The sequence below is a fragment of the Thalassophryne amazonica genome, chromosome 10, assembly GCF_902500255.1.
Source record: "Thalassophryne amazonica chromosome 10, fThaAma1.1, whole genome shotgun sequence".
Classification (NCBI taxonomy): Eukaryota; Metazoa; Chordata; class Actinopteri; order Batrachoidiformes; family Batrachoididae; genus Thalassophryne; species Thalassophryne amazonica.
This window is the reverse complement of record NC_047112.1, coordinates 101,837,563-101,981,741: the sequence shown is the minus strand read 5'-3', so window position 1 is coordinate 101,981,741 and position 144,179 is coordinate 101,837,563. Positions and strand designations below refer to the sequence as shown.

The 144,179-nt window shown below is 42.0% G+C and overlaps 4 protein-coding genes across 8 annotated transcripts; 3 read left to right on the top strand and 1 right to left on the bottom strand.

Moving 5' to 3' along the window:
- The first annotated feature begins 44,080 nt into the window (after positions 1-44,080).
- Positions 44,081-64,840, top strand: cnga3a (cyclic nucleotide gated channel subunit alpha 3a). Of its 2 annotated transcripts, XM_034180641.1 has the most exons (8): positions 44,081-44,186; positions 54,448-54,537; positions 58,097-58,261; positions 61,738-61,797; positions 62,285-62,398; positions 62,677-62,778; positions 62,853-62,959; positions 63,043-64,840. In XM_034180641.1, the coding sequence occupies exons 1-8, from the start codon at positions 44,101-44,103 to the stop codon at positions 64,437-64,439; spliced, it is 2,121 nt and encodes a 706-aa protein (XP_034036532.1). In that variant the 5' UTR covers positions 44,081-44,100; the 3' UTR covers positions 64,440-64,840. The 2 variants fall into 2 exon arrangements, with proteins under 2 accessions (XP_034036532.1, XP_034036531.1); XM_034180640.1 differs by lacking the exons at positions 61,738-61,797; positions 62,285-62,398.
- A 7,333-nt stretch (positions 64,841-72,173) lies between these two features.
- Positions 72,174-116,343, bottom strand: LOC117519305 (ubiquitin-protein ligase E3A-like). Of its 4 annotated transcripts, none has more exons than XM_034180636.1 (12): positions 116,210-116,343; positions 113,723-113,805; positions 105,592-105,636; positions 105,089-105,185; positions 103,815-104,998; positions 103,563-103,707; positions 95,789-95,994; positions 89,941-90,105; positions 89,523-89,678; positions 89,361-89,434; positions 80,287-80,430; positions 72,174-72,635 (listed from the first exon to the last, which is right to left on the bottom strand). In XM_034180636.1, the coding sequence occupies exons 3-12, from the start codon at positions 105,595-105,597 to the stop codon at positions 72,515-72,517; spliced, it is 2,298 nt and encodes a 765-aa protein (XP_034036527.1). In that variant the 5' UTR covers positions 105,598-105,636; positions 113,723-113,805; positions 116,210-116,343; the 3' UTR covers positions 72,174-72,514. The 4 variants fall into 4 exon arrangements, with proteins under 4 accessions (XP_034036527.1, XP_034036529.1, XP_034036526.1 ...); XM_034180638.1 differs by having other exon boundaries at positions 105,089-105,182; XM_034180635.1 differs by lacking the exon at positions 113,723-113,805.
- A 435-nt stretch (positions 116,344-116,778) lies between these two features.
- LOC117519306 lies at positions 116,779-118,725 on the top strand. Its single transcript, XM_034180639.1, has 4 exons — positions 116,779-116,835; positions 117,408-118,258; positions 118,332-118,393; positions 118,472-118,725. Exon 2 carries the CDS (start codon positions 117,409-117,411, stop codon positions 118,042-118,044), a length of 636 nt encoding a protein of 211 aa, XP_034036530.1. The 5' UTR covers positions 116,779-116,835; position 117,408; the 3' UTR covers positions 118,045-118,258; positions 118,332-118,393; positions 118,472-118,725.
- Positions 118,726-124,788: 6,063 nt separating this feature from the next.
- On the top strand, positions 124,789-126,419 carry LOC117518046 (BCL-6 corepressor-like protein 1). Its single transcript, XM_034179126.1, has 2 exons — positions 124,789-125,266; positions 125,351-126,419. Exons 1-2 carry the CDS (start codon positions 125,211-125,213, stop codon positions 126,111-126,113), a joined length of 819 nt encoding a protein of 272 aa, XP_034035017.1. The 5' UTR covers positions 124,789-125,210; the 3' UTR covers positions 126,114-126,419.
- Positions 126,420-144,179: the final 17,760 nt, after the last annotated feature.

Sequence of the window (144,179 nt, the reverse complement as noted above, 5' to 3'; positions counted from 1 at the left end):
AACTTACCTTGGCCATGTCTCTGAGCACTGAACATGGTTTACGAACACTCCAGTTTGCAGTTCTGGAATATAATGGGTTCTTGGTAGCATTGTGTTTAATTCTTCTCAAGTCTTTTGCAGTTAATTTGCATCTTTTCTTCACCACGTTTCTTGCCACTTGTTGGCTATTTGCAACAACCTGTACAATTGTTCTTGATCACACCCCAGTAACACAATTATTACAAGAGTGATGCATCCCTCTGAAAGGCATTTTACAATTTGTGAGTTTTCCACTAGAGGTGGGCGGATCGATCCTAATATTGATAATATCGATACCAACGCTGGTATTGATATTGAACAATCTTCATGTAAAAAGATCGATACTCAAGCTTTTTTCTCTCCCGCACACACTGACTGCTGTGCACGCAGATTCATCAAAGTCTACTCTTTGTCTGTAAGAGCAGCGCTGTGCTGTGTCACACAACATGGAGCAGCGCACCCTTGTATTATGGTTTGTCAACCCTCTACCTCAGGAGATTTTGTTTTAAGTGTGTTGAGTGATATTTTTTAAACAAAAATGTTGATTGTGATAAAGTATTTTGTTGTCACGTACAATGTTTGGCAAAATTCTATCCTAGGTCTTCTGGATCCTTTGGATCTATGAACCTTAAATATGAAAAAGTATCAGTATCTGTATCGATATCGGCGATACTGGGCCTGTATTTACTTGGTATTGGATCAATACCAAAATTCCCAGTATCGCCCACCTCTATTTTCCACGTCTGCTAAATCTCTTTTTATCCTTTTTGGCCCATTTTGGCTGAGGTAAAGAAGATGTCTGATAATTATGCACACCTTGATATCCGGTGTTAATCACTTTAGGCCATACTGTCCATCATTACACAATTACACATCACCTGAGAATGCTTAAAAACAATAAAAATAAAAAAAAATCTGGTTTATATAGTTTGTAGATGAAAATATGCAGAGAAAGTGATGATAAAGTCAGAATACTCACTTGCCTAATCCCTGTGTGTCTGTGTATGTGTGTGTGTGTGTGTGTGTGTGTGTGTGTGTGTGTGTGTGTGTGTGTGTGTGTGTGTGTGTGTGTGAGAGAGAGAGTCCTTCTCCACTGGTTCCCTTCGGTCCTGTCGTGTGTCGTCACAGTGCTGTGATTGGACACTGCAGGTGAGGGCTCCGCCCCTTGTTTGAGCTGAGACGTCCTCCTCCCCTCAGCCACAGGAGGCGCTGTTAGCAGCGATGGACGACCTGGCACCCTGACTGTTCTCGGATTAACACAAAAATGTTACTTTTCTGCTCTGAAAAGATGGAATTTGACAGAAATGAACTGGGAGTGGCATCTTGTTTGATCCGCCTTCAGAATCCAGTGTAAAAAACACTTCTTCCAGGGTGAGTTATCATTTAGAAATAAACGAAAAACCTCAGAGTTCAGCCAGAGAAAAGTAAATGAGGTTTTTTTCTTTGTTTCACACTTTAGATGTATTTTTACAGTATACCGCGAAATTAAAATGAATATGGTTTATGTCTGAAAGGGAAAATTACATTCTGCTTTTGCCTTTTGAATTGTAAAGTTATATAAAATTATAAAACGTTCCCAAATTGTTGCAGGACATGTAATTGAAGTTATTTCATAAGAACAAAATATTTCCAACTAATTTTAAATCAGTGGGATGGTAAAATAAAAGAGAAGGTTGTTGAGATATTAAAACTATGCAGATGATTGTTACTTTACATGAATTATTTCTCTTGAGGATTACAGTAACATCTTGTATTAAATAAAGGGCGTACAGGGGCGGAGCCAGGACTTTCTGAGGTCGGGGGCTATAAAGGACCCTACAGGAAATTTAAACTCATCTAATTCCCTGTCAGCCATTATCTAAACTGCAGAACTACAAAGTTAACTACAAAATTAAATGCACTTGTTCTACTTTTTCTGATTGGCCTTTACTTCCATTTATTCTGATATGCTATTAAAAATTTTTTTTACATACTTTTACATACAGATTGGCTATTCATCATAGGAATCAATATGACTGATAAGAACATTTTGCTAATGCATGTACTTTATTATTTGCAGTGGAAACCGCCAAGTGACATTCCACAAGGTAGACCGTAGTACGGCCACCGTACTTAAGTGATGCGAAAGTGCTGCCTTCAGCACTGTAAAGGTTCTACAAGTAGTCTTCCATTGAACTGTATTGTAATGATGTTGAGAAGATTAAAGGGGTAATTTTTCACAGCTGTTAGGTACTTTTATGTGGTAAGTGATCTCAAAAAGAATAGGACAGGAAATGGACTTCAAAGTTTAGATGTTGTATTGAAAGGTGCCTACACTGATACAGAGAGTCATCTAACACCGCTGGGATCACATGCAACATCTAGAACAAAGAGCCTAGATCTCCTCTCTACACTAGCTGTTATTCCTTAGTCAAAGCCGGTCCCATGTGAGTGGGCGGTCCTTAGCCTGTTGTGAATCAGTGGCTATGTGATTGGCTGCAAAGTGAAGTGAGTAGGCAGGTACAAGCGGGTGTCATGCTCACGCTGCATTCAAAGCAGTATGTAAAAATGTTATAGTGTATGTGTGCATGTCACACAACCCATCAGTGTTCCATCATGCCGTCCAAATAGCTGCGAATACTTTGGTTTTATCAATTAGACAGCTATAAAAAGATCATAGTTTTATCAGGTAGACAGCTATAAAAAAGATCAGATGGTTTTGCCAAATACAAGGACATTTTAGATGTGCTTCAGCCAATTTGAAAATCAGTTAGGTAAAGATCAAATAGTTACAAGAACATACTGGAACAAACCATTCAACTTGGAACAAACCATTCAACTTGGCTTCGCCTCATTGAATGGTATGTTCCAGCTTTCACCGAATTAAATATTAGTTCCATTGAAAGATCCTCATCATTTGATATTTTATTAATTTATTTAATTTACAACAGAAGAGGGACTTACATTTTGGTGTTCCACTGCTGCTAAAGTCCAAATTGTAATGTGTAGTCCAGTGATGCTGTGCACTGACTTTGGACTTCCATAAAAAAAAAAGAGAGACTTTGTGTAGTTCCTCAGTCCAGACAAAAGTCACGTCAGTGTTTCATGTGAAGAGCTCTTCATGCATCCAGATGGCTTACAGCGGAGTGGATTTCGTGTGTGTATGTGTGTATTTACTCTGATGGACTACCCAGCAGTGGGGAATAAGTTTCATTACACTAGAAGTCTTTCAGAAAGCGCTGTAACTAGGTTTAAGGATATAATTCCTTCTTTATGTTCTCTAATGCCATATACCAACACAGTGCAGAGTAGCTACCTAAACTCTGTAAGTGAGATAGAGTATCTCGTCAATAGTTTTACATCCTCATTGAAGACAACTTTGGATGCTGTAGCTCCTCTGAAAAAGTGCCTGACTCCGTGGTATAACTCACAAACTCGCAGCTTAAAGCAGATAACCCGTAAGTTGGAGAGGAAATGGCGTCTCACTAATTTAGAAGATCTTCACTTAGCCTGGAAAAAGAGTCTGTTGCTCTATAAAAAAGCCCTCCGTAAAGCTAGGACATCTTACTACTCATCACTAATTGAAGAAAATAAGAACAACCCCAGGTTTCTTTTCAGCACTGTAGCCAGGCTGACAAAGAGTCAGAGCTCTATTGAGCCGAGTATTCCTTTAACTTTAACTAGTAATGACTTCATGACTTTCTTTGCTAATAAAATTTTAAATATTAGAGAAAAAATTACTCATAACCATCCCAAAGACGTATCGTTATCTTTGGCTGCTTTCAGTGATGCCGGTATTTGGTTAGACTCTTTCTCTCAGATTGTTCTGTCTGAGTTATTTTCATTAGTTACTTCATCCAAACCATCAACATGTCTATTAGACCCCATTCCTACCAGGCTGCTCAAGGAAGCCCTGCCATTATTTAATGCTTCGATCTTAAATATGATCAGTCTGTCTTTATTAGTTGGCTATGTACCACAGGCTTTTAAGGTGGCAGTAATTAAACCATTACTTAAAAAGCCATCACTTGACCCAGCTATCTTAGCTAATTATAGGCCAATCTCCAACCTTCCTTTTCTCTCAAAAATTCTTAAAAGGGTAGTTGTAAAACAGCTAACTGATCATCTGCAGAGGAATGGTCTATTTGAAGAGTTTCAGTCAGGTTTTAGAATTCATCATAGTACAGAAACAGCATTAGTGAAGGTTACAAATGATCTTCTTATGGCCTCAGACAGTAGACTCATCTCTGTGCTTGTTCTGTTAGACCTCAGTGCTGCTTTTGATACTGTTGACTGGAGGTTTCTTCCTGTTAAAAGGGAGTTTTTCCTTCCCACTGTAGGCAAGTGCTTGCTCACAGGGGGTCGTTTTGACCGTTGGGGTTTTACATAATTATTGTATGGCCTTGCCTTACAATATAAAGCGCCTTGGGGCAACTGTTTGTTGTGATTTGGCGCTATTTAAAAAAATTGATTGATTGATTGATTGACCATAAAATTTTATTACAGAGATTAGAGCATGCCATAGGTATTAAAGGCACTGCGCTGTGGTGGTTTGAATCATATTTATCTAATAGATTACAATTTGTTCATGTAAATGGGGAATCTTCTTCACAGACTAAGGTTAATTATGGAGTTCCACAAGGTTCTGTGCTAGGACCAATTTTATTCACTTTATACATGCTTCCCTTAGGCAGTATTATTAGACGGCATTGCTTAAATTTTCATTGTTACGCAGATGATACCCAGCTTTATCTATCCATGAAGCCAGAGGACACACACCAATTAGCTAAACTGCAGGATTGTCTTACAGACATAAAGACATGGATGACCTCTAATTTCCTGCTTTTAAACTCAGATAAAACTGAAGTTATTGTACTTGGCCCCACAAATCTTAGAAACATGGTGTCTAACCAGATCCTTACTCTGAATGGCATTACACTGACCTCTAGTAATATTGTGAGAAATCTTGGAGTCATTTTTGATCAGGATATGTCATTCAATGCGCATATTAAACAAATATGTAGGACTGCTTTTTTGCATTTACGCAATATCTCTAAAATTAGAAAGGTCTTGTCTCAGAGTGATGCTGAAAAACTAATTCATGCATTTATTTCCTCTAGGCTGGACTATTGTAATTCATTATTATCAGGTTGTCCTAAAAGGTCCCTGAAAAGCCTTCAGTTAATTCAAAATGCTGCAGCTAGAGTACTGACAGGGACTAGAAGGAGAGAGCATATCTCACCCATATTGGCCTCTCTTCATTGGCTTCCTGTTAATTCTAGAATAGAATTTAAAATTCTTCTTCTTACTTATAAGGTTTTGAATAATCAGGTCCCATCTTATCTTAGGGACCTCATAGTACCATATCACCCCAATAGAGCGCTTTGCTCTCAGACTGCAGGCTTACTTGTAGTTCCTAGGGTTTGTAAGAGTAGAATGGGAGGCAGAGCCTTCAGCTTTCAGGCTCCTCTCCTGTGGAACCAGCTCCCAATTCAGATCAGGGAGACAGACACCCTCTCTACTTTTAAGATTAGGCTTAAAACTTTCCTTTTTGCTAAAGCTTATAGTTAGGGCTGGATCAGGTGACCCTGAACCATCCCTTAGTTATGCTGCTATAGACTCTGCATTTAATCAATCAATCAATCAATCAATCAATTTTTTTTATATAGCGCCAAATCACAACAAACAGTTGCCCCAAGGGGCTTTATATTGTAAGGCAAGGCCATACAATAATTATGTAAAACCCCAACGGTCAAAACGACCCCCTGTGAGCAAGCACTTGGCTACAGTGGGAAGGAAAAACTCCCTTTTAACAGGAAGAAACCTCCAGCAGAACCAGGCTCAGGGAGGGGCAGTCTTCTGCTGGGACTGGTTGGGGCTGAGGGAGAGAACCAGGAAAAAGACATGCTGTGGAGGGGAGCAGAGATCGATCACTAATGATTAAATGCAGAGTGGTGCATACAGAGCAAAAAGAGAAAGAAACAGTGCATCATGGGAACCCCCCAGCAGTCTACGTCTATAGCAGCATAACTAAGGGATGGTTCAGGGTCACCCGATCCAGCCCTAACTATAAGCTTTAGCAAAAAGGAAAGTTTTAAGCCTAATCTTAAAAGTAGAGAGGGTGTCTGTCTCCCTGATCTGAATTGGGAGCTGGTTCCACAGGAGAGGAGCCTGAAAGCTGAAGGCTCTGCCTCCCATTCTACTCTTACAAACCCTAGGAACTACAAGTAAGCCTGCAGTCTGAGAGCGAAGCGCTCTATTGGGGTGATATGGTACTATGAGGTCCCTAAGATAAGATGGGACCTGATTATTCAAAACCTTATAAGTAAGAAGAAGAATTTTAAATTCTATTCTAGAATTAACAGGAAGCCAATGAAGAGAGGCCAATATGGGTGAGATATGCTCTCTCCTTCTAGTCCCCGTCAGTACTCTAGCTGCAGCATTTTGAATTAACTGAAGGCTTTTTAGGGAACTTTTAGGACAACCTGATAATAATGAATTACAATAGTCCAGCCTAGAGGAAATAAATGCATGAATTAGTTTTTCAGCATCACTCTGAGACAAGACCTTTCTGATTTTAGAGATATTGCGTAAATGCAAAAAAGCAGTCCTACATATTTGTTTAATATGCGCTTTGAATGACATATCCTGATCAAAAATGACTCCAAGATTTCTCACAGTATTACTAGAGGTCAGGGTAATGCCATCCAGAGTAAGGATCTGGTTAGACACCATGTTTCTAAGATTTGTGGGGCCAAGTACAATAACTTCAGTTTTATCTGAGTTTAAAAGCAGGAAATTAGAGGTCATCCATGTCTTTATGTCTGTAAAACAATCCTGCAGTTTAGCTAATTGGTGTGTGTCCTCTGGCTTCATGGATAGATAAAGCTGGGTATCATCTGCGTAACAATGAAAATTTAAGCAATACCGTCTAATAATACTACCTAAGGGAAGCATGTATAAAGTGAATAAAATTGGTCCTAGCACAGAACCTTGTGGAACTCCATAATTAACTTTAGTCTGTGAAGAAGATTCCCCATTTACATGAACAAATTGTAATCTATTAGACAAATATGATTCAAACCACCGCAGCGCAGTGCCTTTAATACCTTTGGCATGCTCTAATCTCTGTAATAAAATTTTATGGTCAACAGTATCAAAAGCAGCACTGAGGTCTAACAGAACAAGCACAGAGATGAGTCCACTGTCCGAGGCCATAAGAAGATCATTTGTAACCTTCACTAATGCTGTTTCTGTACTATGATGAATTCTAAAACCTGACTGAAACTCTTCAAATAGACCATTCCTCTGCAGATGATCAGTTAGCTGTTTTACAACTACCCTTTCAAGAATTTTTGAGAGAAAAGGAAGGTTGGAGATTGGCCTATAATTAGCTAAGATAGCTGGGTCAAGTGATGGCTTTTTAAGTAATGGTTTAATTACTGCCACCTTAAAAGCCTGTGGTACATAGCCAACTAACAAAGATAGATTGATCATATTTAAGATCGAAGCATTAAATAATGGTAGGGCTTCCTTGAGCAGCCTGGTAGGAATGGGGTCTAATAAACATGTTGATGGTTTGGATGAAGTAACTAATGAAATTAACTCAGACAGAACAATCGGAGAGAAAGAGTCTATTATCTAGAGTCTATCATTAGTGATTGATCTCTGCTCCCCTCCACAGCATGTCTTTTTCCTGGTTCTCTCCCTCAGCCCCAACCAGTCCCAGCAGAAGACTGCCCCTCCCTGAGCCTGGTTCTGCTGGAGGTTTCTTCCTGTTAAAAGGGAGTTTTTCCTTCCCACTGTCGCCAAGTGCTTGCTCACAGGGGGTCGTTTTGACCGTTGGGGTTTTTACGTAATTATTGTATGGCCTTGCCTTACAATATAAAGCCCCTTGGGGCAACTGTTTGTTGTGATTTGGTGCTATATAAATAAAATTGATTGATTGATTGATATGTTACAAGAATTAGCAGCATCAGTTAGCTCAATCAAATCATCTTATCATTGTCCCCCGCGCATGCGCGCGCACACACTTGCAACCGGGTTGGTCAATTGCGTACGTCCTCAGTACAGTGAAAAAATAATCACATCAGAAATGAGTCCAGCTTTTCATTCTTTCTTCCTGCTAGACAGCACAGTGGATTTGTTTTTTTTTTTGTGTGTGTGTGTGTGCGTGTATATATGTGTCTTACAAGAATCAGTGTTGTATAAAGTACTGGAAAATCACACTTAAGTAAAAGTACAGATACCCATTAAAAAAATGACTTTGGTAGAAGTTCAAGTCACTGATTGAAATGCTACTCAAGTAAATGTTATGTGTCGGACGCAGCTCGGAGAACCAACCAGCGTTTGAAGGACCCAGTATGAAATAAGCAGAGCACGGTACAAAGGCTAACTGAATTTAATACATAACAGTGATAATATAATAACAAAAAGGTGCGGCCTGGCGTGGTGCGCTCCCAGCAGCGCTAACGGTCCGGAGCCAGAAGCTGTTTCGGACCCAAGGACCCCGCCGACACCCCCCAGGTGGCCGCAACAACCGAGTCTGTGAAAGAAGGAACCATTATGTGAGTCCACACTCTACACACAGAACACTTAAAGGTGTACAAACAGCAAACACTTCCTGGCTTGATTACTGATCAGCTTCCCAACCTGCAGGCATGGAACATCCAGTTCACAAAACTCCACTGCAGTGGAAGCTGATACATGACTAACAAACAGCTCAATACAATAAGGTGTGAGGGACACCACATTTACTGACTGTATAACTGTTAGTCACAAAATCTAACGTACCTCAGGAAGTGTGCTGACGAGCGTGAAACCTCACCCCCTCCTCTTTCACAGACTGTGCATCAAACCTGGACGTTCTCAGCATCCGCTGCTGATGAGATGGCTCCCGAGACGACGATCTCACCCGTCTGGTCACAAGGTCGAGTCTCTGGCAAATACACACTGTGCACTCCAGTCTTAAATACCAACATGTTCCAATCCATCCAGATGCACCACAGCTGTGAGTCCTGACGAGTCGCAGGTGATCAGGGTGAGGTCCTGACAGCCTCAGCAACACAGCCACTCAGTCCCAAACGCACGCCACCTGGGAGGAAAACCAAAAGACAGAAACAAACCGGCAGCCAGGCCCCCCCAGCCATATAACAGTACCCCACCCTCACGGGAAGCCTCCCGGCGACCACACACACCTGGCCCAGGAGAAACACCCCCCTCCAGGGACCATGGCTGGAAACCGCGTCTGCGTTCATCCTCCAACAGACTGGTTGAACTGGCTGCATCTTTGCCCTTGTTTCTGACAGTCTCTTAGCACAGGTGTGGCCAGGAGTTCTTACACCTGTGCGGTCAGCCTTTATCCAAACATGTGTAATTAGTCATAAAACAAAACACAAACAACCAAAACACCCCCCCCCCCCCTCCCCAGGGGACCGTCCCATCAAACCCCAGGGAAGGGGAGAAAGGAAAAACAACCCAAACCCAAGCCTACAAACAAAAATACTAAAACACCCCCCCCCCCCCTCCCCAGAGGACCGTTCCATCAAACCCCAGGGAAGGGGAGAAAAGAAAAACCCAAACTTGAGTTTACAAACAAAAATGCTAAAATACCCCCCCTCCTCCCCCCCAAACGACATGTAGGGACCAACACCCCCCAGAGGGCCTCCCGCCAGCTCCAGGAGTAATAACCACGACCGAGGTCCCTCTGGGATCCAACGTCACCCACGGGGACTACCAGCGCCTCCCAGAGGACCACTCGTCAACCCCAGGAGACGCCTCCCCTCATGACCAATGGACCCAGCCCCGGCCGTCCATGGCTAGATGGGCCTACAGCCCTTTCCCCCCCAGAGGACACCACAGTCAAACCCTGAGGGCGGAAACAGGGGGGGGGAAAACAAAAAGATCCCCCAAACCCCCCCCCTCCCCTCCCGGGTGCAGAGGCCACCTGGGAAACGCCCAGCACAACCTAACTGCACCCCTCCAGCAATGCCGACACTACGGCACACCCGGCTGGAGTCAGAGGAGAAGAGAGGGCATAACAAAAAACAAAAAAAAAGCAAAAAAAGAAAAAAACAACCCAAGTACCACCCCATCACCCCCCAGGGGACCGTTCCATCTAACCCTGGGGATGTGAAACAAAAAGAAATAAAAGAAAAAACAAACAGACCAACACACAGTTGGTTGGGTCCCCTTTTTTTTTTTTTTTTTTTTTTTTTTTTTGTTCTTTTTCAGACAGGCTGCAGGGTCACAACCCCAGACAAATAGCGGAAAACAAAAGAATAAAATCCCACACAAAAACCAACTCAAAAAAACACCCACACAAAATGAACTAACACAAAACAAATCAGTGAGTTATACCGTCAAGCTCAACCAAATGGAACACACCTGTTCCTACTCAAGAGCTTGACGGTAACGTGATTCAGTCACCACAAGGGGGAGCCAGAGTGCAAGAAATGAAAAAACCCCTTTGGCGACAGAAAAAACAAACGAGCTGCTTTTATGTGCGCAGCTGAGTGCAACACACAACCAAAATGTGCTCAACTAAATAACGCCGGAGCTGATACAACAGACGCAGTAGTTACCTTTATCCGGGGAAACGGGGCTACGACTGTAACACAGGAAGCCCAGCGACCCGTGCTAACAGAGCTCCGCCGTGCGCGTGAACCCATTACAAACGCACTCTTGCAGCTCCCGTTTAAACCTCTTATCCGGTCGGAGCGTGACGCGAAGCCGTCGCCAGTCACACTCCACCACGACCCACGGATAAGGCACAACACAGGAACACGGCTGCAAGAGAGCACAAATCAGTACCTTCTGGGCGGAGAGCCCCGCAACTGATCCGGATAACCACTGAACGTCTGCTGCCGCCTTCCCGGCGCGTTACCGTCTCTGCTACCGCTGGGTCCGTGATGTTTGGCCAGAGACTACTGTTATGTGTCGGACGCAGCTCGGAGAACCGACCAGCGTTTGAAGGACCCAGTATGAAATAAGCAGAGCACGGTACAAAGGCTAACTGAATTTAATACATAACAGTGATAATATAATAACAAAAAGGTGCGGCCTGGCGTGGTGCGCTCCCAGCAGCGCTAATGGTCCGGAGCCAGAAGCTGTTTCGGACCCAAGGACCCCGCCGACACCCCCCAGGTGGCCGCAACAACCGAGTCTGTGAAAGAAGGAACCATTATGTGAGTCCACACTCTACACACAGAACACTTAAAGGTGTACAAACAGCAAACACTTCCTGGCTTGATTACTGATCAGCTTCCCAACCTGCAGGCATGGAACATCCAGTTCACAAAACTCCACTGCAGTGGAAGCTGATACATGACTAACAAACAGCTCAATACAATAAGGTGTGAGGGACACCACATTTACTGACTGTATAACTGTTAGTCACAAAATCTAATGTACCTCAGGAAGTGTGCTGACGAGCGTGAAACCTCACCCCCTCCTCTTTCACAGACTGTGCATCAAACCTGGACGTTCTCAGCATCCGCTGCTGATGAGATGGCTCCCGAGACGACGATCTCACCCGTCTGGTCACAAGGTCGAGTCTCTGGCAAATACACACTGTGCACTCCAGTCTTAAATGCCAACATGTTCCAATCCATCCAGATGCACCACAGCTGTGAGTCCTGACGAGTCGCAGGTGATCAGGGTGAGGTCCTGACAGCCTCAGCAACACAGCCACTCAGTCCCAAACACACGCCACCTGGGAGGAAAACCAAAAGACAGAAACAAACCGGCAGCCAGGCCCCCCCAGCCATATAACAGTAAAAGTCTTAAAGTATCTAGTATTTATTGTACTTAAGTAAATGTACAACTAAATGTACTCAAGTATTGAAAGTAAAAGTACAAGTAAATGTTAATAATAAAAAATGGACTAATTTTTTTATATTAAAGTTTATCTAGGCTTGTAAATGACTGGTAGTATTAGTCTAAATACTGAAAATTGTGCACATCACACAAAAACACTTCAGAAACAAGGTTTCAAAACCTAAACGAGAGTAGGCTACTCACTAGGTGTTCACAGGAAACAGTTATTTATTTCTATATGTATTTTATTTTCATTGTTACATGGTTTTATCTTTTCTGTTGTGTTTTGTTTCATTAGGTTCCTTTTGTCTCTTTCTCTAAAATTGTATTGTAACATTATTAGTCTATTATTATTGACTATTATTGTCTATTATGTAGACTATTATTGTTGTTGCTATAATATATGAATAAAAATAAATTAAAAAAATTACAATTTGACTCTTTTACGACAACGAACGCTGAGCCATTAATTATACAGAAAACAAATCACCACAAACGTGCTGATGCGAACAGCTTAAGGCTAACTTTAACAGTGAAAACACCATAGACATGCTAATGCGTTAGCATTGGTCCCGTTTTAAATTATAAAATACATCTATCAACTGTTTCAGAAGACCATAACAGGTCGGTTTAACATAAAATATTAAATATTACTCACAGACATATGCTCTTCAGGGTTTTAGCAGGGAAAAATTAGGTTAAAGCAAACTAAAACAATCAATCCACGAATCATAGATCAAAGCACTGCTTCGATCTGCGAATCACTGCTTTGATTGGTTCAAGGTTCAAAGCAAAGCCGCGCTGCAGAAAAGTTGATGGTCTGTAATCAACTGCAAAAAAGCTTACCGGAGATGCTTCATGACAAATCGGCCTGACTTCGTTGCAGTCACTAGTAATCAGTGGTGTCTCTGGGTGGAAACACGACTTTTTTCGTGTGTGTGTGTGTGTGTGTGTGTGTGTGCAATTAAGGTCGGAAATGTAGTGAAGTAAAAGTAAAAGTAAGCTGAATTAAAAAAAACTCAAGTAAAGTACAAAGTCTCCCAAAACGTACTTAAGTACAGTAGTGAAGTATTTTTACTTTGTTACTATACAGCACTGACAAGAATTAGCAGTGTCAGTTAGCTCAATCAAATTATGTCTCGAGAGTCGTTGTCCCCTGCGCGCGTGCGCACACACACAACAAGGTCGGCGCTTGCATGTGCGTGTACTACCAAAAAAAGACTGTGCAACGAAAAAAAAAATCACATCAGAAATTAGGCCAGCTTTTCATTCCAACTTCCTGCCAACAGCCTCCAGATAGCACAGTGGATTTGTTTTGTGTGTGCACACATGCGCGTGCATGAGCACGTGTGGGTGCGTGCGTGCACGAGGACGTGCGCATGTGCATGATCACACATGCACGTACATCTGCGTGCATGTGTGTGCATGTGCATGAGCTCATGCATGTGTGTGCAGAGTGCAAAGATACCAAACGTATGGAACCAAATTTGCACTCTACGAGGTCTATTAGAAAAGTATCCGACCTTATTATTTTTTTCAAAAACCATACGGATTTGAATCACGTGTGATTGCGTCAGACAAGCTTGAACCCTTGTGCGCATGCGTGAGTTTTTCCACGCCTGTCGGTTGCGTCATTCGCCTGTGAGCAGGCTTTGAGTGAGGAGTGGTCCACCCCCTCGGCGGATTTTCATTGTCAGGAAATGGCAGAATGATTTGGGATTTTTTTCCATCAGAATTTTTTCAGAAACTGTTAGAGACTGGCAGCTGGAAACCATTCAAAAAATGTATCTGGCTTTCGGTGAAAATTTTACGGGCTTCACAGAGAATAAGGACTGTTACTACAGCTTTAAGGACGTCTTTAAGGACAGCTTTAAGGACGCTCGGCGCGCTGTGCTCCGTGCCACCATCGAGAGCCACAAACCACCGGATCATTTCTAAACGGATGGCTCTGTGGAGCCGGGACTGTCGTGTGCCATTTCTCTGGTTATCACAAGAGCTGGACATCAATGATTTTCCGGCATATTTCACTTTTAACAAGAGATTTTGTCATGGAAAGCTGAGCGGAGGCTTTGCGTGTCACGATGGATTCGCTCGCTACTGGAGCGAGACAAAACCACCTCCGTTTTGGTCTCACAGGACGGCTTTGAGATGGCGTTCAGACAGCTGTCGGTGGTTTTTCCATTGAGTGATTTATCCGAGAAATTGTGGATGTGCCTGGACATGCCAGAACATGTCCCGTGAGGCTTCATCACGGCATTGCTGTGCGCCATGTGGCACCGTCGCAACGCGCGAAGCCTCCGCTCCTCTTTCCATCAATCAATCAATCAATCAATCAATTTTTTTATATAGCGCCAAATCACAACAAACAGTTGCCCCAAGGCGCTTTATATTGTAAGGCAAGGCCATACAACAACTATGTAAAACCCCAACGGTCAAAACGACCCCCTGTGAGCAAGCACCTGGCCACAGTGGGAAGGAAAAACTCCCTTTTAACAGGAACAAACCTCCAGCAGAACCAGGCTCAGGGAGGGGCAGTCTTCTGCTGGGACTGGTTGGGGCTGAGGGAGAGAACCAGGAAAAAGACATGCTGTGGAGGGGAGCAGAGATCAATCACTAATGATTAAATGCAGAGTGGTGCATACAGAGCAAAAAGAGAAAGAAACAGTGCATCATGGGAACCCCCCAGCAGTCTACGTCTATAGCAGCATAACTAAGGGATGGTTCAGGGTCACCTGATCCAGCCCTAACTATAAGCTTTAGCAAAAAGGAAAGTTTTAAGCCTAATCTTAAAAGTAGAGAGGGTGTCTGTCTCCCTGATCTGAATTGGGAGCTGGTTCCACAGGAGAGGAGCCTGAAAGCTGAAGGCTCGGCCTCCCATTCTACTCTTACAAACCCTAGGAACTACAAGTAAGCCTGCAGTCTGAGAGCGAAGCGCTCTATTGGGGTGATATGGTACTACGAGGTCCCTAAGATAAGATCTTTCCATGTCCTTCCTTGTCTTTCCATGACAAAAACTCCTGTAACAGTGGAATGTGCCGTTCATTTCCAAACTGGACACTGTGTTTTATCCGGGACATCGTCTGACTAGCACAGGAATTGTGAAAAGATGTGAACATCTGCACTTTTTCGGCACATTGAGACAGACGTGCGGAGGAATTCCGTGCGTCGCGGCGGTGCCGCATGGCGCAAAGCAACGCCGTGATGAAGCCTCACGGGACATGACCACTCCTCACTCAAAGCCTGCTCACAGGCAAATGACGCAACCGACAGGCGTGGAAAAACTCACGCATGCGCACGAGGGTTCAAGCTTGTCTGACGCAATCACATGATTCAAATCCATATGGTTTTTGAAAAAAATAATAAGGTCGGATACTTTTCTAATAGACCTCGTAAATGGAACCAAGCTGCACTCTAAATGCAATGCAACACAAATGGAATGAATTAATCCATGTCATGTGAGATACAAAGCACCAATCAGTTGACAAGGATCCATTCAGCTGTTGTATAATTTGTAATATGCATCATGGAACACCGTGACAGAACCCAATATTTGTCCACTAGATGTCTTCAAAACACGTTAGAGACTGGAACTGAAAACACCTCAGATGATGAAATTATCTCTCTGAATCTAGGCTAATAGTAGAGAAGCTTGAATCTTCGACTGGACTGGGTTGCTTGACGCGAGGACGTTTCGCTTCAAATCGCAGACGCTTCCTCAGCTAAAAATCTTGCTCTGGTAGTCTGACGTCTGTCTTGACTCTTGTAGAGAAGAATAAAACAGAAGCCACAAAAGCTGAAGTTTTAAACCTAACCAGTCCCCTCCGAGAGGCCGACTGCTATAGGCTGGTGACTAAGCAATAGCTCTAATTAGCACCTATTGTGCTCTAGTAAGCACCCTCCTAATGACAGGGCAGCTGTCCCTCCTAATGATGGGACGGAAGCCTCTCCTGATGGCTCCCTTGACGACTCTCCTGACGACGTGAATGACTCATTACCATGAACAAAAGACTGAAACTGCTTTGACCTGAGTACCCCATTGTAAACAGAGGACAAAGCGTGTCTCAGACCCCCTCCCCGGTTAAGGCTTGGTTTCAACCGTTTCACGTAGAATGCCTCTTTGACCCCTCTCTCAAACCATTTCTTCTCTCTGGCTAAGATTTTAACTTCCTTGTCCTCAAACATGTGGTTAGTGTCTTTAAGGTGGAGATGAACTGCAGACTGAGGTCCATTTGCGCCCTCTCTGTGGTGCTGGTATAGCCTTTTGTGTAAAGGTTGCTTAGTCTCACCTATGTAGTGTTCATTACAGTTTTCCTGACATCTGATAGAATACACTACATTGCTCTGTTTGTAACTAGGGATCCTGTCCTTAGGTTGAACTAATTTCTGTCTCAAGGTGTTAACCGGTTTAAAGTAAACTGGGATTTTGTGCTGTCTGAAGATCCTCTGTAGTTTTTCCCCTACTCCTGCTAAATAAGGGAGAGACACTCCTCTTCTTCTTGTCTCCATCTCCTGTCTATCTGGTCTCTTTGTTTTCTGGGACTTCTGCACTTTGTCCAGGGACCATCGTGGGTACCCACATACTGTGAGGGCTTTCCGTACAAGTTGTTGTTCTTTAGCCCTTCCCTCTGCAGTTGTGGGCACCTGTAGGGCTCTGTGTTGAAGAGTCTTGATCACCCCGAGCTTGTGTTCAAGGGGGTGGTTTGAGCCAAAGAGCAGATATTGGTCAGTGTGAGTGGGCTTTCTGTAAACCCCTGTCTGGCGCTGCCTGTTCTCTCCAATCGTAACATCACAGTCCAAGAAGGCTAAATGGTTGTTTCTGGCATCCTCACGTGTGAACTTGATATTGGAATCCACCGAGTTGATGTGTTCTGTAAAGTCCTCAACCTCCTGTTGCTTGATTTTAACCCATGTGTCATCGACATATCTGAACCAGTGACTGGGAGCGATGCCCGTGAAAGACGTCAAGGCTGTCTTCTCCACTCGCTCCATGTACAGATTGGCCACAATGGGGATACCGGAGACCCCATCGCACAACCATGGATCTGCCTATAGTAATTTCCCCTAAACAGGAAAAACATGGTGTTAAGACAGATCTCCAAGAGTTGGCAGATGTGGTCTGGTGTGAATTTGGTCCTTTCAAGTAGAGACACATCCTCCAGCAGTCTCTGCCTCACAGCTGAGATGGCCTCAGCGGTGGGGATGCAGGTGAACAACAATGTCACATCAAATGACACCATAGTTTCATCTGCCTCCAGCTGCAGGTCCTTGATCTTGTTCACAAAATCTTGTGTGTTCTCCACATGGTGGTCTGAGTTACCCACTAGAGGAGCCAAAATCCACTTGAGGTGCTTGGCCAAATTGTATGTGATGGAATCTGTGCTACATATAATAGGCCTGAGTGGCACGTTCTGTTTGTGGATTTTGGGCAGTCCATAGATGCATGGAGTGGCGTCCCCAGGGTACAGTCTGTAGTATGTCTGTCTGTCGATGAGTCCCTCTTTCTCCAGGTTTTGGAGGTAGCTAATGATTTTCTTCTTATAGCCGCTCGTGGGGTCTCTCTTCAGACGTTTGTATGTACTGGAGTCACTGAGCAAGTTGTTGATCTTGGCCTCGTAGTCCGATGTGTTCAGGACCACCGTGCATCTGCCTTTATCTGCTGGCAGGATAAGGATGCTTTGGTCCTTCTGCAGTGCTGACAAAGCTTTCTGTTCTTCTCCTGTGATGTTGGACGGAGGAGGCTTAGCACTGTTCAGCACTGCTGTGACTCTTAGTTGGAGGTCCCCAGCTTCTGACTCTGACAAACTGTTATGTTTAATGGCTGACTCTACTGCAGTGATGTAATCTACTGTCGGTATATGTTTAGGGGTCACTGAGAAATTTAGTCCTTTAGCGAGCACATCCTTTTCTGTCTGTGTAAGAACCCTGTCGGACAGATTCTTTACCCAATTTTCCCTGTTGTCGCTAATTTGTCTGGGTGTATCTTTGACACTACTCCCACTGAAACTACGCCTTTTCTGCACTAAAAGGTTGTGAAACTTCCTGATTTGCCGCTCCTTACTTTTTAAATGCTCAGCCATTTGAATTTTAACTATGAACTTTGTGATCTTATTATGGGTCTCTTCCCCCACAAAGGTTTCTAACCTTTTGTGAAGACTATCAAGATTATTTTGGAGGTCTAATATTTTAAAATGAAGCCTTCTAATTCTAAGACCCAAAATCCTCCTAAGGTAACTGTGCTGGATCTTTTCTGCTGTGTGACCTGCTTCTAGTGCCTTTTGCTTCATGCATTTGGGAATAACATTGTTTTGTTTGCGTCTCAGGTTAAATCTTAAGTGGTTTCTAAAGTTAGCTATCTTTTTAGCAGTCTTTTCCAGCTTACGTACCAGTTCTAAGGTTCCCCATGAAGGAGTAATGCATTAACTGCATTATAGTGAGCCTTAGAACTCTTCAGCCTACCCTCGTACGTTGGTGTGGGATTGTGGGGAAAAAAAACTCAGCCACCTTTTTTTTGTGCAGCTTCCATAAAGAACAAAATGAGTAACATTGACTCAGTTTTTTATTTTCATTTTACTCTTTGTAACTCTACCCTTACTCAGTAGTGGGCACAGTTCTGATAATTCACTAACCGCTAATTAGCGAAGGTAACATTTTTGTTAGCAGATTAGCTTTTCAGCTAACTTTGAAAACCATCAGCGGACCAATCAGCTTCTGCTAAATTTAGTTCCGCTAACTTTCAGTCCCCTAACTTTTTTTTGCTGGCATAGTGAGTAAAGACTAACAGTCAGAAACATCTATAAAACCTAAGCTCCTGCATACAGTGGGGGAAATAAGTATCTGATCCACTGTCAGTGTTGCAGGTTTTCCCACCTACAAAGAATGGAGAGGTCTGTAATTTTTATCGTAGGTACACTTCATCTGTGAGAGATAGAATTAAAAAAAAAATCCAGAAAATCACATTGTACGATTTTTTTTTTTAAATGATTAATTTGCATTTTATTGCATGAAATAGGTATTTGAACACCAACCAACCAGCAAGAATTCTGGCTCTCACAGACCTGTTAATTTTTCTTTAAGAAGCCCTCTTATTCTGCACTTTTTACTTGTATTAATTGCACCTGTTTGAACTTGTTACCTGTATAAAAGACACCTGTCCACACAGTCAGTCAATCACACTCCAACCTGTCCACCATAGCCAAGACCAAAGAGCTGTCTAAGGACACCAGGGACAAAACTGTAAACCTGCACAAGGCTGGGACGAGCTACAGGACAACAGGCAAGCAGCTTGGTGAGAAAACAAAAACTGTTATGATTATTTATTAGAAAGTGGAAGAAACACAAGATGACTGTCAATCTCCCTCGGTCTGGGATTCCATGCAAGATCTCACTCTGTGGGGTAAGGATGATTCTGAGAAAGCTCAGAACTACACAGGAGGACCTGGTCAATGACCTGAAGAGAGCTAGGACCACAGTCACAAAGATTACATTAGTAACACATGATGCTGTCATGGTTTAAAATCCTGCAGGGCAGCAAGGTCCCCCTGCTCAAGCCAGCACATGTCCAGGGCCATTTGAATTTCGCCAGTGACCATCTGGATGATCCAGAGGAGGCATGGGAGAAGGTCATGTGGTCAGATGAGACCAAAATAGAGCTTTTTGGAATCAACTCCACTTACCATGTTTAGAGGATGAGAACAACCCCAAGAAAACCATCCCAACTGTGAAGCATGGGGGTGTAAACATCATACACTGGGGGTGCTCTTCTGCAAAGGGGACAGGACGACTGCACCTTATTGAAGGGAGAATGGATGGGGTCATGTATTGCAAGATTTTGGCAAACAACCTCCTTCCCTCAGTAAGAGCATTGAAGATGGGTCATGGCTGGGTCTTCCAGCATGACAATGACCCCAAACACACAGCCAGGGCAACTAAGGAGAGGCTCCGTAAGAAGCATTTCAAGGTCTTGGAGTGGCCTAGTCAGTCTCCAGACCTGAACCCAATAGAAAATCTTTGACGGGAGCTGAAACTCCAAACCTGAAAGATCTGGAGAAGATCTGTATGGAGGAGTGGACCAAAATCCCTGCTGCAGCATGCAAACTTGGTCAAGAACTACAGGAAACGTCTGACCGCTGTAATGGCAGACAAATGTTCCTGTACCAATTGTTAAGGTCTGTTTTTCTAGGGGATCAAATACATATTTCATGTAATAAAATGCAAATTAATAATTTAAAAATCATACAATGTCATTTTCTTTTTTTTTTTTTTTTAGATTCTATCTCTCACAGTTGAAGTGTACCTACGATAAAAATTACAGACCTCTCCATTCTTTGTAGGTGGAAAAACCTGCAAAATTGGCAGTGGATCAAATACTTATTTCCCCCCAATATGTTCATTTTTGTTGTGTGTTTTGCAATAAACAGACTGCTGTGAGAAGCTCAGTCCTCCCCAGTAGAAGGTGGACTGGCTACCAGCTGCTATTGCAGAGACGGAGAAGAAGAAAAAAAGCACTTACTTTCAACATGCTGATACTCAGACATGAAGTGCAAAGCACTTTTCATTCATGGTTTCATTTAAAACCAACTCATTCAGGATGGGAGTGTGAATAGACCAACATATTTGTGAATCTCAACGCAGTTTTACGCTCAGAACATCTCAATGGAATGTCTTTCACACACATTGTGAAAACCAACACACAAGTTACAGTAACTTTACAGGGGTTGTCAAAATTGGCATGTTTTTTTTTTTTTTCCAGTTTCACAACAGTGTATCATTTTAAAGTACCAATAATTTTAAAGTACCATAATCCCTTGCACCAGAAAGTTGCTGGAGTCAAAATAACACTGAGAAACTACATGACGACAATTATAAATGAACATTATATGACTAAAATGTAATTTTTATGCCTTTCATAACATTTTAAGAGACTGCTGCATGAGACCCTGAAAACTTGCTAAAAGAAATATTCCAAATATTCTGGCTGTCTACATTTAACCTGTGTGGAACTTCATGAACATAAACCGAATGTCAAACATTTTCTATATGTTATTCTGGAACAAACAGTGCTGTAAAGGACAATAAGCAGGATGGCACAGAGCAAACCTGTTTCCTCCTGAATGACGTGAACCTGAAGTGATCACAGCTCACAGCGATTCCCCACCCACTGTAAATAACGGTGAAACAACCTGAGATTCTTGCAGGTTTACATAAAACAAACACAATAACAACATCTATAAACCCAGATCATATATATTCACGAGAGTTTTAAGCAAAATATACAAAGAATTTTATGATGGGACGTTAATGCTGTTGTTCATGTGCGCTGCAGGGGTTAAATTGCAGCCTGATCAGATGGTCTCAATGCGAACTCTTCAAAATTTTGCAAAATTTTGAATTTGCAACATTTGCAACATTTTGGGATTTGAAACCTCAATGCCACACACAAATTACAGTTGGTCTATTCACACTCACATCCAATCGATAACAGTATTCTCTGCATTTTGACAAAGGGGCGGGGAGGAAGTAATGAGAGCAGATCATTTGAATTTCCCATAATGCCTTTTGGCACATGTGTCTGCTTAACGCTCAAACCTTCAGAATTAGTGCATTACTTTAAAAAATATATGCAATATTATATTTTCACTTTGTAAAAAAGACAGAGTTGCCGATGACAGAGCTGTTGATAAACTGTTCAGAATTAGTTGGTTTTAAATGAAACCATGAGTGAAAGGTGCTTTGTGCTTCATGTCTCCTGCCAACTGTCTCAATATTGACATGTTGAAAGTAAATGCTGTTTTTTCTTTTTTTCTTTTTTGGTGTAGTGGAGGGCCAGGTGCACAAAGACAGAAGCTCTGGTTTTTTGCTTGTTTTTGGTTTGTGATCGCCTTTGAATTTACCCAGCAGTACTTGCAGTGGTTAAACTCAAAACTGGTTTAGCCGATTGCGTACTGAGTCAAACCTAAAAGCTAGTGGTTAGCTGTAGCTTCTGCTAAATTTTTTAGCAGTTTATCGGTTTAGCTGTTATGTGGGCCGCTGAAGAGGAGGTACTGCTGGCCCACTACCACCAGAGGGCGCCCTGCTTGGAGTGCGGGCTCCAAGCACGAGAGGGCGCCAGACCCAGAGGAAGTGACAGCTGTCACTCATCACACCAGCTGTCACTCATCTACACCACTACGTAAGCCGGACTGCAACTCCACCTCCCCGCCGAGAAATCGACTACCATTACAAAGGTAATTTCTCTGCTGACAGACACTTTGTGTGTTTAACCTGAACTTCTGTTACAGCCGTTTTCCTGGAGTGTTTCCTTGTCTGAGGGATTGGCGTTTGGTGTGACAGCGACGGCTTCGCCTCACATCCCAACCCAGATAAGTGTTTGAACCAGGAGCTGTACGAGTGTGTGATTGGAGGTGGAGGTGCTCCCTCCTAACTGTGTATGGACTGTGAATTACTGAGTGTGCGGACTCACATTCATACATCTTATCTCTGCTTTCTGCCAGCAGTACCAGGGTCGACAGCCGAAGACAGAGGCCACCTGGGGACTCGGGACTTGGTGGCTCCGGTGTTCTTCAGACCGTTGGTGATGGAAGCCGTGTGGGACGCGGCTTCTCTCTCGTCAGGGGTCTTCTATCTTCGAGCCTGCCCACACGTCACCTGGTGTTTATTGACTGTGCAAATTTCTGTACATTTAGTTGTGTATTATCACAACATTAAATTGTTACTTTTTGGCTTACTCATTGTCCGTTCATTTGCGCCCCCTGTTGTGGGTCCGTGCTACGACACCTTCCCAACATTAGCATTATAAAAGTTAACTTTTCAGTTAGTGGATTAGCAGTTATTGAAGCTAACATTTTGGTCAGCTGTGCCCACCACTGCCCTTACTGAGAATTTTGTCATTAGCTTTACTGAATTTTGTTTACTTTGATGTGGGATTGTGGAAAAGAACTCCGCCAAATATATATTTTTTCATGGTCCAGCCGGGTTTACATAACAAAATGAGTCATGTTTTAGTGATGCGTTATTTTTTATTCTACTGTTTCTAACCCTACCATGGTGTAATGTCAGAAAAAACGGTGAAAAACAGAGGAAAGAGGGGTTGAAATAACTTGTTTACACAGCCAAGTCTATTGTGATCAGCTAAATTTGACCTTCAGCTGAGTGTGGCACCGCCCTGCCTGTGACCTGTGATGTCACATGCAAAGCTTCTGTAGGGTTGAAAAGACATGTGTGCATTTAGCAGAAGTTAGAAGTTTCATCAGCACACCCAGTGAAATAATATCAAATTCAGTAAATCTGGGTAATGTATCAGTAATGGCGCCCACATCCATAACAGGGTGCAGTGGGAGGGCTAAGGCATGCTGGGATATATTTCATCTAATGCCATCTATTTTCTTTTCAAAATAATCTAAAAAATCTTGGAATGTAAATGGAGAATGACTTACAAGTGGTTGTCCTTGAATAAGTGTTGCCACTGTGCCGAAGATGAACTTTGAATTATACTTGATTTCTGTTGATCAAATCAGAGTAGTAGGCCCGCTTTGTGGCCATCAGTGCATGCTTGTAGTTCAGAACAGCTTCGCATCATTTGAGGTGGAATACTTCTAATTTTGAACTACACCATTTTCGCTCTAGACCTTTAGATTTATACTTGAGGCCATATATGTGATCATTGAACCAAGACAAGTGTGTTTTTGGGGGCACCTGGTTTTAATGTAGATGGAGTGATCATACCCAATGTGCTTGTGAGCATCGAGTTTAACCTGTCCACAACACTATCTATTGTACTGAATGATCATGTTCCAAAAGTGCCAGTAAGATATCAGGCAGTCTGGCTCCAAGTTCAATTGTAGTTTAAGGACAAACACCCTAATTTCTGATAACTTTAATTGTCCTAGCGGTACATTTATAAATGAGGATGTTGAGGTAGAATAAGCTGGGTGAGTGCTTCATGGCGATTTAAGTCACGTTGTGTCCAAACGCTGCTGGGTTTAGTCACCGTCTGTCTCTTGGTGTTTGCGATTGTCTGTGTGATTTACTTTAGATTCGGCTGGTTAACTCCCTGGATTTAGCACTAATCTACACACATGACAAAGTGACAACTGTTGGTCTTTCCCGAAAGTGCAGCTTTCATCTTCAAGACAGCTCATTGTTTACCAGTAAACTGCTGGGAAAAAATGCTCAAAGGAAAAAGTAGTGACATGTATGTTTTCACATTAAACTTGTGGAATATTATCCAGTCCCAAAAAAGTGGACCGTGCTGCAAAAAAACAACAACAACAAAAACCCCAAACAAAACCCCCAAAACAACAGGTACTTTCTATTATAATGACAGTGTTTAAGACGTGCCGTGTTGGTGGTTCCTGTGCCCGGCTGCTCTTTATATGGTGCACTAACAGATTGAGCCTGTTGTACACAGAGAAGCAGCCGTGAGGCCGTGCAGTTATTTGAAAAGGCAGCTGATTGTTTGGTGAGACGGCGCTGATCCTGTTTAGGGTTAAGGACATTACGAGGATGTATTTTTAGATGCTGTTCTCAAACTGGAACACTAAAAGTGACTAAACACATCGGTAGCATGTCTGTCTGCTGAGTACTGCCTGAGTGAAATTCTCCCAACGCATATATGTACTTATGTACAGTAAAACTCGCATATAATGGATTGAGGTGGACCATTGAATTTTGTCCTTTATAATCAAAATCTGTTATATGTTTAAAATGGACAAAATCCGTTATATGTATGTAACGGATTAGTTACAGCCAGGAGGTGCCAAACGAGCTACGGGGAATCCCGCGCACCAATTAGGCTTACGTATTTCCTTGATTAAACACCTGACCTTGAATAGGAGCCTGCTTCATTTAATGGCCAGGTCAAAACTTTATCTGAAAACAAAAAATTAGGGATGTGAATCTTACAACAACTCACGATTCAATTCGATTCCGATTCTTGGGGTGACGATTCGATTCAGAATCGATTTTCGATTCAAAGAGCTCTGAGAAATAGTTAAATTACTTAAAAAATGTTTAAGAAAATGCAGCTTTACAAGGTTAATCAAGTGATTCTAAAGATGTAAATGTACTTATCTGCTTTGCTCGTTCAGAGTTGGCTGGCAGTTTAGCGAAGCACTGGTCAGTAGTCAGCAGAGACCGCTGCTCCGCTTCTTTTAGCTCCGGGTGATAGCGTAGCATGTGGGCTTGCGGATTTGAAGTGTTTCCAAAGTACTTAGCTTTCATTTTGCAGATTTTGCACACTGCATAAGTCATGTCAAGCTCCTTCTTACGCAGCAAATAATAAAATCCAAAATGCGCCCAAACATTTGCCTTCAGCAAAGATGGTGCTGGCTGAATTAGCCCTTCGTCCGCCATGCTAAGCTGCAGCTCATGAATGTTTGAAGCATGCCGGACCCTCCCCTCGCGGGGATGCTGCAGTACGGAGCCCGTTGCCTGACAAACAGTACACGCAGCGAGTAAGCAAGAAAATGTTTTAAAAAAAATGCTTTTTAAAAATCGATTCTTGAACATTTTGGATTGATTCAGAATCTTAATAAATAAGAATTGCGATTCAGACATGAATCGATTTTTTTCCGGCACCCCTACAAAAAATGCCTGCCTTAAATAAAGCACCAGGCATTATGAGCATTAATTGGATTACATTTGGTCTGGTCGCGCTTTTACTTTTGCTTTTGTCTGGTAACTGTGAATATCTGGTTTATATGATGATGGTTTATGGCCCAGTCACAAGGCACTTGACGATTCCTGAACAAAGGGAAAACAGTAAAAAAAAGTCACAATTTGTTGAAAAAAGGTGGACAAATTAACTTTATCATCGAATAGCCTGCGAAGCAAGAGCACAAAAGGGATGAAAGAGGAACTAAACAAAACCAAAGCTAACGATCTGTCAAAACTGGGAATAAATATAAGTGTAAAGATGATTGAATATATCAGAGCAGTAAATTGATCAGTCCGTGTGAACGCCGTGCATGTGCGGTTATTTCCACCAGCTGCAGATGATCCACAACATGAATTCTGCCTTCCAGAACACCTCTTTATATAATCATTTGAATTATCTACCTGTTGCCACATATGCATAAGGGCTGGATTGTCATTCCTACACTCACATAGTTATATTTAATAAAAAAATAATAAGCGCACACAGGATCTGCTGCTCTCGCTGCCGCTGTGTTCAAGTAGTCGGAAATTACACAATTTTTTTGTTGTTTCAAATTCAGCAGTTGCTTGTGGCAAAATAATTAACTGTATCAGCATGAAAAATTAATTCTCGCCTATATAAGGTGCCTGAGCCCATTGAAGCTGACCCCCCACCCAGACAAAAAAATCCAAGCAAACGGGCTGAGTTTGCCTTGTAATTTCCGATGGTACATGAACACAACGGCAGCAGCAGCACTCACAAACCAGCTTCTGCACTGTATGAAAACATTCAGCTGGTCGAACGAAGTCAAACTAAACAATAACATTACAAAAACTAAACAACTGATTACAAATGTCAAGAACAACAGTAAAATGAAACATGGATGAATGAGGTTTTCATTGCCCTTCATTCAAATTTTTTCAACAGTTTAAAAATCCTGATGAAGTGCCAGTTGCAGGAACGAAGCTGCGTGAAGGTTAAACGAATCCAGATTTCTTGTTTCGTTAGGGCTTCGTTGGGGGGGGTGCATTGTTTGTACTGTTTGTTTTTGCCTGCTTTTTTTGAGGTTTGCCAATCAATTATGTCTGGTGTCGTCAACCGAACAGTCCCCCCTAAAAATTGGTCCGCCCTACCTTCACTGTGCATGCGTCATTAGCCACAGTTCACAGATTATCACCTCATTTCTGCTTAACATTGCACTCCAGATAGAAAGATATCTGAAGCTTTTGTACAACAATAATTTCCACTGGAATTAAGCATTATTTCATCATCAAAGACAGAGGAAATGATCAGAGCGCTGCAGCTACACAAGCTGCTAGCTGATGTGTTCACTGTGCATCGGTCATTTCAAAGCATCACAGAGTATCACCTTGTTTCTGCTTAAAACTAACAGGGGCTGCTGTGGTTGTAAATGACGCATGCGCAGTGGAGGCAGGGCCGACCAATTTTTAGGGGTGGACCGTTCGTTCTGCGACACCGGCTCCTTTGTAACCTGTGTGTATTCAGATACCACAAACAAAGTACCAATAAATACATAACCTGAAACAACCACATTCTGCTAATTTTACTTCTCCTGTGTTAGCAAACAGCAGTCATGTAGAATATTATTTTGCTGTCTGGCGCTGCTCCGGATTTCTCCTTTTGATACTTCCAAATTATGTGAGTTCCACATGATGGTCAGTATACATCTGATAGCCATTGTCACATTTGTGTTGCTTGATAACGTCGTTGCCTGTCCAGTCAATAAGGACGTAAGTATAAACATTGTTAATGGACCTGTCACACCCCAACGATTTAGCCATCATATTCGGGGTTTTCACGTATCCCATAATCCCTTGCGTGCCAGAGAGTCGCTGCAGTCAAAACAACATAGAGAATCCACACGTTGACAATTGTAAATGAATATTATACTACAAAAATGTAATTTTTATGCTTTTCATCACGTTAATAAGAGACTGCTGCATGATACCCTGAAAACTTGCAAAAACAATTATAACAAATAATCCATGTCTGCTACGTTTAATCTGCATGGAATTTAATAAGCGCAAACTGAATTTCAGACATATTATATATATTAGTCTGGAACAAAGAGGACAAACAGTGTTGTAAAGAACAATAATCAAGACGTTAAAGAGCAAACTTCACTTTCTCCCAGAACGACATGATCAGGAAGCGAGCGTAGCTCACAGCAGCTCCCTTTGAAAATAATGGAGAGACAGCCTGTGATTCTCACATTTACATAAAACAAACGCAATAACAACGTCTATAAACCCAGAGAATATATTCATGAGAGTTTTAGGCACAATATAAAAATAGTTTAGTAGTTAATAGTTAATAGTTTTATTTTGCGATGTTAATGGTGTTGTCCATGTCCAGCGGTTAAAGTGCAGCCTGATCAGAACGTCTCAATGCAGTTCTCAATGTTACTGAGATCTCGCAGCGCGGCAACCTCTCCGAAGTTTTGCGGGATTTAAAACCTGAAAAGCCTCAATATGAAACATATGAACATATGAAAAATGGGCCGAATACGCCGGATATGTCGAATAAGTTATGTAGCTGTCACACCATGATGATTTAGCCAGCACATGCTCACAGCTTACATTTCCCCCACCAGCAGAACCCTTTGGTTTGACAGGTGGAATACAAGCAATTCATCAAGCATGTGTACACTGTTCTGTGGCCTCTCCCCTCCACATGGAGGCCAAAGAGAGCAATTTAACATTTTTAAATTTTATTTTATTTTTGTCTTGGTGGATCATGAGATTTATTTTCATCGCGTGCAGACTGCTGAAGACGCTGACGTGAATGAATGAGGAGCTGTGACTCTTTCAACTTTTAAAATAAGTTAGTCTTGTTTTGGCACACAGCAGCGGCGTTCTCTGATTCACGCTGAGAAATGCACAAAACAGATTTCTTTTAAAATGCTACGTTCCTTCAGTCACAACAAGGCACAAAAGGATTTTGAGACGTCATTTTCCAAAATCAGGATGCTTTATGTGGATATATTTTCGTCAAGTTGTGATGACGAATCCGACTGAAACAAACAGGTAAGATTAATAGAACAGAATAGATTTTTATTGTCATTGAATTTCTACAATGACATTCTGGTGGCACTTTCCAAACAGCTACACATAAAAAAAACACAACTGGTTAGCGCAGGTCTTGGTCTTCAGTAGGCGCCCTGTAACCCTATCTGGTCCAGCTGCTTTGGTGATGTAGATCCATTTCAAAGTGGATCACACCTGGTGCTGCTGGAGGACGAGTGTCGGCTCCTCCTCAGTTTGGATTCTTTCAGCAGGCTGGGTTCTTCCCTGCTGCTTATCGAAGCAATCAAAGAAGAGTTTCAGGGTGTTTGGGAGATCTCTGTCCTGACTGATCTGTGTGGTGTTTTTATAGTCAGTCAGAGTTTTAATTCCTATCCACAAGTTGCAGGGGTTGTGAGTCTCAAAGTGGCCCTGTATTTGTTGTCTGTACCTACCCTTGGCTTCTTTGACGCCCTTTGCTAGGTTTTTCTGGGCAGCTTTGTATTCCAGCTGGTCCACTGAACTCTATGCAGCAGCTCTGACTTTGAGCAGCAACTGCACATTTTCATTAAACCAGGGCTTCTGTTTTGTTTTTCATGTTAGTTAGTAAAGCCAAACGGTAACCCTAAAATCATATATGTTATTTCCTGTCTGTTATGTGTTTTGCAGCAGTCAGGCAGCTGTGAGGAGCTGAGCTCAACCCTAACCCCAGCAGAAGTGGCCTGGCTGTCAGGTTGCTACAAAAAAGTCATTTATATTCAGCATACATGCCCCAGACGTGTGGCAGAAGGCATAAAAAGCAGCATGGTTTGATTTAAAAACCAAACTAATTCAGAACAGTTTATTGATATTAACGCCAACTCTGTCATTTTAACAAAGTGAAAATATCACAAATATCTTTTAGTTTTAAAGTAATGCGCTAATTCTGAAGGTTTGAGCATTAAAACTCACAGATGCCAAAAGGCATTATAGGAAAATGAGCCTCCTCATCACTGGTTGGTTGGTTTATTTATTTGTAAAAAAAACCCCAAAAAAAACAATAACACACAAGCTACTGTAATGTGTGTTGGTTTTTATAAATAAATGTGTATTTGTAAATATGTTTTTTTTTCATTTGTTAAAAAAAAAAGGCATTTGCAAAACTGAAATTGCTGTTGGTAAGTGAACTGAACAAACAGAATCTAATCGAAGATAACCTTTTGGTTAGCTGTGCCCACCACTGGTTTTACTGTACATGGGACTGAACAATACATTTACCTCTCAAAACTTTGACACTGAAGTTGCTTCCATCCCACACGGCTGACTTTATTTTCCCAGATTTTTCTTCTGTTCTGATCTGAAGGGAATCTGTGCACCTTGAAGCCCTTGCTGTGTCTATTTGTGCATCCAAATGCACAACACCACAACACTTTCAGCAAATAAACAAATAAAATAGGTGGATTTACATGCAGACAGATTAACAGCTAACACTATTTTGGCCCCAAGATGGCACCACAAGTCACGTGACCATTTTTTAAAACTTGTCATGTCGCTACTCTCTGAATAAAAAGACTCTAGATTACACCTCCCTACTTATAATACCACAATGCTTCTCTTGCCACTCGATCTAAAGCTTTCTCTGAATCCACAAACTCAAAATGCAACTTCTTCTGGCCTTCTCAAAACTTCTCCATCACTGTTCTTTAAGAAAACGTTGCATCTGTACTGCTCTTTCTTGATATGAAACCATATTTATTGCGGCTCACAGTTTTTCACCTCTACCTTTGGGTGGGCGATATGAACTAAAATTAATGTTTCAGTTTTTTACTTTTCACATGTGCTTAGAACATTTATGGATGAATTTGTTACAAAGAAGGTTCTGCTCTGCCCCAAATATCTAAATCTCTTAAAAGTACAGTAATCACTTAACATGTAATGTGTGTTATAGACAACAAAGGAGCACTGTATGAAGGAAAATATAGAAGGATGGAAATAAGACACTTTCACTTGTTTATTTTTTTATTGTTACAAGGAAAACTGTTTTCATACATTGATACATACTGTACATTGTCAATATATGTTACAAATTAAAAAAACCATCTGTGTTATGTACGTGCCACTGCATTTTCCATTTTCCACCATAAGTGCCAGAAAAAAAAAAGATTATTCCAGAGGCGGAAACAGTCTCTAAATACTTAACTGTTATTTGCATAATAGTGTCTGTGTGACTCACTTCTTGAATCCAGTTTTTTTGTTTTTTGTAAAACTGGCTGTGCAGTCAATTACACAGGTTGTGTTAGCAACGTGCCCTTTGAAAGCTTTTGGCAATGTTGCTTTGATTGTTTTACGAGGCAACCACACAGTGAGATCCTTCATGTGTTCAGACATAATGTCTACTCATGTCCCCACTGTGCAGCTGACCTAAGCTTGTGATATTTTAAATCAGTGTGTTAAATCAGCCATGACAAAGTTTTGTCTTAGTTTAATCAAAGTCATTAGAATTTGATCCACAGCTGGCGTTGCTGGTGAAGTGTTTGAAATTCTGTGAGTGCAATCCCTGCATACAGACAGGAGTCTGCATCACTCTCTAAGATACAGTCAGCTACAGGGTGTGGTGGTCCTGGTGTTGGTAGGTGCATTTCACACGTGATGGTGGGCCCCTTTGAACAGGTGTGATGCTCCGTCCTACATGACTTCCTCATCATGATCCATCTCATCTTGTTCATCTGAGGGCAGCAACACAGTACATCATTATCAAGAAGTGATGCATTGGGATTTTCATAACACTTTAATTACACCATTAACTTCACACTGGTAACAGCATCACCTCTGTGCTCCAGAAACCAAGAGAAAACCCGATACATAATAACAGCAACAATATTAAATTCAGATTAAGATTAAAATACAGGTGGTCAAGTGCTTAGTGGACTTTATTTCAGCGCACAAGGTTCCAGGTTCAAACTCCACCCCTGCCACATTTCTCCATGTGATGTTGGAATTGAGTCAGGAAGATCATCCGGCGTGAAATATGTGTCAATTCAACATGCAGATCCACCTCGAATTTGCTGTGGTGACCCTGAGTGCAAACGGGAGCAGCCTAAGGGTCTTACTTTTATTAAACTATTGCATCGTTGAACGTTTTGTTATGCTTGTACTGAAATTATGGCATTTTTAGGTTCATACTTACCAGCAGTCCAAACACATTTTAACTGTTCAGAAAAGGGTAATACATGTTGTTGCTAATGATTAATACTACAGTGATTTGTCCTTCAGACACATGAAATCATACCTGTTATTCTGGTGACACTGCCATCACTCATCTTTATTTTCTCCAGTGATCTGTCATATGCCTATCTCAGCTTTCAGTGCTTACCAGTCGAGTGAGTATAAAAGAACTTGTGGAGAGCTGGACATGTCCCAACTTGTCCTCTAACACTCCGAAACGGAGGTGTTCCTTTGTCTCGCTTCATCAGCGAATCGGTCGTGACGCGCGAAGCCTCCGCGCGGCTTTCCATGACAAAATCTCTTGTTAAAAGTGAAATCTGCCGGAAAATGGCTGATGTCCAGGTCTTGTGATAACCAGAGAAAGAGCACACGATGGACTCGTATCCACAGAGCCATCAGCTTAGAAATGATCCAGTGGTTTGTGCCGCATCGTCGCAGCTTGCAGCGCGGCGCACCAACCGTCCTTAAAGGGGTCCTTATACCTGTAGTTAAAGTCCTTATTCTCTGTGAAGCCCATAAAATTTTCACTGAAAGCCAGATAAATTTTTCGAATGGTTTCCAGGTGTCAGTCTAACAGCTTCTGAAAAAATTCTGATGGAAAAAAAGTCCTTTTCATTCCGCCATTTCCAGACAATGAAAATCCGATGAGGGGGCGGGACCACTCCTTCCACAAGGCGTGCTCACAGGTGAATGACGTCACCGACAGGCGTGGAAAAACTCACGCATGCGCACAAGGGTTCAAGCATGTCTGACGTAAAAACATATGAATGAAATCCATATAGTTTTTGAAAAAAATAAAAAGGTACGATACTTTACGGACAGACCTCGTACATCTACATTTAAAAAAAAACAATGGTTAATGTGTCAGGGGGTTAAGAGGGCTGCAGTTAGGGTTGCCTGGGGGGGTGAAGCCCCACATAAGCTGAAGTTTCTTAGCCATGCTTATGCTCCCCTGAAACATTTACTGAAAATAAAGTGTGAAGGACCTAAATGAGATGGTGAGGACTTTTTTCCAGGCATGTGAGATGTAAAGAAAGAAAATGCTTAAAATGGCAGGAGGTTAAGAGGGCCCTAGTTGGGGGAGTCTGGGGGGGTGAAGCTCCCCAGAAGCTGAAGATTTTGAGCCATGCTAATGCTTTCCAGAAGCGTTTACTTAAAAAAAAAACAAACACTGAAGGACCTAAATGACATGGTGAGATGTTGAGTTTCTCTCATTTATGTCTGCGACATACGAGGTCTGTCCATAAAAGTATCGTACCTTTATATTTATTTTTTTAAACTATATGGATTTGATTCATATGTTTTCACGTTAGACAAGCTTGAACCCTTGTGCGCATGCGTGAGTTTTTCCACGCCTGTTGGTGACGTCATTCGCCTGTGAGCACGCCTTGTGGAAGGAGTGGTCCCGCCCCGTCATCGGATTTTCATTGTCTGGAAATGGCGGAATGATTTGGCGTGTCAGAGGACAAGTTTGGACATGTCCAGCTCTCCACAATTTCACTGATACTTACTGGACTGGTAAGCACTGAAAGCCGAGATAAACATGTCCAAACTTGTCCTCTGACACGCCGAAAGGAGGTGTTCCTTTGTCTCGCTTCCAAAGCGAATCGGTCGTGACGCGCGAAGCCTCCGCGCGGCTTTTCATGACAAAATCTCTTGTTAAAAGTGAAATCTGCCGGAAAATGGCTGATGTCCAGCTCTTGTGATAACCAGAGAAAGAGCACACGACGGCCTCGTATCCACAGAGCCATCAGCTCAGAAATGGTCCAGTGGCTTGTGCCGTGTCATCGCAGCTCGGAGCGCGGCGCGCTGAGCGTCCTTAAAGGGGTCCTTAAAGCTGTACTAACAGACCTTATTCTCCGTGAAGCCTGTAAAATTTTCACCGAAAGCCAGATAAATTTTTCGAATAGTTTCCAGGTGCCAGTCTCTAACAGCTTCTGAAAAAATTCTGATGGAAAAAAAGTCCTTTTCATTCCGCCATTTCCAGACAATGAAAATCTGACGACGGGGCGGGACCACTCCTTCCACAAGGCGTGCTCACAGGTGAATGACGTCACTGACAGGCGTGGAAAAACTCACGCATGCGCACAAGGGTTCAAGCTTGTCTGACGTGAAAACATATGAATTAAATCCATATAGTTTTAAAAAAAATAAAAAGGTACGATACTTTATGGACAGACCTCGTATATATATTGTTGTTAAGATCTAAACGCGATGACAGAAAAGTCTGCTGGCTCAGTTTAACACGTTACTTGTGTGCATGTGCATGCTAAAAATAAATGCTCAAAAAATGCTCAAAAAATGTACCCAAAAGTATTTTGACAACACAGAAAAACCAGTCAATATTATCAGACATTTTCTGCATGACCATGTGTCCGAAGCATGTAATTTTTCTCCCCAATGCACAGTTTTTAGTTAAGTCTTTCCTTTTTGACATTTTAACCCTTTATCTTTCACACATGATCCATGTAACCTCCTCATCTGAAGTTTCCTAAGAAACAAATGATCCATCTCCAGTTTTCTTTCTTCAATATTTATTTCATTCATTTAAAAGAAAAAAAAAAACAGAAAAGCAGAAATAAAGCATCTCAATTACCAGAATGAAAAGGAGCAGAGAGAAGAACAAGTCTTATATTTTCTGCCCCTTTTTACAATACAATCTTTCAATATCCAGCGTCATTATTCAACATTATTTAACAGATTGTATTTCTTTAACTTGTCACATACCACTGACTTATTTCATAATTATGACCATTATTTAATAGATTACATCTGTGACAGGTTACATTTTTAAACTTAAAACATTTTAAACATTATTAAAAAATTACTTTTGACTTCCTTACAGCCCACTGACTTATTTCATAGTTTCATACTTACTTAATACATCTAGTTTAATATGTTTTTTAAATAATTTAAGCGACCTTAATTCTTTAATTTCTTTGTTGAGGTTGTTCCATAATTTTACACCATTTACGGCAACACTCCGTTCCTTTACTTTAGTTCTAAATCTTGGTTTTCTAAAGACTTCTATTCCTTTCAATTTATAACTACTTACTCTTTTCTCAAACATATTTTGAATGTTTGTTGGTAAAGCATTTTTATTAGCTTGGTACATTGTAATATTTTCAAATCGACCAAATCACGAAATTTAAGTACCCTATACTTAATGAACAATGGATTAGATGGATCTCTAAAACCACTGTTGCTAATCACCCTTAAAGCCCTTTTCTGCAGAATAAACAAAGGTTGTATATAAGTTGTATATGTTGATCCTCAGATTTCTACACAATAAGTTAAATATGGGAAAATCAATAAATTGTACAATGTTAATAAACCATAACTATTTAATGAATATTTTACTTTATGCAAAACAGCAATTTTATGTGTGACTTCCATGTAAGATCTTCATCAATCAAGACTCCTAAAAATTTCGTTTCTTTTACCCTTTGTATATCCATTCCATCTATTTGTAATGACACGTTATTTTTTTTTTTTTGCTCTGTCATTAAACAATATGAAATTTGTCTTATTAATATTTAGTGACAGTCTGTTTATATCAAACCAATGTTTAACCTTTTCCAATTCTGTATTCTTTACTTGTGCTACTTCCTGTATATCTGATCCAGAGTAAAACAGCGTTGTATCATCAGCAAATAAAATGCTACCAAGCACATTAGATACATTCACAAAATCAACAGTTTGGGTCCAAGTACTGATCCTTTTGGTACTCCATAAGTAATATTACACAATTCTGATTTGGTATTATTTATTTGAACAAACTGTTTTCTGTTTTCTAAGTAGCTTTTTACCCACTGATGTGCAATACCTCTTATTCCATATTGTTGTAACTTGTGAATCAATCTTGAGTGGTCAATAACATCAAAAGCCTTTTTCACGTCAATAAAAATACTTACAAAATAATCCTTATTTTCTATTGTTGTTGATATTTTCTCTATTAATTCCATAATTGCCATAGCTGTCGAATGTTTTGTTCTGAATCCATACTGAGCATTATTTAAAATATGATGTTTCTCAATGAATTTATCCAACCTTGTCACAAAAACTTTCCATAATTTTAGAAAACTGTGGAAGCAATGATACTGGCCTGTAATTAGAGAAATTATGTTTGTCTCCATTTTTATATAATGGGACTACCTTGGCAATTTTCATTTCATCTGGAAAAATCCCTGTTGACAGAGACAGATTGCAAATATAAGTGAATGGTTCAATAACAGTTTCTATTATACTTTTTACAGTCATGTCTAAATCTTCATGGTCAGTTGATCTTTTGCTTACACAGTTTTTTACAATATTTCTTATTTCATCTTTTTCCACATTGTCCAGGAAAATATTATTGACCGTATTTACAAGTGTATGTAATGTATCTTCTACTATTGGTTTATTTCCCACCAGACTTGATCCTACATTTGAAAAATAATCATTAAACCCATTTGCCACTTCTTTTATGTCATATATCTCTTTATATTCTTTGACAAAGGAATTTGGAATAGTTGCTTTCGCTCCATCACTTTCAATCACACTTTTTATAATTCCCCATGTTGCCCTCATATTATCTTTACTCTTATTTAATTGTTCACTATAATAATCTTTTTTTGTTTCCTAATTATTGTCAGTAGTTTATTTTTATATTTTTTGTATCTGTGTTCTGTTTCCTTTGTTTGCACTTTTAAAAAGCACCTGTATAAATAGTTTTTCTTTGCACAAACATTTTTTATTCCCTTTGTCAGCCATGATTTATTTACTCTTTTCTTACTAATTTCTATTAATTTACAGTTTTTATTTTATGATTTCATCAATATTCTCATAAATGAGTTATATGCTACATTAACATCACTGACAAACTTCTTCCCAATTTTGATTTTTAAGATCATATTTTAATGCCTCTAAGGCTTTTACTGAATTATCTCTTTTAAAGTTTATAACAGTTTTTTTCTTGTACCTATTTTTATATTTAAATATTGAAAAAACTGGTAAATGATCGCTAACATCTGTCATCAAGATCCCATTCCTGATAATTTCATCTGTTCTATTTGTAAATATATTGTTGATTACCGTTGCACTTTGCGATGTAATTCTGGTTGGTTTTGTTATCAAGTGGAATAACCCCAAACTATACATTGAATTCACAAAATCACTTATTCTTTGGCAACTGGAGCTTTCTATGTTAATGTTAAAGTCTCCACATATAAAAAGCATTTTGTTTTTAATTTGATGGAATAACTATTATTCTATCTGTAAATTTCACAACACAAGTGTCTGGTGCTCTGTATACACAACTGATTAGAATATTCTTAGATGTTTCATGTACAAGTTCCACTGTTACAATTTCTATGACGTCATCCACAGTTGTCATTTCTTCTACAATTGTACATATCAGATCTGCCTTTATGTACAGAGCAACACCACCGCCCCTTTTATCTCTTCTGTTCACAAAATACAGCTCATTTGAACATCAGCCATGAGCTCATCATTAAGCCAAGATTCAGTGATTGCAACAATACTAAATCTATTTTTAAACTGATTTAAATAATCTTTTATTTGTGACATTTTACAATACAAGCTTCGACTGTTTATATGTATGAGTGACAGGGTATCTTCTGCAATTTTTTTTCACTATTTAGCTGTTCTACCGTGTAATACTCACAACCAATCGTTTTTAAGTCAAATATACTTTCATCATTATTAGTGTCTATGTCATATATTTTATCATGTGTTTCCATGTTTGATCATTTTTTTTTTTTTTTTGTTGGTCCAATTACCAACAGACGTCATATTTGATTGTCTATTCAGGTCTGTATTTTGTAAGGTCCTCCATGTTTTTGATTTGTATACCGTTTGTTCCTTCTTTTACTCTAATCCACACCCTACAATTCCAGACCCATGTAGCAACAATGTGCTTCTGTTTTTTTAATAGTCTTGCTTCCCTAGCAATATCTGCATTTTTTTTTTTTGTTAGACGCTCATTTATGTAGACACTCGTTCCTTTCAAATTCTTTGCCTGTCTTAATAATTCATGTTTATATTTTCTGCTTGTAAATCGTATAACAATGTTAGACAGTTTGTTTTTTCTATCTTTATTTCGAACAGTATAGCAGTCTGATATTGTGTCTTGATGGATGTCAACACCTTTTTGATATAAAAAGTTTGTAACTTGCTGTTCCAATGATTGTCGTTCTTCAGGTGGTGCATTCTCCCCACTGGCTCCACCAGAATCCACCACCCTTGCATATGTCCAATGCCTTGTTTCTAGTCAAGATATTATAACATCTTTTCTAGTGAATTGTTCAAGTTCATCTACACGTTGTTCAAATTTCTTAATGATCTTGTCCTTCTCTTTAACCAGTTTTTGGAGTTTTCTGGAAAACCATCTAGCACATTCAAATCTCGTCATTTGCTGGGGAGTTAGTTCACTCAGACTGAATTTTGTATGGAAAGAGATGCAAGTCAGCCCTTAGGGCCCTGTCCCACTGGCGTTTAGGAGGATTTGCGTATGGATTGCGCACAAAATTGGCTCATATTTGCTTAACATCCACAATATGCGTGAAACATGCTGGTATGAGTCGGCCAACACCCGCACACGTCTGCAATTATCCGCAGAGGCACGTTTTTCCGTTGCCAGGATTTTTGAGCTGCACAAAATTTTGGCTGTGGATGACATCCGCCTTACATATTTCATACATACTCAATGCATACACAAACATACTCAATCTATGCGCTGTATATTCGCCGTCATCTCCTGATATCCACAACTGACAGGGATTCGCGGCTTGGCAGCAGACTGGGACAGTGCGTAAAATGGATATTTTGCGTGCCCATCATGTCCACATCATGAACTAAAATACGTTGTAGTGACTGCATACAGATTAGCCATGAATAAAGCGTTTTTATTGTCTGCTTTGCGGCGGATGCAAATCAGATGCACTGTGTTCACAGCTGGACGCCGTTCTTTGTTCTATCGGCTGCCATGCGCTCTGCGCTGGATGCTGTGTATACAAAATAATTATTTCGTGGCGGATTAATCATTTTATTGTGCAAATTAGCTGTTGAAAACGGCTCTAATTACCTCCTGACTGAGGAAGCTATGGCTAACAAGCTGCAGAAATCATTTTGAGCCGTCTAAAAAGGTAATTATTTGGCTTGTTTACATTGTCATGGCTTGATAAAACAGTTGCATGTTTTTTACTTCTTGTCTGCGGCTGTTACAGTATTTATTCCTATGTTTACAACAGATTTAACTTCTTGTTATAATCGTTCAGATGAGCTGCACTCTGACGCGATGCCGTGCACACGCAAACACGTGCGCGTTGCATATAACATTTTCCTATAAATACTTATGATGGCTCTTAGAACTAACGAATTTAATTTTAGCGATCAACCTACGAGGTTGGACACGTAAGAAATTAATAGTGACTCATCAATATTTCACAGTTCCTCTGACCGTGCCTCTTCGTCATGGCGCCGCTCCGCTGTCCGGATTGGCTGATTACTCGGGTGGTATGAAAAATATTACCCGTCTGCGAAAAGGGTGTATTGCTATTTATTCTTTAGTGTTTTACCCAATCATATTGGTGTATCATTTATAGGTGTATGATAAATGCGTTATACGAGGGCTGTCAATATATCCATGTTGATAACCATTTGTAAAATCCAGGCGGCTTTTGATGGCTTTTAGTGGAGTGAGTATATGAGAAATTGTTTAACAACTGGACATGTTCCAAGTTGTCCTTAAGGCTTCCAACAGAGGTGTTTTTCCTGTGGCGGAGCGTCGCAGCGGCTGCAAGCCGACGCTGCAATCCGTCCGCACGTCTTTCATTAAAAAAATCTCCTTTAACAGTGGAATATCCGGATAAAATGCTGAAACCGACAACTTCTGAAACTTCTCTGTTCTCTCATGACGTCCTGGATCAATAGAGCCTGAAATGTGGAGATTTTCAGCTTGAAACAGGCTGACGACGGCGCCTGAGAGCGCTGCGCGACGTCTCGCACCGTGGGAAGTCCTTAACGCGACAGTATCACCTCAAAATGTCTCATCAGCCGTTAAAATTTTCACAGAAAACCAGCTTAATTTTTCGAACCATGTCCACTTTGATGTGTCTCACAGGTTTAGAAAAAATTTTGATCAAACAAAGCGCCAGTCTCTCAGCAACTTCTCAGACAAAGGAATTCCGACGAGGGGCTGGACGACTCCTCCCACAAGGAGTGCTCACAGGCGAATGATGTCACCGACAGGCGTGAAAAAACTCATACATGCGCACGAGGGTTCAAGCATGTCTGAAGTAAAAACATATGAATGAAATCCATATAGTTTTTGAAAAAAATAAAAAGGACCTATACTTTATTGACAGACCTCGTACAACCGTGATTGTTCATCATATATTCACTGTACATTATTAATATATCCATAATTCATACTGGGACATTTGTCATTTTTGGCCATTTTTGTTGCGGATGACAACGAATGCCCGTAATTTGTGTACTCAATTCATGAGCAATTAATCCTCTCCCTAGTGGGACTGGGCCCACTGGGGAGGATGTGTTGAACAGAACTCAACGATTTTTGTTCTCTGAATTAGGGTCAACTATGGCATTTTTCCTGGACTTTAATGTCTTGCAGAAGAACCATTGGGTTCCTGAAATGAGAAAAACACCATTATTTCCCACAGAAGTTAAGTTGAGTAAATCCTGATTAGTACTTGGCTGGGAGATCATTTTTAGAACACTGTTGCACACAGTTTTCTCCAAGTACAACTGCAGTTGTATCAGCAAGGGCATCTGGCAAAAACGTCTGTAAGATCTCAACGTACTGGATCCACTGTAGTCACCCTGAGTGAAGAAAGAAAGAAGAAAGAAGAAAATAAAAATGTATCTTTCTTCTGTGTGTATATCTGAAAAACACCACTTTAGGTCATTGGTGGTTTTACTTATGGTTTAGATCTAAATTGCAACTGAGAAAACCTAAACAAATGACAAAACATGTATTTATGTTCATTGTGGGTTTACGCTCTTCATGCAGGTTCTGGATCATCATCCAACAAGCAATAAAACATTTGCAATAAAATAATGACAATGATGACTGATAATGATAAGCTTTAGACATTTATAACATAGGCAGACATAATAGACGATTACACATCAGAAAAAAGCCTCATGGGAATTACATCTGCAGGTCTAAGTTGCCTGTCAAGGTACACCTGCTGCTATTGCAGTGTTTACTGGATGTGAAGAATGCATTGGAAATGGGAAACCAACAGCACGAAAAGTATCTGCAAAAGTGAGCTACTTCATCTTCTATGTCTGAAAAAAATTATTGATATAAACCTTTATGCATCCAACTTGTGCTGGAGGATACTGTTCAGATTGACAGCATTATTAAATAATATCTAACGATCAGTGGTGGGCACAGTTCTGCTAATCCGCTAACTGCTAATTAGTGAAGCTAACATTTTTGTTAGCGGATTAGCTTTTCATCTAACTTTGAAAACCATCAGCGGACCAATTAGCTTCCGCTAAATTTATTTCCGATAACTTTCAGTCTGCTAACATTTTTTTTTGCTAGCATAGTGAGTAAAGCTGAACGGTCAGAAACATCTGTAAAACCTAAAATCCTACATGTTAATTGCTGTCGTGTGCTTTGCAATAAACAGACCGCTGTGAGAAGCTCAGTCCTCCCCCAATAAAGGGGGCAGACCAGCTGCCAGCTGCTATTGCAAAAAACAAACAAACAAAAAAACAAAAAACAAAAAAATGAAAGAATCAAATCAAATCAATTTTATTCATATAGCGCCAAATCACAACAAACAGTTGCCCCAAGGCGCTTTATATTGTAAGGCAAAGCCATACAATAATTACGGAAAAACCCCAACGGTCAAAACGACCCCCTGTGAGTAAGCACTTGGCGACAGTGGGAAGGAAAAACTCCCTCTTAACAGGAAGAAACCTCCAGCAGAACCAGGCTCAGGGAGGGGCAGTCCTCTGCTGGGACTGGTTGGGGCTGAGGGAGAGAACCAGGAAAAAGACATGCTGTGGAGGGGAGCAGAGATCAATCACTAATGATTAAATGCAGAGTGGTGCATACAGAGCAAAAAGAGAAAGAAACACTCAGTGCATCATGGGAACCCCCCAGCAGTCTAAGTCTATAGCAGCATAACTAAGGGATGGATCAGGGTCACTTGATCCAGCCCTAACTATAAGCTTTAGCAAAAAGGAAAGTTTTAAGCCTAATCTTAAAAGTATAGAGGGTGTCTGTCTCCCTGATCTGAATTGGGAGCTGGTTCCACAGGAGAGGAGCCTGAAAGCTGAAGGCTCTGCCTCCCATTCTACTCTTACAAACCCTAGGAACTACAAGTAAGCCTGCAGTCAGAGCGAAGCGCTCTATTGGAGTGATATGGTACTATGAGGTCCCTAAGATAAGATGGGACCTGATTATTCAAAACCTTATAAGTAAGAAGAAGAATTTTAAATTCTATTCTAGAATTAACAGGAAGCCAATGAAGAGAGGTCAATATGGGTGAGATATGCTCTTTCCTTCTAGTCCCTGTCAGTACTCTAGCTGCAGCATTTTGAATTAACTGAAGGCTTTTCAGGGAACTTTTAGGACAACCTGAAAATAATGAATTACAATAGTTCAGCCTAGAGGAAATAAATGCATGAATTAGTTTTTCAGCATCACTCTGAGACAAGACCTTTCTAATTTTAGAGATATTGCGCAAATGCAAAAAAGCAGTCCTACATATTTGTTTAATATGCGCATTGAATGACATATCCTGATCAAAAATGACTCCAAGATTTAGACAGTATTACTAGAGGTCAGGGTAATGCCATCCAGAGTAAGGATCTGGTTAGACACCATGTTTCTAAGATTTGTGGGGCCAAGTACAATAACTTCAGTTTTATCTGAGTTTAAAAGCAGGAAATTAGAGGTCATCCATGTCTTTATGTCTGTAAGACAATCCTGCAGTTTAGCTAATTGGTGTGTGTCCTCTGGCTTCATGGATAGATAAAGCTGGGTATCATCTGCGTAACAATGAAAATTTAAGCAATGCTGTCTAATAATACTGCCTAAGGGAAGCATGTATAAAGTGAATAAAATTGGTCCTAGCACAGAACCTTGTGGAACTCCATAATTAACCTTAGTCTGTGAGGAAGATTCCCCATTTACATGAACAATTTGTAATATATTAGATAAATATGATTCAAACCACCGCAGCACAGTGCCTTTAATACCTATGGCATGCACTAATCTCTGTAATAAAAATTTATGGTCAACAGTATCAAAAGCAACACTGAGGTCTAACAGAACAAGTACAGAGATGAGTCCACTGTCTGAGGCCATAAGAGGATCATTTTTAACCTTCACTAATGTTTCTGTACTATGATGAATTCTAAAACCTGACTGAAACTCTTCAAATAGACCATTCCTCTGCAGATGATCAGTTAGCTGTTTTACAACTACCCTTTCAAGAATTTTTGAGAGAAAAGGAAGGTTGGAGATTGGCCTATAATTAGCTAAGATAGCTGGGTCAAGTGATGGCTTTTTAAGTAATGGTTTAATTACTGCCACCTTAAAAGCCTGTGGTACATAGCCAACTAATAAAGATAGATTGATCATATTTAAGATCGAAGCATTAATTAATGGTAGGGCTTCCTTGAGCAGCCTGGTAGGAATGGGGTCTAATAGACATGTTGATGGTTTGGAGGAAGTAACTAATGAAAATAACTCAGACAGAACAATCGGACAGAAAGAGTCTAACCAAATACCGGCATCGCTGAAAGCAGCCAAAGAGAACGATATGTCTTTGGAATGGTTATGAGTAATTTTTTCTCTAATAGTTAAAATTTTATTAGCAAAGAAAGTCGAAGTCATTACTAGTTAAAGTTAAAGGAATACTCGGCTCAATAGAGCTCTGACTCTTTGTCAGCCTGGCTACAGTGCTGAAAAGAAACCTGGGGTTGTTCTTATTTTCTTCAATTAGTGATGAGTAGTAAGATGTCCTAGCTTTATGGAGGGCTTTTTTTTATAGAGCAACAGACTCTTTTTCCAGGCTAAGTAGGCTAAATAACGTATTGGTTCAAGCAGTCATTTGTTAATTTGAATTGCTGACTTGAGTGAAAAGTCCTATTTAAACAAAGTTTGTTTCAGGTCAGGTCAGCTCTGGGATTATGCAATAAGACTACATGTTGCTGCATCCACCACACTATGGATTTACCTTCTGTTCTGGATGGCAACAGCCGTTCATGCAGCAGTCATTTCAGGCAGCATACACAGTCTAATACGATTTTCCATGACGACACAAGTCCCAGTATGTTGAGCGTCTTTGAGTGTAATTTCTTAATTGTAAAATGTTTGAATTATTGTCACTCTGTGTTTATTTACATGCATGAAGCAGGTCAGCAGCAGAAGTGAACATGGCAACAGTCTGTTCAACCAGACAGAGGTTGTCAACCCTCACACCTGACGATGAGCTCTCCGTCATCGAAAATGGAGACAGTAGGTCTGTGAGCACCACAAAATGTCTGATATGATGGTGTATGTATTCAGCTACTGTTGGAGTAGTTTTGAAGTTTCCCTTGTAACTTACACACTTGCCTCTTGGTACTAGGCAGGTGATCTCCAGGAGCAGGGTTGCCGACTGCTGATTTACATCAATCATTAAGTAATACAAACAGTCTGGAGTAGGCTGTTCATGTGAATTGAGTGACTGTGCAAGGAGACTTAGTGAGTGAAGCCACCAAGACACACTGACAACTCTGATTTAAAGGGTTCTGAGGTTGTGATTGGGGAAACTTTTTGTCCAGTACTGTCTGTTGCATTTCCAGTTATACAGCCTGGTGGACTGGCTCAGAGAAGGATTTTCTTTAAAAGATGTGAAATTTCAGCTACAGCTTGCTAGAAGGCACATGGATTTGAGCATAGACATGATATGTTGTAGTTATTTCTAAGTAACCACCACCATGTTGCTTATAGTTCTACTAATATAAGCAAGAAAGAGGTTGGTTGTTGTTGGTATCCCACAGCAACCTATACTCAAGGTTCTTGAAATGGGGCAATATCTCCACATGGTGGACATTTACCATAAATGCAGGTACCGTTGTGTTCATCTTAGCAGTGTGCTTAAAAAAGTGAGTAAAGCTCAAAATCCTTATAATAGCTTTTATTTCAACACATGCAAATGCATTGGGAACACTGTACATTCTATTCCAACTCTAAACATGAAGACAAATTATTACTTTACAGAAAGTGAAGAAAAAGGAGTATTAGGCTGTTTTTAAAAACTGCAATGCTTGAATTTTTCTTTACAAGCTCAAATATTTACTGCATGAACTGAAAAATGGTCAAAGATTTAGCTTTCCTGTGAATCACTGAATTAATATTTAGTTCTGTGACCACTGTTTATGAGAAATGCTTTACATCTGTGTTGCATGGAGTCGACCAACTTCTGGCGTATTCCAGCCCATTCCACAGTTCCTCTGCATTTGTTGGTTTTGCCTCAGAAACAACATTTTTTATGTCAGCCCACAAGTTTCTATAAGTCTTGGGTTTGGGCTGGCCACTCCATAATGTTCATCTTGTTGGCCGGGAACCAAGATGCGGTTCACTTGCTGGTGTTTAGGGTCATCGTATTGTTGAAATGGCCATTTCAAGGGCATTTCCCCTTCAGCATATGGGAGCATGACCTCTGTATTTTGATGTATTCAAACTGATCCATAATCCATGGTATGCGATCAATAGGCCCGACACCATAGTATGAGAAACATCCCCATATCATGATGCTTGGTCCACCATGTGTCAATGTCTTCATATGTGTAATGGGCTTGAATTAAGTTTTGGGGGGCATCTGACAAACATCTTTGGCTCCTTGACCCAAAAAGAATATTCTTGCTTTCATCAGTCCACAAAATGTTGCACCATTTCTCTTTAGGCCAGTCAATGTGTTCTTTGGCAAATTGTAACCTCTTCAGCACGTGTTTTTTTTCAACAATGGGACTTTGTGGGGGCTTCTTGCCCATATCTTAGCTTCACACAGGGGTCTTCTAATTGTTGCAGTACTCACAGGTAACTTTAGATCACCCTGGAGCTGATCATTGACCAAGTCTTTGCCATTCTGGCTATTCTTCGATCCATTCAAATAGCGTTTTTCCATTTTCTTCTACATCTTTCTGATTTTGCTTGTCGTTTCAAAGCATTTGAGATCATTGTAGCAGAGTAGCATATCATTTCCTGCACTGCTTTATATGTATATATGGGTGATTCTTAGACTACGGGCACTTATTATGTCCTTTGATCATATTGTATGAAAAACAGAAAAAAGGGGAAATTTCACACTTTTATAGTTATCTTTACAATGAAAATGTGTTAAGAAACTTGTTCTAGTAGTCTATGATGACTTTTCACCTTTTCTTAGCATCATTATATGCAAATATTGCCGTTTTGTGCTTGTCCCACACCCAGACTTTTGATCTTCAATGATAAAAATGAATGGTAAAGAAATGTTTTTTCTAATGTTTTAAAATATCTCTGAATAAAATATCAGTAAAATAATCAAAACATAATTGGGGTATTCAATGTCATACAACTGTTGTGATTTTTTTTAAACAAAATGTAGTTGTCCCACACTATCAGGTTCAGGTAACTTTATTTGTACCCGTAGGTAGATTTGGCTTGCAGCAAACAGAAAACAGAAAAAAGGCGTCCGTGTTAGTCAACACAACAACAACAATAAAAAACACTAAAAATACTAACAAAGAACATACACAAAACAAGTTAAACACCACCAAGGACTCAACCTTAAAACCACTAAAAAGATGGTCAGCTTAAAACTAGTGTGCAAAGGGCAAATAAATAAGTATATAAATATCTAAATATAACCATATGCAAACCTACTAAGATTTGTTCAGTTGCACAATTGCTGCTGGGACAAAACTAGCGTTTTGTTCTACACCTTGGGACTCTAAACCTACGGCCAGAAGGTAAAAGCTGAAATTCATTAGCCAGGGGGTGGGAGTCATCAACTGTAATGCAGTTGGTTATCCGCTGTAATTGTTTAGTGTACAGGGACTCTAAACTCAGCTGCAATTCACCAATCAACCGACTGGACCATTTAATGATCTGACTCAGTCTGTTCCTATCCTTCAATGTCAAACTGCCAAACCATGCCACCAAAGAAAAAGCTAAAACAGATTCAATAAAAGCACGATAAAATAGTGTTAACATGGTTCGGCCAATGTGAAAATACGACAGTTTCCTGAGACAGAACAAGCGCTCATGTCCCTTCCTACACACCGCCTCACAGTTTGCCTCAAACTTCAGCGAGTCATCAATAATAGTCCCAAGGTATTTATAAGTTTTCACAATTCCAACTGGTTGACCATTCATTGTTGTGTTGCCAGGTGTGCTACCATTCTTCCTAAAATCAATGACCATATCTTTAGTTTTAGATATATTAATCTGAAGATATGAGTCCTCACACCATTTAACAAAATGGTCAACTACAAGACCATGGCTACTCTCGTTATCCTGCAGCAGACTGACAATCACTGTATCATCCGCGTATTTTAAAATAAACCTGTTTTTAAAAGTGCTCTGACACATACTGGTATAGAGAATAAATAACAGAGGTGAGAGCACACACCCTTGTGGTGAGACAGTAGAAGAACAGAGTGTTTGATAAAATCCCGTTCACTCTAACTTTCTGTGTTCTGTTTGTTAAAAAGTCTAAAATCCAACCCACGAGATTATTACTTAATTTAAAATGTTCTAAAAGCCTTTGGGTTAAAATACAGGGTTGAATTGTATTAAAAGCTGAAGAGAAGTCAACAAATAAAAGCCGGGCATGACACCCGCTGCCCTCCAAATTCCTGAGAAGCAGATTAAGCAAAGTGAGTGTGGCGTCCTCCACTCCTCTATTAGGCCTGTAAGCAAATTGTAACGGATCGAGTGCATGCATAGTATTTTTTAGCATTACCGACCGTACCAATTTCTCAAAAATCTTCATCAAAATTGATGTTAGAGCAACAGGCCTAAAATCATTCAAGGATGTAGGATTACTAGATTTAGGAACTGGGACCACAACAGCATCTTTCCACACTTTGGGGACATGCTGTGTTTCCAAGGACCAGTTAAAAATATAATAAAAAACTGGATATTATCTGGACCATGACTCTTATTTACCTTTGTGCTAAGAAAAGCTTTTTCTATATCCCACTGGTGAAGGGAGAAGTGTTGAGAGTCACGGAGCCTGAGACCAAGTTCCTGAGTTTCCTTACTAAAATCAGATATGTTAAAACGATTAAAAAAACAATTAAGAGCATTAGCTAGTTCAATATCTGAGTTGAAGCCATTTAAAGTAATATTTGTGCTGCTTTCCATATTTTGGAGGCCTGCAATGGCCTTCATACTAGACCAAGCTGACCCAAGATTATGAGCAGCCATCCTCTTCTCCAACTCAGACTTATAGGTCTGTTTTGCTTTAAGAATCTCTATTTTAAGCTCTTTGGTAACTAAAAGAAGGTCCGAATCTACTCCCTTTTTGAAGGCCTCCTTTTTCTTTATACAAGATTTCACTGATTTAGTTTCTTACAGGGAACAATCATGTCTCTACAAAAAGTGACATAAGAACATATAACATCAGTGAGTTCATCCAGGTTATCAGAGGACTGCTTAAACATGTCCCAGTCAGTACAGTCAAAACATTCCTGCAAACAATGCTCAGAATCAGCAGTCCAAACTTTAACCTCCTTGGTTTGTACTTTTCCAGTCTTGTAGGTTGGCAGAAGATGCACACAGTTATGATCTGCAAAACCCAACGGAGGATGAGGGAGTGATTTAAAAGCGTCTTTAATTGACCCATAACATAAATCCAAAGTCTTGCCACGCCTGGTTGGGCAGGTAACATATTGATAGAAGTTTGTTAGGGTTTTTCCCAAGGAGACTTGATTAAAATCTCCCAAAATAAAATTCGGGGCATCAGGTGAAATGGACTGCAATTTTTGAACAACATTAGAAACAGTACTAGAAGCACAGGAAGCATTTGCCTTTGGGTGAATGTATAGTACTGTTATAAAAAGTTGTGGGAATTCACGAGGCAGATAAAAAGGACGCAATGACACAGATAAAAGTTCAACATCTGGTGTGCAGATTTTCTCTCTGACAGTCACAGAGGTGCAGTATCGTTTGTTGACATACAAACATACCCCACCTCCTTGCGTTTTTCCCGTCACTTCAGTCTGACGATCAAGACGAAGCGGCGCTCCAAAACCATCGATGAGCAGATCGGTGTCTCGGTCTTCCTCAGTAAGCCATGTCTCCGTAAAGGCCATGACACAAGTGTTCCTGAAGTCCTTTTGAAAGTGGACATTTCCTTGAAGTTCATCCATTTTATTTCTCAGGGACTGAACATTTCCCATAATCAGGACAGGCAAGGGGATCCTGGTAAGCTGCTGTTTACGCACACGCAGCCTCACACCACCTCGTCTCCCCCGCTTTCTCCTCTTCTTATTTATCGAATCACCTTTGTTAAAAACCAGATAATTAAAATCCCTCGGAATAAATTCTGGTAATATAACATCCGTAACGCGGTTCAGACTGACACAGTTCAACTGCATTAACACATCTCTGGAATAAGTATGACGTGTCCCTGTCGGATTGACAGCTCTGGTGAGATCCCTCACAAACAGGGTACACAATAAAAGCCACAATGCAACAAAATAAAGCGGATCCATTTCCGTTGGCAGCAGAATAGTCCTTCACACAGCAATTGCCGTAATTTCCACAACACTGTAATGTCCCTTTAAACAGTTTGTATGAAAGATTGTTTGGGTAGTTTCTATGGAGATAAACAGTGACATCAGAGCACATGTATATAGCGCCAAATCACAACAAACAGTTGCCCCAAGGCGCTTTATATTGTAAGGCAATGGTGTGGTGGAAATTACATTTACAAGGCCAATAGTGCCCGTAGTTAAAGAATCACCCATATGTTTATGTACATGCTCCAATCAACTTTTTAATCAAAGTACACTGTTCTTCTGAACAATGCGTGGAACGACCTATTTTACTCAGCTTTTCACAGAGAAATGCACAACAACCAGCATGTACATTTGGTGCCTTCAGCCTTAAAGAAGTGCCACCTGTAAGGGTGGAATAAGAGTCACAGGAAGAAAAATGTAGAAGCTGCTATTTTTTGAACAGCCTAATGTTACCTTTTCTTCACTTTCTGTAAAGTTATAACAAATTTGATAAATTTTTCTTCATCTTTTGATTTGGAATAGAATGTGCAGTGTTCCCAACGCATTTGCATGTATTTTATTATTTGTAGTATTTTAAGCTTTATTCACTGTTAAACACACTGCTATTATTTTGAACACAACTCTACAACAGCATTTTGCCAAGAGCACTAGTATCATATATACAGAAATAGATGGACATAAGTCATTATGAAAGTAACAGGTTGTGTCAGCACCACTACAACCCCTGGCAAAAATTATGGAATCACCGGTCTCGGAGGATGTTCATTCAGTTGTTTAATTTTGTAGAAAAACAGCAGATCACAGACATGACACAAAACTAAAGTCATTTCAAATGGCAACTTTCTGGCTCAATTGGATTAAGATCCAGACTATTTGCAGGCCATGATATTGACCCTATGTGTCTTTTTGCAAGGAATGTTTTCACAGTTTTTGCTCTATGGCAAGATGCATTATCATCTTGAAAAATTATTTCATCATCCCCAAACATCCTTTCAATTGATGGGATAAGAAAAGTGTCCAAAATATCAACGTAAACTTGTGCATTTATTGATGTAATGACAGCCATCTCCCCAGTGCCTTTACCTGACATGCAGCCCCATATCATCAATGACTGTGGAAATTTACATGTTCTCTTCAGGCAGTCATCTTTATAAATCTCATTGGAACGGCACCAAACAAAAGTTCCAGCATCATCACCTTGCCCAATGCAGATTCGAGATTCATCACTGAATATGACTTTCATCCAGTCATCCACAGTCCACGATTGCTTTTCCTTAGCCCATTGTAACCTTGTTTTTTTTCTGTTTAGGTGTTAATGATGGCTTTCGTTTAACTTTTCTGTGTGTAAATCCCATTTCCTTTAGACGGTTTCTTACAGTATGGTCACAGACGTTGACTCCAGTTTCCTCCCATTCGTTCCTCATTTGTTTTGTTGTGCATTTTCGATTTTTGAGACATATTGCTTTAAGTTTTCTGTCTTGACGCTTTGATGTCTTCCTTGGTCTACCATTATGTTTGCCTTTAACAACCTTCCCATGTTTGTATTTGGTCCAGAGTTTAGACACAGCTGACTGAAAACAACCAACATCTTTTGCAACATTGCGTGATGATTTACCCTCTTAAGAGTTTGATAATCCTCTCCTTTGTTTCAAATGACATCTCTCGTGTTGGAGCCATGATTCATGTCAGTCCACTTGGTGTAACAGCTCTCAAAGGTATGATCACTCCTTTTTAGATGCAGACTAACGAGCAGATCTGATTTGATGCAGATGTTAGTTTTGGGGATGAAAATTTACAGGGTGATTCCATAATTTATTCCTCAGAATTGAGTGAGTCCATATTTTTTTCCCTCTGCTTGATCTAAAAAAGTAACCATTACTGACTGCCACAATTTTTTTTCCTGATTTCTTATAGTGTTTCTTAAAGCCAGAAAGTTGCCATTTGAAATGACTTTAGTTTTGTGTCATGTCTGTGATCTGCTTTTTTTCTACAAAATTAAACAACTGAATTAACATCCTCCGAGGCTGGTGATTCCATAATTATTGCCAGGGGTTGTATTTGTTGGAGTTCTTTGCAAACCCAGCACTGCGCATCCATATGAATGTCTGTATCTGTGTTTTCATTGTGTATGCAACATTCTGACTATGTGTATTGAGATGAAATCTGGTACACAAAGTCACCTCATCAAGACCTGGGACAGGTTCAAATGTGGTCACTACACTAAAACCGCAGACAATTTGTTTGTTTGAGTTTATTTTGGAGCTTCTCTAATCCACACAGGGTCAAAATTATACCTACAGGTTAAAATACAGTAGTGTTCAGAATAATAGTAGTGCTATGTGACTAAAAGGATTAATCCAGGTTTTGAGTATATTTCTTATTGTTACATGGGAAACAAGGTACCAGTAGATTCAGTAGATTCTCACAAATCCAACAAGACAAAGCATTCATGATATGCACACTCTTAAGGCTATCAAATCGGGCCATTAGTAAAAAAAAAAGTAGAAAAGGGGGTGTTCACAATAATAGTAGCATCTGCTGTTGATGCTACAAACTCAAAACTATGTTTAAACTGCTTTTTTTTTTTTTAGCAATTCTGTGAATCACTAAACTCATATTTAGTTGTATAACCACAGTTTTTCATGATTTCTTCACATCTGTGAGGCATTAATTTTGTTGGTTTGGAACCAAGAATTTGCTCGTTTACTAGTGTGCTTGGGGTCATTGTCTTGTTGAAACACCCATTTCAAGGGCATGTCCTCTTCAGCATAAAGCAACATGACCTCTTCAAGTATTTTGACATATCCAAACTGATCCATGATACCTGGTATGCGATATATAGGCCCAACACCATAGTAGGAGAAACATGCCCATATCATGATGCTTGCACCACCATGCTTCACTGTCTTCACTGTGGACTGTGTCTTGAATTCAGAGTTTGGGGGTCCTCACACAAACTGTCTGCAGCCCTTGGACCCAAAAAGAAGAATTTTACTCTCATCAGTCCACAAAATATTCCTCCATTTCTCTTTAGGCCAGTTCATGTGTTCTTTGGCAAATTGTAACCTCTTCTGCACATGTCTTTTATTTAACAGAGGGACTTTGCGGGGGATTCTTGCAAATAAATTAGCTTCACACAGGCGTCTTCTAACTGTCACAGCACTTACAGGTAACTCCAGACTGCTGTCTTTGATCATCCTGGAGCTGATCAATGGGTGAGCCTTTGCCATTCTGGTAATTCTTCTATCCATTTTGATGGTTGTTTTCTGTTTTCTTCCACGCGTCTTTTTTTTTTTTTTTTGTCCATTTTAAAGCATTGGAGATCATTGTAGATGAACAGCCTATAATTTTTGCACCTGCGTATAAGTTTTCCCCTCTCCAATCAACTTTTTATTCACACTACACTGTTCTTCTGAACAATGTCTTGTATGTCCCATTTTCCTCAGGCTTTCAAAGAGAAAAGCATGTTCAACAGGTGGTGGCTTCATCCTTAAATAGGGGACACCTGATTCACATCTGTTTGTTCCACAAAATTGCCAAACTCACTGACCGAATGCCACACTACTATTATTGTGAACACCCCCTTTTCTACTTTTTTTTTTTACTAATAGCCCAATTTCATAGCCTTAAGAGTGTGCATATCATGAATGCTTGGTATTGTTGGATTTGTGAGAATCTACTGAATCTACTGGTACCTTGTTTCCCATGTAACAATAAGAAATATACTCAAAACCTGGATTATTCTTTTTAGTCACATAGCACTACTATTATTCGGAACACTACTGTATGTACACACGTTCACTTAAATCTTTCAATAAGTGATGCCAAAGGTTTTACAATGCCTTTTAATGTGACAAGGCAAAGGCTTATTAACTCAGTGTTAGTGATCATTACTGACTACAACTGGTAGTTTCTCTTTGCCAAAATAAAATAAAAAAGATGTTTGTCAACGCTCATTGGACTGACCAATACTCAACTGCACTCAACAATGGGAAAGTCCAGTGAACTCAGTGAAGATCTAAGAAGGAGAATTGTAGATTTACATCAGTTGGGAAGGTCTCTTGGAGTCACTTCTAAACAACTGCAGCTTCCATGAACATTATTTCAAACAACTAGGGAAGTACAAGTTACTCGGCTGTGTCACCACTTTGCCAAGGTCTGGAAGAAGACCCAAACTGTCACCCTCAAATGAGAGGAAAATATTAGGATGTTCAGGAACAACCACCAATGCTCAGGCCCGCCATGAACTGGAAACTGCTGGAACGCAAGTTAGCTTCTGGAGCAGCCTTCCCAAAGCTCTGACCTCAATCCTGTTGAACATTTGTAGACAACTTTTAAAACCAACCAATTTACATGAACTCTACCAATTCTGCCAAAGAGTGGTCAAATATTCAGCCAGAATTATGCCAGAAGTTTGTTGATGGCTTCCATCTGGTCAAGGTGCAGCTTTGGTCATTAAACAAAATATTAGTGGGGCTTTATGTACAGTATATATTGGAGCCTGTATGTATAATTTTGACCCTGTGTGGATTAGAGATCCCAAATACATTCAAACTTGTGCACCCAATTCTTGTTTTTTTTAAGTCATTAATGATATATGCTGTACAATCCACTCTGGCAAAAGAACAGCTCAAATAAATTATTACAAGCCACAAATTACAATGATACTCCTGCCCATGATGAGTGGATGCAAACTTCGGACCACAACTGTACACACCGGCCCAGCATGCCTCGAGGCCAATGTAAGAAAATCAAATTTGTGGAAAACAAATGGAAAAGTGCTGTTTTTTTTGATCAGTCATAGCCCTCTGTTACAGATGACTATCCAAGCTTGTCATGAACATGAAACGTTGAGACCTGAATCACAGCCGGTTTCAGACTGCACTTTATGATTGTTTTCTTTTGGCCAAGGTGAAGTTTGTTTCACTGCTGCAGCTGGACAGCACAATTAGCATTTCTGGTTATTTTAACACAATGTTCCCTTAAACACCTTTTCTTCCCTTTCAGAACTTTTTGTGAAGACAACACTATGAGAGCCACCATCCGACCATCAGAGAGCCACACAGATTCATTTACAGGTGCCGGGGCAGTGGCCAGGTATGATACTGTAGTAACACCTTCAGTTTGTTCAGGTGTAAATTCTCAAAACCATAAATTACAGATGAGTTTTAGGTTAGAGCCAGGGAAGTAGGAACAAATAAATGGCAAACAGAAGTTACATTTTTTTTTAAATGAAAGTTAGATAATTAGACATTAGATATCTTAGTCTAATTCAAGTTAGACAGAGATAATTTGCATGCACACAGAGATCATTTGTGAGGGCGCAGTTAATATCTACGTGTGTGAAATAATATAATACACCCAAATGCATTTTTTTATGCGAGTGTGGTTTTGGCACCTATCCAACACCATAAAATCTAATTTCTGGGTCTGTTAGTGAAGCGTAGGGCTAGTGGTTGGTTATCACCTTAGTATTTTCTCTGCTCTCCTCTCGATTTAATGTTGATGAATTACACCTTAGGTGTGGTTTTTCCAGCTGACTGATTCTGCTCTTTTTCTCTCTGTCCGAGGTGCAAAGGAAACTGTGCTGGGGGGCGTCTGTAGACAACGGGATGCTGGACTGACAATGAGATACCATGCCTGAAACTGATGCAGCAGATGTTTTGAATTCCCATTTTTTGTTTCTTCAGCTCTGTAAAACTTTGTAAAAACCTTGTAACTGTTAGAATAGCTTAAGCTTTCCTTACAACTGTTGCCTGTCTGCTTGGTCTAGGGTAAGGTTAGACCTTACTTGTGTGAAGCGCCTTGAGGCAGCTTTGTTGTGATTTGGCACAATATAAATGTAATAAATGGAATTGAATTAAAATACCCTTGGCTGTATGAGCATAAAAATAGGAACCAATGTGACCTTTGACCTATTAAAATGGGTCAAGATTAGCCATCTTTGAACTTGTCTAAGGTCTGTGTTCCAAGAATGCTCCCTGTGAATTTGAAGACCCTGGCAGTAATAGGAATGGACTTATGCTGTCGGCTGCATGAGCATAACAATAGGAAACGGAATGTGACCTTTCGATCTCTTAATATAGATCAAGGTTAGCCATCTTTGAACTTGCTCAAGGTCTGTGTCCCAAGAATGCTCCCTGTGAATTTGAAGACCCTGGCAGTAATAGGACTAGACTTTGCTGAGCACAGACAGATGGACGCGAGGCCTTTGCACTACCCATTGGTCATATTTTGGCCTTGGGTTTTATCACCCAAGTCGTATACTGAACATTGATTACAAATTGTTTACATCCATAATTTCTGAAAGAACTGAACACTTTCTTTCTGAATTAATAGATGAAGATTAGACTGGGTTTATGAAAGGAAGACAAACATAATATCAGGCAAACAGAACAGACTGATAAACAAGACCTAATATAACTGCAGCCCTGGTCAGTCTTGACATGGAAAAGGCATTTGGTAAGGTAAGCTGGGCTTTTCTATATAGAGTACTAGAGCGACTGGGTTTTAATGACCAATTTATTAAATGCATACAATCTCTATATAGTGATCCATCTGCCAGAATTATGATCAATGGCCATCTGACTGGTAGTTTTAAACTGTGTAGAGACACTCACCAGGGCTGCTGCTTTAGCTCCACTGTCAAGCAGCAAGCATGACATGGCACAAACAGGAGGTGGTCACAAATGCAGACTCTCGAAAGCAGGTGTAGGATTTTTCAAAGGGTTTTATCCAGGAAACACAAGCAATAGTACGGTACACAAGTAGGCGGTCAGCAAGGCAGAGGTACAGAGGATCGACGGGCAGAGGTCATACAGCGAGCAAGGTTCAAAATCACAGGCCAGCAGAGCTCATGGGCAGTGAAAAGCAAGGTCAAAAAACAAGGGGGGGAGGGTGTCAAACACTGACAGGCAATAGAATAAGTGCTTGACAAGGCTATGAAACAAGGCTGGAATGCAGACAAAAAGGTCAAATGAACTGGCAGAGAACATAGGACAAGCAGGGTTTAAATACACTGGTGGTAATCAGGGAAAATTAGACACAGGTGTGGAGAATATACGGGAAGGGGGTGCGGCTGGATGAATCAAAGATGAGGGAAGACAGGAGGCAAGAGAGTGCAGTAAGACAGAGCAGAAAGAATTACAATAAAGATGAGGGAAGCTGGTGCAAGATAGTGCAGTTTGACAAATACAAAGTGAATAGGACCTGACAAGAAGATGAACCTAAAACCACAGTGATCAAAATAAAATACCAAAGCCAAAGATGAACAAAACCCAAGTCCTAATAAATAAGAAATAAAATAAGATGACCCAGCACAAATGAACAAAGAATTAAACCAGGAAACAAATGTAAGAGCTAAAAAGAGCAAAAAAAAAAGAAAAAAAAAAAAAGAGTAAAACTAAACTAGAATGGAACTTGCATGTGGCAAAAGTATAGTAAACAGATAATGTACTGGGTGTGACATCTGGACAGTGTAAAGAAACCAAGGAGGAGACTTGGGTGGTTGAATGAAGACACCCAGGAAAGCATAAGGAGAAAGAGGTTGGCGTAAACGTTTTGGGATAGTGGGAGAGATGAAGAAAGTAGACAGGAGTACAAGGAGATGCGGCGTAAGGCGAAAAGAGAAGTGGTAAAATCTAAGGAAAAGACATATTGCGAGCTGTACAAGTTGAATAGTAAGGAAGGAGAAAAGGATTAGTCAGACAAAGGGACAGAACTAGAAAGGATGTGCAGCAGGTTAGGGTAATAAAAGCTGCAGATGGTAATGTGCTGACAAGCGAGGAGAGTGTGTTGAGAAGGTGTAGGGACTATTTTGAGGAGCTGATGAATGAAGAAAATGAGAGAGGGAAAAGGCTGGATGATGTGGCAAGAGTAAGGAAGTACAAGAGATTGGTAAAAATTAAGTGAGGGCAGCTATGAAGAGGATGAAGAGTGGAAAGGCAGTTGGTCCAGATGACATTCCAGTGGAGGCATGGAAATGTTGAGGAGAGATGGCAGTGAAGTTTCTAACCACATTGTTTAATAAAACTTTGGAAAGTGAGAGGATGCCCGAGGAGTGGAGATGAAGTGTGCTGGATTCTGTTTTTAAGAACAAGGGTGATGTGCAGAGCTGCAGTAACTACAGAGGCATAAAGCTGACAGGCACAGCAAGACGGAAGAATATCTGCAAGAGTGAAGGGGAAAGTTAACAAGACAGTACTAGTGAGTAGTATGTTGTACGGCTTAGAAACGGTGGCACTAACAAAAAGGCAGGAGGCAGATCTGAAGATGTTGCAATTCTCTTTGGGAGTGACGAGAATGGACAGGATTAGGAATGAACATATCAGAGGGACAGCTCAGGTGGGACATTTGGAGACAAAGTCGGAGAGGCGAGATTGAGATGGTTTGGACATGTCTAGGTTATATATAGGGAGAAGGATGCTGAAGATGGAACCACCAGGCAGGAGAAGAGGGAGGCCACAGAGGAGGTTCATGGATGTGTTGAGGGAGGACATGCAGATGGTTGGTGACACAGGAAGAGACAGAGGACAGGGTGAGATGGAAATGACTGATCTGCTGTGGCGACGCCTAACGGGAGCAGCCGAAAGAGGAAGTAGTTGTATTTTTTAAGTTTTCATGACTAGACATGTTTTCCTGGTTGCTGACCCTCTAGGCTCTCCCACTTCATCCTTATGCTGCGGAACTGGTCATCTCACAGAATAAACCCAGAAGAACAGAGGCGCGATTCGTTCCTGGAGCGCTTCAGGGGCTCTGAGCTCAAAGATATCTCCAGCCAAGGCAGTGCTGCTGGTCACAGTGATGTGTCCCGCAAGAAGAGGTGAGATGTGCTGAGTGCACATGAACACACTTCACTATGACAGATATGAGCTTCTTTTGATGTATAATATAAGCTGCAGACATCATGCATCTATTATAATTTAAACTTTACTGTAATCAAATCTGAGGTACTGAGATGAAATTGAGCCACATAATTATCCAAACCTGGATGTGTACAAATTATTTTCTAAAAAATGTAGACCCGGACTGAAAAATGAAAAATCATCTGAAAAAGGGCCAAAACTCACACGGTGTAAAACCCAGCTCAAGTACTGAACGTCTGACACCAGTAGATCATATTTTTGACACAGGTTATATCAGACGGTTATCTAATTACAACTTGGCTTTTTTTTTTTTGAAAATGCCTTTTTTTTTTTACAAATAAAAAAATGGAATGTTTTACAGAAGCACATTTATCTGTAAACACCAACACACAACACACCTCACATTAACGTGTTGGCTTACATAATGTATGACTTAAACCAATCAGTGTTTAGCCGAGGCACATTTTACCCAGAATCCTTTGTGATCTGTCTGTGCTTGTTACAGAACTTCAGAATTAGTGCATTATTCAACATTAAAAGATATGTTATATTTTAACTTTGTACAAATGACAGAATTTACATTAATGGAGTTATTCTATCAGTATTCATTTTATTTATTCACCAAACCATAACTCAGCATTGCTTTATAATCCAAGACCTCCTCCACCTCACGGCATCATTGCGATTGAGCAGAGAGGTGAGCTTCATAGCTCTCCCCAGCTTCTGTTTGTGCTGGAAGCCATGTAATAAACAGAAGCTTCCAACAGGGGGCAGGACTTTCAAAGACAGAACTGCTGACTCATTGTTTGGGTCTGTTGTTGCTTTTGATGCCTCCAAAAACGATTGTGGTGTTAAAACTCAAAATCAGCTTGTTAGTAGTTGCAAGTGTACCAGAGACAATACTGGAATTTATTGGTTATCTCTAACTTCCGATACATTTTTGGGTGGTTTATCGCTTTATCTTTGTCAAAGATAACTTTTAAGTTACCTGATTATCTGTTGTTATCGAAGTAAATTTTTTGGTTATCTGTGCCCACCACTGCATACATCTGACTGAAAATGCGGTGCACCAGAGCACAACCAGAATGAAGAAACACACACAAACAAGCACTGTGCATTGCATATGGATGAGGCAAAATTTGATTGACAGATATCTTTGACATTATTATGGTCATCAGTAAATCCTTACAGATATCTACAATTAGGGAATAATCCTGTTGAGTTTGATGATTTTCGGTCATTCATGTCGTTATACAGTCGCAAATTGAGCCGTTAAAAAGGAGTTTTATGGTAAACCGGATATTTGCGACCATAATCCAGCATGAACATCTGCAAATCAGACACAAGGGGGTTAATCCCATTCTATTCCAATTCCATCGTTTGCACGGTTTATTTTTCTTTAAGTAATTTGCTTACCTTTGAGCCGCATCAGCGTCGCTCCAACAGCTTCCAGGGTGCAGAGTAATCCACCAAATGTGAAAATCCATCAAATTCATCAAATGTGAAACGGAAATTCTGTATCAGAATCCACATTAATACTTCTGTATGGTATCTTAAATTCACCCATTTCGGCATCGTCGTTGGTACGCAACTTTTTCTCACTATCAGCTGACAGCGCCATTATTGACATCTGTGTAGCAGCGCGAGTGTCCCATCAGGGCACAGAGTAATACATCCAAATGTGAAATGGTTGAATATTTTGCATGGTTACCCCGATATTATATGATTAAGCAATCAGATTTGCGGGAAAAAATGTAATTACATTAGAATTGAATTTATACATGTTGAAAAAGTATTGTGACATGACTATTCTGTATATATTCTTATGCCGCATTCACACCGCATGCCACGTGACGCCACAAATTCGCATCCCTCGCCTGGCGATGGACCCGCTACCATCACCTGGTGTGTCACTCTGCTTGAACCGCGTTTACACCAGACGCCACGTGACGCCACAAATTCATCATTTGCTGCAGGAGCTGCATTTGGATGATGGCCGCTTTCAGCGGAACTTCCACCTCTCCTGGACCCAGTTTGAGGACCTCCTGTCCCATTCATGCGCGCACATGTGAACAATTTTTAAAAAACTGGCTGCTGCTGCAGTGTTGCTGCTCGCTCTCCCCTCAAACTCTGTAATTGTGTTATAAACCAGTCACCATTTGTTTTATTATACATCTGTGTAGTTAATAAAATTATCTTCATGGGCGATCTGTTCGCATGCGCACGTGAAAAAAAAACTGGCTGCTGCCACTGCTGCGGTGCTGCTGCTTGCTCTCCCCTCCATTGCTGTCATAATTGTGTTATAAACCAGTTTGCCATTTGTTTTATTATACATCTGTGTAGTTAATAAATAAAATAATCTTCACGGACGTATTGTGTGGCTTGAACTTTTGTGGAGCCACAACGTGTCCTTCCATAGGGATTACATGGCAACCTGTCGCCACCGTCGCTCACGTGTTGTCCAGTGTGAACGTGGCATATGTACTGTGGCACCAGTGTTTGAAGCGGGAGAGTAGTAAATTGTGTAGCTACAGTGTGATCATCATCCTAATGACCACTGTGCCTCTGTCACAGAGGTTATATTTTCAACAAGGTTTGTGTGTCTGTTAGCAGGATTATTCACAAGGTTTGTAGCTAATCCTCACAAAATGCAGTGAAAAGATCGACCTAACAACAGGAAGAATCCTTTATAAATTTGATCTGTAGATTGGTTAAGTTCAAAAACAAATCCATTGATCCTGATGAAACCTGGCAGTCCAGCATATCCCATGACCGACATTACGTCACATTTCATGGAAAAGGATCCAGAATCCATTATCCATTTGGATAACTGTGATGTAATTTCCAGTGGTGTTGTTAATCCCACTGCAGAATTCAAGAACTGTTTGACTTTGGCAGAACTGTACACATTCAAAGTGCTTTATTTGGTATCTCCACTAACCAACACAAGCTGTGTTGTGGCTGTGCGTTTGAAGGCAACATACCACGTGTTGGATTGTGATCACATATTGTGTAGAGATGGTTGTTGGATAAGGGAAGAGTTGGTTAAATTTTGTTCGGAATCTGTATGTCTCCAGTTTTTTCCTTTTAATTTTTGTAAACATTGTAGGATTCTTTAACATTCTTGCCTCATGACAAAACAGAGGGGAAAGTCCAAATTATAACTGCCCTCCTCTCGGAATGCCTTTCTCTTTGAACTGTTGTTCCACCTTCAAGTGAATTCACATCACTGCCTGTGGGATTTATCCCCGACAGCCACGGCTTCATATGTCCACAGTGCTTTGTATGAATCTATATCATGAGTAATAAACAATTCCTCTGAGTAGGCTCAGCTTTACATGGTCAGTACTGGATTTAAAAAAAAAAAAAAGAAGCTAAATCAATGGCTTTTGTGGGATCACTGTGAAACAAAAATCTCTTTTTTCCCCCAAAGTCTTGCCTGTAAGTGGCCACTTGCCAACTTCAACTTGAATAATTGCAACAACACAGACGAGTAAGTGAATATGAAAGAGTAGAAGTAGGATTTTAGAGTCTCACCTATAGATTATATGGCTATTCCCATATACTGTAAATACCGTCTTTTAACAGGTTCAACCAATGATGCTTTTCAATTGTCCCCGTGCTCCCTTCCTGTTTTCTCCTGACAGAAAAACCACAGTTCAGTTTTTCTTAAAAGCTCTGGCGTGGGTTGTACTGACTGAGCCTTTTACACAGTTTAGTATTGTGAGATTTGGTAAGCAGTTTTGACAATTGCAAACAGTAAATGTTAATAAAAATAGACATGGAGATGCAGCTATGTTATGCTGCCACCTGCTGGATTAGTGTACGACCTGCACCAGATCTTCCAACAAAGAAAATAAAACTCGCATTTCCGTTAGGCCCCTATAATATGTAGTCCAGTAGTACCTCCCCTTTCTCATTTCCTTATAGACATCCTGAATCCATTTCATCAACCTCCAAACTAAATTTGTGATCTGTAGAAAGAAAGAGGACAAAAAAGAGGAGATTAAAAAAGATGAGAAAAAGGAAGAGAAAAAAGATGAGAAGAAGGAAGAGAAGGATAAGAAGGATGACAAAAAGAAAGAGGAGCCCTCGTAAGTACTCACAGGTCACAAACAGATGGGTGACAAATTGCAGGAAAACCCTGAAGAAACTCCAGTAGACTTCCAGAGATTTGAAGAATCAATGCCAAGGTGCACTCAAGGTGTTGTGGCAGCCCAACACCTTATTAAAAGGCTTTAAGCTGTTTTTTTTCCTTTAATTTGTCACACGTCTGTTCACTGTGCACGAGACTGATCCATTCTTGGCTATTAATTATGTAAAGAAAAATTACCTCTTTCAAGAATCTCAATTGCTGTTGCATTGTTTTTAGGAAAGAGACCTGGTGTATGGACCCGGCCTCTGATCTGTACTACAGATGGCTCAGCATCATTGCAAGCCCAGTATTTTACAACCTGCTGATGATCGTGACGAGGTACCGTCACCTCACCATGCTGCACAGCCTCTTGACTCAGTCACAGACTGTAACATTTTCCTTTCACCCTTTAGAGCCTGTTTTAATGAACTCCAGGAGTCTTATACAAAACTCTGGATATTCCTGGACTATACTTCAGACTTTTTATACTACACAGACACTTTTGTCAGATCAAGGACAGGTCAGAACCCCACTCTACGTGCTGTAGAATCATTTTGTGTTAAACTTTGGTTGCTAATTAGTTTTTTGTTTTGTTTTGTTCAGGTTACCTGGAACAAGGCCTGCTGGTAAAAGATGCCAAGAAGCTGAGAATTCATTACACGGCAACATCGCATTTTAAATATGATGTAATTTCAATGATACCTACTGATATTTTGTTTCTGAAATTTGGATATAACAACCCAGAATTCAGATTTAATCGTCTTTGTAAAATATCAAGACTTTTTGAGTTCTTTGAGCGGACAGAAACCAGAACCAGCTTCCCAAACATGTTCCGGATCAGTAATCTTGTACTTTACATCCTTATTATTATCCATTGGAATGCCTGTATGTTCTTTGCCCTTTCTAAAACTATCGGGTTTGGATCAGACACTTGGGTGTATCCTAATATCAGCCATCCAGAGTACGGCCGATTGGCGAGAAAGTACATCTACTCGCTGTACTGGTCTACACTGACCCTCACTACCATTGGAGAGACTCCCGCTCCAGTCAAGGATGTTGAATTCCTTTTTGTCATTGCTGACTTCCTAACTGGTGTGCTAATTTTCGCCAGTATTGTCGGTAACGTCGGTGCCATGATCTCCAATATGAATGCCTCTCGGGCCGAGTTCCAGGCAAAGATAGACTCCATAAAGCAGTACATGCAATTTCGAAAAGTCACCAAAGACCTAGAGGCCAGAGTGATCAAGTGGTTTGACTACCTATGGACTGAAAAGAAAACCTGTGATGAGAAGGAGGTTTTGAAGACCCTCCCTGACAAGCTCAAGGCTGAAATTGCCATCAATGTCCATCTGGATACGCTGAAAAAAGTGCGTATTTTTCAGGATTGTGAAGCTGGTCTGCTGATTGAATTGGTGCTGAAGCTGCAGCCGCAGGTTTTCAGTCCTGGAGATTACATCTGCAAGAAGGGGGACATCGGCAGGGAGATGTACATCATCAAGGAAGGGAAACTAGCTGTGGTGGCCGATGATGGAGTTACTCAGTTTGTGGTTTTAAGCGATGGTGCATACTTTGGGGAAATCAGTATTTTAGGTATCAAAGGTAGTAAGGCAGGCAACAGGAGAACAGCCAACATCAGAAGTGTTGGTTACTCTGACCTCTTTGCCTTGTCCAAAGATGACCTGATGGAGGCGCTCACTGAATATCCCGATGCCAAGAAGGCTCTGGAGGAGAAGGGGAAAGCCATCCTGATGAAAGACAACCTGATTGATGAGGCAGTGGCTAACGCTGGATCTGACCCCAAAGACCTGCAGGAGAAGATCACCAAAATCCAAGACAACCTGGATACCATGCAGACCAAGCTTGCCCAGCTGATGGCAGAGTTCAGCTCGAGCCAGACAAGGATGAAGCAGAGGGTCACTCAGATGGAGGAGAAAGTGAAGTCTATACAACCAGAGGACTTGACTGAAGTGATGGCTGATAAAGACAAAAAAGTCCAGTGATGTACCAGAAGACTTTCTGAAAAATGTAAGGATGTTTCTGTAAGAATGGCAGAGCAACAATTTTTTTTTTCCATGAGCCGTGTTTGTATCTATTTATACATGTTTATTATCGTCATAAACGTCTCAAACTGTGTATACTAATGTGTGCATACTTGTTGAAAAAAAAGCACTTTTTACAGCTTTAGTATACTGAAGAATGTTTTCATGAGTTTTGATATTTTCACACACTTCAAGATGTAATTCTCAAGTATTGTGGTGTGTACCAAAAGAAACACCTGCAATTCAGAAATTGTAATCCATATTTCATCTGTAAATATTAAACCCAAACACAAAATTTGTTTTAAAATTTAATACCTGCAAATATGAGCTTAGAAAGTAAACCTGCTACAAAATATATAGACAAGAAAAACCAACAAAAAAATTCATACAGTGGGGTAACAAAGTATTTAGTCAGTCCCTGATTGTGCAAGTTCTCCTACTTAGAAAGATGAGAGAGGTCTGTAATTTTCATCATAGGTACATTTCAACTATGAGAGACAAAATGAGAAAAAAAAATCCAGGAAATCACATTGTAGGATTTTTAAAGAATTTATTTGTAAATTATGGTGGAAAATAAGTATTTGGTCACCCACAAACAAGCAAGATTTCTGGCTCTCACAGACCTGTAACTTCTTCTTTAAGAAGCTCTTCTGTCCTCCACCTGTTACCTGTATTAATGGCACCTGTTTGAAGTCGTTATCTGTATAAAAGACACCTGTCCACAGCCTCAAACAATCAGACTCCAAACTCAACCATGGCCAAGACCAAAGAGCTGTCGAAGGACACCAGGAAGAAAACTGTAGATGTGCATCAGGCTGGGAAGAGTGAATCTACAATAGTCAAGCAGGTTGGTGTGAATAAATCAACTGTGGGAGCAATTGTAAGAAAATGGAAGATATACAAGACCACTAATAATCTCCCTCGATCTGGGGCTCCATGCAAGATGTCATCCCGTGGGATCAAAATGATCATGAGAACGGTGAACAAAAATCCCAGAACTACACGGAGGGACCTGATGAATGACCTGCAGAGCTGGGACCAAAGTAACAAAGGCTACACACTACGCAGAGAGGGACTCAAATCCTGCAGTGCCAGGCGTGTCCCCCTGCTTAAGCCATCCAGGCCAATCTGAAGTTTGCCAGAGAGCATATGGATGATCCAGAAGAGGATTGGGAGAATATCACTTGGTCAGATGAAACCAAAGTAGAACTTTTTGGTAAAAACTCAAGTCATGTTTGGAGGAAGATGAATGCCGAGTTGCATTCCAAGAAAACCATACCTACTGTGAAGCATGGGGGTGGAAACATCATGCTTTGGGGCTGTTTTTCTGCAAAGGGGACAGGATGACTGATCTGTGTTAAGGGAAGAATAAACATGGCCATGTATCGTGAGATTTTAAGCCAAAACTTCCTTCCATCAGTGAGAGCACTGCAGATGCAACGTGGCTGGGTCTTCCAGTATGACAATGATCCCAAACACACTGCTCGGGCAACGAAAGGAGTGGCTCTGTAAAAAGCATTTCAAGGTCCTGGAGTGGCCAATCCAGTCTCCAGACCTCAACCCCATAGAAAATTTGTTGAGGGAGTTGAAAGCCCATGTTGACCAGCAACAGCTCCAAAACATCACTGCTCTAGAGGAGATCTGCATGGAGGAATGGGCCAAAATAATTGAGTTGAACTTTTGTTATTGACCAAATACTTATTTTCCACCATAATATACAAATAAATTCTTTAAAAATCCTACAATGTGATTTCCTGGATTCTTTTTTTTTTTCCTCATTTTGTCTCTCACAGTTGAACTGTACCCATGATGAAAATTACAGACCTCTCTCAACTTTCTAAATAGGAGAACTTGCACAATCAGGGACTGACTAAATACTTTTTTGCCCCACTGTATATGTGACTGCATTATCATTTTGTCAAGATCACACTTCATCCCCTCCGTGAATCATAAAGTATAACAAACTCTGCTTCTAACACTCCGATAAAGACCAAATGAGTCATTCTATTTCATTAAAAAAAAAAAACTAAAAAAAAAAAAAAAACTAATCAATTATCAAATTACGGACTTTTGTCAAAATAATTAAGTCACTATAAACAAGTCAAGTTTGGCAGCGTGAACATCTCCATACATCACCACAGAAGCGCTCTGGGTTCTGGATGACATCCACCTCAGTGGACAACAGGTCCATCTCCACCTCTCGAAAGGAACCATCTGTCACAGCCAGGTGAAACATGGGTGCCTCCTGTAGGGGGTACTCCTCATCTCAGTCTCCATAAGTAACAATTCATTGACACAAAGTCCATCCAGCATAATTTCTGTGTACTGTAGTTGTGCTGCCTGGTACACAAAGACAGTCACTGATGATATATTATTCTGAAATCTGATTAATACACCCTGGTTTTCTTATAAACTAAAGATGACTTGTAAAAAAACATATTTTTAAGTTTAATGAGTGATTGTACATGAGTGACATGTGGGATGAATTGAAATTAGCATCACCGAGTTACGAGTCAAACCGTAATATTAAAATTTTAATTACATTAGTCAAATACTACCTAAAAGGCTCATCATTCATTCATTTATTTTTACTCCATAACATCACGGGGATGGGGGGCTGGAGTCTATCCCAGCAGTCACAGGGTGAGAGGCGCAACGCCAGACAGGACGCCAGTCCATGGCAGAGCAAAGACAGACAAACACAGTCACACTCATCACTAACACCTCTGGTCAATTTAGAATTTCCAGTTAACCTAAAGGCCCAATCACACAGCACGGCGTTAGCTGAATGAAGGAAAAAATTCACAAAGCCAGAAATCGATGAGAAAACGTGGACGAATGAGCCTGCACTTCTCCCATCACAGAAAAGCCTGAGTGCAGAGCGCATAAAAGACTAAACAAAACCGAAACTAACAAAAGAAAAACGAAGCAAACAGTGACCTTGATGCTTTGCAGCTGTGAGAGCTAGTTGTCTTGACAACAGGTCTGTCTTCACTACAACATGTGCGCGCACATGCACGTTGCAGCCAGAGACAGCTGCAATGTGTATAAATAGTTAAAGTAGTTGATGAAACTGTCTTGCTGCTATTGTTTCTGGATGAAAACGCTTTTCCTCCCACATATTGGCGAGTCACATTCAGCTCATTGAATCTTTAGTTATTGATCTGTTCAGATATCGTCAATGTTCATACAAGACGTCGGACTTGGGAAGTTGGACGAAGTTGGACAGTCAAATGGAACGCTGATGGTACGGGAACTACGCACCGATGAGGAACCGTAAAGACAGAAAGCAAAACAGAATACGGACCAATTGAGGTTGTTGTCAGGATTTGTTCACATTTTTCAAGAGTTTGAAAATTCTGACCTAGCACCAGCTACAGAAACGAAGCTGGACAAAGGTTAAACGATGTCTCCGAAAGTCAACGTAAGTTCAGATTTCTTGTTTTGTTTTGGCTTCCGTGTCCTTCACTAGTGCCGTGTGCATGTCTTTGGATGTGGGAGGAAGTCAGAGGACCTGGAGGAAACCCACGCAAACATGGGAGAACATGAAACTCCACGCAGAAAGGACCAGGTTGGTGAACCCAGGACCTTCTTGTTATAATGCAACAGCCCTAACCACGAAACCAGCATGCCACCAGGCTCCCATCAACATTTAAGAAATAATTTTGTAAAACATAATTTTTTTTAATAACTCCAATCATGGACAGATGCATTGCGTGTTACAGATATCTGCATTACTGAAGAGTGGCCATGGAGTCTGTGGGTGAGAAGCTGAAGCTGGGAGAATAAAAACAAACAACATACAATAAAAACACTTCAAAGAAAATAAAGCCATCGGAAGTGACTGGAAAGGTTTTTCATGAAGATAACAGCAGTACTGGTTGCGTTTTGTGCAGTAATTGTGATGCCATTTTACAGGTGAGGCAGAAGGTCGGGCAGCATTTAATAGTTTTGTTAATATTCTCAGTTTGAGTCTCAGTCGGCTTGACTTAAAGGGTTACTTAAGAATGAACCCGTGCTTCATTAGTACACATATAACCAGTGGTGGGCACAGCTAACCAAAAAGTTAGCTTCGATAACCTTTAATCCACTGACTGAAAAGTTAACTTTTATAAAGCTAAACTGATAAACCCCTTAAAAAAAACTTAGCGGAAGTTACAGCTAAACCAGTAACTTTTAGCATTGACTCCAGCACACTGGCAGCTACTGATACGTCTGAGTAAATTCAAAGGCAATCACAAACAACGAGCCAGTGCTTCTGTCTACGATCAGCCTTCTCTCAGCAAAAGAGACCTGGTGACTGGAGAGAATGAAAGGAGAGAGAGAGAAAAAAGATTATTTATTTTCACAGCCATACGGTCTTGCAGATGTGTTGCAGAAGACATGCACAGCAAGGTAGTTTTGACTTATGGTTAAAATTTAAAGCAAACTAATTCCGGACAGGTTTTCAAAATTAACGTCACCTCTGTCATTTTTACGAAGTGAAAATATCAGCTGTATGTTTTAATTTTAAAGTAATGCACTAATTTAGAAGGTTTGAGCATTTACAGACACACATGCCAAAAGGCATTATGGGAAAATGAGCTTCCTGTCATCAGTGGATGGTCGATTTATAAAAACCAACACACAAGTTACTGTAACGTGTGTTGGTTTTGTACAAATCTGTATTTGCAAATATGTCATATATGAATGTGAATACCAACTGCCACACATTCGTGATATGTGAGATGAATCACACAAACAATTCTGTTTTCAAATTACCTTTTTTTACAAATGAAAAAATGACATATTTACAAGTACAGATTTATTTGTAAAAAAAAAAGCAACACACACACACACGTTACAGTAACTTGTGTGTTGGTTTTTATAAACTGATGACAAGAAGCTCATTTTCCCATAATGTCTTTTGGCATGTGTGTTTGTAAACGCTCAAACCTTCAAAATTAGTGCATTATTTTAAAACTAAAACATAGCTGATATCTTCACTTTGTAAAAACGACAGAGGTGACATTACATTCAACAGCCTGTCTGGAATTAGTTTGTTTAAATTTTTAACCATAAGTCAAAACTGTCTTGCTGGCATGTCTCCTGCGACACATCTGCAACACTGTATGGCTGTGAAAATAAATCTTTTTTTTTCTTTGCTTCCTTTCTCTCTGGTAGCCAAGTGTCCTCTACTGGGAGAGGATTGAGCTCTACCTGTCATAGCTGTCTGTCTGCTACAAAACACATAACAGGCAGGAACTAAAATGTACAAGTGTTTTTAACTGTTAAGCTTCATTCACTATGCCCGCAAAAAGATATTAAAGGTCTAAAAGTTAATTGCACTAAATTTAGCGGACTAAATTTAATTGGTCCGCTGATGGTTTTCAAAGTTAGCTGAAAAGCTAATCAGCTAACAAAAAAGTTAGCTTTGCTAATTAGCCGCTAACGGATTAACAGAACTGTGCCCACCACTGCATATAACTTATATAAAGATATACCTTTATGTAAGTGTTTCACATTTCCTCTTTTACCTGAGATACTGCGCTAAATGACACAATAAAAGACAAACTATTACTGCGCATTTGTCTGGAGACTACAGGTACAAATGTGCAAGTAGTGAAACAAGCATCAACACCATTTTTTCTTAAAGAAGGTGAGCGTTAGTCCAGTGGTGTCAAATCACTCTGAATGGTAATTATGAGTTTAAAAGCTATTAATATTTTGGCCTTATGTTAAAGTTTTGCTTCTCTGGCTTGATGCAGCCAACCTGTAAAATCACCCGCATCAAACATGGCGGGACAACACAGTGCACCATGTTTTCATAATTTGGCTTAATCGGTTCATAATGGAATCTGACAAATGTGGCCTCGACTGACTCATCAGTAAATACATTCAAAGTCAAAATAAGTTAAGAAAACCACAATATGTAGTCAGGTTTCAAATGTCATCTTAAATATCACTCAAAAGGCACAACTCTGAAATATACAACCCCTGGCAATAATTATGGAATCACCAGCCTCGGAGGATGTTCATTCAGTTGTTTAATTTTGTAGAAAAAAAAGCAGATCACAGACATGACACAAAACTAAAGTAATTTCAAATGGCAACTTTCTGGCTGTAAGAAACACTATAAGAAATCAGGAAAAATAATTGTGGCAGTCAGTAACGGTTACTTTTTTAGACCAAGCAGAGGGAAAAAAATATGGACTCACTCAATTCTGAGGAATAAATTATGGAATCACCCTGTAAATTTTCATCCCCAAAACTAACACCTGCATCAAATCAGATCTGCTCAGTCTGAATCTAAAAAGGAGTGATCACACCTTGGAGAGCTGTTGCACCAAGTGGACTGACATGAATCATGGCATGAATCATGGCTCCAACACAAGAGATGTCAATTGAAACAAAGGAGAGGATTATCAAACTCTTAAAAGAGGGTAAATCATCACGCAATGTTGCAAAAGATGTTGGTTGTTCACAGTCTGCTGTGTCTAAACTCTGGACCAAATACAAACAACATGGGAAGGTTGTTAAAGGCAAACATACTGGTAGACCAAGGAAGACATCAAAGCGTCAAGACAGAAAACTTAAAGCAATATGTCTCAAAAATCGAAAATGCACAACAAAACAAATGAGGAACGAATGGGAGGAAACTGGAGTCAACGTCTGTGACCGAACTGTAAGAAACCGCCTAAAGGAAATGGGATTTACATACAGAAAAGCTAAACGAAAGCCATCAACACCTAAACAGAAAAAAACAAGGTTACAATGGGCTAAGGAAAAGCAATCGTGGACTGTGGATGACTGGATGAAAGTCATATTCAGTGATGAATCTCGAATCTGCATTGGGCAAGGTGATGATGCTGGAACTTTTGTTTGGTGCCGTTCCAATGAGATTGGGACGGCACCAAACAAAAGTTTGGAGATCCAAAGATGACTGTCTGAAGAGAACATGTAAATTTCCAGTCATTGATAATATGGGGCTGCATGTCAGGTAAAGGCACTGTAGAGATAGATGGCTGTCATTACATCATCAATAAATGCACAAGTTTACATTGATATTTTGGACACTTTTCTTATCCCATCAATTGAAAGGATGTTTGGGGATGATGAAATCATTTTTCAAGATGATAATGCATCTTGCCATAGAGCAAAAACTGTGAAAACATTCCTTGCAAAAAGACACATAGGGTCAATGTCATGGCCTGCAAATAGTCCAGATCTTAATCCAATTGAAAATCTTTGGTGGAAGTTGAAGAAAATGGTCCATAACAAGGCTCCAATCTGCAAAGCTGATCTGGCAACAGCAATCAGAGAAAGTTGGAGCCAGATTGATGAAGAGTACTGTTTGTCACTCATTAAGTCCATGCCTCAGAGACTGCAAGCTGTTATAAAAGCCAGAGGTGGTGCAACAAAATACTTGTGATGTGTTGGAGCGTTCTTTTGTTTTTCATGATTCCATAATTTTTTCCTCAGAATTGAGTGATTCCATATTTTTTTTCCCTCTGCTTGGTCTAAAAAAGTAACCGTTACTGACTGCCACAATTTTTTTGCCTGATTTCTTATAGTGTTTCTTAAAGCCAGAAAGTTGCCATTTGAAATGACACTAGTTTTGTGTCATGTCTGTGATCTGCTTTTTTTCTACAAAATTAAACAACTGAATGAACATCCTCCGAGGCCGGTGATTCCATAATTTTTGCCAGGGGTTGTATTAAAATCGCCATTAGGCTGGTGGAGATTTTCTTTCCACACTTTTACTATGACCTGGTCACTGAGCAGATCCATTTGGATAAGCACTGTTTATCAAACTAAATAAAAGAGGATAAGTGCACTTTCACAGTTTCATAAATCAAATACTGTTCACATTGCTCATAAACAAAAAATAATTTAAATGCCGTTAAATGTAGCAAACCTTCCGTACAGTGTCTGAACGCGTCTCAGTGGGACAGATTCATACAGGAGCATGGCTCAAAGGTTCTAGTGAGGCACCGTGACATTTCTGCACATTGTGGAGATGTTCCATTCTTCAGAAAAAAAACCCTCTACATATGTCACAGCATCCCAAAGCCTTTGGCATAAGTGATGGCTTTGTGGAGTCGTTCTCTCAGCACTTCCTTGGAAGAGTATTCTGGAAGCAGCAGAGCGTTAAAGCAGGTGTGAGATGTTGGCAGCCTGTAAAAGAAGATGAAAGGAAAAACACTGACCTAAGACAAGCTTATCACATACCTGAGAATCAATAACTGTTTGAAGATAAAACACGCTTTAGTGACTATCTCCAAATTGGCCCCCGCTGCCCCGTCGGAGGGACATACGGTGCATCTGGAAAGTATTCACAGCGTTCTACTTTTTCCACATTTTATTATGTTACAGCCTTATTCCAAAATGGACAAAATTCATTTTTTCCCCTCAAAATTCTACACATTAATTAATTTTGGCAAATTTATATATATATAAAAAACAACTAAGAAATCACAGGTACGTAAATATTCACAGCCTTTGCCATGAAGCTCTAAATTGAGCTCAGATGCATCCTGTTTCCACTGATCATCCTTGAGATGTTTCGACGGCTTAATTTGAGTCCACCTGGGGTACATTCAGTTGATTGGACATGATTTGGAAAGACACACGCCTGTGTACATATAAGATCCCAGAGTTGACAGTGCATGTCAGAGCATAAACCAAGCATGAAGCCAAAGGAATTGTCTGTAGACTTTGCAGACAGGACTGTCTTGAGGCACAAACCTAGAGAAGGGCACAGAAACATTTCTGTTGCTTTCGAACGAATAGAGCCTTTATTGTCATTGTACATACATACAATGAAATTTGCATTTAACCCATCCTAATTACAGTTAGACACAATCCAGCCACTAGGAGAAGTAGGCACTAGGCAGTCACAGTCCGGCACCCACGGACCAACTCTGGGCCGGCCCAAGCCTTAAGCAGAATTTCATTTGGGGGCCCCCCTACCATCACCTCAGCACCAGATGCCTCATTATTCCATAGGCTACACTGTTATGTGTGTAACGTACCCACAATCATTAGCATTATTTGTAATTATCTTTCATCATACAGGTGTCATTCTTGTTTTTAACCTTAAAGGGGTAGCAAACTCATAAATATGCTTTAATTAACTTCTACATACAGAGTGATGTATAAGTATGGCTCATTAATTTAACTATTTGAAAGTAACATCAGCAGGCAGGAGACTGCATTTATAGTAAACACTTTAAATAGTTTAATTTCTTTCAGATGTGCAATGGTGTGCAAAATGTTCAATATCCAAATACAAAATAGAATCAAATGACATTCACATTATCTTACAGAAAAATAAAGTTGTAATCAAAATTAAATACTTAAATAATAAATACAATACTTAAATAATCTCCAAAATGAACATAGAAATCCACAACATAACAGCAATGTGTGTGCATAGCAATGTACAAACATTGCACTGGGGGCTACTGTTTTAACTTTGGCCTGCAAACCATTGAGAGCTGAGCTACTTTTCCCCACCTTCTGCACCAAATTAATCTGAGGAGTTGAGCTGCCCTGCTGTTTAACTCTAAGTTTTTCTTCGTAAGGAAGACTATCAAATGGCTTTGCCAAAATTCGGTCCACAACATTCAAATTGTCTGCCATTATGTGCAGCTTGCTACCTAGCTAGCTCGTTAGCTGGGACTGGCGCGAGGCTAGTGTGAAGTGTGTCCGCCTGTGAGTGCTTTGTGATGGTGGAGGAGCTCAGCGGCACCCGCTGCTCGGTAGGGACAGAAACTAGTGATGTTAAGCTCGAGTCAGTCTGCTCGACACAGCATCGAGCTTTTTGAACTAGAAGTGTCAGTGAGCAGCGTTTCGAGCATGCCCCCATCACGTGACCACTGCAAGCGAGGCCTTGTTACGTCACACCACGTGTCGAGCTTCACATAATCTGGGCGTGTCAATACGACCCGCCAAGTATTTAAATGAGATCTGAATCGCAGCTCAAACCGTGGGTTTTTGAGAGGAGAGTCTGTGGGGTATAGAGCCTTCTCCTACCGTGGTCCAGCTCTTTGGAACGATCTACCTGCTGTTATTCGGCAGTCTGACACGGTGGAGATTTTTAAATCAAGACTGAAGACCCACTTTTTTTAGACTGTCTTATCATTAATTTTTTAATCTGTTTGTTTGCTTTGTAATTTCTTTTTATTCTACTGTGTTTTATCTTTTTACTGTGCTTTTCTTGCTTTTAATTTTGATTTTAGATGAATCTGTGTTGTTGTGAATTATATGAAGCGCCTTGGGGCGACTTTGTCGTGATTTGGTGCTATATAAATTAATAAATTGAATTGAATTAGGAGATTGCTAGCGACACTGTTATTGCCAATTACCACGTGAATCGTAGCCAAGGAAAGCATTAGTTTATATTTAGGTCTAGTTTAGAGTTAATTTAGTACATACACATAGGATCTAACATAGACAGACACACACCACACACAACAGGCATCCATTCATATACAACATTTATTCACACAGTACATCAACATAGGTTATAGGTTAGACTATATATTATAGGTAGATCAGAGACTGAGCTGAGTGACTGAAGAGCTGTGATTTAGTTGAAGTGAAAGGTGTGAGAAAGGTGAGTGTGTGTGTGTGTGTGTAGCAGAAGACTGCCCCTCCCTGAGCCTGGTTCTGCTGGAGGTTTCTTCCTGTTAAAAGGGAGTTTTTCCTTCCCACTGTAGCCAAGTGCTTGCTCACAGGGGGTCGTTTTGACCGTTGGGGTTTTACATAATTATTGTATGGCCTTGCCTTACAATATAAAGCACCTTGGGGCAACTGTTTGTTGTGATTTGGCGCTATATAAAAAAAATTGATTGATTGTGTGTGTGTGTGTGTGTGTGAGAGAGAGAGAGAGTGAGTAGTGGTGAGGAAGGGACATGGAGGAGCCAGTTCCAAAAAGAGCATGATCAATTGCTTGGGAGCACTTTGATCTAATAAGCCCCAAAAAGGTCAAGTGCTTGATTTGTGCTCAAGAGTTGAGGTACAGTAACAATACGTCTTCAATGCTGCGACACCTGAGGTCCAAACATCCCGAGACATCAGTGGCTGCTGCTTCTGCTGCTGCTCCTGGAGCAGGAATCAGGCCATGTAACCTGTATTTTATTCTTTATCTAAGATTAAAACATACTCAAACAAAAATAGCTCAGCATGTCAGACTGTATTTCCATTAAAGGCAGACAAGCTGATCTGGATGAGGCACTGGTGGACTATGTTGTGGAAGATGCACAACCATTCAAAATAGTGGAGAGCAAAGCTTTCAGGGCTTTACTACAAAGGTTTGACCCAACATATGTCTACCTCCAGAGGAGAAGACCGGCTCAAATACTGGGCGACACGAGTCGCAGTCTATCCCAATTTACAGAGAATGGCAAAAAAATATTTGTCGATGCCAGCAACATCAGTATCTTGCGAGCGGGTCTCCTCCAAAGCTGGAGAGGTAGTGAAGCAGAAGAGGAGCCGATTAAAGTCCAGCACCGTTGACATTATTCTTTTTTTGAATAAAAATTGTTGAAAGTTGCACAATCGCCATCTCCTGTCCCCTCTATTCTACTAATTACAGTAACATGAGCACCAGAAGCACGTCTTTCTCACTTTTCCCGTCACATTTTATCCAAATCTAGTTTGAGGAATGATAACACAAATCTACATATAGTCTACAATACAATTTCTCGGTAGTCGTTTTTAACAAAGAAAATTCCGCTAAGAGGATTAGGAAAGTCTCCGGTTCAACTTAGAATGAAAATGCTCCCACGGATGTTTACACCAAAAGATCGCTGATTCGCTCATTTCGCTGTCAATCAAAAAGGGATTCCGCCTCAGACAGATCATCCAATCATCATGCAGAAGCTGAGCGTCCGGGCCAGCCGAGGCCAGCCCACTGCCCCATAGACCCCCAGACACGCTGAACGTCCGATGGGCGGGACAAAGCCCAGCATTTATCCAATGACTCGTCTCATTTCGCTGCATGCTTTTGTGTCGCTATTGAAGTCTGTGGACGCTGTTTAAAGCACTGTGAAGCTGCGGGTTTGAGTGTGAGGAAAGCCGCGTCGTTACCAGTGATAAAAAGCTGATTCTGAACAAAAGTTGAGCGCGTTGTAGCACATATTTAGTTAATGACATGTACACACAACAGTATATATTTGATCACTTATTTTTTGACATTTTAGGGGAAGCTCAGCTTCACTTGCAGCCTTAGAGCAATCGCCTCTGACTTTAAGACACCTAACGCACTTTACACTAAACGAACGGAGCATTTCGCAAATAATAACAAAAACTGTAATATTGGACATGCAAATCTACCTTTGTCTTGTTGTTTTTTCTCGTCTTCCTACTTCTTTTTTTTCTCCGCTCCAGAGGGATAATTTATTTTCTGAGACATGACTTACGCTCACTTCATTCCTCACGATTAGTCATCGACCACCTGACCCAAGCGGTGCATTTAAATTTGCCCAACGGTGGCAGCAGCCAACAGGAGGCATCAATTAACCTAGTATTGGTATTTTGTCAAAATGAATTTATTTTTTTCGGGTGTAATACAATTTCGTTTAAATTATTCAATATTATTTTGATTTCATGTACATAGTTACTTTTTTATCACAACGTCTCGGTGCTCTCGGGGCCCCCTGGTGGCGTGGAGGCCCTAAGCGACCGCGTAGTTGGCGTATGCCTTGGGCTGGCTCTGAACCAACTCCAGATGCAGAGATGTTGCCTTGGTCAGGGGCAGAGAAACGAGCAGACCCGAAATAAGCATGTTTTTGAAGGCCACCCGTCTAAACTGAGTGATCATGGGAGAAGGACCTTAGTCAAGGAGGCGACCAAGAACCTGATGGTCACTCTGTCAGAGCTCCAGCATTCCTCTGTGCAGAGAGGACAACCTTCCAGAAGGACAACCATCAAGCCACCAATCAGGCCGTTATGGTACAGTGGCCAGATGAAGCCACTCTTTAGTAAAAGGGAGATGACAGCCAAGCTGGAGTTTGCCAAAAGGCACCTGAAGGATTCTCACACCATGAGAAACAAAATTGTCTGGTCTGATGTGACAATGTCAAGTGTAATGTTTGGAGGAAACCAGGCACCAAACACAGTGAAGCATGGTGGTGGTGGCAGCATCATGCTGTGGGGATGTTTTTCAGCAACAGGAACTGGGAGACTAGTCAGGATGAGGGAAAGATGAATGCAGCAATGTACAGAGACATCCTGGATGAAAATCTGCTCCAGAGCGCTCTTGACCTCAGACTGGGGTGACGGGTCATCTTTCAGTGATGAAAGTTTTTCAGAAATTCCCGGAAATACAGGTTTTTACTTATGTGGTGAACGTGTCCAGGTTATTTTTGACAACATACGTCAGAATCCATTCATGTTCCATGCCTAAACAGTTGGTGGCTTTAGTGCTTTGTGTTGGTTTGAAAGCAGCCAATAAAATCCCACGAAGAAGGGTTATTTCTGGCTTCGGTTTGTGGTAATTAAATCATATTATTGGGGACTGCGTGGTGATTCTCCTAATGGTTTACTTTGTTGTGGACACTTAAAATTATGAGTTGCGTATTTTTCCAATAATCATACATTTAAATGGAGCTAACGGGTGAAGCTACCGAAGCTGCTAACAATGCTAATGCTGTTAGCATATATACAACCGTTTCTCAGGAAAACAAACAGAAAGGTAAAAAGATATTTTTATTTGATTATAAATTGCATTATGCATAAGAAAATAAATGCTGGCATTAATGTACTTTTTATAATATTTGTTAAGTCAGGGTCTCACCAGATAAGCAATGATTTTTCTCAAGCCCTCCTCTTTTTTTTTTACATGAAATGAAAAGTGAATAAATGAATTTAGTACCTTTCAATATAAGCAATATTTGGATTTTAAAAAAGAAATTGGCAAAAGTCAAAGAAAGGAGATGAACGCAGGCAGGAACCGGGACTGTCTCAGGGAAAACAACTGAAAACCCAGACATCTGTACATAAGGTGACCAAGAATTTGAAAAGAAAGGTCATCAATAGCTCCAAAGCTCTTGCCAAAACTAGGAAAACTCAAGTCAAGTTGATGCATTAATGTGGCGTAAATACTTCTATTGTTCCATTTGAACTGATACTGAGAATTTTTCCTTTTTGAGTTCCTTGAATTGTCATTTCCTTTACTGTGTACTTTTCTGAGCCACAATGTATGTTTTTTTTTTTTGGAGATTTTTTGGTGGGTAAATAGACCTGAAAATTCACCAGAATGCATCTGAGATTTAAGATTTTCCTGGCGGAGATCACTGATCAACAAAGTACTGAACAAAGGTGTGAATACTTATGTACGTGTGATTTCCTAGTTTTTTTTTAATAATTGCAAATTTGCAAAAATTTAAACAATCCTTTTGTCATGTTGTTATTATCAGGTTTTGTGAATACAATTTTGAGGGAAAAAGATGAATTTACTCTATTTTGGAATAAGGTTGTAACATAACAAAAAGTGGAAAAAGTGAAGCGCTGTGAATACTTTCCAGATGCACCATAGAAATGCTGTCTGTCCGTGCAATCCTCCAAAACACTGGAGTCACTGTAACTTTTCATTGATTTGAGACATGTTTGCTGAATTTGCAGCAGGGTGGCATCCCTTAAAGATCTAGGGCAAGTTCGATGCGTGACCTTAACCAAATATAGAAGTCACAGAGCCAAAACTAGTGTCTGTGTTTATACCATACCATACCATACCCTTTATTTATATAGCACATTTCACAAACATAGTTTCCAAAGTGCTGTAAAACAAAAAAAAACAAAAAAAAACCACACAGAGGACCACACACTCACACGGTGTTTGATAAAGACTGTACTCTCAACAACTTTCCAAGGATTTCAGGCAGCTTCATCAAATTTGCAGCAAACATGCATCCCTTCAAGGTCCAGGCCAGCTTCAATGATGACTCAACTTGGGGCCAAAATATCCTCAACATTGTCCTCCAATAACTTTTCAAAGAAATAACAGATTTATCAAATTTGGAGCAAGGATACAGCTCTGGAAGGTCTAGGTCAACCTCGTTTTGAAGGTCACATAGAAGTTCTGTCCATGTACAATGAACACTGACCTCTCTATACATTTCCAGAGATTTCATTTACAGCAAGGATGCATCCCTTGAAGATCTAGGTCAAGTTCCTACTCCGTCACTGAAGCCTTCACGTCTCTTTCACTCAAACTTGCACATCTTTCTCACACCTTTACCAAACCAATAAAATCAAGGCTTACACACAAAGTGATCCTAGTTACCTTTTTTTCCTCTGAATTTAGTCTCCTCAATAAAAATTTTGAAATGAGCATCCACACATTGTTATTATTATGACACGGCTGCATGAAAATATTAGCCACTCACAAATAGGTTTGGGACTACACACATTTCTGTGACAGGGAACACAAGGCCTTCAGGCCAATATCACATTTTCTATACTAATTTAGACTGATTTAGCTAACATAAAGCTAACTGAATGCCAAGGTACAAAGTACCAGCAGAGTCTACTCAGTGCATGAGCGTGTTCTTGTTTTTTAGCTATCACTTTAACAAACTGAAGGGAATAGATTCATTCTACCTGTTCCACCACTGATACCTATGTACCCACCGCATTTTACAGGGTACATGCCTCTGCTTTTCCTTGGAAAACAAACAAAACCTTTTTAGAATCTGTCCTGCAAAAATTACACAAAATCACTCAAACCTGACCACCTTCAGTTAAACGCAATTAATTGGACATTATGAAAAACAAGAAGACATTTCAAAATACTGTACCAGCACTTTGCAGCTCACAGTACCTGTGTGAGTCAGAACCATTTTTGGCGATGATCATTTTTAATTTTCCAAGCCCACCAACAGGTGCTCTGTCTGTGCCTGTGGTGAACTGAAGAAACAATCGCTTCTGTTCCTCCCCAAATGAGTGAAGTATTTCCCAGAAGTCTCTATGAAAAATAAATAAGCAGACATTAGGCAGTTACAGGAATAGTCCTTGAGCCCAAAACCAATTTTTACCTAGTCAGTACGACTTAAGGGGACTAAACAACACTTAATTATTGGTTGAGCAAACAGATTCATTCATTCTTTGACTGTCTGCCAGGTTGTGGTGGCAGTAGACCAGGTTATGGTGGCAGTAGACCAAACAGTTCAGCAAACTGGGGTAGTGGTCCCCATCTTTATCAAAAGGAGACTTGAAAGTGTGTTCCAGTTAGAGGAAATGTACTTTTCAGCCTTGCTGGGAAGAAAGACTGTGTGCCAGGTTATAAGAAATGAGACAGATTGCAGTCGAACCTGAAATTCAGGAGTAACAATGTGGGTTCTTCATGGTTGAGGAACGGTGGACCAGCTCATTACCCTTGCAAGGGTATAATGGCCCTGCCACACCTTCACAAATTACAGCACATTGAAGCACGTTGCTATACGGCATAGTATGGCGAAGTTGTTGACAAATTTTGGGCATGCACAATATTTTCGTCTCATGCCAGCATATTGCTCATACATCCCACATACGCGGGCCATAAGTTGTAGGTAAGTTATGTGATTGCTGACACACATTTCTTGTAAGTTACTCATAAAGTGAAATGTATCCATTGATGCTATCCATTGATTGGCTCAACAACTGAAAGCTGCAGTCCTCATGACAACAATTCAGAATGTTTCAAATATTAAAACCATTCACACACTGAGTAAATATAAAGTCTTAAGCTTACCTGTTGGATTCTTCATCATAGCCTGACGAAAATGTATCCACATAAAGTGTCTTGATTTTGGAAAACGATGTCTGGAAATACAATAGTTCCTTGTTGTGGCTGAAGAAACGTAGCACTGTTAAAGAAGTCCCTCTATGTTTTGTCGGCTCCCAGTGCGTTTCTCTGCCTAAACCAGAGAATGCTGGCACTCTGTGCCACAACAGGAAAATTAACTTATTTTAAAAGTGGAAAGAGTCACAGCGCCTTGTTCACTGACATCAGCATTTACCACAGACATCAGTCGATTATTCAGCAGTCTGCATGTGATGAAAATAATTCCCATGCGGCACCAAGACAAAAATAAGTTAAAATAAAATTAAAAAATGTTAAATTACTCTGTTTGGCCTGCTTGTCGAAGGATGAGGCCACACAACAGTGTACACACGCTTGATGATGTGCATGTCAACATCAACATGATCCACCTACCAAATAAAAGGGTTCCGCTAGTGGTGGAAACGCAAGTCAAGACTTCTTTGACGTAGCCAGCATATTCCCCAAATTTTTCATAAGTCGGCATATGCTGACAAAATTGTCAAGGTGTGCCATGCCCATAAGAAGGGGCTTGGGAGTATGACCAACCAGTCTACATGTGGTTTGTGGACTTGACAGTGTGTGACTGGGTTCCTTGAAGTATCCGAAAAGGGTGGATTGTCCCCTCTGGGTGATGGGAGATTTCTTCCCACAAGTGGAGGAGTTCAAGTATGTCACAAGTGGGGGTAAAATGGAGCATGGAATTGATAGACGGATTGGGCTAATGGGATTAATAAATGGAATGGTTCTGACCATGGTGAATGCTTGATCTCCAAAGTAATGGTCAAACAAGGTCAATGTCCAATGGATACCATGATGTATGACATTTGCTACACTGTAATGTGATAACTAAGCATAACAGATGGTGCAAACTCTTTCTTTGTAAAACCCTATTTGGTCAGCCAATAATTTACATCACATTTTACCAAAATTGGAACAACTTTAATGTTTGACCCATAATCAAACTGAAACAGGCATTTGCCATATTTTATTTTTCTGTTTTTAACCCCATAACATTCATTCTGGACAGTCCAAACTACACCTTTTTGTAATCTTCATGGTCAGACAAATAAAGTGCTTTACTTTCAATATGAGTAAAGGATTTCAATTTACCAAACCCCAGAGCAAGCACACAGGCGACAATGGTAATGAAAAACTCCCTCTGATGATTTGAGGAAGTAACCTCAAGCAGCCCAGACTCAAAGGGTTGACCCTCTGCTTGGGCCATGATACCGACACAATTTACAAAACAATTTACAAAGCAAATATACAGCAACTTTTGCTGGTGCCTATTTCTGGATGGAGCTGCACCTCAAACAGAGAGAAAAAACAGAATCAGGCATCGGAAAGACATCAAATACAGTATAATTTGCCAGCATTAAACAACAAGAAAAACAGAAGAAATACTAAGGTGATCACCGGCACCAACCCTAATCTTCACCAAAAGACCCAGACTTTAGATAAAGTTGAGGCCGCGGGCCACTCCATTTCCTAATAAAATGAATTTAAAAGAGTAAAAAGCGTAAAACAAAACTGTACCAGTATGCTAGCCATAGGAAAATGGAAAATAAGTCCGTCTTAAGTCTGGACTTGAAAGTCTCTACAGAATCTGACTGTTTTATTGATGCAGGGAGATCATTCCACAGAACAGAGGCACAATAAATGAAAGCTCTGTGACCCGCAGACTTTTTATTCATCGTAGGGACACAAAGTAGCCCTGCACCTTGAGAACGCAGAGCCCTGGCTGGTACATAGGGTTTAATAAGGTTAGCTAGGTAAGGAGGTGCCAGCCCGTGAACAACTTTATAGGTTAGTAGCAGAACCTTAAAATCTGATCTCACAGGGACAGGAAGCCAGTGAAGAGATGCCAAAATGGGTGTAATGTGGTCAAACGTTCTGCTTCCTGTAAAAAGTCTGGCAGCAGCATTTTGAGCCAACTGGAGACCCCTAATGCTGGACTGTGGTAAACCAGAAAACAGAACATTGCAGTAGTCCAATCTAGAAGAGATACACGCATGAATACGGTCTCAGCATCAACCATAGACAGGATGGGACGAATCTTTGCTATATTTCACAGGTGGAAGAAAGCAGTCCTTGTAATATCTCTAATGTGGAGGTCAAAGGACATCAAAGGATGAGAGATTACCCCAAAGTTCCTCACTTTATCATGTGATGTATGACACACGAGCCTAGGCCAAGCGTTAACTGGTCAAATTGATGCCGATGTCTCACTGGACCAAGAACCATCATTTCAGTCTTATCAGAGAGATAAGTAGATCAGAGAGGATTAAAGAAACCCTCAGTTATATTAGTCAACACTAATGATGAACATGCTTGAGCACTGCTAGCAAAACATGGACACATTTGTGAGAAATAAATTCAGAAAAAACACATGATGCGTGTCACTTTTAAAATTCCACTTTAAAGGTAATTTGTTTATTCATTTAATTTGTTTTGTTCAATAAGAATTAGTAGCTTTTGCATAAATTACATTTTAAATAATTTTCAGTTGCATTTGGAAGCAAAACACCACATATGTGTTTGGGGAGCAGGGGCGGGTGCTTAAAAATATTCTTATCTATAAAAGAGGGGCTCTGCAGAAAATGTTTGGGAACGACTGTACTAATGTGACGAGTGGATAGGCTTAATAATTAAGTAATTAAGTATTGAGCTTTTTGGCCTTAACTTAACTAGTGAGGCCAATAGCTTTTTAACAGTTTTTGCATCTTATAAGTTCACAAGTAAAACTTTCAGTAGTTTAGCCAGAGGGTGTCATGATCCGGCCCTTTAGGGTCAGTTGTTATAGTTATGGACCTCTTTCTGTTCTCATGCTCTGAGCCTTCAGTGACTTTATTCATGTCTTGTCATGTCTGTCAATGTCATGCTCATGTTATCATTGTCTTTTTTCTGTTCATCATCCTTGTATTTGTTCACTCTTGATCACTTGTCATTCCAGTTTTAGTTTAATTGTGTTTTTCACATTTTTTTGTATTATGCTTTATTCACAGGTTTTTGTTATTTTCAGTGTTGCTTATCTGATTTTGTTCCATATGTTATTTATTGCATATTCTGTTATCTTGTTTTATTTATTGCATTATTTTGTAGTCACTGGGTTTCTACAAGAATGTACGCAGCTATCTGCCAGGACCTGTCTGTGTCATTAGTCATACATCGTTGCAGCAGTCCACTTATTTAGATTCAAGATGGCATGCATGGCTAACATCACGAAATCATTAAGAAATACAGGACCCTACTGAATGGCAAAAAACCCCTCTTTTGATCGACCTTGTGAAAAAAGTTGACCAGATGCAATCGGATTTGTTCTCATGTGTTCTTTTAATTTGGCGAGTTACAAGATGACTTTCTGTTTTTGAGTTATTGTCTACACAAGCTGGCAGCTCAGCCACATGGGGTGTGCAGCCAGTACACTCCGAGTGCCGGTCCCAAGCCCGGATAAAGGAGTACGATTGTATCAGGAAGGACACCCAGTGCAAAAAAAAAAGAAAAAAAAAAGAAAAGCCAACCCAAACATGCAGAACACAAATGGAATTTTCATAACGGATCGGTCAAGGCCCAGGTTAACAACGACCACCACCAGTGCCGTTGCCCATCAGGGTGCCGGTGGAAATTGGGCTACTGATGGGCAAATAAGAAAACTAGAAGGGTGGAAGTGAGAGTTGGGACTTTGAATGTTGGCAGTATGACTGCTAAAGGGAGAGAGATGGCTGATATGATGGAGCAGAGAAAGGTAGTCATATTGTGTGTGTAAGAGACCAAGTGGAAGGGAAGTAAGAGCAGGAGGAAGAGAAATGGTATTGGGTCAGAAAGAGTATGTTGGAGAGTAAGAGTGTGTTGGAGCTTAAGTGAGTGTCTGATAGGGTGATGAGTGTGAAGTTGGAAATTGAAAGGGTAATGATGAATTTCATCAGTACATATGCCCCACAGGTAGGTTGTGAGATGAAAGAGAAAGAAGACTTCTGAAGTGAGATAGATGAGGTGGTGGAGAGTTCACCCAAGCATGAAAGAGTGGTGACAGGAGCAGACTTCAATGGGCATGTTGGTGAAGGGAACAGAGGTGATGACGAAGTAATGGGTAGATATGGTATCAAGGACAGGAATGTGGAAGGACACATGGAAAAGGACGGAAAAGGCTGTGGTGAATACCTACTTTAAGAAAAGGGAGGAGCACAGGGTGACATATGAGTGGAGGAAGGTGCACCCAGGTGGACTACATTCTGTGTAGGAGATGCAAGTTAAAAGAAATTAGAGACTATAAGGTGGTGGCAGGAGAGAGTATAGCCAGACAGCATAGGATGGTGGTCTGTAGGATGACTTTAGAGGTAAAGAAGAAGAAGAGAGAAAGAAGTCAACAAAAGATGAGATTGTGGAAGCTGAAGTAGGAAGACTGTTGTGTGAAATTGAGTGAGCAGGTGAGAGAGCACACAATGGATGGAGGGGAAGCAATTTTAGACAACTGGAAAAGTACTGCAGATGTGGTGAGGGAGACATTTAGGAAGGTACTTGGTGTGACATCTGGACAGTGGAAGGAAGACAAGAAGACTTGGTGGTGGAAGTACGAATTGGGATAGTTGGACAGATGAAGAAAGTAGACAGCAGTACAAGGAGATGCGGTGTAGGGTAGAAAGATAAGTGGCCAAAGCTAATGAAAAGGCATATTGTGAGCTGTACAAGAAGTTGAATAGCAAGTAAGGACAAAAGGACTTGTACTGATTGACCAGACAAAGGAACAGAGCTGGAAAGGATATGCAGCAGATTAAGGTGGTAAAAGATGCAGATGGTAATGTGCTGACAAGCAAAGAGTGTGTGTTGAGAAGGTGGAGGGAATATTTTGAGGAGCTGATGAATGAAGAAAATGAGAGAGAGAAAAGGCTAGATGATGTGAAGAGAGTAAACCAGGAAGTGTAAGAGATTAGTAAGGATGAAGTGAGGGCAGCTATGAAGAGGATGAAGAGTAGAAAGGCAGTTGGCCCAGATGACATTCCATTGTAGGGATGGAAATGTCTTGGAGAGATGGCAGTGGAGTTTCTAACCAGATTGTTGAATAAATCTTAGAAAATGAGAGGATGCCTGAGGAATGGAGATGATGTGTGCTGGCTCCTATTTTTAGGAACAAAAGTGATGTGCAGAGCTGCAGTAACTACAGAGGTATAAAGTTAATCAGCCACAGCATGTCCTTATGGGAAGAATCATAGAAGGTAGGCTTAGAAAACAGGTGAAGATCTGTGAGCAGCAATATGGTTTCATTCTGAGAAAGAGCACTGCAGATGCAATGTTTGCTCTGAGAATACTGTTGGAGAAGTACAGAGAAGGCCAGAAAGAGTCACATTGTGTGTTTGTGGACTTAGAAAAAGCTTATGATAGGGTGCCAAGAGAAGAGCTGTGGTGTTGTATGAGGAAGTCTGGAATGGCAGAGAAGTATGTTAGGGTAGTGCAAGACATGTACAAGGATAGTGTTTCAGCAGTGAGATGCGCAGTAGGAATGACAGACTCATTCAAGGTGGAGGTGGGATTACACCAAGGATCAGCTCTGAGTCCTTTCTTGTTTGCAATGGTGATGGACAGGTTGACAGATGAGATCAGACAAGAGTCTCCGTGGACTGTGATGTTTGCAGATGTCATTGTGATCTGTAGTAAGAGTCGAGAGCAGGTTGAGTCTAGCCTGGAAAAGTTGAAATATGCTCTGGGGAGAAGTGGAATGAAAGTCAGTAGGAGCAAGACTGAGTACATGTGTGTGAATGAGAGGGAACCCAGTGGAATAGTGCAGTTAAAAGGAGTAGAAGTGGTGAAAGTAGAGTTTAAATACTTCGGGTCAACTATCCAAAGTAATAGAGAGTGTGGTAGAGAGATGAAGAAGAGAGTTCAGACAGGTTGGAGTGAGTGGAGAAAGGTGTCAGGAGTGACTTGTGACCACAGAATATCTGCAACAGTGAAGGGGAAAGTTTACAAGACAGTAGTCAGACCAACTATGTTGTACAGCTTAGAGACAGTGGCACTAACAAAAAGACAGGAGGCAGAGCTGAAGAGACCTGTTGCAATTCTCTTTGGGAGTGACGAGAATGGACAGGATTTGGAATGAGCATATCAAATGAACAGCTCAGGTGGGATGGTTTGGAGAGAAAGTCAGAGAGGTGAGATTGAGATGGTTTGGACATGTGCAAAGGAGGGACCCAGGGTATACAGGGAGAAGGATGCTGAGGAAGGAGGCACCAGGCAGGAGGAGAAGGGGCAGGCCAAAGAGGAGGTTTATAGATCGTGTAATGGAGGACATACAGGTGGACAGTGGGAGATACAGAGGACAGAGTGAGATGGAAATGCCTGATCTGCTGTGGCGACCGCTAACAGGAGCAACAGAAGGAAGAAGTCTACACAAGCTGGCTGAGATGGACTAACTCACTTACTCAACCACACCTTTGCTGTCCAAGCCCTACACTGCTGCCAGCACAAGGAATAACAATTCAATGAGGTGGAACCTGGGGATTTTTTCTACACACAAGGCCAAAACTCACATACTGATTGACGTAAACTTTAAACAAACTATATTTCTGCTCTTTGGGATTAGTAGAAATAATCCATATGTTTAATCAATAACTTCATTTGTGATGATGGTGGTGTGATATTGTAATTTCACACATGGATAAACATATGTGCAGCACAGTAAAAAAAAGTCTCTACTATATGCTTTAAAGCCTTCAACCATATTTTAAGATTAACAACTGAATGAGTGTAATTTGTGTGTAGTGAAAACAAACAGTACGAGGGCTGTCAATAAAGTATAGGTCCTTTATATTTTTTTCAAAAACTATATGGATTTCATTCATATGTTTTTACGTCAGACATGCTTGAACCCTCGTGCGCATGCGTGAGTTTTTCCACGCCTGTTGGTGACGTCATTTGCCTGTGAGCACTCCTTGTGGGAGGAGTCGTCCAGCCCCTCGTCGGAATTCCTTTGTCTGAGAAGTTGCTGAGAGACTGGCGCTTTGTTTGATCAAAATTTTTTCTAAACCTGTGAGGCACATCGAAGTGCACACGGTTCGAAAAATTAAGCTGGTTTTCGGTGAAAATTTTAACGGCTGATGAGAGATTTTGAGGTGATACTGTCGCTTTAAGGACCTCCCACGGAGCGGGACGTCGTGCAGCGTTCCCAGGCGCCGTCGTCAGCCTGTTTCAAGCTGAAAACCTCAACATTTCAGGCTCTATTATCCAGGACGTTGTGAGAGAACAGAGAAGTTGGTTTCAGCATTTTATCCGGATATTCTACTGTTAAAGGAGATTTTTTTAATGAAAGACGTGCGGACGGGTCCGCGCGTCGGGACGCAGCCGGCGCGGTGCGGCGGCACAGGAAAAACACCTCCGTGTTGATAACCATTTGTAAAATCCAGGCGGCTTTTGATGGCTTTCAGTGGAGTGAGTATATGAGAAATTGTTTAACAGCTGGGCATGTTCCAACTTGTCCTTAAGGCTTCCAACAGAGGTGTTTTTCCTGTGGCGGAGTGTCGCGGCGGCTGCGAGCCGACGCTGCAATCCGTCCGCATGTCTTTCATTAAAAAAATCTTTAACAGTGGAATATCCGTATAAAATGCTGAAACCCACTTCTTCTGAAACTTCTCTGTTCTCTCACGACGTCCTGGATCAATAGAGGTTTTCAGCTTGAAACAGGTTGACGACGGCGCCTGGGAGCACTGCGCGCCGTCCCGCGCCGTGGGAAGTCCTTAAAGCGACAGTATCACCTCAAAACCTCTCATCAGCCGTTAAAATTTTTACCGAAAACCAGTTTAATTTTTCGAACTGTGTCCACTTTGATGTGCCTCACAGGTTTAGAAAAAATTTTAATCAAACAAAGCGCCAGTCTCTCAGCAACTTCTCAGACAAAGGAATTCCGACGAGGGGCTGGACGACTCCTCCCACAAGGAGTGCTCACAGGCGAATGACGTCACCGACAGGCGTGGAAAAACTCACGCATGCGCACGAGGGTTCAAGCATGTCTGACGTAAAAACATATGAATGAAATCCATATAGTTTTTGAAAAAAATAAAAGGACCGTTACTTTATTGACAGACCTTGTATATCAGACTTACTTGATAATCTGACTGTCGTTGCTGTAACCTCCATCATAGTTTGTTGTCTTTTCAAGTGCAACAAAGTCGAGATTCTGTTAAAACCACAAAGATGTGCACATTATAAGCCATGAAAAACTGGTCACAAAAACACTAAAACCAAATGAAGGGATACTTCCTCACCCTGCTTCCACAGATAAGCAGCTCTACTTCCTCAGGTCTAAACAAATACTTGAGCGGCGACTCTTTGGTGACCATAAGGAAACCTTTTTTGAAGGCCCTGAACTGTGTCTCCACACTCTTGTTCAGTATATAATCAGCATAATGATCCACAAATTCCTGTGAATGAGAAGAAAAAATACTACTTCAATACAAAATATGAAAAACAGATTTTTAATTACTATTCAATTTTTGTGTTCATTACACTGAGCATATTTATTAGAATGGACAAGGCAACAGACTTCACCAGCTGTTAGTTATTTCACAGAGGACACAATTTGAAACCAGTCCTTCCAATATTCTGACAACAGTAAAAATATATAAACTCTGGAGTTGTACTGAAGCAAAGTATAAATAAAGAGAAACTCCTGAGATATTATACCTGTCTGTTCTCCTTAGTAACAGGGATTTGTTCTCCATGTTCCACCAAGTCACATAAAACTGGGTTTCCAAAAAGATCCATGTGTGATATCTGAAAGGTGAGCATCATGTCTTCCTCTACATTGCCATCGTACTCAAGCAGCTCCTTCAGACTCTGGTAAAGAACCTGAAACAGGAAAAAATGATGTAAGCGCTACAGGTGTGCAATAAAGTTAGAATTTATGGGAATGATGCATTTAGCTACATATTGTATGCTACTGTTTGTAACAGCGGCAATTAGGGCTGCAGAATATATCGATTAGCAATATCAAAATGTGCACATGATCAATATTTATACTGAAGATGGCCTAGGTGGTCTGCCCTGTATTGCCCCATTGCAGTGGTGCACAATGAACTACATTCATAAAGCTAATGCTGAGTATTCACCTTTTCATGGATATGCACAACTATAGCCCCTTTCACACCAGCGCAGATGTAGAGTTGTGTTGTGTTGCGTTTAGAATACGCCCGAAATGCGCACGTACTCTGTTTTTCTTGCGTAATCACGTCATTGCGTTCGTAGATTTGCTTGCAGTTGCGTATGTTTGCTTTTAATGTATGCGTCACGTGTGGCCCTTGCTACAATTCAACTGTTTATCAGTTCACTCCTGCCGGCTGATCAGAACACATCGCTGCGCTTGGAAAACACACGATTGCAAAGCTCCGCTGAGCCCACACAAAGACGGAAAGAAGAAATGTGGTTGTAAACCTCCGTTCATTCTACACAATTTCCCCACAGAAAAGAAATATCCAGACAGACGTAAAAGATGGACTAAAACTGTAAGTTTCTTGCACACATTTATTTTGTCAATATCCTGAAAATGTGCCGAATTATAATGTGGCTGATGATGCCGTTTTTGTGCATCGGCTTATGACTGTAATGTCACGCCATGAATGACGTGGTGCGTAATATTGCAAAATTGACATGTTCTATAAACGAACTGCATGCATGCACATATCACTGTATGTCTGTCAACTTATCAAAACAAACGTGACACCAAAGAGGTTATATGTGAGACTCACCTTCATTGTCGTCATTATGAAGCCGGCGGAGTAGCGATTTCTCATCCCTGCTTAGCAAATATTCTGCAATATCCACAGTTTCAGACTCTGGACTTCATCTAACCATCCGTCAGTTGCCTTCAAGAGGTCAGAAATTTGTCTGTCTCCAACTATCAACAAGGACTGGTCATTTTTGACAGGAGCTCTTTCCTCCTCCTTCATCGGCACCAACGGTAGTTTCTGTAACGATGCAGCACACGCAAGGGCGGCCAGCTCTTCTTTCTGTTTCTGTCCACTGCCATACGTAGTCCTGGTTGTAACAGGCAATCCGCGGAGCTTACAAAAACGCTTTAAATCGTCAACTTTCCAACGGTTGAAATGATCCAAATCACAGCACTCCTCGCTGCTTTCCGCCGTCATAGCATGTGGATTGGTAGGCGAAAAATTTAGCGTACCCATAATGCACTGCGCGGCCCGAGATGTGCACTTCACTTATTCACTTGAGAATGAAGGTGTGAAAGCCATCATCACCAGCAGACATTCTGTGAGAACAGCTTTGATCAACAGACCACTGACACAAGTCCCTGAGTAAAAGCAGGAAATCCAGTGTTATTGCATTTCCTATGAACAAATTTTGAGTCTGTTAATTGTGCACAAGACTGTCCATTTGTAGCGCATACATGTGCGTGGCCACTGGCAACGGCGCGCACACTGAGTGAGAAGTGGAGATGGACAGTTAACCTGGATGTCGAAATGTGCTCCCGCTGGCTGTTGAAGGGCTTTATTAATGTCACAGTCCTGACAAACTGGAGCAAAGTGAAGCAAAGCAGAGCTGCTTCTGGCACACACGCAACACCTGTCGTGAAAAGTGGACACTGGCCATGTCCTCCTGCTGGCAATCATTTGTGAGGAGTTAAGCTGGGTGTGGACATGTATTCCTGCTGGCGAATGTATGTGAGCAGGACTTAATGGACTTTTTTTTTTTTAAAACTTGCCACAATCAACAGACTGGAGATGAAAAACGAAGCAAAGTTGAAGCTGCTTCTGGTGGCCATGCACAACCCGCAGTGAGAATTGAACAGAGAACCATAGACATGTCCTCCCGGTAGTGATCAGTCTGTGAGGAGTGGACAGTGGACATGTCCTCTGAACGTGGAAGCTTGGTTCGCCTCTTCTTCTTCCGTGGTTTTGAAGCTTCACTGCCAGCAAAGTCAAGCGTGATGAATAAAATCTATCAATCCAGGTTTGTACTGATAAAAGGATTTGTCGCCCTGGCGTGTAGAATTACGGAGACTTGTTGTACAGTAGTGCAGTGCTGTGTAGATTTACAAACAGCTGCAGTGTGTTGTGTAGACTTGCTTAAAAACTGCACAGTTGAAATAAAGCGGTACCTTCACTTCAACAAGGAAACCCGCAAGGAACACTTACAAATGGACAAATTTGCAGCAATTTCGGACATCTGGCAGCGGTTTGTTCAGAAGTGTGTGTCGTCCTACAGTCCAGGGCAACATGTTACCATGGATGAGCAGTTATTTCTGTCAAAGGTTCGTTGTCCCTTTCTGCAGTACACTGCATCCAAGCCCGACAAGTTTGGAATCAAGTTTTGGATTGCAGCAGATCTGGACACGGAATACAACCCCTGGCAAAAATTATGGAATCACCGGCCTTGGAGGATGTTCATTCAGTTGTTTAATTTTGTAGATAAAAAAGCAGATCACAGACATGACACAAAACTAAAGTCATTTCAAATGTCAACTTTCTGGCTTTAAGAAACACTATAAGAAATCAGGAAAAAAAATTGTGACAGTAACGGTTACTTTTTTAGACCAAGCAGAGGGAAAAAAAAATATGGAATCACTCAATTCTGAGGAAAAAATTATGGAATCATGAAAAACAAAACGCTCCAACACATCACTAGTATTTTGTTGCACCACCTCTGGCTTTTATAACAGCTTGCAGTCTCTGAGGCATGGACTTAATGAGTGACAAACAGTACTCTTCATCAATCTGGCTCCAACTTTCTCTGATTGCTGTTGCCAGATCAGCTTTGCAGGTTGGAGCCTTGTCATGGACCATTTTCTTCAACTTCCACCAAAGATTTTCAATTGGATTAAGATCTGGACTATTTGCAGGCCATGACCTTGACCCTATGTGTCTTTTTGCAAGGAATGTTTTCACAGTTTTTGCTCTATGGCAAGATGCATTCTTGAAAAATGATTTCATCATCCCCAAACATCCTTTCAATTGATGGGATAAGAAAAGTGTCCAAAATATCAACGTAAACTTGTGCATTTATTGATGATGTAATGACAGCCATCTCCCCAGTGCCTTTCCCTGACATGCAGCCCCATATCATCAATGACTGTGGAAATTTACATGTTCTCTTCAGGCAGTCATCTTTATAAATCTCATTGGAACGGCACCAAACAAAAGTTCCAGCATCATCACCTTGCCCAATGCAGATTCGAGATTCATCACTGAATATGACTTTCATCCAGTCATCCACAGTCCACGATTGCTTTTCCTTAGTCCATTGTAACCTTGTTTTTTTCTGTTTAGGTGTTAATGATGGCTTTCGTTTAGCTTTTCTGTATGTAAATCCCATTTCCTTTAGGCGGTTTCTTACAGTTCGGTCACAGACGTTGACTCCAGTTTTCTCGCATTCGTTCCTCATTTTTTGTTGTTGTGCATTTTCAATTTTTGAGACATACTGCTTTAAGTTTTCTGTCTTGACGCTTTGATGTCGTCCTTGGTCTACCAGTATGTTTGCCTTTAACAACCTTCCCATGTTGTTTGCATTTGGTCCAGAGTTTAGACACAGCTGACTATGAACAACCAACATCTTTTGCAACATTGCGTGATGATTTACCCTCTTTTAAGAGTTTGATAATCCTCTCCTTTGTTTCAATTGACATCTCTCGTGTTGGAGCCAAGATTCATGTCAGTCCACTTGGTGCAACAGCTCTCCAAGGTGTGATCACTCCTTTTTAGATGCAGAATAATGAGCAGATCTGATTTGATGCAGGTGTTAGTTTTGGGGATGAAAATGTACAGGGTGATTCCAAAATTTATTCCTCAGAATTGAGTGATTCCATATTTTTTTCCCTCTGCTTGGTCTAAAAAAGTAACCGTTACTGACTGCCACAATCTTTTTTTCTTGATTTCTTATAGTGTTTCTTAAAGCCAGAAAGTTGCCATTTGAAATGACTTTAGTTTTGTGTCACGTCTGTGATCTGTTTTTTTTTCTACAAAATTAAACAACTGAATGAACATCCTCCGAGGCCAGTGATTCCATAATTTTTGCCAGGGGTTGTACATGTGTAATGCCATCCCTTACTTGGGAAAAGATCCCACTCATCCAGCTGGAGAGAGGCTGTCAGTGAATGTTGTTGTGAAGTTGATGGAGCCATTTATGGACCAGGGAAGGACTGTAACTATGGACAATTTCTTCACCTCTCTGTCTTTGGCTAACAGGCTTCTTCAATGAAAAACAACTCTACTTGGCATCCTCAGCAAAAATCATCAGGAGGTACCAGCAACTGTCAAGGAAACTTTGGGCCACCAGTTGTACCCAACACAGGTGTTCACACCTGGAAGTGCCTTGCTGATGATGTACGCAACAAAAATAAAAGAAATCTGTCTGTCTTCTGAGCACCATGCATCAGAAAGTGGAAACTGTGGACACCCAAAAACAAAAACAGAACACAGTTGAAAGCGGTGTTGATATCATGGACCAGAAATTATGCAACTACTCTGTGCGTGCAGGAACACAGAGATGGCCCATGGCTGTGTTTTACAACCTGTTGGACATGGCTGCCACAAATGCACATGTTTTATACACAGCATGTACAGGATCAAAAGAAAGTTGGCAACTGTACATGCTGGAGCTCGCTGAGGAACTTCAAAACAGACATTTGCAGGAAAAGACACTAGGGGAAGAGTGCAAACAGCAGCGCTGTGAGATGAAGTCGGGTCTAATGACTAATGGGAATAAAGTCCAAGACATAGTCAGTGACTTGGAAATGCTCATGTTCCCATCTTCGCTAAAGAAAACAGAGTAAAATTGATGATTTGTATTAAAAATAATCCTTATATTCATTAATTTTCTAAACACATTTATTACAATGCCCAACTGTCACTGGGTGAAAGGTGGGGTACACCCTGGGCCACCGGTCTATCACAGGGTATCCTTAAATTTAGCATGTCAAATGACTTATGAGCTCTGAAAATTGAGGCACTACATACACAAATGGCTGCAATTCATAAATTGTTAACGTATTAATTAAATTAAAGCTGATGTCATCACTGCAAGAACACTGATTGCTCCATTTCAGTTGCATGGTGGTGGTGTAGAGAGGCAAAATTACAAAAAAAAAAAAAACGTATGGACATGACAGCATACGGACATATTTCAGAGATAGCGACAGACCATTGGTCTGCCCTGGTGGTTGGCAATCAGACCAGGAGACTGTTTCATTAGGCAGTCATTGTGCCAATGGACAGACCCAGCACATGCTCCAAGACCTGAACAGACTCAAAATCATGAAAAATGAACCCAAAGTTGATATACATGAATTAGTTTTCCCTGTGTTACATACAGCGGAGGGCAAAAGAAAGCAGTTACTGTGATCTAAATAAATATCATAAAAAATGAGTTGATGATTGTCAGTGATGACTTGAAGTTTAAAGTTTACCATAATAGAATTTTTTCCAAATATCACTCAGCCCTAATAGCAACTGTACAAACATAAAAGTTGGTAATAAAATGTACTGTGATTTGTGCAATAATACTGGAAAGGTTACTACACTGAATGTAAATCTGACAGGTCCATGTAGGTCCCTTTCTTGCCCATGAGTTTCTTGTAGGCAACCATTGGGAAATGTACATCCAGGATGCAGTTGTTGTAAATTGCAAGCCCCAGAACAATCCCAATAAGAGTGTACTGTGCTTCATTCTCCAGCGATGAAGAATTAAACCAGAACAGTTTTGTGTCATCATCATAGGTGAACATTCCTAGTCAGAAAGTCAAACAAAGAAAGAGCAACAGAAGGATGGAAACAACATTAAATAATGAAACATGTACAGGTACACAGAATAGGAACAGTACATTAATTGTGGGATTAATAAAGTCTTATCTTCAATTTACATTGTGAGAGTCCCTCTCTGCTGACAACTGACACCGATAAAAGAGCAAGACTAAACTGAAAGCATGTACAGATCAGTGAGCAGGGGTTTTCACCAGTAGTTAATCTCTTCTGAGACCATACAACCACCTGTAGTTCCCATTTGCCCTCATTCAACCACCAAAGTCTCTGTAATAACACTCCATAGCCTTGGGCTCAAAACACCACTCTGCTTATGGGTCATGGACTTCCTTACAGACCACAAACAAAATGATGTGCTCAGCTTTTGTCCCTCTCTTTACCCATGACAGCACCCAGAGTCACTCATTTAACACTCCAGTAATGTTTGCTGATGGCACCACCGTAGACTGACTGAAGAGGTTTGGCATCTTGTAGGGTACTGTACAAGTAACAACCTGGTTTTCTATACCACAAAGATATCACTGTGTATTTCAGGAGATCCAGTAAAACCACCAATCATCCTTTACACACAGAGGTGAGGTGGTGGAAAACGTCAGCATGGTCAAATTTCTAGGTGTTCACAACAAAGCAAAAATTGTGATCCGTAAATACCTTACACCTGGCGAGGAAGGTTCAGCAGATGCTCTGCTTCCTTCAACTCCTGAAAAAAAACTTTCCTTTGCAGCACATCAGGGAACATCTTTACCCACTCTGCCATGGTGTAGTATACCAGCAACACCTCAAAGAACCAGAAAGACTTAGCACAGGTGGCAAACACTGGAAAGTATATCAAGGGTCCTGAGCTCCCAACTCTGTTTATGCTCTCTGTCTAGGTAAGGAGGTGTGTAAAGCCCTGGTCAGACCAAATAATAAAGCCATGAATAATGAGTCATATATGGATTTGTCACAAATTACAGTGATTATTCGAATAATGAGCCACATATATGATGTTCTTCTGAAGGAATCACAGGAAACAAATGTTAAAAAAGGCTACAAGGGCATTCTCAGAGTGGAACCTGCTCTGTTGCATGTAGCCTGTCCTGTCCTCATAGCCGCCAGGTACTCGGATAATGGGCCTCTAACAGCCTCTTACTCACCACTAACATGCTTCTAACATCCTCGTTTGTCCTCGTAGTACCTCGTACACAAATCACCCTGCACTATTTTTGGTAAATTTTGAACATCTTGAAATTAGGGCCACGCTCAAGTGAAGAGCCGTGTTAGCTGAATAATCTGCCTCTAAGAGCCACTATTATCCCACGTTTGTTGAATAACTCCACTCGTACAAAAAAAAAAAAAAAAAAAAAAAAAAACACGCTACGTGGCTATTCATCATTCAGTGTGACCAGGGCTTAACATCAGTCAGGATCTAACGATAGTCAATGAGCCTGAAGCCAATTTTGAGCTAATTGGTACCACTTTAGGGGACTAAACAGTACTTAAAATCCAGCATCAGTATACCGTGGCCTACATGAAAATGTACAGTGGTGATCACAGAGTGGCATCCTTCATTGACCCTTTACTGGCTATATCAGCCACCCTGGTATGGCCACCACACATTTTTGAGTAGGCTATGATACAGTGGCTTACAAATGTATTCAGCCCCTTGGTATTTCATGCATTTTAATTTGTTTATGGCATTTCAAATACAAAAATTAAATCAGGCTTCTCAATATAAAAATTTCTAAAATTATCTGCCTTAGACTCAAACTGAAAGCAAAGCTCTACAACTTGATATAAATTAATTAAAAATATAAAAGCCAAGATGATGCCTTGCATAAGTAATGGGCCCCATTACTTATTACTTAATAGAGGAGGATCTTCTTTCACCAAAACATTAAATCTAGGCTTGCATTTCAGATGTACCTTCTGGCAAATTGTAGTTGAACTTTCAGGTCTTCTTTTGAATAAAACCCTCCTCTGCGCCACTTCATCATGAAGCTATATAACTGGGGATACAAAATGCAAAATACGCACTATGCACAATTTCTCCAATCACAGCCATAGAAGCCTATAACATCTTCTGGGTTGTCTGGGTGTCTTTCCTCACTCTTCTCCTTCTTGCACAGTCATTCAGTTTTTGAAAACTGTCTACCTCACACAGATTTACCATAGAGTGCTATACTGTTTGTATTTCTTCATAACTGATAAAAATAAAAAATAAAGTTCAAGACATACAACCCCAATTCCAATGAAGTTGGGACGTTGTGTACAATGTAAATAAAAACAGAATACAATCATTTGCAAATCCTCTTGAACCTATATTCAGTTGAATACACCACAAAGACAAGATATTTAATGTTCAAACTGATAAACTTTATTGTTTTTGTGCAAATATTTGCTCATTTTGAAATGGATGCCTGCAACACATTTCAAAAAAGCTGGGACAGTGGTATGTTTACCACTGTGTTCCATCACCTTTCCATCTAACAGCACTCAGTAAGCATTTGGGAACTGAGGACACTCATGACTGGGTATAAAAGGTCCGGGGTCTCCGTTGTCGTATTCTGCACTGAAAATGCGCCACACATTTTCAATGGGCAACAGGTCTGGACTGCAGGCAGGCCAGTCTAGTACCTGCACTCTTTTACCTTGAAACCACGCTGTTCTAACACGTGCAGAATGTGTCTTGGCATTGTCTTGCTGAAATAAGCAGCGACGTCCCTGAAAAAGACGTTGCTTGGATGGCAGCATGTGTTGCGCCAAAACCTGGATGTACCTTTCAGCATTGATGGTGCCATCACAGATGTGTACGTTGCCCATGCCATGGGCTCTAACCCCCCCGCCCCATACCATCACAGATGCTGGCTTTTGAACTTTGCACTGGTAACAATCTGGATGGTCTTTTGGTCTTTTTCCTCTTTTGTCTGGAGGACATGACGTCCATGATTTCCAAAAACAATTTGAAATGTGGGCTGATCAGACCACAGCACACTTTTCCACTTTGCATCTGTCCATTTCAAATGAGTTCGGGCCCAGAAAAGGAGGTGGCATTTCTGGATGTTGTTGATGTATGGCTTTCACTTTGCATGGTACAGTTTTAACTTGCACTTGTAGATATAGCGATGTACTGTGATAACCGACAATGGTTTTCTGAAGTGTTCCTGAGCCCACGCGATAAGATCCTTTACACAATGTCAGTTTTTAATGCAGTGCCGCCTGAGGGATCGAAGGTCACGGGCATCCAATGTTGGTTTTCAGCCTTGCCGCTTACATGCAGAAAGTTCTCCAGATTCTCTGAATCTTCTGATGGAATCCCTAAATTCCTTGCAACTGAACGTTGAGAAACATTGTTCTTCAACTGTTGGACTATTTTTTCATGCAGTTGTTCACAAACTGGTGAGCCTCACCCCATCTTTGCTTGTGAACGGACACTCACAATTAGTGTCATCAGTTCCCAAACGCTTATTGACTGTTGTTAGAAGGAAAGGTGATGTAACACAGTGGTAAACATACCACTGTTCCAGCTTTTTTGAAACATGTTGCAGGCATCCATTTCAAAATGAGCAATTATTTGCACAAAAACAATAAAGTTTATCAGTTTGAATATTAATTATCTTGTCTTTGTGGTGTATTCAACTGAATATAGGTTGAAGAGGATTTGCAAGGTCCTCTAACAAGGCTAACGCAGCCATTGTTAGTGCCATTTTATGCATCACTTTGCATGTTCTTTTATGTCCACCCATATAATTGCAAGCATGTGGGTGTGTTAATTGTTAAATGCATCAGTGTGTCTCTGGTGTGCACATCACTCTGACGACTTCTTGTTTTCACACCATTAACAGTGTCCCAGCATCACCTGTATGTGTTGCCAGTGAACCAATAGCTGTAGAAACATGCGCATGCCAGCCAGTATTTTTGCGTGACACACTGCACATTTCCATGGTCATTTCACTTTTGATACAGCTAAACATTAGCATGGAGACAGACATACGCCACGTTTTTGTGCGTATGCATACTTTGTACATGAGGCCCCTTGTATTTTACCAAGAGTTGGCAAAAGGTCCCAAACATTTGCAAAAGAGTGGCACACATTTGCTAATGGGTCATTCCATGTCAATTCAATGAATATTTGAGGGGCCTCATGCACTTTGTCTCAGATTTTCTTTAAATTTTAATCAAATATTCCCCTGTAGGCCAAATATTTTCTGAGATATGGCCAATTTAGTGTGCATGGGGTCTGCGGTTTTTTTAGGCAAAAATTATGGCCGTCATTTCTGGAGCCATGTTCAAGGTAGAATATCTCAGCAAATAATGGACTTAGAGGCCTGAAATTTTCTGTGGCAGTTGTCATGGACACCCAGACTTGGACTATAGTCAAACAATAGACATTGACACTAAACTGTGAGTTTATGTATGCTCAAACTATGGAAAATAATAAATTGACTATTGCGAGCATCCATGTTTGAGACACTGAAGCATACCATTACACTCAAAGAAGCCTTTATATTGCTTGGCTCCTTAATGCCAGCTATATTGGCTATGAAATATGTAAATTTGGCATATCTGTGGGAAACAGGTATTGTTGGACAAACCTCTGAATCTGAAAAAAACATTTTGTGGTCAGATTTTATTAGGAAAAGCTCATGTGGGCAGTAAATAAAACTCTTCAAACTGATTCCATTTTGAAGGTATTGATATCTACTTTATGTGTTATAAATATGGCCTTCTTTATGAAACTCCTTCCTGTTTAATTTAAGCATCCAATTATGGCTAATTTGTGCACTCGCAAATGTATTTCTAGTGCTGAAATAATTTCATTTTAATTGTGTGCACACTGCATTCATATGATTCATGGCACACCCCAGAATGCTTGCACATAGATCAGGGGGATTCCCCAAGGTTTCCACAATTACTAGGCTTATATCCACCTCCATGATGAGCAATGCAGTGAATGGGATACTGCATGTCTGGACATGTTCAAAAATTTCATGGTTTCTTGTAGGAAACAAGGGGTCAAGCCCATCACAGACTTAGATGATGCAACAAGAGAACTTCTGCTTTGCAGAAACACAACATCACACTCATCATGCAATGTAATGGTATGCTTCAGTGTCTCAAACATGGATGCTTGTAATGGTCAATTTAATATTTTCCATAGTTTGAGCATACATAAACTTGACAGTTTAGTGTCAATGTCTGTTGTTTGATTATAGTCCAAGTCTGGGTGTCCATGACAACTGCCACAGAAAATTTCAGATTTCAGGCCTCTAAGTTCATTATTTGCTGAGATTGTCAGGGTCTGACGGGGGGTTTGGTTTTCTGTTTTGTTTCTGCTTAGCTTTGCCTTTTTCCTCTTTGTTCATGTATGCTTTTCCTTGTGTTCCTTTTCTTGTTGGGAGGTGCGTCTGCTGCTTTCTTGCACTCTGTCTCTGGCCACGCCCTTTTTCCGGCCCTCTCCATGCACACCTGTCCTGGATTTCCTGATTAGCTCCCAGGAGTATATATGCTCACTGCTTGTGTCTGTTCCTCGCCAGATTGATGTGCCCTGTGCCTTCTTTCCAGCTCTTGAGTTCGTGTTTTCTAGTCCTGCCTGCTTTTGTGTGTTCTCGACCTCCTGCCTGCCTGCTTCGACCACGATTAAGCCTGATGATCATTGTACTGCTGCTGTGTGTTTTGGACTGGCTTTCCGTGTACCGACCACTGCTTCTCACATTAAAACCCATCTGCAACCAGAGCTGTCTGTGTGGGCCCTGCATTTGTGTCCAGCCATTTCAGCCTGTCAGAGATATTCTACCTTGAACATGGCTCCAGAAATGACAGCCACAATTTTTGGCTAAACAATGGCAGACTCCATGCATACTAAATTGGCCATATCTCAAACTACTTGGCCTACAGGCCTCAAACTTCAGATTTGTTGTTCTGAATAGTCTGGGAATGTTTTATTAAAATTTGAAGGAAATCTGAGACAAAGTGCGTGAGGCCCTTGTTAAATTGACATGGAATGATCCTAATGGTCACAAACACTGTTGCTAACATATGCTGTCACGAATGTTTGCCACTATTATTCGCAAACATTCACGTTCATGTTGCTAATTGTCACTAAATGTCGTTAATGGCAGAGGTGAATCCTGATCCAAAAATCACAACATTTGACAGCATTTCCCACTCTGTGAGATACTAGCTTAAGGGCCCGGTCCCACTGGCATTTAGGAAGATCTGCGTATGGATTGCGCACAGAATTGGCTCATATTCGCCAATCATCTGTGGTATCCATGAAACATGCTTGTATGAGTCAGCCGACACCTGCACATGCCCACAATTGTGCGCAGAGGCATGTTTATCCGTTGCCAGGATTTTTGAGCTGCACAAAATTTGGGTTGCGGACGACATCTGCCTTACATACTCAATACATACCGAAGCTATGCGCTGTATATCCACCGTTATCCGCAACTGACGGGGATCTGCGGCTTGGCAGCAGACTGGGACAGCGTGTAAAACAGATATTTAGTGTGCCTATCACGTCCACATCACAAAGTAAAATACGTTGTAGCGAATGCATACAGATTGGCCACGGATAAAGCGTTTGTATTACATCTGCTTTGCATCTGATTTGCAGACAATCTGCAAATGCATATAGCTGAGGAAGCTTCTGCGATTTGAAGCGAAACGTCCTCGCGTCAAGCAACCCAGTCCAGTCGAAGATTCAAGCTTCTCTACTATGCGAATGCATAACAAACAGAAATCGACATACCTGCCAGTCAGTGCCAGTCCAGCTGTGGAGACATACAGATGTAGTTATGGATCCCCAAAGACGTAATAGCTGCTGCCGTCCAACAACATACTGTAAATCCCCAGCTGCAGAGAAGTCAGCCATGGACCTCGGTTGTCTTTCAAGACTTTTATTTAACTCCAACAAAAGGAAGAGTTGCCGTTTAGCCGCAACTCACGCTGACCGCTCTCCTTTCATGACGCTCTCCAAAAAAAAAAAAAAACACCGTCTCACAACCCCGAGCAGCTTCCCCCCTCCCGCTCCCCATACTCATGAACAGTTAACCCACGCATGACAACATGAACATCAACTCTGTGATCAACTTGGCCGAGTCCAGCTATTGCTCCAAAGGCTGTGGTATTGCTCTGAATAGTGATGCTGAAGGCCCGAGTGCGGTTCTTTTATGACTGCAATGCAGATGCCGCACACGTGTTGATGCATTCACAATACACCCATAATACTGCCGTGATCTGATCCGTTTCCCCAATACATACGTTATACATCCGTGATTGTTCATCATATATTCGCTATACATTATTAATATATATGTAATTCATACTGGGACATTTGTCATTTTTGGCCAATTTTGTTGCGGATGACAACGAACGCCCGTAATTTGTATACTCAATTCATGCGCAATTAATCCTCTCCCCCGTGGGACCGGGCCCTAAGGAAGCAGTGTAAAACATGCTATCCCCCCACAGAGGTACCACTCTTAATTTCACCAATTAATGCAGAGTTCCCTGACAGTATCAAACACAATAACAAAGTGTTTTCTGTCTCACCGATGTCAGGATTGAAAATTTCCTCCAGCACCAACTGAAAGAACTCCTTTGAAACTCCTCCTTCATCAATACCTTGCTCTCCTTCAAATTCAACAAAGAGCTGTTTCTTCAAGTCAGAAGGGTTCTCCATCGAAATCATCTCCAGCTGTAACACAAAAGTATGTGAAGTTGTTGGTGATGTCAGCGAAATGGAAAATGTTAGTCTGAATGCACCATGCACACGCAACAAGGCTGAGTTGTGTTGTAACTCACTCTGACAAGGGCATCGTCAATGATGTGATCTCTGCGTACTTTGAGCTTTAGGTAGGGGTTGGGTTGCTCACCCTGAACCATGCTGTACAGAGCCGTGAGGCGTCGCTCATTGTACATTCGGATCCTGTTATCATAGTATAACCCCTGGTGCTTGGTAATGGGACTGAGGATGAAGGGGCAGCTCTGGAAAGAAAATTTGGATTCTGCATTGACTTTAAAGATCGTGAAATCCTTGTCCATCTCCAACACCTCATTCAGCGACTCATTAATAAAATCCTCAAATGGGATGAGGGGCTTTCTGCTGTCTATGGTTCTGACACCCAATTCTTTCTCTAGAGGATCAACCAGAGGAGCACTGTTATAGAGCCTCTCCTCACCGAGAAGCTCATGTAGGGTAAGTTCATCAGAGTCCGAGTCTTCATCATCCTCCTCATTGTGCTCAACATCCACATCACCTCCCTGAATACTTGCGAAGAATACAACTTTCAGACACTTAGCAGCAGCCACAACAGTCTCATCATCATTTACCAGATGTTCACTATCATATTCATTGCTGACTACTGTGAAAGTAATGACCTGTTGGAATGTCTCCATTATTCGTCGGATCTGTGGAAGACTGTAATGAGACCACAATTTGGAGAGTTTGGCAAGTGCAGACACAGGGAGTTTGCTCATTGCCTTGCAGAACTGAGGCATTGCCAGTTCTAGGTACTCAGGGCTGTGAAGGTTACTGTTCTCCATCACAATGACAAAGATATTGAGGTAATCTGGGTTTGTATTGTAGATGTCAAGGTATTCCAGGTCAAGTTCTACATGTGGAGTCAGATAAACCAGAGCGTTCACAAGCGCGGACTCTACCTCATCAATGGACAGAAGACTATTATAGACTCTCCTCACAGCATCTATATCCACTGTAGTTTCAGAGGGATCAAGGATTTTATGAGAATGTTCATCTGGGAGTTCAGCAGCAGCAGAAGCACCCATCTTCTCTACATTTCCTTCATTCTGGTCCTCATGCTTGTCCTCTTCTACAGCATTGGAATCATTCTTCCTGAAGCTCCTTACAAGGGCCTCTGCATTTGAGAAGACCTTGCCAATGATGCGGATGAGAGCAGAGTAGTCCCCTTCTTCCTTGCAGAAACTCAGAATCATGCATACAGTGTTCTCTGTGAGGTAATTAACATCTGCACCACAAGAGCAAAAATGAATAATGAATTAACACATTAAGTTGGTCCAATCTTTATGTCCAAAATAACAAGTAATATTTATCGTACCTGAAAAATCTCTTTTGAGATCTGTTCCACTCATCTTACGGTCCAGATCTGTGTTTCCGTTAGTACTGGGGTCTGAATGGTCAGTGTCCGATTCCTTCTTTCATAGGTGAGGATCACACAGGTAGCCATTAATCTCAATTTCAAGCACATCCAACAGTTAAAACTCATATCACGATGCATAAAATTTATTCATGCAGTTTCCACTTCCACAACCACCTTACTGTGTTAATTCATTATTCATTTTTGCGCTTGTGGTGCAGAGATTTAAATAAGTAAGCCTGAGTATTTTTTTGTTAAGAACAAAGAAAAGCCTAAACATATAGCTGCAATTCAAATACTAAAGCATGTCTAAAGAACCTAGCGCACACAAAGCGCAGATACAGAACATCTGGAAATGCAGTTCAGAGGAAAATGATTAATGTGACAAACTGCCTAAATTATATTAGTTTAGCTTTTAGCTGAACTACAACTAGTTTAGTGCAAATCCGAGCAGTGTGACTTACATTCATTTGGATTCAGATGCCCAGTTTTATCCACAAGAGACAGTCCTTTGAAAGAAAAGTCAAACAGTGAGTATTAAATTTCTGTTCCATTACATATAACAAGTTATGGTGCTACTAGGTCTTTAGCTGTCTTCCACTTTGTTACAGTGTTTAATGTATGCTTATGCTCACCTTTTCTTTTTCTTTAATTTCCAGACAAACATCAAAGATTTCTAAAGAATCTTTGTTTTTTAACTTAAAACTATTTTAATTACAAGTTATTTAATGTAAGAAAAAAAACACAATAGGATTTTCTTAAATAAACTGCTGTGTATAAATTAGTAGTTCTGATGTTCCTGACACACATCTACACTTTTCTGTATTTTTGCCTGATGCCTTGTTTCTTTTGGCTTTAAAGTAAGGTTGTAACAAAGATAAAAAAAAAATAAATAAATATTACTTTACGTCACACAATTTGGCGCTCAAAATGCAGGAAACAGTGTTTCTTAGTGTTCTAGCAAGGGAAGCTGGTCCCGGTCTCCCCTATCCTGGGGCACGCGGCACGCTGCAAGGAGAACTTTAGCAGCTGTAAGAGAACTTTCCCCCAGTGCTCGGTGTGATGCACACTGCAGGACAACTTTAGTGACTGCAGAACTTTCCCCCCAGCGCTCGGTACACTGCAGGAGAACTTTAGTGCTGTACAAAAACTTTTACCCCAAGAACTTTTCCCATACGCACAATGATCCACACCAGAGAACCTTTCTGCACTGTCCCCTGGAAAATGCATGTCACGAGGAATGGAAAAAAACTGTGTGAAACGGTGGGTGATTTTCTTTTCTTGCCCGCAATAACAAACGATAGGCCTGTAGCGACTTTAATCAGCAGAAAAGTGAGTCACAATTGACGATTGACACGATTGATTGATTGACACACAACGCATGTCTCCCTCCCTCCGTCCCTGTTAACCCCCCACCCCCGTGGCAGCGCAGTTTTTACTGCTGCAGCCTTCAACCTCCAAGCTGGACAGTGCAGGCCCCTCCTGCTGCGGCCTTCAACCTCCAAGCTGGACAGTGCAGGCCCCTCCTGCTGCGGCCTTCACCCACTTTGCCTCAATTTGGATGATGAACTGCTTCAAGTTTACAGCACATAAACAACATCAAATGTATATGTGTTGTCATTAATTTTGATGTGTGCCATTATTATGGTAAACAATTAATTGTGGATTAATAGCTGTATTTTGTCTGAGGTAATTGGAGTGTAAACATAATTGCCCTTTTAGGGATCAATAAAGTTCTATGAAACCTTAAATGGGTTTGACTGAGATTGATGAAAAAAAAAGATCATTTCTGTAGGTTGATTTTGGACTTGCTGTGGGTCCAAAATAATAAATAATCATCATTTCTGATCATCAAAAATGATCAGAAAGGATCATTTTCCCATTACACGCCCTTGGAAACATCGTAACGGCCCAACTGTAGTGTAATTTTTTCAGGCAACAGTGGAATGCACCATTACGCTGTTATAATGCTGGTGAGAACCATGATTGTAGCGCACCAATATATGTCATAATATGGTGAGTACATCAAAAAACGTTTGGGCATGCACAATATTTTCAACGTATGCTACTGTATGGCTCATACGCCACGCACACGCGGACCATAAGTTGTAGGCAAGTTTTGTGATTGTTGACACGTTTCTTGTAAGTGGACCAGCTCATTACCTTTGCAAGGGTATATTGGCCCTGTCACACCTTGACGATTTAGCCTGCATATGCCACGTATGAAAAAATACACCGAATACGCTGCTGTACGTCTAATAAGTTATGTGTACGTTTTGTATAAAATGAGAGCACATTGACACACACTGCTATACGGCATAGTACGGTGAAGTTGTTGGCAAATTTTGGCCATGCACAATATTTTCAACGCATGCCAGCATATGGCTCATATGTCCCACATACACTGGCGATAAGTTGTAGGTAAGTTATGTGATTACTGAAGCTGCGTTCACACAAGATGCCGCGCGACACCACAAATTTGCGTCCATTGCCACCATCGCCTGGTGTGTCGCTCTGCTTGAGCCGAAAGAAAAAAAACTGGCTGCTGCTGCAGTCCATTGCTCTCCCCTCAAACTCTGTCATAACTGTGTTAGATAAAGGACAAAAGGGACACAAGTCCTGCTCACAGGCTGATTGCCAGACACAGGACATGTCCACATCAAGTATAAACTTCAGACATCTCCACATTACTACATATCCAGTCCCTGATTGGTCATCGCGGTGTGACAAGATGAAAAAGTTCAGATTTTTCAACTTGGGGAAGAGGGCGACGCCACGCAACACGATATTGCACCACAAATGTGCCAATCACTCAAAACTGCTTTATTCGCGTCCATCGCGTCGCATTGTGTGGCGCCACAACGCGTCCTTCCATAGTGATTACATGGCAACCTCTCACCGCCGCCACTCGCGTGGTGTCCGGTGTGAACGCGGCATGACACACTTTTCTTGTAAGTTACTCATCAAGCTGTGGGGATGTTTTCCAGTTGCAGGAACAGAGCACTCTTGACCTCAGGGTAGGGCAATGGTTCATCCCTCAGCAGGACAATGACCCTAAGCACACAGCCAAGATATTAAAGGAGTGGCTTCAGGACAACTCTGTGAATGCCCTTGAGTGACCCAGCCAGAGCCCATGACTGAATACGATTGAACGTCTCTGGAGAGATCTAAAAATGGATGTGCACTAGGGGTGGGAAGTATAAATGATATACGAGGTCTCTCAATAAAGTAATGGTCCTTTTTATTTTTTTTTAAAACTATATGGATTTGATTCATATGTTTTTACGTCAGACAAGCTTGAACCCTCGTGCGCATGCATGAGTTTTTCCACGCCTGTCAGTGACGTCATTCGCCTGTGAGCACGCCTTGTGGAAGGAGTGGTCCCGCCCCCTCATTGGATTTTCATTGTCTGGAAATGACGGAATGATTTGGACTTTTTTTCCATCAGAATTTTTTCAGAACTGGCACCTGGAAACCATTCGAAAAATTTATCTGGCTTTCGGTGAAAATTTTACGGGCTTCACGGAGAGTAAGGACTGTTACTACAGCTTTAAGGATGGCTTTAAGGATGCTCGGCGCGCCGCGCTCCAAGCTGCGACGACGAGGCAGAAAACGCCAGATCATTTCTAAGCTGATGGCTCTGTGGATACGAGACCGTCATGTGCACTTTCTCTGGTTATCACAAGAGCTGGACATCAGCCAATTTCCGTCAGTTTTCACTTTTAACAAGAGATTTTGTCATGGAAAGCCGCGCGGAGGTTTCGTGCGTAATGACCGATTCGCTGTTTGAGCGAGACAAAGGAACACCTCCGTTTGGGCGTGTCATGGGATAAGTTGGGACATGCCTATCTCGGCTTTCAATGCTTACCAGTCCAGTAAATATCAGAGAAATTGTGGAGAGCTGGGCATGTCCTAACTTGTCCTATAACACTCCTTGTAAGAGTGTAAAATTATACGAGCTATTTTAACCCTCTGCAGTTGCCTGACTGAATGCGGTCATGTAAGAGTCACATGCATGAATTAAGCAATTGCCCCATTAAATTCACCAGACTCACTCTCTGTTTCAATGCATTGTAAAAGTGCACGCTTCAAGCTTTATATGAGTTTTTAAATTATGTTAATAGGCCTACTATAACCTGAATTATGATTAATAATTTCCGCAGTGTTTTGTTTTTATGAATTTTATGGTCATATAGTAAACAGTCTCAAATTTCCTCATTCAACTGCACTGAGAGCTGTGTCTCAGGGCAGTGGAGCGGAGAAAAAAACATGCCTTCTGCTTTTATCATTGTTGGAACTCGACGACATGAGCCAATCAGGATCATCAACCCTCATGGTGATGTCTCTGAGGGCTTTCTGGATAAAACGCCACCAAGAGCAGACAAATTAACACTGCCTCCTGCTGGACAGAAGCAGGAATGGCGAAATGAGATTATTCCAATGCACAAAAATACATGTCTCACAAGTCAGAGTATCAGGCGCTCAAAATTAATTATATCTATTTATGTTTTTGGTTGTTATTTTTTATTTATTTATTTTAATTAATTTATCTTGCAAAGGGACTATATGACCCATTCAGAAACACTTCCTTTTACACTTAAGTTTATATTGTGACATATACCATTACCATGAAGGGATTTAATTTATATTGTGATATTAATTTTAAGTCATATCATCCAGCCCTAATGTGCACCGATGCTCCCCATCCAACCTGATGGAGCTGGTGCTACAAAGAGGAATGGGTAAAACTGCCCAAAGACAAGTTGTGCATCATATTCAAGACTTGAGGCTGTAATTGGTGCCAAAGGTGCATCAACAAAGTATTGACCGAAGGGTGTGAATACTAATCCACATGTGACCTCTTAGTTTTTTAATAAATTTGCAAAAATTTGAAAAAACAAACAAAAGAATTTCATGTTGTCATTATGGGGTGTTGTGAATAGAAGTTTGATGGAGAAAAAATGAATTTACTACATTTTGGAAAAAGGCTCTAACATAACAAAATGTGGCAAAAGTAAAGCACTTTTAATGTAAAAATAAGGGAAACAAATAGTGTCAAATATACTATATTTCCTTGATTTCAAGCCCGGGCATTTATCGTTTTCAAACCGTGCTCAGACCCGGCACCTAACTGAAGCAGGCCTTAATTCAAGGTGGCCATTAGGGATGTGAATCATACAACAACTCACGATTCAATTCGATTCCAATTCTTGGGGTGACAATTCGATTCAGAATCGATTTTCGATTCAAAGAGCTCTGAGAAATAGTTATATTACTTAAAAAATGTTTGTTTAAGAAAATGCAGCTTTACAAGGTTAACCAAGTGATTCTAGATGGAAATTTACTTATCTGGTTTGCTCGTTCAGAGTTGGCTGGCAGTTTAGCGAAGCGCTGGTCAGTAGTTGGCAGATATCGCTGCTCCCCTCTTTTAGCTCCGGGTGATGGCATAGCATGTGGGCTTGCGGATTTGAAGTGTTTCTGAAGTATTGTCAGTCAGTAAGTCATGTCAAGCTCCTTCTTACGCAGCAAATAATAAAATCCAAAATGCGCCCAAACATTTGCCTTCAGCAAAGACGGTGCTGGCTGAATTAGCTCTTCGTCCGCCATGCTAAGCTGCAGCTCACGAATGTTTGCAGCACGCCGGACCCTCCCCTCGTGGGGACGCTGCAGTACGGAAGCTGCTGCCTGACAAACAGTACATGCAGCGAGTAAGCAAGAAAATGTTTTAAAAAAATGCATTTTAAAAATCGATTCTTGGACATTTTGGATCAATTCAGAATCGTAATAAATAAGAATCGCGATTTGGACATGAATCGATTTTTTCCGACACCCCTAGTGGAGATTATTAACAAAATGCTGCTTGCTGCCTGCACTGTAATATGGTGTTAATTTTCACACATATGAATGGGTGTGGTGAACCAAAGACAGCCCCTTTAGATCAGAACCCTCTGAACCCTCACCATAGCCTGATGCACACCTACTAAACGACGGAGACCGCAAAGGCTATGATTGGCCACTTTTACGTTTTCACTCTTTCCATCCCCGTAGAGACGGTGCCTGCTCCCAGACTACCAATAACCAGCAAAAATCTATTTAAGCATAAAAATTCAAAAAGAAAAAATAATATAGCACCTTCAACTGCACCACAGACTAAAACAGTTAAATGTGGTCTATTAAACATTAGGTCTCTCTCTTCTAAGTCCCTGTTGGTAAATGATATAATAATTGATCAACATATTGATTTATTCTGCCCTACAGAAACCTGGTTACAGCAGGATGAATATGTTAGTTTAAATGAGTCAACACCCCCGAGTCACACTAACTGTCAGAATGCTCGTAGCACGGGCCGGGGCGGAGGATTAGCAGCAATCTTCCATTCCAGCTTATTAATTAATCAAAAACCCAGACAGAGCTTTAATTCATTTGAAAGCTTGACTCTTAGTCTTGTCCATCCAAATTGGAAGTCCCAAAAACCAGTTTTATTTGTTATCATCTATCGTCCACCTGGTCGTTACTGTGAGTTTCTCTGTGAATTTTCAGACCTTTTGTCTGACTTGGTGCTTAGCTCAGATAAGATAATTATAGTGGGCGATTTTAACATCCACACAGATGCTGAGAATGAGAGCCTCAACACTGCATTTAATCTATTATTAGACTCTATTGGCTTTGCTCAAAAAGTAAATGAGTCCACCCACCACTTAATCATATCTTAGATCTTGTTCTGACTTATGGTATGGAAATAGAAGACTTAACAATATTCCCTGAAAACTCCCTTCTGTCTGATCATTTCTTAATAACATTTACATTTACTCTGATGGACTACCCAGCAGTGGGGAATAAGTTTCATTACACTAGAAGTCTTTCAGAAAGCGCTGTAACTAGGTTTAAGGATATGATTCCTTCTTTATGTTCTCTAATGCCATATACCAACACAGTGCAGAGTAGCTACCTAAACTCTGTAAGTGAGATAGAGTATCTCGTCAATAGTTTTACATCCTCATTGAAGACAACTTTGGATGCTGTAGCTCCTCTGAAAAAGAGAGCTTTAAATCAGAAGTGCCTGACTCCGTGGTATAACTCACAAACTCGTAGCTTAAAGCAGATAACCCGTAAGTTGGAGAGGAAATGGCGTCTCACTAATTTAGAAGATCTTCACTTAGCCTGGAAAAAGAGTCTGTTGCTCTATAAAAAAGCCCTCCGTAAAGCTAGGACATCTTTCTACTCATCACTAATTGAAGAAAATAAGAACAACCCCAGGTTTCTTTTCAGCACTGTAGCCAGGCTGACAAAGAGTCAGAGCTCTATTGAGCTGACTATTCCATTAACTTTAACTAGTAATGACTTCATGACTTTCTTTGCTAACAAATGTTTAACTATTAGAGAAAAAATTACTCATAACCATCCCAAAGACGTATCGTTATCTTTGGCTGCTTTCAGTGATGCCGGTATTTGGTTAGACTCTTTCTCTCCGATTGTTCTGTCTGTCCTAGCACTGTCTGTCTCAGAGTGATGCTGAAAAACTAATTCATGCATTTATTTCCTCTAGGCTGGACTTTTGTAATTCATTATTATCAGGTTGTCCTAAAAGTTCCCTAAAAAGCCTTCAGTTAATTCAAAATGCTGCAGCTAGAGTACTGACGGGGACTAGAAGGAGAGAGCATATCTCACCCATATTGGCCTTTCTTCATTGGCTTCCTGTTAATTCTAGAATAGAATTTAAAATTCTTCTTCTTACTTATAAGGTTTTGAATAATCAGGTCCCATCTTATCTTAGGGACCTCGTAGTACCATATCACCCCAATAGAGCGCTTCGCTCTCAGACTGCAGGCTTACTTGTAGTTCCTAGGGTTTGTAAGAGTAGAATGGGAGGCAGAGCCTTCAGCTTTCAGGCTCCTCTCCTGTGGAACCAGCTCCCAATTCAGATCAGGGAGACAGACACCCTCTCTACTTTTAAGATTAGGCTTAAAACTTTCCTTTTTGCTAAAGCTTATAGTTAGGGCTGGATCAGGTGACCCTGAACCATCCCTTAGTTATGCTGCTATAGACGTAGACTGCTGGGGGGTTCCCATGATGCATTGTTTCTTTCTCTTTTTGCTCTGTATGCACCACTCTGCATTTAATCATTAGTGATCGATCTCTGCTCCCCTCCACAGCATGTCTTTTTCCTGGTTCTCTCCCTCAGCCCCAACCAGTCCCAGCAGAAGACTGCCCCTCCCTGAGCCTGGTTCTGCTGGAGGTTTCTTCCTGTTAAAAGGGAGTTTTTCCTTCCCACTGTAGCCAAGTGCTTACTCACAGGGGGTCGTTTTGACCGTTGGGGTTTTACATAATTATTGTATGGCCTTGCCTTACAATATAAAGCGCCTTGGGGCAACTGTATGTTGTGATTTGGCACTATATAAAAAAATTGATTGATTGATTGATTGACTCCTTCCTCTCCCATCTAATTTTAATAGTTTTTTGCAGTGCACACTGCATTTACATTTCGATCATGGATCAAATACGTTTGGCAGAAAAGTCCGCAAATATGGCCAACTTTACAACACGGAGTCGCTCAAATGACAATGCAATTCATGAGTAAAATTACACATACTGTACCGTTGTAGGGTATGGAGACTGACGATTGTATAAAGAAGTGAAGCTCACTGAGGGACAATTTAATCCTGAAAAAGCCATTGTTCCTGTGGTAAATAAGACACGACGGAGAACTTTAAAAGGGTCACACAAAAGTACCATTCAGCAATGGACGTCTAAGAGTAACCAAATGTAATACTTTTAATACACATAATGTCAGGCGCTTATTTAAGGCAGGCTTTAATTTTTTTTCAGATGAAGTTTTGACCTGGCCATTAAATGAGGCAAGCCCCTATTCAAGTTAAGGCGTTTAATCAAGGAAATATGGTACCTTGTGTCATATCACACTACAGATTTAAGAAATTATACATCTTTATGGTGTCATAAAGTTAAGGGGTGGTGTCCAAGTGGTTACGTGTACTTCTTTCCAGCACGTATGTTTCCCAGTTACGTCACGTTACGTCAAGAAGGGCATCCGGTGTAAAACCTGTGCCAGATCAACATGTACAACCCCTGGCAAAAATTATGGAATCACCAGCCTCGGAGGATGTTCATTCAGTTGTTTAATTTTGTAGAAAAAAAGCAGATCACAGACATGACACAAAACTAAAGTCATTTCAAATGGCAACTTTCTGGCTTTAAGAAACACTATAAGAAATCAAGAAAAAAAGATTGTGGCAGTCAGTAACGGTTACTTTTTTAGACCAAGCAGAGGGAAAAAAATATGGAATCACTCAATTCTGAGGAAAAAATTATGGAATCACCCTGTAAATTTTCATTCCCAAAACTAACACCTGCATCATATCAGATCTGCTCTTTAGTCTGCATCTAAAAAGGAGTGAACACACCTTGGAGAGCTGTTGCACCAAGTGGACTGACATGAATCATGGCTCCAACATGAGAGATGTCAATTGAAACAAAGGAGAGGATTATCAAACTCTTAAAAGAGGGTAAATCATCACGCAATGTTGCAAAAGATGTTGGTTGTTCACAGTCAGCTGTGTCTAAACTCTGGACCAAATACAAACAACATGGGAAGGTCGTTAAAGGCAAACATACTGGTAGACCAAGGAAGACAAAGCGTCAAGACAGAAAACGTAAGGCAATATGTCTCAAAAATTGAAAAATGTACAACAAAACAAATGAGGAACGAATGGGAGGAAACTGGAGTCAACGTCTGTGACCGAACTGTAAGAAACTGCCTAAAGGAAATGGGATTTACATACAGAAAAGCTAAACGAAAGGCATCATTAACACCTAAACAGAAAAAAAAACAAGGTTACAATGGGCTAAGGAAAAGCAATTGTGGACTGTGGATGACTGGATGAAAGTCATATTCAATCAATCAATCAACTTTTTTCTTATATAGCGCCAAATCACAACAAACAGTTGCCCCAAGGCGCTCATATTCATATTCAGTGATGAATCTCAAATCTGTATTGGGCAAGGTGATGATGCTGGAACTTTTGTTTGGTGCCCTTCCAATGAGATTTATAAAGATGACTGCCTGAAGAGAACATGTAAATTTCCACAGTCATTGATGATATGGGGCTGCATGTCAGGTAAAGGCACTGGGGAGATGGCTGTCATTACATCATCAATAAATGCACAAGTTTATGTTGATATTTTGGACAATTGAAAGGATGTTTGGGGATGATGAAATCATTTTTCAAGATGATAATGCATCTTGCCATAGAGCAAAAACTGCAAAAACATTCCTTGCAAAAAGACACATAGGGTCAATGTCATGGCATAGGGTCAATGTCAATGAGCAGATCTGATTTGATACAGGTATTAATTTGGGGGATGAAAATTTACAGGGTGATTCCATAATTTTTTCCTCAGAATTGAGTGATTCCATATTTTTTTTCCCTCTGCTTGGTCTAAAAAAGTAACCGTTACTGACTGCCACAATTTTTTTTCCTGATTTCTTATAGTGTTTCTTAAAGCCAGAAAGTTGCCATTTGAAATGACTTTAGTTTTGTGTCATGTCTGTGATCTGCTTTTTTTCTACAAAATTAAACAACTGAATGAACATCCTCTGAGGCCGGTGATTCCATAATTTTTGCCAGGGGTTGCAGCTCCACTTCAGATCTGCAGTGGCAACCAAGTGAAGACAAGGGACATGCCAAAGGGACTTACATGATGTCATAAAGTTAAAAGTAAAAAAAAAAAAAAATCCTTTCTTACAAAGAAACAAAGAGTTAAAAGGAAAGATTTGGGGGCTGTTCCAGATCACCATAAAATGTAATGAGCTATAATAAACCTGCCTGTTGGTTGGTTGAGTAAACACTTTATATTTAACCAAAGTAGGCCTATTACATTGAGACTTTTTGCCGTTAAGAAATAAAATAAAAACAGTTTAAAGAAACCAAATCACTCAAAATGTTCATGTCAAATAACAAAGAGGCAAACCAAGACATTAAAAAATGTAACGAGGCAAAATGTTAAATTATTTTTCCTCAATTTTGCTGTTTAGTTCATAAATAAACTAGCAAAGTGAGTACGCACCTGTGATGTAAACCGTCCTGCCTGTGACTGTGCAAGAACAACAGCAAACGTCCGCGCTGGAAGTTAATTATAACAGTTCTTCTCCAGCAGACTAAAATATGCTGATGTTTGTTAACAGGTCCTTGTAAACAAGAGCGCAGTATATCCCAGTATGCAGTGCGACGGAGTGACGTCACCGCAGCGGAAGGGGCAAGTGAAGCCGCGGAGCCTCCATTTTACCACTCCCATCATATGTTGACTTCATACAAATCTGTTCACCTCGTAAAAATATCCAGAGCTTAATTCTTTTTTTGTTGTTGTTGTTGATCAATTTTTTTTATGAAATTAGATTTAAGGGAGAGAAGAAAGACATTGCCTAATGCATCCTGATGGTAGAGCCAAAGTAAGCCCAGTCGGCCAATCAGCGCGTCTCCTGGCAAAGTATGCTCAAAGTAAGCCCAACCAGCCAATCGGCGGCCGCCTCTCGAAAGTAAGCCCAAAGTAAGCCCAGCCGACCAACCAGAGCCCAGAGTCGGTGGGCTAACTTTTGACCAATCACTCTGCGTCTCCAGGTTGTAAAAGTCCGGGAGGAAAGTGCGGAGCTGTCGTCGTCTCGTTAACACCAGTCTGGAGGATTTTAGAGAGCGGTGAGTGTCCAACTCTTGATATTTTAACAGATAGATGTGTGTTACACAACGAGCACATGTGCCCTGGTCTATTTTATTGTGCTGCTATTATAAATACCGGATCCACAACAAAGACAGCGCTAAATCCCGCTTTATTCCTGACGGAATAAAGAATAAAATAAGATTGTTCAGTTGTCAAGTTTTCTAAAATATGAGTATCTAATATTAGTTATTACTTAACATCTGAGTATCTGATATTACAGATTTTACTTAATATATGAGCATCTAATATTAGTTATAAATATATATGTGTTTAATATTAGTTATAAATATGAGTGTTTAATATTACAGTTATCATAAATATGAGTGTTACAGTTGAGTATTGCATATGAGTATTACAGTTATTATAAATATATATGAGTGTCTAATATTACAGTTATTATAAATATGAGTGTTTAATATTAGTTTCATAAATATGAGTGTCTAATATTACAGTTATTATAAATATGAGTGTATTATTACAATATTACAGTTATTAATGAAAAGAGCAAGATTCTCAGTCCATGTAAAGTTCTGTTTGTTTCCTTTCAAAGCATGTATGCAAACCCGGTGTTACGAACAACTCCGCAGGGTCAACTCCTCATGGGGCAGACCAAGGAGGCCAACCGGAGTGAGATTGTGGTGGCGGGCAGGGCCAGGCCTAAGGGGGAGGTTCTGGCCGAGGCCACCGCCTTTGTGAGGCAGAGTGAAGGAGACCCTGGGGACCACTTCCTCGTTCTGGCTCACTGCAAGATCCAGTTCGGGAAGTACCAGGGTCAGAGGTTCTGGTGGCTGCTGGAGAACTCACTGGGGCACGCAGTGTTCCTGGTCAGCAGCATAAAGGGAGAGGAGGAAAAGGACAATCCGCTGTCGGCCAATAAGCACCTGTTTCTCCAGTACATGTCCCAGATCAGGGAGATACGGGAGGCTCTGGACGTGTACGTCAGAAAACAGGCCATGTTGCAGGAGGCGCAGAGGACCAGCGACAGCGGATGTCTCATGGTGGAGTTTGGTGACTTCAAGGGCAAGTCTATGAAGGAGGTGTTTGAGGACCCGAGCAAGGAGGCCCAGGCCCTCATCACCTACCTGAGGAAGGCAAAGCCCCGGCCCAACACCAACATGGCCGTCTTCAAGGCCTATGTACTGAAGAGGACGGCATCAGCTGCAGCCCACATGCACATCACCACTTAACCCACTGCTGCTGCTGCTTCAGTGCCCACTGCCACTGTGTCTGCTCCACCACCTGCTCCTCCAGTGCCCACCTCCGCAGCTGCCTCCACCTCTGCAGCCACGGTGTCTGCTGCACGGCCACAGCTGGCTGCCAGTGTGAAGGCCTTGTTAGCATGTGGGAAGCATTTATCTGCTTCACAGCTGGCCCACAAAATATTATCACCTGCCAAACCATGTAAGTACTTTGGTTCTTTACCATGTTTAAAACTGTTACAGTTCTGTAAATGACAGAAGTAATTTTGAAACAGCTGCAGGCCACGTTGTCCCCCTCCATCGGAGTCCACAGCGCGGAGACAACTCTTTACCTGTGGTGAGGATCGGTTCCAGGTGCAGCTCTCGTATGAATGTGTGTTGTAACATGTGCTGACTGTTCGACTTTATTTTACAGAAACTGCAGCTGGAGATTTTTTTGAGGAGAAGGATGACCAGGAGTTGGTGCTTGTGGCCTCACAAGTTGAGGAACAACTTCTTCAAGGTATGTATATCACAAACAATTCTTTTTATAAAAACTATTCAGTGATGAAAGTATTTTTAATGACACACAATATTCCTTTTCTTTATAATGCAGATACGTGGCACTCATCAAGTGTCTGTCTACGGTCACTCTTTGAGTGCACTTCTTCAAAGAGAAATGGGTTTTAAAAGGTGTATGTGAACTGTTTTTATTTCATTTTTATACCCTAATCGCAGAATGAGGCCCATCCAGTACAGAAACAGCATTAGTGAAGGTTACAAATGATCTTCTTATGGCCTCGGACAGTGGACTCATCTCTGTGCTTGTTCTGTTAGACCTCAGTGCTGCTTTTGATACTGTTGACCATAAAATTTTATTACAGAGATTAGAGCATGCCATAGGTATTAAAGGCACTGCGCTGCGGTGGTTTGAATCATATTTGTCTAATAGATTACAATTTGTTCATGTAAATGGGGAATCTTCTTCACAGACTAAAGTTAATTATGGAGTTCCACAAGGTTCTGTGCTAGGACCAATTTTATTCACTTTATACATGCTTCCCTTAGGCAGTATTATTAGACGGTATTGCTTAAATTTTCATTGTTACGCAGATGATACCCAGCTTTATCTATCCATGAAGCCAGAGGACACACACCAATTAGCTAAACTGCAGGATTGTCTTACAGACATAAAGACATGGATGACCTCTAATTTCCTGCTTTTAAACTCAGATAAAACTGAAGTTATTGTACTTGGCCCCACAAATCTTAGAAACATGGTGTCTAACCAGATCCTTACTCTGGATGGCATTACCCTGACCTCTAGTAATACTGTGAGAAATCTTGGAGTCATTTTTGATCAGGATATGTCATTCAAAGCGCATATTAAACAAATATGTAGGACTGCTTTTTTGCATTTACGCAGTATCTCTAAAATCAGAAAGGTCTTGTCTCAGAGTGATGCTGAAAAACTAATTCATGCATTTATTTCCTCTAGGCTGGACTATTGTAATTCATTATTATCAGGTTGTCCTAAAAGTTCCCTGAAAAGCCTTCAGTTAATTCAAAATGCTGCAGCTAGAGTACTAACGGGGACTAGAAGGAGAGAGCATATCTCACCCATATTGGCCTCTCTTCATTGGCTTCCTGTTAATTCTAGAATAGAATTTAAAATTCTTCTTCTTACTTATAAGGTTTTGAATAATCAGGTCCCATCTTATCTTAGGGACCTCGTAGTACCATATCACCCCAATAGAGCGCTTCGCTCTCAGACTGCAGGCTTACTGTTGTGTGGGCCGCTGAAGAGGAGGTACTGCTGGCCCACCACCACTAGAGGGCGCCCTGCCTGGAGTGCGGGCTCCAGGCACCGGAGGGCGCTGCCGCCTTACGGGAGCAGCCAGGACGACAGCTGTCATGCATCACTGGAGACAGCTGATCCCAATCAATACGGAGGTATATCAGCAGGACGGCATCTCCACCTCATTTGCCGAGATATCGCCTGATCAAAGAGGTAACAATCTCTGCCCATACATATAACTAACCATTGTTGTATTTCTTGTGGAGCATTTGTAGGACAGCTGACTACTGAACAACTTTTGGATAAGTACTCACCTTCCTACACTCCTGTATCGTTGTTAACGAGAGGTGGAGGTGGACTCTCCACCCTCCGTGTTACTGGGTGCAGCCGCATCCACACCTGACTGTTTTTGTTCCTTGCCAGCAGTACCGGATCCGACGAGCGGAGGCAGTGGCCACCTGGGGATTCGGGACTTGGCGGCTCCAGTATTCCCGGGGTTCGGTGGCAGAGGAAATCGGGTTGGTTCCGGTTCGACTTGGACAGACGTCTCCTATCGTCGAGCCTGCCCACACGACACCGTTGTTATTGGACTCAGTCTCAATATTGTAATCGGCTGTGTTGTTGTGCCTGTTTTCACAACAGTAAAAACAGTGTTATTTGATTCCTCCATTGTCCGTTCATTTGCGCCCCCTGTTGTGGGTCCGTGTTCCTACACTTTCACAACACTTACTTGTAGTTCCTAGGGTTTGTAAGAGTAGAATGGGAGGCAGAGCCTTCAGCTTTCAGGCTCCTCTCCTGTGGAACCAGCTCCCAATTCAGATCAGGGAGACAGACACCCTCTCTACTTTTAAGATTAGGCTTAAAACTTTCCTTTTTGCTAAAGCTTATAGTTAGGGCTGGATCAGGTGACCCTGAACCATCCTTTAGTTATGCTGCTATAGACGTAGACTGCTGGGGGGTTCCCATGATGCACTGTTTCTTTCTCTTTTTGCTCTGTATGCACCACTCTGCATTTAATCATTAGTGATCGATCTCTGCTCCCCTCCACAGCATGTCTTTTTCCTGGTTCTCTCCCTCAGCCCCAACCAGTCCCAGCAGAAGACTGCCCCTCCCTGAGCCTGGTTCTGCTGGAGGTTTCTTCCTGTTAAAAGGGAGTTTTTGCTTCCCACTGTAGCCAAGTGCTTGCTCACAGGGGGTCGTTTTGACCGTTGGGGTTTTACATAATTATTGTATGGCCTTGCCTTACAATATAAAGCGCCTTGGGGCAACTGTTTGTTGTGATTTGGCGCTATATAAAAAAATTGATTGATTGATTGATTGACTTTCCAGGTTCATGCTGTCAGCTAAACTATGTAGTCACATAGACTATTTTGGGCCAAAGTTATATTTTTTGTGACTTAAAATAGACTAAAAGTAAAATAAAAAAAAAAAAATCATTATTAAATTGGTCTTAATATCATTATATATATAAAAATGTATTTATGCTGTCAACATGAACACTGTCCAGGTGCATCTTTGAGCTGGACCCTGCAGATGTGGCTGCTCTGCAGCTGGCCAAACGGGGGAGCTCCAGGCCAGAGGCGTGGGCCCAGTCTCTGAGAAGGCACTGTATAAGCTCATCACCAGGAAGGAGTTGGTGCTGCACTGCCGCAAGAGGACCAGAGGGCTGGAGGAGACCGCCAGGAGGATCAAGGCGCTCATCGATGAGCTGGACAGTGAGAAGGGGAGGGACACTCTGGGCATCCCACTGCTGGACCACGAGCGCATTCAGCAGGTCTGGATAGATCAGCAGAGGCACATCATCTGTAGGACCCAGGACCCAGCAGGCTTCCCCCTGTACATGAAAACTGGGACTCTGAAAAAAGGCAGTGCGGAGCTCTGTTGTTACCGCTGCGCTCGTGGATCCTTCCACCTCCATCTTAACCGGTTCATCCCAGGTGAGCTCTGACTTTTAGGACAAACTGCTGTTTCACAGGACTGTGTTCTGAACCCTGAGTTCACACAGTATTCTTATTGTTTTGAACCTGCAGGGACCAGTGCCAGTGATGCGCACTTCCAGGCGTATCTGCTGGAAGGTCTCATCCGCTGGAACCAGGACCGGATGGAGGAGGCGGTGAGGGGCGGTTCTGAGCTGAAGCTCTACAGCAGCGCTGAGAGAGAGGCCATGGAGCGACTCAGCTGCAAGTTCCTGAAGATGCCCTTGGACGAGCGCTTTCAGCCTCCTGGAGCCTACACAGGCAAGAAAAAACACAGTTAACTCAACATGTTAAGACAAACTCTAACAAAAGATAAATATACATATATAAAGGTGTATCTGAAAATGGTATTCTTCTGCTAACAAGACTTCAGCACTTGTATATGCAGTGGTGGAATCAGTACTTTGTTAAAATACAGACACAGACGCAAAAACATTACATCAATGAAGAAAATCAGATATTTTCTGATCTCTTTATTATGTGTAAAAGTACCTGAAACTGTACTTCTTACTTCTACTTCATCATTTTCCACCACTGTTGATGTGGAGTGTTGGATTTTAATATTTATTACACCTTCTTCTTTTTGTGTTTGCAGGGGAGCTGCTGGGCATGGAGTACCTCTACAGTCAGTCGGGGAAATCCCTGACTGTAACAACCAACCCTGAGGAAGAAGACCGGCTGATGGACCAGATGGACGACAAGGCAGTGCTGGACGAAGGATTTGTAGAGGAGGAAACCGAGGATCTGACAGTGCCCGTCCTCTACGACCCCTTGGAGGCGGTGAGGGGCAATGTCCCCCAGGCCTTCACCCCCTCCGCACCACCCTCGCCGCTGCCGTCCACATCCAGCCAAGACCTGCCCCCACCCCTTACCCCACACACATCAGCTCAGGCTCCTCTGCTCCCTCCTCCTCCTCGAGATGCAGAACAACCTCCTCCTCCTCCTCGGGCTGCAGACCAGCCTGCTGTGAGTAGACAACTCAACTTCAACTTTATTTAGTTATACGAGGTCTGTCCGTAAAGTATAGGTCCTTTTTATTTTTTTCAAAAACTATATGGATTTCATTCATATGTTTTTACGTCAGACATGCTTGAACCCTCGTGCGCATGCGTGAGTTTTTCCACGTCTGTCGGTGACGTCATTCACCTGTGAGCACTCCTTGTGGGAGGAGTCGTCCAGCCCCTCGTCGGAATTCCTTTGTCTGAGAAGTTGCTGAGAGACTGGCGCTTTGTTTGATCAAAATTTTTTCTAAACCTGTGAGACACATCGAAGTGGACATGGTTCGAAAAATTAAGCTGGTTTTCAGTGAAAATTTTAACAGCTGATGAGAGATTTTAAGGTGATTCTGTCGCTTTAAGGACTTTTCACGGTGCGAGACGTCGCGCAGCGCTCTCAGGCAGCGTTATCAGCCTGTTTCAAGCTTAAAACCTCCACATTTCAGGCTCTATTGATCCAGGACGTCGTGAGAGAACAGAGACGTTTCAGAAGAAGTCGGTTTCAGCATTTTATCCGGATATTCCACTGTTAAAGGAGATTTTTTTAATGAAAGACGTGCGGACGGGTCCGCGCTTCGGGACGCAGCCGACGCGGCGCGGCGGCACAGGAAAAACACCTCCGTGTTGATAACCATTTGTAAAAATCCAGTTGGCTTTTGATGGCTTTCAGTGGAGTATATGAGAAATTGTTTATCAGCTGGAGATCAATCAATCAATCAACTTTTTTTCTTATATAGCGCCAAATCACAACAAACAGTTGCCCCAAGGCGCTCCATATTGCAAGGCAAGGCCATACAATAACCATGAAAAACCCCAACGGTCAAAACGACCCCCTATGAGCAAGCACTTGGCCACAGTGGGAAGGAATAACTCCCTTTTAACAGGAAGAAACCTCCAGCAGAACCAGGCTCAGGGAGGGACAGTCTTCTGCTGAGACTGGTTGGGGCTGAGGGAAAAAGATGGAGATGTTCCAACTTGTCCTTAAGGCTTCCAACGGAGGTGTTTTTCCTGTGACGGAGCGTCGCGGCGGCTGCGAGCCGACGCTGCAATCCGCCCGCACGTCTTTCATTAAAAAAAATCTCCTTTAACAGTGGAATATCCGGATAAAATGCTGAAACCGACTTCTTCTGAAACTTCTCTGTTCTCTCACGACGTCCTGGATCAACAGAGCCTGAAATGTGGAGGTTTTAAGCTTGAAACAGGCTGATGACGCTGCCTGAGAGCGCTGCACGACGTCTCGCTCCGTGGGAAGTCCTTAAAGCGACAGAATCACCTCAAAATCTCTCATCAGCTGTTAAAATTTTCACTGAAAACCAGCTTAATTTTTCGAACCATGTCCACTTCGATGTGTCTCACAGGTTTAGAAAAAATTTTGATCAAACAAAGCGCCAGTCTCTCAGCAACTTCTCAGACAAAGGAATTCCGACGAGGGGCTGGACGACTCCTCCCACAAGGAGTGCTCACAGGCGAATGACGTCACCGACAGGCGTGGAAAAACTCACGCATGCGCACGAGGGTTCAAGCATGTCTGACGTAAAAACATATGAATGAAATCCATATAGTTTTTGAAAAAAATAAAAAGGACCTATACGGACAGACCTCGTATAGCGCTTTTCATGCACAAGTGCAACACAAAGTGCTTTACAGATTAAAAACATTTAAAACAACTCCACCCGACCAGCCCTCCCCACCTGTGATAAAATACATATTTACAAATGTCACCAGATCGATTTACAGACACACACACACACTCACATATGCACACTCACACACACACATAAAAGAGTAAAAATTAAGGTTAAGGCCAAGGCTGTGCACAGATGCAAGTAGTGAGGAAACACTATCAGGAGTCGTCTGCACCAGGAGCGGCGCATCAGCCATCTCATCATTAGTGTGTGTTTGCTTCCACCCTGAGATTTGATACGCTGTGTATTGTGTTTGAATACTTTCCTGCAGGCTCCCGTTGTTGGGCCTGATGGCGTCCCGGGCTGGGATAAGGTCCAGGAATTGGCTGATTACCTGGTGTCCCTCCGTGAGGTGCTCTACCTGGACAAGCAGCAGGTCACAGAGGTCATCCGCCTGTGGACTGCTCTTCCTGACGGGGACAAGCGAAGAATCGTGTATCAGCCCAGACATCAGCCCAAGCTGGTCCACGGACGCTTCAAGGCTCTAAAGAACACAGGAGTGACTCCGGGGGTGGAGAGTGTGAAGAGGTGCCTGATTGGTCATCCAGGGGGGCCGGCTCAGTGGCCCAGCACCAGCCGCTTAGTTGAGGCCATGTGCATTAAGCTGTGTGCACTGCACAAGTCCACAACTAAGAAGGGCGGAGTCCGCCTTCCTCGGTGGACGAAAGTCCTGAACGACTACCACCGTATCTGAGACCTGGTGCTGAACTGCCATCCTCTGATGGAGGCCACATCTCTGCAGCTCTTCACCCTCAACCAGAGGACGCTAACTCAGTGGTGAGCACAAGAGTTATTCATTTATGTATTTCACATGGATATGAAATGCAGTTATTTATAATGTTGACAATTTTACCATTGCAGGTTTAATCGGAGGGAGAACACTCTGGAGTTAGATGTCCTTACCCAAGGCTTTGCTCATGAGGACCGCATCGCTGTGGCCGGGTCTCAGCTGCCTGCTCCGAGGGAAAAGCTGGAGGAGGCTCCCTACACATCAGGGCCTCTACACGAGTTTGTCCTGCCTCAAAACAGAGCAGGACAAGCTCCTAAACTGAGACCAGGCCAACGACCTGCGAGTGCCTCAGCTGTGCGGCCCATTGCTCCAGCAGCTCTCCCAGCGCCAGCACCACTGCACACGCTCACCCTGCTCAACCCCGGGACAATGGTGTTGGCCCCAGGTGCAAGTGAGCCGTCAGCACCTCTGGTACTGGGCCCAGCTCCTGCTTCGGTCCCAACTCGTGCTCCTCTCCCAGCTCGTGCTCGGGTCCTGGCTCCTGCTTCTGTCCCGGCTCCTGCTCCTCTCCCAACTTGTGCTCCAGTCCAATCACCTGCTCCTGCCCTGGCTCCTGCTCCTGTTGCTGGTCCTGCTTCACTCCCGGCTCCTGTGTCTGTCCCTGTGCCCGTGTCCCGCTTCACCCAGAGGAACAGGAGGCGCAGGGCCGAGGAGGAGGCCAGTGGGACGAACAAAAGAAAATATGTCCGTGAAGTGGCCTTTAACAAGTGCTCCAAGTGTGGGGAGCCAAAATCCAAAGACTTTGGACACAGCCGCTTTGGCAGTGCTACTTTTTGCCCCAGTTTTTCTGGTGGTAAATCATTGGAGCAGTGGCTCGCTGAACAGAGGCAGTAAAAACAACAACAAAACCCACCGCCATAATCTGGACACAAACACACACACCCACACACTTGTAAATAATGTAGATGTTAATGTGATACTTCATTAGATTTGAAGAAAATGTATTTTAAATATGTCTATGTAAATAAATGTATAATCATTGTAAATACTGTCACCTTCTCCTCTACCTGGGTCTTTGCTGTCAATAAATTCATGTAAATATAACTTTAAACTCACTTCAGAAGCTACAATAACAAACCCATAACAGTGAATGTAAATATTGTTACGCTTTAAATGCCTGTGTATAGATTTGCATGAAATATGAACCTTTGTGTATTTAATATTATTATTATTATTATCATGTTTGTGTTTGCTATGGAAGTGTGTTGTGTGAAACGCTTTGCTTTTTGTCAGTAAATGTTCATTGACTTTAAATTTTTCCACTGGTTTTATTGTCCTGGGGTCAGAGGATGCTTCGTTTACTTAACTGAGGTCGGGGTGGTCGTAAACCACACCAGGGGGTCGTAAACCACAGCAGGGTCACACTCGAAACAAAAGGTTCCTGCAGGTGTCAGAGGAGGTGGAACAGGTGCTGCTCTGGTCATCATTTGAACTTTTGTGATCCCCGTGTTTTTATGACTTTAAATCAAGCTCAGTCACCAAGTTCAACCTCAAAGGCTTATACAATTAATGACACTTTTGATACATTAATAACAATCTTCATTAATAACAACTAGTATTAGTTATAGTTAAAACTTAAAACTGTCCCAGTTAAGTCCTGATTGACACCAATTTTATACCTGATTTAGACTTTTTTTATTCCCAGTGTTGCTCTTATTTAAGCTTGATTTAGACCTAGTTTAATCCTAGTTTGGTGCTGGTTTTAGACCTGGTTTAGCCAAGTTTTCAGTAGTTTAAAAAAATCAGTGAAATATGTATACTTTTTACTTACACACTATATTTGAAAATGGATAATTTTGTAGAGATTTTGTCCCATACTTGAATTTGTTGCTCCTGTATCTGCACTTTTACGGAACTGAAGTAATAAATATAGTACTTATTCCCCCTCTGATTAAAGTCAGCATTTTGTGCAGTATCTTTATATTAGACATAATACATGTATAACGTTAATAAACTACACATATAAACTATAATTGTGAGTGCAAATGGAAAAATAATAAAGATTTCGCCAGAAAATGTCTTTGTAGTTCAAATTGCAGAATGTGACAGTATTTTAATGTTATATAATGAAAGAATCAGCTCCACAGAGGGACTATATAACGGATACCTGTGGCGGAGGAATGACGTACACGGCTCATAAAAACAAGGGTTGTGAGTTCGAGACTCGCTGGCACAGCCTCTCCAATAAATAAAGTTTTCAACGTATTAAGAAACATGTGCTAAAATGTTTCCTCAGAATACTCCATTCACTAATCTGCCAGAACTCGCCCCGTTTGGGGCATTTGCGTCACTTCGCGTGTGCGGGAGGGCGAGAAGATTGGACCCCATCTTTTGCGCTGAGTCAGATCTATTACAATAGCCAATGGTATTTATGCATGTATCAATTGCCAGGTCATTCCCTCTCCTGGGTGACCGCCACCTCCGATACATCACTCCACTATGGACTTCACAGGGAGTGATAAGCTTTCACACAAGACGCCACGCGACACCACAAATTTGCGTCCATTGCCACCATCGCCTGGTGTGTCACTCTGCTTGAGCCGCGTTCACACCGGACGCCACGCGATGCCACAAATTCATCATTTGCTGCAGGAGCTGCGTCTGGATGACGGCTGCTTTCAGTGGTACTTCCGCCTCTCCTGAACCCAGTTTGAGGACCTCCCGTCCCGTTCGCGCACACATGTGAACAAAGAAAAAAAACTGGCTGCTGCTGCTGCAGTCCATCGCTCTCCCCTCAAACTCTGTCATAATTGTGTTAGATAAAGGACAAGTCACAAGTCCTGCTCACAGGCTGACTGCCAGAGACAGGACATGTCCACATCAAGTATAAACTCCAGACATCTCCACGTTACTACATATCCACTACATATCCCTGATTGGTCATCGCGGTGTGACAAGATGAAAAGTTCAGATTTTTCAACTTGGGGAAGAGGGCGATGCCACGCAACACGATATCGTGCCACAAATGCGCCAATCGCTCAAAATTGCTTTATTCGCATCCATCGCGTCGCATTGTGTGGCGCCACAATGCGTCCTTCCATAGCGATTACATGGCAACCTCTCACCGCCGTCGCTCACGTGGTGTCCAGTGTGAACGCGGCATGACACACTTTTCTTGTAAGTTACTCATGAACTGAAATATGTCCATTGATGCTGTCCGTTGATTGGCTCAACAACTGAAAGTTGCAGCCCTCATGCGAACAATTCAGACTGTTACCAACATTAAAATCATTCACACACTGAGTAAATATAAAGTCTTTATCTTACCTGTTCATTTCAACCTGATGAAAACATATGCACATAAAGCCTCCTGATTTGAAAATAGTTCCTTGTTGTGACTGAAGAAATGTAGCGTTTTTAAAGAAGTCCCTCTGTGGTTTCAGCTTGAATCAGAGAGCACCAGTGTTTTGTTCCACAACAAGAAAATTAACTTATTTTAAAAGTTGAAAGAGTCACAGCGCCTCATTCATTCACATCAGCGTTTACCACAGGCATCCGTCGATTCTTCCCACGATAAAAATAAATCCCATGATCCACCAAGACAAAATAAAAAAGTATCATCTGCATAACACTGAAAAGTCATTCCATTGCTTCATAATAGTTCTACTAGTTTCTCCAAGTACCTTTGCTTTACATTAACATTCAATTTCTCATAGTAGGATCCCTTTTCTTTTTCTTTCCGGTTTTAAGGTCTTCTGCTTTTTCCAAGCAGAAGAACAGTGTGAGCCTGCTTTCATGGCGGTGCATTGGGTAAATACAATGTGCGATGGAACTATGACAAAATAAAATTTTACACGATAGTCACCTCATCGCCAAATCCTATTTGATTGGATTAAATGATGTATAAACCACCAATGAAAATAAATCATAACATATATTTATAATGTCAGCAGGGGAGCATCTGGAAACAGTGCATCTGGAAAGTACTGACAGCGCTTCACTTTTTCCAAATTTTTTATGCTTCAGCGTTATTCCAAAATGGATAGAATTTATTTTTTCCTCAAAATTCTACACACAATAGCCCACAATGACTGTGGATAAATATTCATAGCCTTTGTTATGAAGCTCAAAATTGAGCTCAGGTGCATGTTGTGAAAGTGTAGGAACACGGACCCACAACAGGGGGCGCAAATGAACGGACAATAGAGGAGTCAAATAACACTGCTTTTACTGTTGTGAAACAGGCACAACAAACACAACAGATTACAATCTCGAGATTGAGTCCAATTACAGCGGTGTCGTGTGGGCAGGCTCGACGATAGGAGACGTCTGTCCAAGTCGAACCGGAACCAACCCGATTTCCTCTGCCACCGAACCCCGGGAATACTGGAGCCGCCAAGTCCCGAACTCCCAGATGGCCACTGCCTCCGCTCGTCGGATCCGGTACTGCTGGCGAGGAACAGAAACAGTCAGGTGTGGGCGCGGCTGCACCCAGCAACACGTGAGGTGGAAATACCACCTCCACCTCAAATCACAAAACAACACTGAAGTGTAGGAATATGTGTACTTATCCAAACACGTCCAAAAGGGTCTTCAGTGTCCTAAGCACAAGCAACAAAGTATTACGTCTCTGAATGAAACAACTGGCTGAGTTCGTTACCTCTTTGATTGAGCGATATCTCGGCAATGAGGTGGAGATGCCATCCAGCTGATATACCCCTCCGCTGATGGATGACAGCTGTCTCAGTTGATTGGTGACAGCTGTCACCTTGGCTGCTCCTGTCAGGCGGCAGCGCCCTCTGGTGCCTGGAGCCCGCACTCCAGGCAGGGCGCCCTCTGGTGGTGGTGGGCCAGCAGTACCTCCTCTTCAGCGGCCCACACAACAGGACCCCCCCCTCAACGGGCGCCTCCTGGCGCCCGACCGGGCTTGTCCAGGTGGCGGCGGTAAAAGTCGGCCAGGAGGGCCGGGTCCAGGATGAAGCTCTTCTTCACCCAGGAGCGTTCTTCGGGGCCGTACCCCTCCCAGTCCACCAGGTATTGAAAACCCTGGCCCATCCGTCGGACATCCAAAAGCCGGCGCACCATCCAAGCCGGCTCGCCATCGATGATCCGGGCAGGAGGTGGTGCCGGACCGGGAGTACAGAGGGGCGAGGTGTGATATGGTTTGAGCTTTGAGACGTGGAACACGGGATGGATCCGCAGTGAGGCCGGAAGCTGGAGCCTCACTGCGGTGGGATTGATGACTTTGAGGATCTTGTAGGGTCCTATGTATCGTTCCTTCAGTTTCGGGGAGGCCACCTGTAGGGGGATGTCCTTTGTGGACAACCACACCTCCTGCCCGGGGCGATACGTTGGGGCCGGGGTCCGCCGCCGGTCTGCATGGGTTTTCGCCCTCATCCGGGCCTTCAACAAAGCAGAACGGGCGGCACGCCACACCCGACGGCACTTCCGCAGGTGGGCCTGGACCGAGGGCACACCGACCTCTCCCTCAACCACTGGAAACAATGGGGGCTGATACCCCAAACACACCTCAAAAGGGGAGAGGCCGGTGGCTGACGACACTTGACTGTTGTGGGCATACTCGATCCAGGCCAGATGAGTACTCCAGGCCGCCGGGTGCGCGGCTGTCACACAACGTAAGGTCTGCTCCATCTCTTGATTGGCCCGTTCTGCTTGTCCGTTGGTCTGGGGGTGATACCCGGACGAGAGACTGACCGTGGCCCCCAGTTCCCGGCAAAAGCTCCTCCAAACGTGCGAGGAGAACTGGGGACCGCGATCGGAGACGATGTCTGATGGTATCCCATGCAGACGGACGACGTGGTGGACTAGGAGGTCCGCTGTCTCCTGGGCCGTTGGTAGCTTCGGGAGGGCCACGAAGTGGGCCGCCTTGGAGAATCGGTCCACTATCGTGAGGATGACGGTGTTTCCCTGGGACGGCGGGAGACCCGTGACAAAATCCAGGCCGATGTGGGACCAGGGGCGATGAGGGACGGGCAGCGGCTGTAGCAAACCCGAGGTCTTGCGGTGATCGGCCTTGCCCCTGGCGCAGGTGGTACAGGCCTGGATGTAACCCCGGACGTCGGCCTCTAGGGACGCCCACCAGAAGCGCTGCCGGACGACTGCCACGGTCCTACGCACCTCAGGATGGCAGGAGAGCCTAGAACCGTGACAGAAGTCCAGGACGGCAGCCCTAGCCTCTGGTGGGACGTAGAGTTTGTTCTTCGGTCCGGTTCCGGGGTCCGGGTCTCGTGTCAGGGCCTCCTGGACGGTCTTCTCCACGTCCCAGGTGAGGGCGGCCACGATAGCGGACTCCGGGATGATGGGATCCGGGGGATCCGACGACTCCGTTTTGACCTCATCTTCATGTACCCGGGACAAAGCATCCGATCTTTGATTCTTGGTCCCAGGACGGTAGGTGATCCGGAAGTCAAAACGGCCGAAGAACAGTGACCAGCGGGCTTGCCTGGGATTCAGTCGCTTGGCGGTCCTGATATACTCCAGGTTCCGGTGGTCAGTGAAAACCGTGAATGGCACGGACGTTCCCTCCAACAGATGTCTCCACTCCTCAAGAGCCTCTTTCACCGCAAGGAGCTCTCGATTGCCGACGTCATAGTTCCGTTCGGCTGGGGTCAACCTGCGGGAAAAATAGGCACACGGGTGAAGGACCTTATCGGTCTTCCCGCTCTGGGACAGCACGGCTCCTATCCCTGAGTCCGAGGCATCCACTTCAACCACTAACTGGCGACTAGGATCGGGCTGCACCAAAACAGGTGCAGACGAGAAGCGCCGTTTCAACTCCTTGAACGCGGCTTCGCAACGATCCAACCAGGTGAAGGGGACTTTTGGTGAGGTCAGGGCTGTCAGGGGGCTAACTACCTGGCTATAGCCCTTAATGAACCTCCTGTAGAAATTAGCAAAGCCTAGGAACTGTTGCAACTTCCTACGGCTTGTGGGTTGGGGCCAGTCTCTCTCCGCCGTAACCTTGGCCGGATCAGGAGCGACGGAGTTGGAAGAGATAATGAACCCCAAGAAGGACAAAGAAGTGCGGTGAAACTCACACTTCTCGCCCTTCACAAACAGCCGGTTCTCCAACAACCGCTGCAGGACCTGACGTACATGCTGGACATGGGTCTCAGGGTCCGGAGAAAAGATGAGTATATCGTCTAGATATACAAAGACGAACCGGTGCAGGAAATCCCGCAAGACATCATTAACCAACGCTTGGAATGTCGCGGGAGCGTTTGTGAGACCGAACGGCATGACCAGGTACTCAAAGTGACCTAAGGGGGTGTTAAATGCCGTCTTCCACTCGTCTCCCTTCCAAATCCGAACCAGGTGGTACGCGTTTCTAAGATCGAGCTTGGTGAAAATTTGGGCTCCATGCAGGGGTGTGAACACTGAATCCAACAGGGGCAACGGGTATCGGTTGCGAACCGTGATCTCGTTCAGCCCCCTATAATCAATGCATGGACGAAGTCCGCCGTCTTTTTTACCCACAAAAAAGAAACCTGCGCCCATCGGGGAGGTGGAATTCCGGATCAACCCGGCAGCTAACGAGTCCCGGATGTAGGTCTCCATTGATTCGCGCTCAGGCCGTGAGAGGTTGTACAGCCTACTGGACGGGAACTCACTGCCCGGAACCAAATCAATGGCACAATCATACGGACGGTGGGGGGGAAGAGTGAGGGCCAGATCCTTGCTGAACACGTCGACAAGGTCGTGGTACTCCACCGGCACCGTCCCTAGATTGGGCGGGACTCTGACCTCCTCCTTAGCTTGGGAGCCGGGAGGAACCGAGGAACCTAGACACACCCGATGGCAGGTCTCGCTCCACTGAACCACTACCCCGGACGGCCAATCAATCCGGGGATTGTGCTTCAACATCCAGGGAAATCCTAAAACCACACGGGAGGTGGCCTGAGTCACAAAAAACTCGATCACCTCCCGGTGATTTCCTGACACCACCAGAGTTACAGGTGGTGTCTTATGCGTGATTGGAGGGAGTAGGGAGCCATCTAGTGCCCGAACCTGTACAGGTGAGGTAAGCGCCACCAGGGGGAGCCCTATCTCCCTGGCCCATCTGCTGTCCAACAGATTCCCCTCAGAGCCCGTGTCCAGCAGTGCTGGGGCCTTCAGGGTTAAATCCTCATAAAGGATCGTGACTGGGAGTCGTGTGGTAATGTGGGTGTGTCCCACGTGAATGTCTCGACCCACCCCAAGCCCAATCTCTAGGGGCGGGCGTTTAGTGTTTAACCGCTCGGGGCAGTCTCTCTCTTGGTGCTCTCTCGAGCCACAAGCAAAACCAGCTCCGTGGGCCCGTCTCCTCTGTGCATCTGGTGCCCTAAATGTTGCCCTACTCGTGTCCATAGCTTCGTCAGCAGGGGTGGACGGGAACTCAGCGCCTGGAACCAAATCAATGGCACAATCGAAGGGTGAGTGCCAGATCCTTGCTGAAGACGTCAGCAAGATCGTGGTACTCAACCGGCACTGCCGTCAGTTTGGGAGGGACTTTGACCTCCTCCTTAGCCTGTAAACCGGGAGGAACCGAGGATCCTAAACACACCCGATGGCAGGTTTCGCTCCACTGAACCACCACCCCAGACGGCCAATCAATCCGGGGATTGTGCTTCAACATCCATGGGATGCCCAAAATCACGCGGGAGGTAGAAGGAATTACAAAAAACTCAATCTCCTCCCGATGGTTTCCAGACACCACCAGAGTTACTGGTTGCGTCTTGTGTGTGAGTAAAGGGAGGAGGGTGCCATCTAGTGCCTGCACCTGCAATGGCGAAGGAAGCGCCACCAGAGGGAGCCCTACCTCCCTTGCCCATCTGCTGTCTAGCAGATTCCCTTCTGACTCCGTGTCCACCAGTGCTGGGGCTTGAAGGGTTAAATCCCCGCTCAGGATTGTGACTGGGAGTCGTGTGGCAATCTGTGTGTGTCTCACTTGAATGTTTTGACCCCCCCTTAGCCCAGTCTCTAAGGGCGAGCGTTGACGTTTTGGCCATTTGGGGCAGTTTCTCTGTGTGTGCTCAGTTGCGCTGCAGAGAAAACACTCTCCACGGATCAACCTCCTCATTTTGGCCCTGTGCGTTTCCCTAACAACGTCAGCAGGGGGAGCTGTTGCCCCACAAAGCGCTGCGGCTGTGGAGCGTGGGGAGGGCGGCCCCTTTTCGAACCCGTAAGGGAGAGGGGCGGCGCGTATCCGGTCACGTCCTTCGCCTCGCTCCCGACGGTGTTCCTCCAACCGATTGTCTAACCGTATAACGAGATCGATAAGCCCATCTAAATCTCGCGGTTCCTCCTTAGCTACCAGCTGCTCCTTCAGAACCAACGACAGTCCGTTTATGAAGGCGGCGCGGAGCGCAACGTTATTCCAGCCGGACCTCGCAGCCGCGATGTGGAAGTTGACCGCATAAGCGGCTGCGCTCTCGCGTCCCTGTCTCATTGACAGCAGCACAGTTGAAGAGGTCTCTCCTCTGTTAGGGTGATCAAACACTGTTCTGAACTCCCCTACAAACCCAGTGTATGCTGATAACAACCGTGAGTTCTGGTCCCAGAGCGCCGTAGCCCAGGCGCGTGCTTTACCCCGAAGCAGAGCAATCACATAAGCTATTTTACTAGCATCTGACACGTACATGATGGGACGTTGTGCGAAGACGAGCGAACACTGCATAAGAAAGTCTGCGCACGTCTCCACACAACCTCCGTACAGCTCAGGAGGGCTTATGTATGCTTCAGGGGATGGTGGGAGGGGTTGTTGAACCACCACTGGAACGTTCATATCCTGCACAGGGTCGGCAGGAGGACGAGCTGCAGCAGCGCCCTGAGCGCTCGCCGCCATCTGTGCGGAGAGAGCCTCCACCCTGCGGTTAAGGAGGATGTTTTGCTCGGTCATTTGATCCAACCGAGCCGTAAAGGCGGTGAGAATGTGCTGCAGCTCACCAATCACGTCTCCTGCAGATGCCTGCGCTCCCTGCTCTCCCATTGGTCGTTCAACAGCCGGGTGATGCCCCTCGGAGTCCATGACGCTGGCCGAGATATCCTGTTGGGAAAGTGTAGTGACACGGACCCACAACAGGGGGCACAAATGAACGGTCAATAGATGAGCCAAAAGGTAACAATTTAATGTTGTGAATGTGCACAACGAACATACAGACAATCTCAGAATATCATTACAGTCAATACACAAAGGTGACGTGTGGGCAGGCTCGAGGATAGAAGACGTCCGTCCTGAGAAGAGCCGGAACCACACGATTTCCGCCGCCCCAGAACCTGGTGAATACTGGAGCCGCCAAGTCCCGAATTCCCAGGTGATCACTGTCCCCGATTGTCGGATCTGGTACTGCTCCAATGAAGTATGATATCTCTGCAACGAGGTGGAGATGACGTCTGGTCTTTATGGAGTGAGATGATGTTGAGTAGATGGGTGACAGCTGTCAAGAGGTAATGAGCGACAGCTGTCACCCCCGGCTGTGTCCATGGCGGCAGCGCCCTCTCGTGCCTGAAGCCCGCACTTCAGGCAGGGCGCCCACTGGTGGTGGGCCAGCAGTACCTCCTCTTCCGGCGGCCCACACACAACAGTTAGGGCTGGATCAGGTGACCCTGAACCATCCCTTAGTTATGCTGCTATAGACGTAGACTGCTGGGGGGTTCCCATGATGCATTGTTTCTTTCTCTTTTTGCTCTGTATGCACCACTCTGCATTTAATCATTAGTGATCGATCTCTGCTCCCCTCCACAGCATGTCTTTTTCCTGGTTCTCTCCCTCAGCCCCAACCAGTCCCAGCAGAAGACTGCCCCTCCCTGAGCCTGGTTCTGCTGGAGGTTTCTTCCTGTTAAAAGGGAGTTTTTCCTTCCCACTGTAGCCAAGTGCTTGCTCACAGGGGGTCGTTTTGACCGTTGGGGTTTTACATAATTATTGTATGGCCTTGCCTTACAATATAAAGCGCCTTGGGGCAACTGTTTGTTGTGATTTGGCGCTATATAAAAAAATTGATTGATTGATTCAGAAACACTTCCTTTTACACTTAAGTTTATATTGTGACATATACCATTACCATGAAGGGATTTAATTTATATTGTGATATTAATTTTAAGTCATATCGTCCAGCCCTAATGTGCACCTATGCTCCCCATCCAACCTGATGGAGCTGGTGCTACAAAGAGGAATGGGTAAAACTGCCCAAAGACAAGTTGTGCTTCATATTCAAGACTTGAGGCTGTAATTGGTGACAAAGGTGCATCAACAAAGTATTGACCAAAGGGTGTGAATACTAATCCACATGTGACCTCTTAGATTTTTATTTTTAATAAATTTGCAAAAATTTGAAAAAACAAACAAAAAATTTTCATGTTGTCATTATGGAGTGTTGTGAATAGAAGTTTGATGGAGAAAAAATGAATTTACTCCATTTTGGGAAAAGGCTCTAACATAACAAAATGTGGCAAAAGTGATGCGCTTTTAATGTAAAAATAAGGGGAACAAATAGTGTCAAATACACTATATTTCCTTGATTTCAAACCCGGGCATTTATCGTTTTCAAACCATGCTCAGACCCGGCACCTAAATGAAGCAGGCCTTAATTCAAGGTGGCCAATAGCTTATTAACAAAATGCTGCTTGCTGCCTGCACTGTAATATGGTGTTAATTTTCACACATATGAATGGGTGTGGTGAACCAAAGACAGCCCCTTTAGATCAGAAACCTGTGAACCCTCACCATAGCCTGACGCACACCTACTAAACGACAGAGACCGCAAAGGCTATGATTGGCCACTTTTACGTTTTCACTCCTTCCTCTTACATCTAATTTTAATAGTTTTTTGCAGTGCACACTGCATTTACATTTCGATCATGGATCAAATACGTTTGGCAGAAAAGTCCACAAATATGGCCAACTTTACAACAAGGAGTCGCTCAAATGACCTGCAATTCATGAGTAAAATTACACATACTGTACCGTTGTAGGTTATGGAGACTGACGATTGTATAAAGAAGTGAAGCTGACTGAGGGACAATTTAATCCAGAAAAAGCCATTGTTCCTGTGGTAAATAAGACACAACGGAGAACTTTAAAAGGGTCACACAAACGTACCATTCAGCAACGGACGTCTAAGAGTAACCCGACCAAATGTAATATTTTTAATTCACATAATGTCAGGCGCTTATTTAAGGCAGGCTTTAATTTTTTTCAGATGAAGTTTTGATGAAGAGAGAGCTGAGTAGGGGGGCAAAGCTCTCGATTTACCGATCGATCTATGTTCCGATCCTCACCTATGGTCATGAGATTTGGCTCATGACCGAAAGAACGAGATCGCGAGTACAAGCGGCCGAGATGAGTTTCCTCCGCAGGGTGGCTGGGCGCTCCCTTAGAGATAGGGTGAGGAGCTCGGTCACTCGGGAGGAGCTCGGAGTCAAGCCGCTGCTCCTCCACGTTGAAAGGAGTCAGTTGAGGTGGCTCGGGCATCTTTTCCGGATGCCCCCTGGACACCTCGCTGGAGAGGTGTTCCGGGCACGTCCCATTGGGAGGAGGCCCCAGGGAAGACCCAGGACACGCTGGAGGGACTACATCTCTTGGCTGGCTTGGGAATGCTTTGGGGTTCCCCCGGAGGAGCTGGGGGAGGTGTGTGTGGATCGGGAGGTCTGGGCGGCTTTGCTTGAGCTGCTGCCCCCGCGACCTGACTCCAGATAAAGCGGAAGAAAATGGATGAAGTTTTTAAATGAGGCAAGCCCTATTCAAGTTAAGGCATTTAATCAAGGAAATATGGTACCTTGTGTCATATCTAGGGATGCACGATAACTATCGGTGGCCGATAGTTATCGGTCGATAATGGCCTTTGTGACATCATGCAGATAATTCCGATAATTAAAAAAAATTCCCCGATAATAATAAAGACTCTTCATCCCCGTTTCGCTGTTGATCTGAGTGCTGTGCACCTGGTATTCCTCAACCCCTCCCTTCTTTGACCATGCTGTCGGCTATTTGTGACGTAAATTTGCTGCGCAGAGTGGTGTGTTTAGAAAACAGAGAAAATGTCCGTTTGTCCGCATTGTCCGTTTGGGCTTTCTTTACCGTGTCTCAGAAAAACATTTCATTGGCAGTTTGCAATGCATGCTCTGCAGACGTTTCACAGGGAGGGAAAAAGGCGACGAGCTTTAACACAACAAATCTGATAAGTCACCTTAAATTTCGCCATCGTGGTGATTTATGGACTCAATACAAGGCCGCCTGTTCTGCTAATGCTAAAAGTACCAGAGGCAACAGTGACAAACGTAAAGCTACGGAGCCGCTAACTATCGAGGAAGCGTATCAAAGAAAGCAATAGTATGACCGAAAAGACCCAAGGGCGACAGCAACTGACGACAAAATCATACAGTTTATTACGCTTGATGACCAGCCTTTTTTCAGTCGTTGAAGACATAGGATTCTGTCAGCTAATGCGACACGACAACTATTTCAGCTTCACAACAGACATTTGGACGTCAGACGTGAGCCAATCGAGCATGTTAAGCATGACAGCACAATGGATTGACAAAGACTTTAAACTTCAAAAAACTGTTCTACATGCCCAAGAGCTCCCTGGGTCCCACACGGCACAAGCAAAAATATATAAACATGTTATCGGTGAGTTATCGGTTTCTGTTTCCCAGAAAAAAGGGTTATCGGTTAAAAATTCTGTTATCGTGCATCACTAGTCATATCGCACTACAGATTTGAGATATTATATGAGGTCTGTCAATAAAGTAACGGTCCTTTTTATTTTTTTCAAAAACTATGACCGATTCGCTGTTTGAGCGAGACAAAGGAACACCTCCGTTTCGGTGTGTCAGAGGACAAGTTAGGACAAGCCCAGCTCTCCACAATTTCTCTGATACTTACTGGACTGGTAAGCATTGAAAGCCGAGATAGGCATGTCCCAACTTGTCCCATGACACGCTGAAACGGAGGTGTTCTTTGTCTCGCTCAAACAGTGAATCGGACGTTATGCACGAAGCCTCCGCACGGCTTTCCATGACAAAATCTCTTGTTAAAAGTGAAATCTGCTGGAAAATGGCTGATGTCCACCTCTTGTGATAACCAGAGAAAGTGCACACGATGGTCTCGTATCCACAGAGCCATCAGCTTAGAAATGATCTGGCGTTTTCTGCCTAGTCGTCGCAGCTCGGAGCGCGGCGTGCCGAGCATCCTTAAAGCCGTCCTTAAAGCTGTAGTAACACTCCTTATAAGCCCATAAAATTCACCGAAAGCCAGACAAATTTTTCAAATGGTTTCCAGGTGCCAGTCTCTAACAGCTTCTGAAAAAATTCTGATGGAAAAAAGTCCAAATCATTCCGCCATTTCCAGACAATGAAAATCCGACGAGGGGGCGGGACCACTCCTTCCACAAGGCGTGCTCACAGGCGAATGACGTCACCGACAGGCGTGAAAAAACTCACGCATGCGCACGAGGGTTCAAGCTTGTCTGACGTAAAAACATATGAATGAAATCCATATAGTTTAAAAAAAAATAAAAAGGAACGTTACTTTATTGACAGACCTCATACATCTTTATGGTGTCATAAAGTTAAGGGGTGGTGTCCAAGTGGTTAAGTGTACTTCTTTCCAGCATGTATGTTTCCCGGTTACGTTACGTTACGTCAAGAAGGGCAAATCAACATGTAGCTCCACTTCGGATCTGCACATGCAAAAGGGACTTACATGATGTCGTAAAGTTAAAAGTAAAAAAAAAAAAATCCTTTCTTACAAGGAAACAAAGAGCTAAAAGGAAAGATTTGGGGGCTGTTCCAGATCACCATAAAATGGGGCTATAATAAAATGAGCTATATATAATAAACCTGCCTGTTGGTTGGGAAACACTTTATATATATTTATTTATATATATTTATATAGTCGGGGGCGATCTTATGCTGCTGCTTCCTGCTGATAGCTGAGTTCACACAGAAAACGACACGAGGATCGAGAAAAGTACAGGCTATGCAATGCACAACAAAACAAAATGCAAAAAGACGCCGAACTTTTGAATGGACATTTTCGGTACAAAGTTCTAAAGGATCAGGCCCGGATCCAGACCGGTTTGGACCGATGCACATCGTTCGTCATCGGTAATCTTGAATAATCTCGAATAGCCGAACGTGTCCCCGCGGTAAACACAGCTTTTCAGTGGTTTTCATGTCAACCTATAGTCCGTAAATTGTACGGATTTTTCCGAGTTTCAGAGTCATAACGACGTACAAGTAAAGTCGGATATTAAGGGTTTGGTCTGTAATAAACTATTTCTGCTAGACATGGGATTTATGGCTCTTTGTGGGGATCCGGATCTTTATGGCTCGTTCCTGTTGTGAAAGTGTCGTGACACGGACCCACAACAGGGGGCGTTAATGAACGGACAATGGATAAGCCAAAAAGTAACAATTTAATGTTGTGAATCGCACAACAACGTACAGACAATAACAATATGGTGGACTGTCAATCATACACCAGGTGACGTGTGGGCAGGCTCGACGATAGAAGACGCCTGGAGAGAGAAGAGCTGGATCCCCACACAGCTTCCACCACCAACGGAGCTGAAGAACACCGGAGCCGCCAAGCCCTGCGCCCCAGGTGGCCGCTGTCTTCAGCAGTCAGACCCGGTACTGCTGGCAGAAAACAGAGACAGTCCAGATGAGTGTGAGTTCGCACACTCAGTAATCCCACAGTCTGTCTTAAGTAAAGGAGGGAAAACCTCCACCTCCAATCACACACACTCGTGCAGCTCCTGGTCAACCACTTATCTGAGTTGGGGTGTGAGGCGAAGCCGTCGCTGTCACACCAAACGCCAATCCTCCAGATAAGGAAACACTCCAGGAAAACGGCTGTAAATAGAAGTTCAGGTTAAACACACACAGTGTCAGGCAGCAGAGAAATTACCTGAATGGTAGTTGATTTCTCGGCGAGGAGGTGGAGTTGCAGTCCGGTCTTTGTAGTGGTGGTGATGGGTGACAGCTTGTGTTGATTGATGACAGCTGTCACCTCCAGCAAAGCCGACGCCCTCTCGTGCTTGGAGCCCGCACTCCAAGCAGGGCGCCATCTTGTGGTGGTGGGCCAGCAGTACCTCCTCTTCAGCGGCCCACACAACAGTTCCTTTCAAAGAGCCGTTCAAAAAACTGGCTCATATGGCTCTTTTTTTTTTTTTTTTAAGTATTTTAGGCTTAATTATCAATTTCCGCCATGTGCGCATTCATGGTGGTGCATGCTGCAGCGTGCATGCGCACTTTGCCATTAAAATGCATTCTGGTTAAAAATTCCTAGTGCCATTTGTGACATAAATTGATAATTAAGCCTAAAAATATTGAGAGAGAGAGAGAGAGAGAGAGAGAGAGAGAGAAAGAGAGAGAGAGAGAGCGAGAAATGAGCCATCTCAGTGTCACTTTTCAAATTTGCTCTCCTATTCTGTGTCTCCCTACCTTTTATTAATGCCTAATACCTATTAACCACCTAAGACAACTCATTGTATACCATGGTGAAAATACACTGAAGGCGAAATGTATGCTGTTCTCGATTAATTCAGAAATTTACCTCAGCACCTCCGTCCGTATGTGGGTGGCACAAGACTGGCCTGGCCTGACTGAGACTGGGTGACTTTTTTCCTCACTGTGTGCGTGGCGCTGCTTATTTTCGCGCCACAAGAACCACCCTCCCCCCTGCAGGCGTACTCATGTGAAGGCACACACTGCCTGTGCCCCTCCCCCCGTAGCTGCTCTCTTTCTATGCGGGGGGGAGCCACAGCCGCAACCGCAACTGGATGTTCCTGGGAGATGTATGAAACAAACACCCATGAAAAAAAAAAAGAACGGCTCCCGCGCAGCCGCGACTCGGCTCCCTTCGTTCATATTAAAGAGCCGTTCAAAAGAATCGGCTCGTTCGCGAGCGTCACAACGCTATTGTAAAAAGTCCGGGAGGAAAGCGCGGAGCTGTCGTCGTCTCGTTGACACCAGTCTGGAGGATTTTAGAGAGCGGTGAGTGTCCAACTCTTGATATTTTAACAGATAGATGTGTGTTACACAACGAGCACGTCCTGTATCGCGGGTGTTTTACCCGCGTTAATGTGCCCTCGTATTTTGTTGTGCTGCTATTGCAGTGGCGGCCGGCACATGGGGGGCGCTCGGGCGCTGCCCTCCTAGATGTGGAGGGGAAAAGTCATAATATATATATATTTTAAAAAGTATTATCAGTGTCAGTTTCACTTAATAGTATGTGCCTACATGTAATATGAATGATTAAAACAACACTTCCTCCAACTGACTCATTCAACAGTGCATTTCCACCGACAGGAGCAGAAAACGTATGTTCCTCGTCTTGGGCGGTCATTCAAAGCGCCCCTGAAGTGCAGCAAAATAACCAATTGTTTGTAGTTGCTAGGGAAAATTAATAAATATTTGGCAAATCAACATTGCCAAAATTAATGGCTTTGGGGGGCCAGAATTTTAGCCCTTGCTACAAAAATGCGGGAATGTTAGATCACAGTCCGTGATATACGTGACGCTGCAGCTGCTGCTCATTCAGGCAGGAAGAGCGACGACAATGACGTTTGGGTTATATTTATTTATTTTTATTTTGTCTCTGTGTGTTTTGCTGGAGTTGAAGAACTCTGGGACTCCTGCTCATTATGTCTTCCGATGTTTAAAACGGGACAAAACTAATTAAATCAATGCCACCAAAGTTTGGCGGGGATCCTTTTGGAGGCGCATGGAGGTGCACACATCAGATCTTTCTCGTGGTTTAATGACAATTGCACATCCCGGTTGGAGGAGAGACGTTTGTCTGACTCGTTATAAACCATGTGTCAGGCTTCATTCACACTGTCAGCGTGCACACGTCACGGAGGCTGCTGATCTACGCGGGGTGGAAAGGAGTGCATCCACCACTTCAGGTGAGCTGCTCGGATTTATTCCCGAATGTTGCTCCTGGTGTGGAAACGAGGATGAAAATTTAAGATAAAACGAATGAGTGATGTTTTTTGTTTGTTTTAGGGGTCAAAGCTGTGATCTTCATTGGGACAGCAGCAGACCAGTTATAACTGTAATAGGGGAGGCTGGGGCTGTTTGTAACAGTGTTCAAAGCTGCAGCCATGGTATTTTGATTTCACTACACGTTATGAGGATCAGTCCACAGAAGTGAAATATTCTTTGGAGTATTCCACAGTCTAAAACAAATTATTTGCTCAGTTTAAAAACAAACCAAAACAAAACTCTAAAATAGCAATTTGCATGTTTTTTAAAGAAATTCTAACTCAGCCACTGAGTACACACAAGACATAGTAAGACAAACCCAAGTTTAGCAATGCATTTAATTAAGTGGTTTTGTATACTTAATTTGCTTTGTCATCTGTTAATTAATTTTAACCAATTTAATTTAAAGGTATTGCTGTTATTAGTTAGTCCAGTTATTTAATTTAAGTTTTTCAAGCTTCTTTTTTGCCTCCATTCCACTCAGTAATGTTCATGCTAAATATTACCTTAATTTTCTCTCGCTCACACACACACACACTCTCTCTCTCTCTCTCTCTCTCTTGGAAGGTGGTGTGAACACTGTGATATTTTCTATTTTGTTAAGGGGGTGTCATTGTGAACCCCAGGATCTGTTTGTCTGAAGATAATGACAGTGCAGTACAGTTTGGTGTACTATGTGTGTAATTGGTGTCAAATGGTGAAATGTTCTTTGCTCAAGAATTTGAGTGTTGTATTTGATACTGTTCCTTTATAAAATAGAAATGGGGCCTAATATAGCTGTAAATGGTTAACTTTATCTGTAAAACTGCTGATTTTGAGAAGGACATGTAATGATTATTGTGGAATTGTAGTAATTTTCTGACTGTTCTCTTGAATGCCTGTACTGGACAAGACCAGGGAATCTATTGGCACAGCAGCCCCACCAAGACTGTTTTTCACCAGCCGCCACTGTGCACAACTAACACTAAA

Bases quoted from the DNA above. Each gene is read 5' to 3' on its own strand.
- cnga3a (XM_034180641.1), top strand. From the start codon at position 44,101: ATGGCAACAGTCTGTTCAACCAGACAGAGGTTGTCAACCCTCACACCT. The intron at 44,187-54,447 runs GTCTGTGAGCAC...CTTCCCTTTCAG, and splicing joins ATCGAAAATGGAGACAGTAG to AACTTTTTGTGAAGACAACA. The intron at 54,538-58,096 runs GTATGATACTGT...CTGACCCTCTAG, and splicing joins GGTGCCGGGGCAGTGGCCAG to GCTCTCCCACTTCATCCTTA.
- LOC117519305 (XM_034180636.1), bottom strand. The intron at 89,679-89,940 runs GTATAATATCTC...TCTCATTCACAG, and splicing joins TTACTAAGGAGAACAGACAG to GAATTTGTGGATCATTATGC. The intron at 89,435-89,522 runs GTGAGGAAGTAT...TGGTTTTAACAG, and splicing joins TGCTTATCTGTGGAAGCAGG to AATCTCGACTTTGTTGCACT.
- LOC117519306 (XM_034180639.1), top strand. From the start codon at position 117,409: ATGTATGCAAACCCGGTGTTACGAACAACTCCGCAGGGTCAACTCCTC.
- LOC117518046 (XM_034179126.1), top strand. From the start codon at position 125,211: ATGGAGGCCACATCTCTGCAGCTCTTCACCCTCAACCAGAGGACGCTA. The intron at 125,267-125,350 runs GTGAGCACAAGA...TTACCATTGCAG, and splicing joins CAGAGGACGCTAACTCAGTG to GTTTAATCGGAGGGAGAACA.